Source organism: Accipiter gentilis, chromosome 29, assembly GCF_929443795.1.
Source record: "Accipiter gentilis chromosome 29, bAccGen1.1, whole genome shotgun sequence".
NCBI lineage: Eukaryota > Metazoa > Chordata > Aves > Accipitriformes > Accipitridae > Astur > Astur gentilis.
Genome location: NC_064908.1, coordinates 13,186,726 through 13,330,904, shown reverse-complemented (window position 1 = coordinate 13,330,904; position 144,179 = coordinate 13,186,726). Strand labels below are relative to the sequence as shown.

The 144,179-nt window shown below is 44.2% G+C and overlaps 1 protein-coding gene across 1 annotated transcript; it reads left to right on the top strand.

The window, feature by feature from the left end:
- Positions 1–46,648: 46,648 nt before the first annotated feature.
- BRINP1 (BMP/retinoic acid inducible neural specific 1) lies at positions 46,649–136,110 on the top strand. The gene is made up of 8 exons (XM_049832992.1): positions 46,649–47,077; positions 74,864–75,131; positions 107,113–107,303; positions 112,499–112,668; positions 113,975–114,080; positions 120,815–121,051; positions 127,060–127,282; positions 133,594–136,110. Exons 2-8 carry the CDS (start codon positions 74,914–74,916, stop codon positions 134,732–134,734), a joined length of 2,286 nt encoding a protein of 761 aa, XP_049688949.1. The 5' UTR covers positions 46,649–47,077; positions 74,864–74,913; the 3' UTR covers positions 134,735–136,110.
- Positions 136,111–144,179: the final 8,069 nt, after the last annotated feature.

The following is a 144,179-nucleotide window of genomic DNA, read 5'->3' as shown; positions in this document are numbered from 1 at the left end:
CCGCACCCCTGACACCTCTCTGCTTGCCACCGCTTTCTTGCTCCTTTGTGCCCAGGCTCCACGGAGCCTCCTCGGTCCCTTCCTCTGCCCGAGTCCCTTGCATCACCTTGAGGAGAAGGACTTTCACCCACTCCCTCCAGCCGCCTGGCTCCCTTCCACCGCCGTGTCCTCACGTCACAGCAGCATTGCGCGGGTACCGTCGCTGTCCCTTACATTTCCTCACAAATTGAATTCATCATGAACGTATGAATAAATCCCCAAGAGAATAAAAGTTCTCGGAGGTAATTGAATCACACAAGAGTGATGGGGCTTTCGTTTTCTTTTTTTTTTTCTTGACTCATTCCCAGCCGAGGTTCAATCAGCATTCATTACTCCCACCTCCCTCCATCTGAAACGGCGGAGGAACTGGGTGAAGGAGGACTCTTAGCTTTCTGATTAAATCTTCCAAACATGATGGCCTATCAAGCCTGGTAATTTGTGAGCCAGGAAACACGAGATTTTAATTCAACACATATAAAAAGGTGCAACCCATAGAACCAGCTGAGAAGAACAGAGAAACAGAATTGTCTGGAGAGTACGATGGTTTAAAATTTTCATTTGAAAGGACAGTTTGATTAAAAACTGTTTAAAAATATTTTCAAGCGTAGAGCCACTTAGAGTAGAAAAATGCTGAAACAATTAGCAATCAAAAGAAAATCTTTTGATTTGACATTTCTGCCCTCTTATTTGAATTTTCTTCTGTTTAAGGAAAATATTAGAAAAAAACCCTAAAATTGAATGGAAATAATAGCAATATTCCGCAAATATATGCCACTTGATTAAACATTTAGATTGCAGTGTTTTGACATTCTCAAAATTAAACATTCTGACATTATGAAGTGGAATTTTTCAATAAGCTTGTTTTGATCTTTCTAGATCAAAAATATCCCGGAATTCTCCATCAAAACGGTGTTTCAAGAATTCACTTCTCACGCTGATTTGCGGGAATGAGATTTCTGCTCTGTAAAGGCTTCAGCAGCCAGCGACGCGTGGCGGCTGTCAGCCCAGCAGTTAGTGATGGAGAGGCACATCTCACCTGACACTGTCCCCAGCGAAGGCTCTGATGTGGTGCCTCAGGATTACATGCAGAGGCACAGCCGAGTACATATGTTGAAGACTCACACATGCCTTTATGCCAATGAAACCTCGTCAACCCTCAGACATATACCACGAAGGCTCTGATGTCCTCAGCTGGGATCTAACCTGTGACCTTCAGCACTAAACCCGCAAGATTTTGTGCCTGAACTAAAGAAAATATTCTGCAGCTGCAAGAAAAATCCCAAACTCTGCAGTGCTTTTGCCCACTAGAGGGAAGTGCATTCCCACGCACTCTGGGTGAGCGTACAGCAGTGCACATGCGATGCTTTTGTACGCTCACTCCCCATGCCGGGACCGAGCTGGACCTAGCGGGAAGGCTGCTGGAGCATTCGGCTGCCCATTGCGATGCCTTTGCCAAAATGCCCATGGCAGCTGAAAGGGACAACGGGCATTACCCGAATGACCATATCCACACTCCCCATCCTTTGCTGTTTTTAGCGTGCTTGCACAGGCATGGTCCCCCTGTTGCCAGATGTCCCCTTAGTGGATAAAAATACAGTGGCAAAACTTGAGCTCTGCAGGGAAAGGATTGAGGTACACGCTCACTGGAAGAATATCTATAAAGTTGTGCTTGAATTAGTGGAGGAGCACTGAAGAGCTGGCCCTAAGCCATTTCTGTGCTGTCTGCACTTGGAAAACTGCTAAATGCACAGATGTAATCCATACAGATGGGTTTAAACATGAGCATCCAAGGCAATGCAGTAAAGTGCACGCAGTGACAGTATGTATATGTAAGCAATCAAACACAGGCTGTATGAAATTATGTATATGTGACCAAATACGTGCTGTGCAGTCTGACTGTTTGTTCAGCCAGCAAGGTTAACATATATTCTCCTGAGCAAGCTGGCTTTTAAGACAAAGCTCCTACATGTCAATGCAAATGTAAGAAAAGATAAATCTCCATGAACACAGAAGCAAGGTAAACGTGTTTGTGATATGCAGATTTAAGTCAGCTGCACAAACCTATGGATATAAGCTACCTAATTGCCTGTATAAAACTGGGAATACTGACATGTGAGTATGCCCAGAAACACGGGCAGCACTCCTCAGCCCTTTGTGAATGTACCGCTAGGGATGCACAGAAAGACCGTTGCATGCATGAGTGCACAACCTCCTTCTCCTTATACAAATATGCTCCAGGTGTGAACAACCCTTAGAAAAGGCTACAGGCAAACCCAGCCAAATGTACCTTTACAAATCCTAGGTAGTGACCTCAGGTCTGAAGGAGTAATGAGCAAAGCAGGAGAGAGAGAATACAGCTGGAGAGGAGATGATGAGAGGTCATGGTAAGGAAACCTTCAAGTGGTCTGAGAAACCGTGTCCCTCCCCTGGGATGCTAAACAGCAAGTCACGGCTGCCAGTGTGTGACTGTGTCTTTGGGTGGCTGTGGAGATGGGGGACACGGTGAAGTGTCCCCCTCACACCTTGAGAGGGGAAATCACTCTGTCCTTTCTCCCTTGCAGTCTCTGTCTCCCTGTGGCTCCATCTCCTGCAGAGGCCAGTAATGCTGATGCTGATATTGCACAGAGATTGAGTCCAGCAGTGTCAAGCATGAGGTAGAAAGCCTTGCTCCTCAGCTTTCAGATTAAAACACACTTTTGGACAAGAGTGGACATTATAATTAACCTGACGATTCCCTCCTCCCACGTGTTCAAACTTTTGTGAGCTTTAACACTTCAGGTATTTTTTTTGTCTGCTGTCTAAAGGGCTGTCTCCATTCCTGGGGAAAGCCCGTTGCTATTTTCACTCCTATTTTGGTATTTTGTTGCAAAAACTGATAAAACGTGTACCTTTTCCCTGGTTCACTCCAACAGCTCTCAAGAGCAAAGTCTTCAGCCAATTTAAATTTGTGATACCCTGTGGAAAGCAATAGAGATTTAATGGAGCTACTTCGTGTTAGAGCATCTGGCCCCAAATTCTCCAGGGAAGCAGAGTATCATGTACCAGATCAAAGGGCCACGTTGATGTGTGCTACAAACAGGGAATGGGGAAATTTGTTGAGATGGAAAATGGTTTTGCCACCTGCTTCCTCACCTTGAGCAGGACCTAAAACAAAGTCCCTGGCAGGGTTCCTAAATGGAGTTCTATTACAATAATTAACAGGAATATTATTACTACTAGTAGTAATTTTTGATTTACAGTTTCATGCTTGTTCCTAACTTCTTTCATTCTTTTGCCACTGAAAGAAAGAGGTGGCAGAATATTATGAGATGAGGCTGTCTGATGTCATGTTTTAAATATATTTTACAGCTAGAAATATGGAAAACCCATAAAGGAAGCCCATCTAGATATAGTGAAATTTCTGGGGTAATTTTTTCCTGATCTGGATACATTGGTGAAAATTCAGCTCAGATTTGGGGTGTTTCTCCAACAAGAACATCCTGAGGTTTGGTCTTATTTCTTGGCTCAGATATCAAGTTCTCTCCATCTGCTGTATCTTTAATGTAGGACCACTGCGAAACTTTAAAACTGGAAGATGTTGTTTATAATTATGTTAATCCCATGCAATAATAGCAATGTATTGGTTTTGTCTGGCAAGGTTTTGGTAGCGGGGGGGGGCTTACAGGGGTGGCTTCTGTAAGAAGCTGCTGGAAGCTTCCCCTGTGTTCGAGAGAGAGCGAGCCCATACTAGCCGGCTCTAAGACGGACCCGCCGCTGGCCAAGGCCGAGCCAATCAGTGATAGTGGTAACGCCTCTGTGATAACATTTTTAAGAAGGAAAAAAAAGTTGGGACGGGGAGAAACTGCCGCCGGAGTGAGGAGTGAGAACATGTAAGAGAAACAAGCCTGCGGACACCAAGGTCAGTGCAGAAGGAGGGGGAGGAGATGCTCCAGGCGCCGGAGCGAAGATTCCCCTGCAGCCCGTGGGGAAGACCCTGGTGAGGCAGGCTGTCCCCCTGCAGTCCAGGGAGGTCCACGGTGGAGCAGATCTCCACCTGTAGCCCATGGAGGACCCCACACCGGAGCAGGTGGGTTCCCGAAGGAGGCTGTGACCCCGTGGGAACCCCGCGCTGGAGCAGGCTCCTGGCAGGACCTGCGGATCTGTGGAGAGAGGAGCCCACGGAGCAGGCTTTCTGGCAGGACTTGTGACCCCGTGGGGGACCCGCGCTGGAGCAGTGTGCTCCTGAAGGACTGCACACCGTGGAATGGACCCATGCTGGAGCAGTTCGTGAAGAACTGCAGCCCGTGGGAATGGCCCACGTTGGAGGAGTTCGTGGAGGACTGTCTCCCGTGGGTGGGACCCCACGCTTGAGCGGGGGAAGAGTGTGATCAGCCCTCGTCCTGAGGAGGTGAAGCGGCAGAAAATAACGTGTGATGACCATAAACCCCATCCCTGTCCCCCTGTGCCGCTGGGGGGGCTTGGTGGTGAAATCCGGGAGGGTAGTTGTGCCCGGGAAGAAGGGAGGGGTGGTGGGAAGGTGTTCTGAGATTTCATTTTACTTCTCATTACCTTGCTCTGGTTGATTTGTAATAAATTGAGTTAATTTTGCAAACTGAGTCTGTTTTGCCCGTGACAGTAATAGTGAATGATCTCTCCTGTCCTTATCTCGACCCGCGAGCCTTTTGTTATATTTTCTCTCCCCTATCCAGCTGAGGATGGGGGAGTGATAGAACGGCTTTGGTGGGCACCTGGTGTTCAGCCAGGGTCAACCCATCACAAGCATGAAGCAGACACCATATGGGACATAAGTAGCAGTGCTGCTTTCTGGCCCTGAATTTTCCAAATCAGAAACAGGTACTAGTAGGCAACTGAGTGTTTTCTTCAGGTCCATGTTGAAAGACAGAAGAACAGTGTTCAACCCTACACACCAGCAACAAAACCTAGCCATGAGTTAAAAAGTCAAACTGACTTTTAAAAGATCAAAAGTAAGATCCAGACCTTATCCCAGATTATTTCAAAATGACTCACGGATACTGTGAGCAGTAGCTCTGGAGTTAAAGGGGTCACATCTTGATGACACCAAGTGTTCTGCCATTTTGTGATCCAAACACCCCGCTCAGCACCAGTCTTGACCACCTAAAACATGGCCTATCTCCTCCACCAAATCAGCAGAGCAGTTTATGATGGCCTTGGGGGAGATTTTAGTCTCATCAAGTGTCTTCTTCTCCCTTCTTTTTTTCCTGTTGTGGGAGCAGTTGCCAGGTCTCCACTTTCATTCTATAACTGGAACCCCTGAGAAGCAGCAGCCTGAAGAAGAGCCAGTTTATTTCATTTACTGATGCTGTAAACCCTGTCCAGCTGCTCTCCTTGTTCTCATGAGCACCGCAGCCAGGACTGCTGCTGTGTCCACTTTGCAGTGCCTCTGTCAGTGTGATAAGGCTGCAGCAGCACACAGAGCATCCGTCATCAAGGAGCAGTGTGTCAGGACAGATTCCTTGACACCGTACTTCGGAAAACAGGCTTCTGCAAAGAAATACGCGCATAGACATGCAACAGCGTGTGGGCGCATTTGCATGCATGCTAGTATATAAATGTACGTAGTCATCTGCCTGCACCTCAAAAGTCTACACATACATTCCAAGGATCTCTGTTGAAAGAAATGTATAAAGCTGCCCCATCCTCCCCATAGGACTGGAAAGGAATATTTTTGTTTTGGTCTGATAAGCTATGTATTAGAGACAACAGGACAAGTATAAGAAATGGCAGAGTTAACTCCTGTGCAGGTGTTTGGGGTTTGTGTGGCAGGATTTTGGCAGCAGAGGAGGGGCTGCAGGGCTGGCTCCTGTGAGAAGCTGCTAGAAGATTCTCTGACTCCAAGCTGGACCCACCTCTGGCCCAAGCAAAGCCCATCAGCGACGGTGGTAGCGCCTCTGGGATAATGTATTTAAGAAGGGGAACCTGCAGCGGGGGAGGAGAATAGAACGTGACAGAAACCGCTCTGCAGACAGCAAGGTCAATGAAGAAGGAGAGGGAAGAGGTGGAGGTGGAGGAGGTTGATGCCCCTGCAGCCCGTGGTGAGGCGGCAGGCTGTCGTCCCCCCCCAGCCCCCAGAGGGGAGCAGGGGAGCAAATGCCCACCTGAAGCCCGAGGAAAGAGGACCCCACGCCGGAGCAGAGGGATGCCCCCCAAGATGGCCAGGACTCCATGGGAAAGCCGGCGCTGGAGCAGGCTGTGACTGAAGGACTGCAGCCCGTGGGAAGGACCCACGCCAAAGAAGTTTGTGAGGAACTGCAGTCCGTGGAAAGGACTCAGCTGGAGCAGTCTGTGAAGGACAGTCTCCCGTGGGAGGGACCCCACGCTGGAGCAGGGGCCGAGTGCAGAGTCCTCCTCCTGCCGAGGGGGAAGGAGCGGCAGAGACAAGGGGTGAGGAACCGACCCCAGCCCCCGTCCCCTGTTCCCCTGCGCTGCTTGGGGGGAGGAGGGAGAGAAATTGGGAGTGAAGTTAAGCCAGGATGGAAGGAGGGGTGGGGGCAAGGTTTTTTAAGATTTGGGTTTACTTCCCATTATCCTTGGTTTTTATTTGATAGGTAGTAAATTAAATTGATTTTGGTTTTTCCCCAAGCTGAGTCTGTCTTTTGCCCATGACCATAAGTGGTAAGTGATCCCTCCATGTCCCTGTCTCGACCTGCAAGTGTTTCTTTATATTTTCTCCTCATCATCCCGCCAAGGCTGGGGCAGGGGGATGGGGATGAGTGAGTAAGTGGCTTCACGGTGCTTTGTTACCAGCTGGGCTTAAACCATAACAGCAGGGTTCACATGATGCCAGCTGAGGTTGTGGAAGAGCGTAAGATAATCCTTCCAAAAAGACAGAGCAAAAAGAGCCGCCTTTTTCATTAGCTTTTGGGGCAGATTTCCGAGTCTGCTGCTGCCAGCCAAAAGATTGATCCTGGTTAGCTTCCACCCAATGAAAAACTTGTCTTGTATCTGTGCTGTTACCAGGAACAAGATCAGTAAAAAATATTTTAGGATGTATTTTTTCTGATTTTAGTATCTGGGGTTTAATTCTTAACTGCTGTATGCTCCCAGTGTGACCCTGATCATGGTCAACTCACTTTTACGGGTAAAAGACATAATGCCTATAACAATTCACAAGAGTGCTTACAGAAATGCAAAACTTTGGGCCCATTTATTTCCTTGTTGTTCTAACTTGCATACATACTTTTGAAAACCCTGCTAACCATCCAACCATCTCTGAGTCTTCATCCATCTCCCTACTGTGCAAAATCAGTCTGAAAGGCAAACAATTGAGATATATTAGGTGACCAAAACGGGGAACAACTGAACTATTAATTAGACAGGTTTAGGCAAGTTATTTTGTGGGGAAGGGAAGAACTATCCTTCTTTTCATTTTGCTTTGAAAAAAATGGAATAACAGATTTTCCCTTCCAAATTTTCAGAATAGTTTGTCCATCTGGATGTTACCTTTGGATGCAGAGAAGGCATAATGCAGTTCAGGCTCAAGTACAATGTGATGTTTGCAAGCTGGGATCAAACTAGCACAAATGTTTTGGTCAGGTAAGGACTCAGCCTTTCCTGTGTGTGTACCTGAAGCTTTTTCAACCTGTCTAGCCCCTATTAATCTGCCAAAATGGATGGGCAATATCAGGAGAGCAGAGTTTCTGCCTGGTTTTTTTTGTCATTTTTCTCTTTGCTTATCCTTCAGAAAAACTGTCAGCATTAGCTTCCTTGTTGGTATTTCAGGACATCTGCATCTGATTCCAGGTGGAATCAGAATGATTGGAAAACATCGAAATGAAGAGTGAAATATTCCTTTAATGAAAAAGAAGACTCTTGGGTAGGAGTTGGAGGCGTCTTTTCTTTTTTTTTCATTAATCTGAACCAATATTCTTCAAGCCTTAGATCTCAACCAACATCTTTATCCTAACTAGGAAACATGTCCCAGTAGGTCTCCACTTTAGCAATGCTCCTTACCTAAAGTCTGTCTGAAGTGGGGGAAAAGTGACTGCATCTGTTTGGGTTTCTTTTTTCCCAGCCATTTTTGTTTTGTTCTCTTTGTTTACACAGGCTAATGATAAATTAATGGGATAAACCAAAGGCCTTGCTGGAACAGCTGTAAACTCAAAGCAGGAAGTCATTCAAAGCCTCTGAAACCTGGTTGTGTAATGCTGGAGGAGTTAATGATGAAGAACCGAATCCTCAGCTGGAGCAAATTAGCATAGTTTGCTTGAAATACATGAGTTTCACTGATTTACAGCAGTTCAGGATATGGCCTGAAGTGTCTCACTATTCTGCTTTGTTTGCATTTTAAAGTGTTCTCTGCTGGTTTCTTAATGGTTTTGTCTCCTATTGATGTATTCATGGGATGCCAGTAACTGAGCCTGTCTCCAGCAAGCGCAGATGGTAGAGCATGGAAAAGCACTAGCTCAGTTTCCTGGGAAATTCTTTTTCTAAGAATTTCGGAATAGCACTGAGGCTATTCCTATTCCTGCAAAGGTTTCTGTGGGCTGACAGCTGGTACTGCCGTAAGATCTAGTATCTGAGGTTCGTCTGTGCTCTTCTGAACATGAGGCAGTTTAATTTTGGAGTGGCTCAAAGATGGTCTTACATTATAGAGGATATTTAGATTATCTTTCTGACACTATCGAGAGCAAAGTGCTGGAAAAAATAGCCCAGGAAGATGGTGGGATCATGATGACTGGAGAGTTTGAAGGACAGACTGGAGAACACCCTTTAGGTACAGCACAATCAGGGTTGATCCTCCCTTGGACAAGTACAATTGACTCCAAATGCTGGTTGCGTTCCTCTGTAGTGTTACATTTTCTAATACTAAAATTAACCCAGCTTTAAATATTGCTAAATTTACCAAAAGGAAGACTGAATAAGAAATGAGTTACACATTTGCTCTTTGGAAGAGCCAGAGCTTTATCAGTCAGCCTAACCAAGAGATAGTCTTTCTTCTGCTGATCATATCACCCGATGATCCCAGCATCATCTGGATCTCCAGTCTGTGAGCAAAAAATTGTTAACAGTGGCAGAGAATATTTTCTTAACACTTATTATAAAGGGTTTTTAGTGGAGAACACATGAGCATTCAGCTCTGCTTTTGCCTGAAAATGAAAGACTTAAAAGTTGGAGGAAACAACCTTGTTGCAATTAAGCATAGGCAAAATTGCCCACAGTTATTTGCAGCTACTAAACTGGAGGCCACTCTCTGAAAGCCAGGCTATCAGACAGAGCAGCTACTTCCAATTATATCCTACTGGAGGGGACTCCAAAGCTGCCAAGACTCATGGAGGAAAGCCATTCAGAAAAATCGTGACAAACTTCTCATGGAAAAAAACCCAACCCTGCTTTATCGAAGTCTAAACATTTCTTGGAAATATGCCAAGTGCAAAAAATATCTCCATGAGGAAGATTTATGAGATCCAAAGAGAAATTTCAAAAAGCAGGAGAGAAAGAGAGACAAATAAACAAGCAAAAAAAACAAACCAAGTGACAGAGGCCAATTTTAAAAGCTGGTTGTTAGGGAATAGACCTGGGGTGTGGAGAACAAGGCTGAATCTCCAGACCCCAGAGAAGGAGCCTGAAGCTAGGAATCTCTCACCTGAAGTAGCTCTGGGCAATGCTGAAAGGTATCAGTTTTGCTCCAGATCGGAGCAAAAATGTAAATATGCTCTGTATTTCGTATTTCCTCTCCGGCCAGGAAAAAGGATCTGTCTGCTCTTACCACTTCTCATAACCTGTTTTCAACTTCAGCTAGGGCATCAGCTCGATCTCTGGTATCCATCGTGAGTAGCGTGCAACAGTCCAGTCTTCAGCGAGCTGAAAGGGATTAGTACAACCTCAGTCACCTCGCTTAACATGTGGATAACTAGAGGAACCCAAATGGCCTGTGCAGGGGAGGATGTGGGCCAAGTGCCTTGCTGAGGCCTTTGGGCTTTAAAAATCTGTGAAATCAGGAGAGTGACTAGTCAAGGTGTGGCACCTGGATGCAGAGAAGAAGGCATGCTCCAGTAGGAGAACTGGAGGAATTTTTCATTTTGATTTTTTTTTTTTTTTAGATGATAATTCATGGAGGGCAGGAAGACAAAATTTACAAGATTACATTGTCAGTGGAATTTGCTGTTTCTAAACTGATTTGGTTCAAAGAGAATTTTGATTTAGAAAATGGGATTTCTGCGTGGATATATTGTAAAAGGTGATAGCAAGGAGGGTAGGAAGCAAGAAGTCAACAGGGAAATAAAATAGAAGTCATTGCGACAGATTGCTTTGTACAACCTGTTCTGATTTTTTTCCCCAAATTATTGATTCACACTGCCCGTAACATTTAGATTTTCATCTGTTTGCTCCTTTTTGTGAGAGGGAAACTATGTTAGGCATCTCATAAATGCTTACACGGAGATGTTTCCCATCTGCTTGCAGATGCACCATGCCTGCTTTCTGCTAGGGGCCTGGCAGTTCTCAATGTTTAAATGAAACTGAACCCACTCCATTTGCTGGATGGGCAGAATCCAAGGAGCAAAAATGAACATTTCTCAGTGCGGGTGATTTTGTTAGAGTGCATTGAGCTCTGAAAATATTTCCAAACATCCGCTGCAGGTTGCTTTCTTAAGGAAGGACCCCTTCAATTAATACCAAGAATTAAGACATCCACAGCCATTCAAGATGCATACACTCATTTGTGTTTTGTGCATAAACAGAATTATTATTTCCATTTTCTTGGCCTCCTTCCAACTAATTCTCTTCCTTCACCATACAGCTTATGTATCTCTTTCTGATCACGCAGCACCATGGTACTTCGCCATACATTGTTCAGCGTGGGCTGCCTCCAGCCCAGGATGGTTTCACTTCAACAGTAGGTGGGAGGCACCACGTTTGCTGCTGCATTCACTCTGACACCGAGGTTTCGCTGGGCATTGTTCGTCACTGCTTTTGGCACACTTTGAAATACTCAGATGTGTAGGGCTCTGCTCTACCCTCTTCTCTATAGGCAACCCAGCCAAAATCCAGCAGTGCCATCCAAACACTCAAAACCGTCCCAGTTTTCTGCTTGCGTGAATCTCATCTGTCTCTCTCTTTTGATTTGCCTGCCTCTGAAAGGTTTGTGCATTTTGTAGACAGCATGGAGGCGGAGGGCGGGGGTGGCAGGGAAGATGAAGAACTCAGTGATATACTGAGCATATAGAACAGTGTATAATATACTGAGGGATGTAACAGCGAGAGAGCTAAGTGAATGCTACTGCCTTGTGATTTACTGCTTGCAAATGGCTTCTCTTCTTCTGAAATACTGTTAATTTAATAGACAAACATCCTAGGATAAAGGCTCGCCAGAGACACAACTGATGGGATAAACATCGAGAGATTAAAGACCTGTGGGCAAAGTGTATAATTCTGTTATTAAAATCCCAAAGTGCTCCCTTAAAATTAGACCCTAGCAAAGGAAGAGGAGTGGAAAACCTATGCTTAAAAGGGGGAGTTATTGTGTCGAGCACTTCAGAATCATTTGCTAAGCAAAGTTAAAAGGAATAATAGCGCTGAGCTGGGTCTTCCGCTTGTTTTCCTCCTGCTGTCCCTAACTATCAAAGTGGTATCAAAGAAAACTACTTATTAGCTATGTGTTGAGAACATTTTCCAAAGGCAGCCAGAAAGCCATCAGTGACAGCATTTCTGTGACCTCCTAATTGCATCCCACACAATGTGGCTGCTGTTAGGCCCAGAAGACAGACACATTTGCAAAGTGTGACCCATGTCATTATATCCCAGCTCACGCGTGAGCTGTGCCATGCCGAATGGTGCCTGTTAGGGTTTATTTTTGCAATATCTAGTGATTCCAGCCGAAATCAAGCTGTCAGTAGACTAACTGCTGCCCAGGCTCTGACAGACCTAAAAAGCACAGTCTCAACAGGGAGACTGCACGAAAGGAGTTATCGCCACCAAACTGGACAGCCAGAGGAAGCCGAGGCATAGGGATCTCAATCTTCTGGATAAACCCAATCTGAACAAACGTAGCCCTTGATTCTTTACACAGCATTGACCGGTTTTGCTGCAGATTCCTTAAACAATAGACCAAGGAGGATTGTTTTGGCTTTCTCGGTGTTGAACGCCCTCTCTGAATGTTGCCCATGCACCCAGAGCAGTGCTGGGTGAGCTTTTTCTGATGTGCAGGTCACAGAGTCAGTTAGGTTATTTTTCTTGGTCAAGAGAAGATCCTGATCTAAGACAGAGGAAATGCTGAAGTAATTGCAATGACACGTAGGAGGGATTTGAGGAAGACCACTGTAAAGCAGAAGAGGTCTGTACTCCCTTGCCAGCAGCTGCATCAGCTAGAAGGACACTGCTGCTGGTGGTTACCAAGAGACTAACAGCTTGGCGGTGGGATGTGAGCACTAGGTAGCCAAAGACAAAGGCAAGGAGGGCTACAGTACCTGGCTCTGCTTTCTGCCTGCATGCCAGATGTTCTGACTGCTTCTGTTAGATGAGCATTAGTGGTGATATCATGTGGGTATGGTGGGTAAATAATTGATGAAGACTTAGTTGCTCGTTGCTCTGGATAGTATAGTTGGGTACAGGAGAGCTTTTTTTGACAGGAGGTTTCTCTGGATATAGCTACTGATTAGCTGGTCCTTTCACTCTGAAGGAATTTTTAATGCTCTGGTAAAAACTTGGAATTTCTCTTTCAGTGCACATTCCAGTTTTTTTTTTCCCCTGAGGTATACTGAAAAATCAACATTTTTCCCATGACCTTTGATGGGATAATTCTGAAGAAAATAATTTTCTACAAATGTCCAACAGTTTCCCCCCCGGCAACATACACACTTTTTTTGTTGGTTTTTTTTTTGTTTGGTATTTTTTTGTATATGAGAAGGATAACATTAAGGGAAAGGACAGTTCTTTAAGATTGAAAAAATAAAAATATTCTGTTACCACAGACTAAACAGCTGCCTTCAATTGAAATTTTACTAAAATCAGTGTTTGTTCCTGTAGCACATTTTGATTTTGACAAATGGATGTTTTCCAGTCGGGGCCCATCAAGATGCCAGCTACTTCTATGATCAGAGGAAATGAAGCTTGTTTTCCAAGAATATGTATCCTGTGGTTGAATTCCTGGGTATGTAGTTAATGAGGAACTCCAACAGAACCAGCTTTTTTATGGAACTTGTGAGATCTTAACATTTTTGAGCCTGTTAATCTCTATATCACATTTGATTAAACCTGGTCAGTTAGTTCAAAAGTTATCAGATAGGACTGTGTAGTGGAGTAGGTAGATAAAGGTATTCTCATACATTTGCACATTCAAACACAGAGCATGATTTTGTTAGGAAATCAGGCCAGTAGTGCACTTTTTAAAGGTTAATTTTGGCTTTGCTTTGATTGAGGTATGTCATGTTTTCCAGCTGGACAGTAGAGGCACGAATGGTGTTTACACTATCTTTACACTATTTACAAATCTCCCTTACTCCCCAGATGCTTCCAGTGAACCCAGTGACACTCAGGAAATCAGTGCCACAGACCATCCCGTACCGTGGCTCTCTCCATGAATGGATCACTCCACTCCTTGTTTTATGCAAGGACGTTATACAAGGACACAACCGCAGCAGGACTCCCTCCAGACACATCTTTTGGAGCTGCATTAGGAGACAGTAGAAAAGAACCCCCAGATTAACAATTGTCAATGACAAATTACTCTGAAATCAACCGATCATGACAAAATGCACTTTACTACATATTAGTCACATATCACTGATAGCAATATTAGAGTCCATAAACATGCTTTTAATGATCAAATATTATTTAATATATGCTGAATCTCACAGTAAGTGGAAATTAAATGGACGATTTAGCGTATCATCTCTATGCATAGGCTCAGAAGCATTTCTCCAGCGGATAAACATTGACAGTAAAGCTGTTGTTCAACAGAATACTACAGCTGCCAGATGTTAAAGGTTTTGGCCTTTGAATGTGTTGTCCCAAAGAAAAAGGTTGACATTTTCTGTTACACTGGCACATATTCTGTAGTGAGAAAAAAGGAATTCCAATTCTATTCTGAAGGCAACAAGGGCTGGTGGGTAAAGGAGAGGACCTAAAAGATCCCTGTTTCCAGGCCTGTATTTGGCCAACTGAGGGGCATGTCCTGTTAATCTGCTCTTTTTTTCACCACCCTTGTCTTCTGTGTAACAGCTGAAGCACTTACATATCTGCATTAAATTATGCTAGCAGCTCAGTCAGGTACCAGCCCTGACATTGAGACCAAGTTGCAGCAAGGAGACGAACGATTTATTTAACTTTCCTTGGCATGACTCTGTCCATTAGTAGTCATATGCCCCCCCCCGCCCCCCCACCTCAGAAGAAAATGTTTCTTTGCATTTGCTGCTTCTAACTTGTATTAGTCCTGCAAAGCGACACAGCAGTGAAAAGTATTAAATTAATTTGGCATGCAAGACAGAGAGCACCTGTTAACTCTCTGGTACCATACCGCGTTTGCAGAGGTGGCTGTTAAGAAAACAAATTTCTTTTTTGATTTGTAGACTGAACAAATTTAAACTGGAGTCCTTGAACACAGTCACTGAACCTCATTGTGCTTTTTGTTTAAAGACCAAAAAAGGAGACACGCTTCTCAAGAAAATGTTTTAAATACAATGAATTCTCTGCAATTCTACAGTTCTTTCAAACTCCAGCATATTGCAAAAATACTATTAAATTCACATAGTGCCATGGTACGGTAGATTGAGGAACCAGGTCTTGGTATATCTGTTCACATTGAGGTAAATCAGGGGAAAAAAGTCTAGGTGGGGAGGGAAATGAAAAACAGTCCCAGACACCAGTGCCCCAGGAATGTCCTGAGACAGACTGTATTCACATCCAGATTCCTTCTTCTTGAGTGGTTTGGATGGACTTTTGCATTTAAAACTAACCCAAATTAAGGACCTTCAGCAGGTCTCCCATATTAATGGAAATTTCTGTCCCCAATACCTTCCTTTCCTATCTGTGCTGTGATCCCAATGTATTATCAAAGCTAGAGCATCCAGTGGGAAAAAATGCTGCAAAAGAATTCCTACAGACACAGTGAGCTAGGTATTCTCCTATGGGGAGAATATTTACAACCCCAAATCAAAATAACTGGCTTGCACCATAAAACTCCCCAACTCAAGCTTCACCTTCAACCCTGCAAATGCTAAAGGTGGCACATGATGCATTTCCCACTCTCCCACTTTCAGAAAATCCATTTAAAATTCTTTGAATAAATGTCCAAAGAGAGGGCACATGAGCAACGGTTAACTCCTTGTGCACTGTGATGGCACCTGTATCGGAAGACAGCCTTACCCCAGTTGTGATCATGAACACCTGATTATATCCTGATAACCTGCTCTGAAATAAACTCACAAGAGTCTTCCCACTGTTTGCTCAGACTCTTATACATAAATCCCCAGTTTATCCACAAAATCACAATGAGGAGCTGGGGAAAAAAAAATGGAATTTTTGTGCCTCCCATTTTAATATTTTAGTTTGTCCCTTTGCACAGACTTGCCTTCATGCACAGAAGCAATAAATCTGGCCTGTCACTTTTATGATTATTAGTGGTTAGGCCTGATGAATATTGATATGTGGCAAGCGCTCTTTCAACATTAAATACATTTGCCAATTTTCTTCCTCCAAACTCCACCCGTTAATGCTTCATCCAATATGAATCAATATTGGTTTAATAATTAACATGTTTAAACATTTTTTAATGTATATTTCATGATGAGAAGATCTATGTTTATTTTATGATGATAAAATATTTAGGGCCCAGGGAATTTTACTGTGCTGTCATCACAGCGTTAGTTGGGCCCTTTTCACTCTGCCTGAGGGGGCATCTCTCTGTCTCTTCTCGGCAAAGCCGAGGCTGAAAAGGTTTCAGCTACTTGTACAGAAGGTCTGTTTATGTAGATCTGAAGTTGTCTGAAATACGTGGCGGGGCTGGAAGGGAAGGAAGGACTGCCAGTGCGTTTGCTGCGGAGGGAGAGTGCCCACTGTCAGCAGCGCACGCTCAAAACAACAGCAATGGAGACGGATGGGGACCTGACCTGGAGAGACTTGTAACAGGTTCAGCTTCAAAAGCAATTCAGACTAGAAGTTCAGGCTCTTGGAAAACATGCACAAAAGTGAGCAAGGAAAGAGAGAGAGACAGAGACTAAAGCTGGCACTGGGAAGGCTTTAAAGAGCCCATGGTGCTTGCTGCATAAGTGGGGGCTTACTCTTCCTCTTGAAGCCAGCAGGCTTGACTTTCCACTGCTGTCTCTGTACTGGCAAAAGCAGGTGTTAAAACAAGTTTCCTGGAGTGGGAAGGTTTGGTGGGAGTGGAAAACCTCCCTACATAAGTGAAGGGGTTGTTCCTTAGAGCCTATGTAACATGCAGAGGGTCTTGACAGCCTGACAGGGAAGAAAAATACCTGTAGGGTGGAAAAGGCTTCAGAAACATGGAGTTGGTGCTCTGCTGCTTGGCCTTAGCGGTGTCTGGCTCCTCAGATCCTACAAGACCTCGCCACCGCATCACCTTGCAGAGGACAAATGCAAAAGAACAGACTGCAGATCCATGCAAATGGCATTCAGGTGATGCTTTGGCTTTGCACTGGCTCTTACACACGGGTGAATTCTGCTCTGGCTGCCCAGGGCCACCAGGGAACCAGGGATAATGAACAAACTGGCTCTGGATTCACTGAAATGCAGGTGAAGGTTTCCTGTGAGACTGATTAATGCGATAAAGATGATTATGTTTATTTCCATGTATTTGTTGAAAATCATTCAACTGGTCACAGTCCAGTGGCTCCTCATGTTCCACTTCTGGGCAGCAGAACAAATGCGTTGTAGTACAGCTGATCTGGTTCTAACCATGTACCAGCCCTGACAACAGCCCTCTCGTGGATGGGTTGGAGGAGTGCTGCAAGCTGTTTTCATCAGGGCTGCTAATTGCAGGAAAACACTTTTCTTGCAGGATTTGCTGTGGAACATGGTTATTCCAGAAATAGATTTAAAAAAAAAAAAAGAATATATCAAAGTCATGATGTTTCCTGAGAAGAGATTTCCTTGTCAAGGTGTGTTTGTTTGATAGCACATCCAGAAGGTAGAAATGTAATGTGGTTTCACACTTTGCATTTAGAACCCATGTAAAGTTCTAGCATTCACAAAAACCCAGAGTTTTACAGCTTAACTATGCATTTTGTGAAGCTATTAGATACTTCATGGAAGGAAAAAATCCATCAAGGGCATTAAACCCAAAGATAACACCTCTGACTCAGGCAGTCCCTGAGCTGCTGATCACTGGAGGCTGAGAAAGAGTAGGAGAAAAATACTGCCACTTACTTGCCCTGCTTATATACTCTTCCCTAGTGGCAATTTTTGGCCACTATTGAACATATGATACTGGGTTAGGTGGACTTTTGCTTTCATCTGACAAAGCTCTTCTTTTATTCTTATGGAATGAAATGTGAAACAGAGCTGGGAGAAGGTCAGTTAGGATGTTGCTTTCTAAAAATACCCTGTGTTTTGACTTGAGCTTAAAAAACTTTCTGAAAAATAGGGATGAGAAGGTGAATGCTTGCACATCCTGTTTGGCATCAGGGAACTTCCTTCAAGAACTGCACAAATAAATAAATAAATAAATAAATTTTTAAAAGCCAAACCCCCTCCCCCTGACAGGTTTCAAAGGTTTTATTTAACTTCATTGTGATTATTTTCCACAGCACTGGTTAGGAGTAGCAATTATATTAATCCTTCTCCTCCAGGTTGTTAATCCTAGTAAAGCAACCTGTTGCTTGGAAGATTGTATGTTGTTAAGGAGCTCCCTGAGAACATTTATTCATGCTTGGGGAGTGCATTCCTAATGCAAGCACTTTTCATTTAGGCTGAAATTCACCCCTAGGAAGGGGGGCTTTGCTGAAAGCCTAGGTATCACTTAATTCGTGCTTAAATCCTTCAAATCAGAGGGTAAAATGAAATCCAATGGAAAAAAATCTACTGATGTGGTTAGGAGACCTCGGTGCAGAAATCAGTGGGGCTTTGGGTGAGAAAAGGAAGATCGCTGAAATTAAAATAACTTCCTCAGAATCTGGTGGATCTGAGCCAGTGTGAGAGATGGGAGACAGAAGAAAGATGCTCACATAGTTATATGAGCTTGTATATTTATGCTCCAAACCTGAGTGCATAGAGTAAATCGGATAAGACAAGTAAATTGCACCCAACGAGCAGTGAAAGCAGGCAACAGCATTCATGCGGAATCTCAATTTACACCGCAGCTGGGGTCCGGAGGAGATTCACTAAGAAAGCAGGGGTCTGAATCGCAATCTGCTTTTTTTTCCCCTATTTTTTCTCCCAGTTGTTCAGCATAGTAGGTATGCTCCAATGAAACCGGCAATACAGCACTATGAAGCTGCAAACCAGTCATCCAGTGCCTGCAAAGAAGTGTCCCACATCTGAGGACACGTTCCACATACTGCTAATAGCCTAAGAAAGATTTACATGGGCACCGTGCTCTGACATGGATTGCTGTCATTTCCATGTTAATACGCTGCTGTTCACCAGCAGCAACCTTTGTCCTTGTAAAATGCTCCCATGGCTTTGTCACAGCAGAGTGGCTCAGGGGGCGAGCAGAGCAGACTTGCTGCCTAATGCTAATAGTGATATGTTCCCTGACTTTTTCCTTTAAACCTATTGGGGAAAAATTCTAAATTTTGTTGCTCTGAGCATGTTTAAAACTCTTTGTAACATGGCTGTATTCCAATCCCTTGCAGACCTTTCTGCTTCCCACGAGATGCATGCTCTGCTGCTCCTGGGGCACTGCTGCCCCACATGCCTTAGCCGAGGGATGCTGTGGGTATGGAGCCAGCAACAGGGATGCCCGTCTGCACACTAGGGCTGGGATTCATCTCTTCTTACTTTCAGCAGCTCCAGCACAACCGTCTTCAGCCAAGCTAGCTGTCTAGACTCCCTTATAGTTGGGAAAGAGAAACAAGCAATTCTACAGCACAATTCATCTGACTTGTTTTAGACGTCTGCCTTAGAAAGAGATAAATTGGGCCCTAGAAGTGACAGTTTCTCTGCCTTGATCGTAAAGGGAGGCTCGCCAACTTGCAGGGCTGCAGACCTGTAAGCTCCAGATATCTGTACACAGCCAGATAAATCCCAGAGTACATGCCTTGTACCAATGTAGCCCAGGGACCCTCCACTCTGGGGTGTCAAGCAACACCCATGGTTGTGCCTTCTCCTGAAACAAGATCTCCTCTGCCCTAAAAAGTGTGAGGTCCCAGCTCAGAGGCTCACAGTGCCTCATTTCTCTTGATCACGGTGGTTTGCTATGACAGATATTCTGACCTGTCCCTGTATAAATCTCTTCTGAAAAGCTGTCAGGCCATGTAAGAAAGAAAGATGGAGCTCCTTCTTGCAAAGTGCTGACAGGGTGCTGCCATGTACCAGCACAACAGGGCACTGTGCACGAGCCAGCCACTTCTCTTTCCCCACAAGAGTCTTGTCCCTTGTTCAGCTCCTCCTGTCCCCAGCTGAAGCATGAGAAGGATTTTTGGTTTGTTCTTTTTTTTTTTTTTTTTTAGTCCAGCAATAAAAAGCAATATTATTTTTGTTTTCTGACGGTCTTCTTATCATATTTAAATCGGTGTTGGATTCAATTCTGCTCTTGCCAGGTGTTTGTTTATTTTCTCATATCCCTAACTGCAAAGATATTGCTGTTCATAGATATACTTCCGGGGAGATTTTATTCAGTGGCAGCAGACGTCTTCCCCTGGAAAGTACTGATGCAGATACCAAGTGCCAACTGTCCTTGTGTGTTAGGAGGCATTTTAGCCAGTTCTCTACACCCTGCTCTTCATAAGTGTCTTCAGCAAGCTCCACTCCCAGTTTCTGCTCCAGCTCTTCCCAGCAGCCTCATCACCCACTGGTCCCAGCCTCTTCGACGCTGACCCAGCATTACGCACGCTTTAAGAGAGTTGTGTGATATCTGACAACATACTCCTAAAGAAAGAAGCAGGAGAAGCCCAAGAAGAGAGAAAATTATTTTCAAACCTTCATTGGTAGAGGTGCATTTTCTATGCACATCTCTGCACACACTTCTATGGTGCACAGATGTCACTGAGGGCACAAAGGCATAAGGGAAATGGTGAAATTGTTGAATCACGGTATTTGAATGCTGTTGACCTCAAGGTGCATGAGTCACCTTCCTCCTATGGGGACCTGTGTGCACTTTCTGAGAGGGCTGAAACATGTCTTTTCTTGCAGGTGCCTGTCTTCAAACTGGAGGAACTAGCCAGCATCAGGTATTTTGGTCATCAGTCGTACAGCTCAGCTCCCTACTGTTACCCATAGGCTATGTGTGGTAAGCAATGATGTACGTGCAATCAGAAACCTCCTCTATGCATGTGGGCATCTGTTTTTTGCTGCTTACATGCTCTCTGCAGGCACAATGGCTTCAAAAGCAAGCATGGTCTATGAATACCAGACACGTTCTGCTACACCTGCTGTATCAGCTGGACATTTCTATAGGAAATGTATATACAACAAACATACACACATAGCATGGAGACAAACAAGAATGGGGGGAGTCATTTATACTTACTAGCACACACCTCAACATACAAATGCAGTGAGACACACTACATGAGCAACCATATTATATTTATTTACTGGAAAGTAGTCCTGTAAAGATCTACAGTAATCGCACACATGCAATCTCTTCTCCATGTGCAGATGTGCATGCACAAACTCTTTCCCCTGGATTTTTGTGCTGTGCAGTCTTCAGGGGTGAATGTACCTGGTCTGCCTCCCAGATCTATCACATTCCAGGACTTTATCCAGACCCCTCCAATGAGGTTTCAAATGTTTCTGTGCATGTTTCAATCAGTTCAGGCATGTCAGACAAGTAAGTGCTGTGGAGGTACCTGCAAATTACACCATCTGGCTGCCTCAGTGAGCCAGACAACAGGCAGACTGCAGGGAAAAGGAGAATCCAGACGTTAAAGGAAGGAGGGGAACATAAAACTAACCATTTGCAGAGAAGGAACACTTAAAAATCACTCCAAATATTCTTGCAGCAAAGGTTTACCCATTTTATTTTATTAACCAAATCTGATAAGTATGAAAGAATTTTCTTTGGAGTGAACTCAGTTCACTGGAAGATCATTTCCAACTTAACCCTCGTGCTTTGAGTAATGCCAGGGAATGTCCTGTGCGGCAGAATCTGCAGACTCCCAGGTCTGGGCTTCTGGGTGTATGAAATGGTCCATAATGGGATGACAGTGGGTTCAGTACAACTGATATAAATTGATAACTCCATGGGTAGATGACAGATGACAGGGCCTTTTTCCCCCAGACTTGTTTAAAAGAGAATATAGGTAAATTTTCATGCATGAGTCTGCATGAAACAATATCATTTCCAGCTACAATATGGGCTGTTCAGGCTTTTTATCTTGTGTACAGCATTTCAAGTTCTCATTAAAAACAAAACCCCTCACACCACCTTTGCAAGGTGGCTTTAAATCGGAACTGGAGGATTATTACGGGGGGAAGTGGTATTTTTAGGGGAAATAAATTATTTTCAGACAAAGTAGACCTTTTCTTTCGCAAAGTTTAAAAGGAGTGGGAAAAAAAAGTTTTCTACTGGAAAAATAAAGAAAACCAGTTAGGCAGGCTCAGACTGGGTTCTCAGAGTGGGATGGATGGATAACCTTCTGACTGGGAGCAAGTCCTCAGAGGCAGGCTCACTTGTCCAGGCTGAGGGACAGGAACAGCCAGCAACACAAAAGCTTGTGTCACCATGATATTGACTGTACCTAATCTGGAGGTAAATCAAAGATGCTCATCTGTTGCAGCGTTGATCTGGCAATTTCCCTTAACAGAAAGCTCCTAGCGGGAAAAACAAGGAGGGGGAATAAAAGTGTTTATTTGTTGAAAGGGAAGCATGTTTTTGTTGACTCAACCTTCATTAAATGGCTCTCATTATTGCCGCAGTGTGAGCTGTTGGCACAAGCCTCTGCTCTGTCACTAAACCCTAATGCCATCTGGAAGAGAAGGGAAGCAGGACAGAAGAGGAGCCCGAGCATCCGTCCCTCTTCCCATACCCCATCCCCGAGCTTGTCCCAATCTGAAGGAGGGATGCTGTGCTGGGAGGTGCTGGGAGCCCCGTGGCTGAGCTATAAATCTCACTCAGTCAGAGAGGAAGATTTATACTCACAGCTTGGAAACAACGCCTGTAGCATACATACACACACACACTTACACACACACATTCCCGGCCGGCAAAAACCAGCAGCTTTGCCAGAACTGAGACTGAAGACAAGTTGCAGTCCCAGGAACAGCTAAATTGCTTTCATGACTTTCCAGCAGCATTTTGAAGACAAATTGGGGGCTTGTGTTTTAAATGTATCCCCAATTTGCATTTTGATTGGCTAACAGGCCATGCAAATTCCACTGTAAAGTACTGATCTGTCAAAGGCATCTGACAGTTTTCAACAATTGCTGAAATGGCTTTAAAACAGACCTGTGAGAGCTGGGGAGAGAAAAAAAATAATCAAAAAACCTCTGCCTGATGAGTGAGTTCTTTCATCTGCTAAAAGCTCTCCAAGCCCACAAGCCTGAGGCTGACTTTAAATAGAGTCAATGGAGAAATATCTTCTAGACAGGGGAATGATGAAGCCCTCCAATAGTCTCTCTCCCTTTCATTCGCTCTCTCTCTCTTACACATGTATTTACCTTTCCTCTCTTCCTTCGTCTAGAAAAAGTCCTACTCAGGCTGGTGCTGGGTACCCTCACTTCTCATGGAAGTCAGAGAGGTGTCTACCATTCAGCATCTCATGAGGCTGAACTTTAGGATGGTCCTGCAGCCACAGAGTCATGGGATCTTCTCCAGTTGTGAATGACGTGGAGGTTTTAAGGTAATTTTATCATGAGGTAAAGGGATTCTTCAGTTTACGGTATCTTTAAATGAATCACAAGGGATTTTGCCACTGAGTTGCCAGTCAGACACAACCTGTTTCTAGATTCAACCAAGACAAAAAATTTCCTAAGGACACGTCATAGGGAGGCATTAAACTGCCCTGAAATACCACTTGGCAGTGTGAGATGAAGCTAGTTGCATGCTCCCACAGCAGGCTGCCGCACAAGCACTTTATCCAGAGCAAAAGAGGCTTTGAGATGCAGTGGCAAAGGGCCCATAGGGACCTTTGCCAGTTTGTCACAACATTTTGGGGGAGATATAAGGCAACAGAAAGAGCCTAGATTTTCTAGGGTCATACAGCTGTTCTGGGTTATCTGTCTGCAAACATTTTCGGAAGTTTGAAAAATCTTCATATCCTGAAGCAAGTTGCAAAACTAAAATTTCAAGTCCTCTGCAAAGTCAAAATGAGTAAAATAAATATATAAAATTAATCTCTTTTGGTCAAGTGAAACTTTCCCTTTCAATAGGGTATAAACCTTTTTCTTTCATTTTGTCATGTATTGACAAAGCAAACAAAAAGCCCGTTCAATCCTGTAATTTGCTAAGCTACAAATCGAGAGACATTGCAAACTGTCATTTTCCACATCACACAGGAGATATCTTTTGGATGGTTTCCATTACCACCACCCCCTCCAAATTTTTTAGCAAAGAAGGTGTTAGAACTGTCCCTATCTCCATTTCAAAAAGTTTTCAAAGAATTTTCAGTTTGGGTTGAGAGACTCCTGAGACAGTCATATTAAATAGAACCTGAGAAGCATTTAGAAGAATGACGGCTACTGAAAACTGCAGTTTCAGGCTACCAAGACTCCAAACTGTTTCTGACTCCAAAGATTTAAAGATCTCACCCACTCCTTTTCTGTGTGAAAGAAGTCAGCTCATCTTTGGGTGCCTTTTTATGGATCAGCCTGCTGACCTCTGCAGAGCCCTTAGGCCATCTCCATGCACAGTGACATAATAATGATGGATAAGAATCATTTACCATTTGGGGGAGAGGCAGAGCAAAGACAATGTATCTCAGGCCTGCCCCAAACTGTGGAGCCCGGCTCTGCACCAACCTGTCCCCTTTCCCAGAGCAGCGTGCAACTTCTCAACCCGACAGCACATTCCTCTCCCTGCCCTACAGCTTAGCTCTAATACCCCAGCAGCTCGTATACTTTTGACCTTACAAGCATTGCACAATCTGCCTGAGACTGTTCCTCCTTCAGCTTCATCTCAGTGGTGCAGCATCAGCCTTAGGCAAACTGAGCTGTGAAGAAACAACTACTCCTTGAGGCTTCAAACCTTTTGAGAATACGCATGCAGAGTCTACCAGCTCCAACAGGCACTTTTACATACTTGCTCCACTTTTCTTGCTCTTCCTGGTTTCAGATGTGATGCATTCCTTCTGCATGGGTCCTAGCACACATCCTGCTGGATGCTGCTATGTGTCATAAGGTGATATATAAAATTATCATAACATGGTGGGATGAGGAAAGAAAGTTGGCACTGAACTAGTGTGGGCTGGTAGAGATCAGTGGTACCTTTGGATTAGCCACATTGAGAAAAAAAATAAGGTAATATGTTTAGGACATATTTGTGTGTGAATTACAAGGCTGTGAGGGCAACACATTGTTCGTAGCATGGTGTGATTCTCAAGTGCTTCACGACTTAGGACCTGTGTGGCCCATGGGGACGGTGAATGTTCCTTCCATGCTTGTTCCAGGTGAGATGATCCTACCAGGATAAGGAGACAACTGAGTCTGGTGTGGAGGTGCAGAGGAGGAAGAGCTGCAGTCAGGGAGCTCTATCCCAGAGCTAATATCCCTGAAGTGTCTGATTCTGACCCAGCTCTGCACAATGATGTATAGGTTTCCTAGCTTGCATTAGCAATGACTGATGAATCTCTGCACCACTTGTCTTTGCATGCTCTGGATGAGGCCTTAGCAAATTACCTCAATCATCTGCTTCTCCTACGCACAGCTCTGGACTCACTGCATCTTTCCAGTCACCTCTTCCCCTCTTCTGTTCAACATGCGGTCCCCAGTCTTAACTCACCGGCTCCTTCCTCTAGTATTCTCTCCCTATTTAACTCAAGCACATTAGTGACTTGGTCATCTATTTAGTCCTTAGGTAAGGTCATTGGAGTTGTATCCTTGAAAGAGGAAAGAGCATGCCAGGAATTTTTCTCACTACTTTCCCTCCTTTCCCAGGCCTTCCTCCAGGAGGATTTTCCTTTGGCCTTCGCTAATCAGATGATCCAGCTCGGTGAGTGGGGAGAGCTACCTCAGGACAAAGTTCAAGCCTTTTTCTTCTCAACAGGTCCTTTGTGACAGTTCCCATTCAGCCTTTAGCAGCAGGTATTTAGTTATTAGTTTCCCATCTCCGTCAGGTGGATGGTGCACAGGGGTGGCTGGTCTTGGGGCTCATAGAAGTTTCCCGCTTGGGAACAATTTTTTTTAAGGTGTTGCCCTTGGCACAAACTGGATATCTTGGTGGGTTAAACACAAAGTTGAGGAGGAGGTTGGAAGGAGAGGACAACGTGACTCCCATGTGCAACTTGGCGATTAGAACTAGATTGCTCTTTTCTTGTTCTTTCCCATTCTTCCCTCGTGCCTTGTAATGGTCATTGGTAGCAATTTGTGTCATGCCGTCCTGGGCTCTGAGATTCCGCAAATCCATTCATTACGGCCCCCAGGAACAAATCCCATCAAATCACCAGTTTATAAACTGCATTTCAGATATGTTACATGAGCACTGATTGCAAATCTGAAGACATTTCCATTTCGCCTGAGGCCAAGATTTTTAATTTAAAAAAAAAAAAAAAAAAAAATCCCGTCAGGGTCTCTGCAAAGGCTCTTTAGATATTCCAACCAGCACAGTTTATTTAAAAATTCAATAAGGCAATTTTCATGGCAGCAAGGAAAAAGAAGCAGTGCTGGTGTCTGCACACCCAGTAAGGAGGAAGAAGCAGCCAGGATCTCATCTCCCAGACCCACTCAGGCCAGACTATGCTGCTACCTCATTTTAGCTCCTAACAGCCTACAGTTCAAAACCTGAGGTACCCTTTCTGCTCAACAACTAAATTTTCTGTAACAGTGGAACAAGGATTAGGGAGTGGGGAGCAGAAATGGCTTTTTTAGAATAATCTGCTGCCCAGGAGTCACATTAGCTAACACAGAGCAAACATAAATGACCAAACCTATTTCTGGGCTTCACGAGGCTGGTGATAATAGTTAGAGGAAGAGAGTGGTTAGCCATAGACATAGCCAGGGAAAGTGGACAGAAGGTAAGTAGGATGCATATTAAAAGTGGTTATTCTCTGCTTTCTATGAACCATAAGGTGCTGCTTGGGAAGCAGAGACAAGACTGAATGAGACCAGAGGTGAAGAAACCCTGGCTGCTCTAGACCACGTAGCAAGGGTATTTTCTGCTACCTTATGGCCATTGCTATCTGTTCCTCAGCCAGGCACAGACAATAGCTAAGGCATCTCCTTGCCTTGCCATGGTATCAGGACACACCCAAGCCATGTTTGGAGGTTTGGGAAGTTCCTAGCCCATGGAGGAAAGAAGTAGACAGAAATTAGCGGTGCTTACAGAGAAGAGAACACAGAGACTGCTGTCACCTATCCCTCCCCTCAAGACCTCAGCCTGAATACCCACCCCAGCCGAGGAGCAGAGACACCTGTGTGATTTCCCCCATGATAAGTATTCAGGTCTTAGCCCACTGGCGGAGGAGCTGAAGGACTTTCTGAGCCTGCTGCTAACGAGATCATTAAGACAAACATAGCGATTACATGAACCTTTCCAGTCAGAAGGATGAGGTGGGGTTTTAATTAAGGTAATTATACTCAGCTGGAAAGGCTATTTGCAAAGTCATTTAAAGTCTCTAGGAGGGTGCTGTGCTGACAAGCTGGATTTGAAGATAGTAATACTGATAGAGTATGTGAAACCTACTGCCTGTGTGAACCACTGGACTCAAGCTACCAATATTGCTAGTGTCTTGCTTGAGAAACCTGATGCTCTGTAAGAGAGGTAGGCAATGCTTTGCCAATGGCAATGTCGAGGATGAGTTTGTGCTGAAGCATGTCTGTTATGGAGAGGACGTTGCTCTTAGCTCAGGGGAGTTTTCAGAGTGTCAGCACTTTTTGTCTCCAAAAGAGGACAAAGACTTAACTTCAGAAATGTTCCCAGGTCAGTAATCTGTGGGGAGTGGCCAGTATCTGTGGCGGGTAAGGTGGAATTTTGTGTTTGGTTTGGGTTTATTTTGTTGTTGTTTTTTTTTTCTTAAACTCTTTTAGTGTAGTGATCTACAATTTCTATATGAAAAGCCATTGCAACTTGAAATTGGGAACTTGGCACTTCGACAGTGTCACATTTCTAACAATTCAAAACTTTTATGAAATGTAGAAGATGGCTCAGAACTGACCCTGACCTGCAAGAAGCTGGGATTTTGACAAATCAATGCTTCCCTGTACAAGTCCCCATGGAAAATTTCTAATCAGTTCTGCTTGTGTCCACTTTACTCCCTTTTTCCACTGTTTCTGACTAAAAGTCATTTACAAACCTATCATCCCTCGTTAGAGACCTCTCTTCTTCCTTTCTAACAGCTTTGCTGAGGATTGGGGTCCACGGTAAGGACATATTATTGTTTCCTTATCCTCAGCAAGAAAGAGAGAGCAGATCAATGTGACTTACACTTCACCCTTTCCCATTCAGTGCTGCCTCTCATTTTGTTCTGCTTTTAATATCATCTTTATTGCAAGTCTGTTCTAATGCTGCCTGTTTATTTATGGCTATTACTGAGATGATGCTTTAATTGTCGGATCAGCGCCTCCAGTCCATCAGCAAAGGAGCAGGCAGCTCTTTATAAACATCATTTTTTATATAGCTATGCCACACGCACACACAACACACACACACAATTAGGAACAACAATGGTGTTATTCCCAATGAACCCTTGTGCAGTTCTCTGTAATTTTACCCTGTCTTGAAAAGGCTAGCCTTTGAGTCTGTTTACTGTTCTTTCTGCACTGAGCATTTTGCCTTGTAGATCTGGAAAAAGGAAATTTAATTAGAGCCGTATTCAGAATGGTTTTTATATATATTTTCTACCAATTAGCATTTCATTAAGGCAGTTAAATTGCATTTGCCGGAGACAGACACAACCCATTGCAGAGTATTATTTTAAGAACTCATTTCTTTTTTTTCATCTTGCAAGCTGAAAATGAAATCAGGTAGTGATTGATTAATTATTAATTCATTACTGGTGATTGGGTTGGCTTGGAGCTGGTCAGGAGTGTGAGAGAGAGGGGAAAGCACTAAGACACAATCTTGTTTTATTTCTTTGGACAACTTTGCAGGAGCTACCTGAGGTGGACAGACTCATTCTAAAGCCAAGCAGAGATGCTAGGCTGCCTTGGATGCCTGGCACTACCTGCTTCTGACTATTTCCTCACCCTGTTCTTCCTGCAGGATGGAGATAGTAGATAGGGAGTGGTAATATCTCATCAGTATCAGTTCTAAAATTTTTTGGGCAAGAACCATCCTACTCCTTGGTTAACCCCCTCTTCCTCATGAGTTAGCCAATCAGTGGGATGGATGATTGCTGCTCTTTCTGGAGGGCTGGTGAAACAGAACCCATGCCCACATGTGGCAAGCTCCTGGCTGGCACCAGCTGTCCAAGCTGCATCTCTGCTTTGCTCTAGAATAAGGTTAAGCTCTGCCTTCCCTTTCATTTCTGCTTGCTCTGAAGGCTCCTCTCTATCCCTCCCTCTGTTTGCAGTGTGGCTTTGTCTCTTTTCGTTGCTCTCAAGGTCACCATTGATCAGATTGTGAGTACTCTACAGCTGCAGCCTTGGATGGGCAGAAAGAGAAATTGATTGCAGTCAATTCAGCAGCAGATTGAACTGTATTGACTTGTCCCCTATTCATGCAGACGAGGAGCTTTGCTACCTTTTAATTACCACAGCTATCCCTTCTCAGCATCAATGGAATGGTTGGGTGTGTGCATGGGAGTGTGGGGGATCATATGGCCTTGAGGAAAGCCTTGGGGGGGGTGTAGGGATTATTATTTTTTTTCCTGACCAGTCAGGACCACTTCAGATAGGAGGATTGGTGCTGGTTGGCCAGTGAGGGAATCCCAGGGATAGGTGGTCTTTCCTCTGTTTACAGTGACTCTTTCTGGAGGAGTCTCTGTCACTGGAAGTGATTTGTTTTCCATAGTGGAAGCCAGGCATTTTCAAGAGAGTGGTACTCTGCTGACGAAATAGCAGCCACAGGTGATATAAGGGTGTTGCTTCTTTGAATTGGATGCACTGGGCAAGAAAAGCAGAGGTTCATCTGGCAGAAGTCACACTGTGAGAAACATTGCTCCTTCCCTCTCCCTGTCTTTGAGCACACAGAGAATGGGCATGCTGCTGCAAGCTTTCTTTAACAGCTGGATAAGCCAGTCTCTTGTTTAGCAAAGTCCTTTGGCCAAATCCTGAATTCTCTTGTTGAGGAGGAAAAGCTGGTTCTGTAGTCCTTGCTTACATTCAAGGATCAGGAGAGACTGGGAGGTGTTCAACTGACCGCTGTGGAAAACAAGATGTACATTGTTAATTTCCATGGAGCTGCTCAGGCTGCTTGCCCTGGGTTCTGCTTCTGGCTCTGTCTGTGGGCTTGCAGGCTTTGCCGGCACTAGCACAGTAATTCATGGCTATCATAGAAAGTGCAGTTGGCATTTCTGAAAGGTGCCGAACTGGCAGCTTTAGAAGACTGAAATCCTCTGTTCATCTACTGAATTGTTGCCAGTAGTACCAGCACTAGGAGTGAGAGAAGTGATTCCAGCAGGTCTGGTGAATAACAGCTTTTTTTTAGCAAATTGAAAAGTAAAAAACCAAACCAGAACAACAAAATGACTTCCATTTAGTGTCAGAGAAAGTATTGGATTTTGATTTTTTTATCATTAAAACTCTTCTGAGTAAGACAACAACATTAAAGGAAATTTCAAAAGAAAGTAATTTTCAAACTAGAGCTAAAATCAATATTTTAAAGACAACTGGGGAAAAAAGTTAGTTCTTTCCCCCCTCGCTTCCTTTTCTCCCTGTTCCCTCTTCCTACAAAGAGATCAGAAATTCTGTGCAGTGTTCTGATGTAACCAAATACACTGTTTTAGCCTCCTCACTGGCACTTATGTCCAACATACTTCTCCCATCTCCAGGACTACTTAAGCCTAGACCTGACACTTTTTGTAAGGATGCTAATCCTGGGCTGGGTTTGTGCGCTACACGTGCTGTCACTGGAAGCTGGGCTAACACAAACAATTCATTTTACATGAACTATTAAAACACTGTCCTCTGGTCACAAACACAGCACAGAGCTTCCCTTAAACCCCAGACTGATGACCTGTAGGACTCTTTCTAGACCTCTCCATATAACTTGGGATATTTTTCTTGACTGACTGCGTAGGCAATGGTGTAGGCACCCTGACTTAGTAGGCTCAGATGAAATAAGCAAAGGGGCTTCAACTTTTCCATTACCTGCCAAGGATAATAACCTTTTATTTTAATCTTGCAGCAGGCAAAGGTACTGAGATGAGATGTTCAGTATGTATATGCATGACTACAGTTTTAGCCCCTGCTTTCCAAAAGGTCTTTGTATTGAAGGAATCCCTTGTCTTGACAAAAATCACAAACCCTCTGGACAAAATAAAATGGGCTCAGCCCTGTTCTCCAACTTCTGTGTGGAGACATGGGGTTGTTATTGTTAGCAGACGAAGGATATCTATTTACTCTAGCAATCCAAATTGAAGGTTAATGCAGAGACCAGCTTTATAGTACACAGCCCTTCCTCCTGCCCTTGTAGAGAGACCCTTCCTCTCTTTGCAGCATCCCAAAGGGGAAAAGTGAATTCCAGCAGTTTACAACTCCCAGGGAGAGAATGTACTGTGATAATCTCACCCAGTTTCTAGCTGTTAAAATAAATTCTTCCCATGTTAGTAAGACTCCCCTGAGGCCTCAGGAGAACAGGTGCTCACTTGACCCAAGTGTCACCTGCACCTAATATATCACATCAGCCTCGGGGGGGAAAAAAATGCAGCCAAAGCTTCCCTCCCCACACCCACCCAGGGGAGGCCTGGCTCAGCACAACCACAGATGGAGATCTGCATGTGCACTAGGAACTGCACAGAACGCCCATCTTGAGAGAGAGAGACAGGATTTACTTATTGTGCCACATAGCCTGCCTGTCTATCGTCATGCCTCCAGTGATGGATGGTTCATCGGAAGGCTCGAAGGAGTCATGCAAGGCTCCTGTTTGTCCATTGCAATTTTTGAGGAGAGGCATGTATACCACATGTCCTTCTATCAGGTGGTGATCCACTGACTTTTTTTGTAGAAAGACTCTGGATTATTATGGCTTTATGTTGCATAAAGTACTGCTGGTCTTGGTCATGGAGATGAACAGTTGCTTCTGATTTTGGTGAATGAGCATTTTCTTGTGCAAATGTCTCAAAAGTGGAAGGAAGTAAAACAAAAATTTTCTTCAGGAAGTATGTTCTTTCCTGCTTTAGGAAGTTCCAGGTCATCTTGTAACAACAACTCTTCCTCTGTCCCCTCCTATAGCAACCTTGAGGTGGAAAGTGTCACTCGAAGTGGCTTGAATGAGGACACATCCAGAGAGAGACAACTCTGCTAGGGAAATCCAGGCCTATATGTGATTCCAGAGGGGGGTGTGGGAATATTATGATGAAAGCAATGGGGCATGTCCTCTGTACACATGGTCCTGGCTGCCCACCATTGGTTTCTGGAGGTGGGTTTAAAGAACAGTAAATCCTACTTCTTCTGAAAAAGTTGTTTGAGACAGAGAGGTGCTATAAAAAGTAGTTGGAGGAGATTGCCCTGATATTAATCAACAGAGGATGGTAAAAGAGAGAGAGAAGTCACTTTATCTGATAGTATCAAGACCCACATTACATCATTACAACAGTTACCCTAAAGCCACAGCAACCAGGTTATACAATGACAGGCTTAAAACATAGTTTACATTCTGATATTGTTCACTACAACCCAAACTCAAGGAGCACATATACTTAGGCTCTCATTTTTGTCCATATCTAGTTGTGTGTGCTAATTATTTAGTAGGTTATTAATTATTTTGCTAATTATTTGGACTCTGCACGTGACTGGTTGTTCCAAATGGTGTAAAACATGGGTTAATTTCACACTTCATGCTGTGTTTATGCCAAAGTCAAAAAGGCTTATATTTTATTTCATGATTAGAGAGCAATGCAGAGAGGCGATTGTGGAACAGTTGTTCAACACAAGGTTCCTGGGAACCTCAGCTGGAATTTCTAAGTAGCCAGCTCTCTTTGTGTTCACTTCCAGGCTATGAGAAGCTGAACAGTCATGTTTTGCTGAACGCAATGTTGCATGAAGACTTGCATAAACTTTCTATGAGCCTCTAGCTGGAAATGTTTGGGAGCCATCATCTGATATGGAAATAGGTTCAACAGGACCTTGTGTTTTAAGTGACCAATCGCTGCACAGTGATGATCAGCTTGCGAGCATTTCTGAGCATCTGTTAGAAGAGGAGTCTGGGTTGTGACACTAATGGCTTTGCACAGCAAAGATGCTTCAGGAAATTAAAATCTGTTCATGGAATACTCTGGCAGCAGCAAAAGAGTTTATATATGGCTTGTAAATTCTTCACCAAGCTCTAAGAGTAACAAACTGCTTGCAGAAAAAAAGATATTGGGCATGCACACATAGAAACATGAGTAAATAGGAATCACTGCCTTTATTTGGGGTGAAATGGTGAGCAAACGGAAGTAGATAAGAAATACACTGATGCTTTTGAAAGACTTCAGGTCAGTTTTTCTGAGTGGCTGTTAGTAATTTACTTCTGGGCCTCACTTCCCATGTCTTGGCTAATATTGGTACTCATTCAAGGATGGATGTAGGTCCAAGGGAATGGAATGGGAAAAGAGGAAGGAAAGTGAAATAGCCTTGTGTTTATGCCTTGTCATCACAGCGCACACCAAGGAACTGGAGAAGACAGCCAGTTCCAGAATATGGGTGGAAAAGGCACGGAGAAACTCTTTCCCATGATTCTCATTTCACTCCCATTACTAAGGCACAGGAAAATACAGTCCTCGGTTGTGGAGCTAAAAGTGTGTGTTGTCCCTTGTAGCAGACTTACAAACTTTTCCTGAGGGCCAGCTGTAGAGTAAAGCCTCCTCACTGCAGCTATCTAGGAGTCACTAGAGCCAGGCTGAGTATTGCTAGTATTTATTTCTCTGTCTGCTGTAACCAGTTAAACAAAAGCTTACTCAGTCCATAAAGAGCAATAGTCTGGGGAGTGTGGGAGGGAGAGGCATTGTGAAGAAGCATTTTATCTTTGACACACACTCCTGAACAGAGGATTGAAGGTCAATGCATACACATCATACTGGGCTGATTACAGTGTTGACAACCATCCACTTAGTTTTATGAAATTATCAATTGATCTCTGATTGCAGAATCTAATCAACGCTTAGAAAATACAAGTGGGTGGAAAAGCCAGTTGGACTGGATTGTTCTACATCTCCCTGTGTGGGAGGGGTCTTTCCAGGAACTGTGCAGCTTCCTGGGATAGGGGTTAATGCCACTTTCCCTTTTACAGCTTGGTGGGAGGACAACCTTTGCTATCAGATGCCTTGCTGCTTAGCTGACAGGACATCCTGTCCTTTTGTGGTGTTTTAATTCAAGGAGCACAAATTTGCTCACCCACTACTGAAATGACATAAATTGTGAACATATTAATGTTATGAAGATACTTGCTTGGATTTGGTTCTGGGTGAAAGGTTTGCATATCACAAAAGGAGTCTGGCAACATTTTAAAATAATTAAAGATCTCTGATTGTTGGCAATTCCATATCCCCAAGAAAGCAGTGCAAAATTTATCTCGTGACAGTAATTCTTAAAGGATCTTCAACAAAATTTACAGAAAAGGAAGCTACCACCTCTGAAACAAGACAACCCCTGGGAACACTCAGCAGTGTTTGCTGGAGCCTGAAAATGGAGTGAAAAAGGAGGATGGAATATCTGCAAGGGAAAATCTGAGAATTTGTAGTACTTACAAAATGATGAAAAGTGCAAGGCTTATCAAAAGGCATCCTGACAAAATATGGGGAAAAGGGACCTCATTAGTAATGTGTACTGATACCATTTTAACCAGGTTATTCTAAATCTCATAATATCAATTCCTTTCTGGAAGACCCGGATCCAGGTGTCATAAATTGGATCATTCATCTTTTAGCTACTTTAAGAATTAAGTTTTCAGTTTTCATAGCAGAAAAGTTAGAAAATATTTTTTTGTGACCATTCTGAAGGATCAGAAAATAGAAGTCAAACAAAATACCCTTTTCTGTTTAAGTTAGTTTTGTATTTTACAGAAAGTACCTTACACAGATTGTAGAGAAAGACGTAATTTTTTAAACGCTTGAACTTATCAGTATCAAGCAACATGCAATTGGTGTCAATGCTTGGATTTTCTCCTGGAGCTTTCCCTTCTGAAGGCTGAACAGACCTGTTCTATCTCCATTCTTTTTCTAGCAGAATATGGTATTTTCTAGATATCTACACTATTTTTTCTATACTATTGTCTAATCTAAGCACACAGCATTTCCCTTTCAACTCCTTTGCTCTGTCAGTGAAAGTGCAGTGGTCAGAGAAATTATGCAGAGTTGGGGTTCAGCATTAACCAACCATTAATTAAAAGAGTAATGGCAAAAATGTTACTTCTACACTTCCGTAGCTGCTTCTCAGAAGGCAGCAGAGAAATTGGAGAGGTTATCCCATGCCCTCTCCTGATGTCATTGAGGTGGCTCTAGGAAGCAAATGTATTTCCACTCTCCTTTTAAAATGCTTTACAGTTTAATAAAATGGAAAATCAAATTGCAAGAGAACGAAATGATTTTCATAAACATTGTTGTGGGCAAAGGGGTCCTTTGGATAATAGCACTTTTATCTCTGTTTTTGAATCTTCAGGCTGCCCTAAATGCATGTAATAACAGTAAGTCATTCACAACATGCACATTCTCACAGAATTACTGTATTAAACAACTGTGTTAAACTGGTGGGGAGTGAAGGTATATCTTTTTTTATTATGCCTCCAAACAGAACAGAAGCTGATTGGTAGAAGCTGGCCTTGCTGCCATGGGTAGATAAGATCTAAGCCTATGGAGGTCAGCTCGGACAGTCATCATTTACTACTCAAAGTGACTGTCCTGTGGTCACACAAAACTGCAGGTGGAGGGATGGAAATAAATGGTGTCATTTGGGAAGCCATAGTGGTGGAAGAGGCACTTTTTTTTTAATGGTAGAGATTTATTCTTATAGACTACACTTCAAACTGGGAGCCATGGGGATGAGGTTTCCCTCTCAATCAGAAATGTTAAAACTAATCTTCAGTCAACAGTCTCTGCACAACCTGTACTGTTACTAAGGTCAGGCTTTGGCTAAAAATGAAATGACTTTCTATCATCACAGCTGAGTTGCAGAACTGGAGAGAACTGAGTGAGCTGGTGATGATGGGGTGGGACTATTGTCCTCAGAGCCCCTTTCCTTGTCCTGTCTCAAGTTACTTCTGTAACACCTTGTCTGCAAGGGAAGGGACTATGGCTGTAGATATGGATGTGCTCCAGAAGAAAACATGGTCAATCCTCAATGCCAGCCCCTGCCTGGGATTTACAGAGAGGAGATGGACAGAAATCACGCTGCAGTCCCACTATCTGCATTGCCCTCTGTGCATCAAAGAGCACTGGGACTGTGATTCCCACCCCGCCCCTCATTATACCCACCTTTAATATCACTTGGTAGGAGAGAAGGTTGAGCACAGGGGATGGGAGGAATGAGAAACCCATAAGGCTGATCCACAATGTCCTTTCCTACAAACTTTGCTTTGAGGAGTACTGTGGTCAGTACGTGGGCAACAACCACAGGGGGATCATATGAGGACTAAGTAAGACCCAAGTCGGAGCTCCAGACCCTGACCTCCTGGACTCATCTGCACATCCCATAGTGGCAAGACCAAAAGTTTCTTTCTCTTCATTTTTTACTGTAAGTAAAATCCTGTGTCTGAAAAGTTTTTTTGAAACAAAAGCCTTTTCCCTGCAAGTTTGGTGTCAAAAGACTGACATTTTTGAATGAAAAACATTTCATTGGGGAATGTACATCCATCTCTATTCTGTAGATATTGGTTGGTTTGTGTGTTTGTAACAAGTGCTGAGAAGGAATATTTTGTCTCCTGTGAATATGGCCTGTTTGGGGATGCCATGTTTTTGATGGATTGCTCTCAGAGTCCTCTGTTATTAGAGATGTTTCCCCATTTGGGCTCCAAGGGGTGGAAAAGTTTATCTTTAATAGCAGGAAACAAATATATCATCATGTGGTGGAAATACTTTCCTCCATGTTGACAACTCTTTAGTAAAATTTTGGTGGAGAATAATTTTGAATTTTTCGTTTTCCCTTAAATTGTAAAACCTTTGCTAGGAGACCCTCAATAGAAACACTGGCAGAGCTGAGGTGGTGAAAATGGGAACAACTGGTTATTTCCAGGGCCTCTAGACTTCATTTCTATACAAAGCTATGTTAGTTAATTCTTCACTTATTTCTGATGATATGAAGTCATGAGTTGTGAAGCAGTATGGACTGAAAGCTTCCATTAGAGGGTTGATCTAGGGGTTAGGGAACAGGCTTGCTATTTTGGAAGCAATAGTTAAATTTGCTGTCTGGACACATCTTTTCTATGTTAGTTTACGGATACGTCCCTTCAGTCTGTCAGGTTCTCATCTATAAAAATGATAAGAATATTTCCACCTTATCCTGAATGTGTTAAGAAATAAATCTAGAAGATTGAGGCTTTCTGTCTCCCTGTGTGCACACAGGCATATACCTACACTCCCTTCTCCCCTTCTGCAGAGACCTTACTTCATTCTTACAGTAGATTCACAGCTTCGAAGAGGTGAAAGTGTTGGCTTGCCCCTGAACCTTCTTTTCTCTTTGCTGTGCAAAATAACATTCTAAAGATGACACAAAATTCTGCCACCAGACATCAATTTCGCAGTGTTCTCTGTAGCTGTGGCGCATCCTGGTTGAATGTGACTGAATAGTTCATCAAAAGAGGAGTTTGCCTGTCCCCTAAGATCCAAATCAAGTGGTACATAGTATGAAAATGTGGGTCAAAACCCATTAACCATATTCCCTATCTATAGTTATAATACATAAATAATGCTCAAATATTAAATTATGTATTACTAATAATTCCTATTATTTGAGTCTGAAGAACAGTAATATATTTTGGCCTAAACATAGGCACTTTTAAAATCTTCTTTTAGTCCATAACAAGCTGATGTTTCTTTCCGCATGGAGAACACAAAGCCTGAGATTATAGAAATGGGCTGAGAAAGCTAAAATCTATTCCAGTGATCCATGGGGCAATTCTGATTAATGCTCTGACAGCTCTTGCTTGAGTTTCCCTAGCTGCAGAAGTAATATAGAAATAGTATCTCGTTAGAGTGAAAGCTAAATTTATATTTGTTAAGTACGTTCAGAATCAAGCTGTTTGGAGCTATACAAAGCAGCTAAGTGTGCATCTATGCACATTCTGACATACACTATGCTTTCTCAGGAAAACAGGCTGTAATAGAATACTTTGCCCAGTCAGATGATTTGAATCTATCTCACCTTCAGCAGCAGGGTCAGAACAACCATATGTCCTAACACACTTCTCTTCTAAAAGTCTACGGCGCACCTTGCCCTAATACCCAAGGGAACCTCAGGGTGCTGTGGATATATAAGCAGGATCACACCATATTTGGGGTTACCTTGTATACAATTCTCCACCTACCATTTTGTTGGTGAGTGCACCAGTTGGGAGTTTTGTCTATGGGTCTGATTAGAAACCCACTTGAAATCAATAGGAGTCTTTCTTTTCAGCAAGCAGGATTTGAATGTGATAGTTTATAAGACTGCTTGGGCCTTGCCGGGATGAAAGGCACTGTACTGAAATGTAATACAAAAAAGTTCCCTCTTCCACACATACCTATTCACATGAATATAGGTACATCCACCTACTTCAGTACACTGAAATGAATATCCACTGTAAGAATAAAGCTTATCAAAGCCTAAACATAGTACAATCAGCCACAGTACAATCAGCCTTACTGAGCAGCAGCAAAAAAAAATAAACCCAACAGAGGAAGACAGAGACTCATTAAAAAGAGTTATAACAAATCAGTTATCAGACATTTAAAGAATAAACTTGTTAGAATAAACCTGTTAAATAAATCCTCAGCAAAGCTAATTAGGTCGGTGTTACACTGGCACAATGGCTCCCTTCTTCCATAGAAGACTTAATGGTAGCATAAGCCTGTTAAAGGAATACGCTAAGTGTACAATAAGCTAGCTATTTAAAGGATACCTTAGTCAGTTCATCCTCTAAATCTGACCTACCTACAAATTGTCACTGGTGAGAAATATGCCCTGGGTTCCAAATGCCTATTGAAAACCCAGGCCCATGTGCCTTCTCGTCTGTGAGAGAAACATCCATAGATGTGTCCCTTTTTCCAAACCAAGGGACTGGTGATGGCTGTGGAAGAACTACATGATTGAGGGCTTTTTGTTTTCCTTTCTGTGTTGTACTCAAGGTGCAGATTAACCAACTGAACCTATTCTCAGATCTTTAATGACAATATTGATCGACTATTGGTGAAGCATCAAGGAAAGAAAGAGAATAAAAATAATTACTTTGCCCCTATATAGTGGCTTTTGTCAGCACATGTGTAAGGATGGATGATTTGGAGATTAAAGACGTTTAGCTGAGGCTTGGAATATCTGGGTTTGTCCCAGTTCTGCCTCTGATTTTGTGTAAAACATACTCTTTCTACATCCCTCTCATAAACAACACGGTGAACAACAGGGTAACTACTGTTGCTTTTTGATTTCACCTCTTGTGATACTGAGGTCTGTGAGGAAAGCCTTATAACTTCCCTCAGGATGATCTACAATGCCAAATGCGGCTTTGGTAGAGTGTGTTAGCATTCCAATGATGGCTTAGTCTTGCTAGTGTGGGTAACTGCAGGCATGGAGATGTAGGTGCAAACCATGATGCTCTCAGCACTAACATTTCCCACAAATACATTAATATGTTGCTACCATCATGCCTTCATGCTGCTGTGTAGACAAAAAGCTGGGTAGGAAACTGCAGTTAGCTCGGTTCAGGCTTCTAGATGAAAGTTATACAAACAACAATAATCCAAATAAGACAAGAGTATTAGATCTGTGTATTATCACTTGTATTTCATAGATGGAAGCAGAGCAAAGTGATCCCCTTGAGATTATGTGGCCATCCAGCAGCAGAGCCAAAAATAGAACGCAGGTGTCTGAGCTGGTCCTGCACATTTTATGCAATAGATCACTCCCTCCAGAGGTGAACTGCATGATTTTCCTCAAGAAACATGGGAGGAGTTAAATGCTGACTGGCTTGGAGGGAAATGATCTAAAACTAGCAGGGAAAGAAATGTTTCTTTCTGGAGAAGGTGTCACAAGCAAAAGAAAATCATGAACACAGGAACTGAACACTACATAAAGAAACACTTGACAGCCACAGCCCTTTAAGTTGTCTTGAGTGTCTGTGTGCAAAATTCACTGCTGGCAACCAAAACACAGCATTGGCTCTAAAGACTGAACCTAGGGTATGAATCTACAGTAACAGCCCTGGGACATTGTGGATGGCAGTGCTCTAGGGGAGACATCTGGGCTGGTTCAGAGCTTCCATGGACAAATGGATACCAAGAGGCTAAAAGATAGGAAGGAAGAACCCACAGGATCCCCTAGACTTATTTTCTGCCTAATGTTCAAGCCACTCCTGAAGAAATGCAATGAATGAAATGTTTGGAATGGAAAGCTGGAACATGCTGGTACCAGAGCCTGTCTGAACAGCAGGAGGTGAAGAAGCATGTAGGCAAAGTTCATTGTTAGTAATAGTACCATTAGCAGGGAAAGGTAGCAGCTGAGTTCAGGACTGCTCAGGGAGAGGTGTGCATACACAAAGTAAGTAGCAGTCTTTGCTTTGGGAAGCATCCAAATAAAATAAACAAGATGGAGTTTTTATACACACTCTTTAACATGCTGCTTGGGAAACTGTGCATAAAAGCTATATCTAAACAGTTTGGCAGCTGTGTTTCACTCTGCACACTAAGATCTCGGTCCTAGACACCTGGATGGGGTACACTATACCTCACTCTTGGTTTACTTGACCGTGTTTCTGGAAACAGACTGCTGAATATTTTGATTTGATTTGTCCTTTCCTGCTCTGACCACTAACCAGAATAGTCTGAGATGCTGTGTTTATGCAGAGAGGTTTTGTAAAGCACTTAGGCATATGGCTTTCAACATAGTTCCTGAAAATTGATCACATCAACTTTTTCTTAACAAGATGAAAAGTCACTATTGTATGTGAGAAATAACACCGCTCAAGGCATGTGGTTACTGTATGGTAACAATAACCCCACTTCTCAGGGTGCCGGTATGCACCAGCTATCAACCTTGTGACTCACTGCACACCTGAGGCAAAGTGCAGTTATCTCAGAGTAGCAGCGTGCTCTAAAACATGTCATTCCTTAGTGATTCAAATTCAGATTTTCTCCCAAATAAATAATAAATGATACCCAGGGGGGGAGAAATAAAAATTACTTCTTACTCCTCTTCGTATATTCAGTACTTGCAAGGTATATTGGCTTGTCCAAAGATAGTAGTGATAGTCCATTCTGACCTAGACTACTGTTGATGAAAAAGTGCAATTTGGTTGCATGAATCTGTTGTAAGGTGCTGGTAATCCCTACCCTGGTAATTTGGATCCTCAGGCTCCAGAAAATGGAATTTACCCACTTTGTTGTGTGGCAGATAGCCAGGTAGCTTTGTCATTATTTATAATCCAGAGATAAAGAGACAGAGCCATCCCTTCCAGAAGCTGGAAAAAACCTGCCCATACAATTACGGTATATCAGCATCAATTTAACAGTCATGCAGTCAGACATGTATACATGTTATGACTTGATTTTATGCTGTGGGTAGTACCATTATTCTGTACTAACATCCGATCATACAACCTTAGCACAGCCATGCTAGATGTGCACTGGCTTCTCTTAGGTAAATGAGAAAAGATACACTGACCCTCTAACTCTCATTGACATGCTTCAGAATTAGCTTAGACTACAGATGACAGTGGCTTCCACCCCCTCCCTGTTAATCAAGCTAAGAGATCTCTTTCTCATGCCTGCTTCATAAACATGGGGAGATATCAGTGCCTCTTGCTTTGCCATCTACTTTGCAATTAACATTTTGGGGTCTCTGGGAGATATGAAACAGATGCAAGAACGTATATATGTTGGAGTGAGGAATAAGGAAAAAAAGTTCAACTGAACGTTCTAGTCCCTGCATTTGACTGCACGCGGGTTTCATCTACCAACATTTTTTTTTGAGTGGTCTGAAGTGCTGAGTGATTGCAGATAGAGGCAGAGAGAGGCTTGAAGCCTTCTGTGCAGTGTATGGCTCATGATGGGTTGGGAGTTACAAGTAGTTCCCTTTTGAAAGCCTTAGTCCAAGTTCAGAAAGAAACTAAGCTGCAGGTGATGAATACTGATGACTTGTACTTGGTACCAGACAATAGTAACAATAGTGAATATGAAAGACTGCTAATAAAGAGGATGGATTTATGACTAAGATGGGAAAATCAGCAGATACGGGTTCATTTGCTTGCTCTTCTGTGCACCTCAGCAAGCTCTAGAGGAAAGTATTCAACTCTTCTAGCTTCATCCCTCTAAAATTTAGGAATTCAGTCTAAGCTGCTGATTTGGTTCCCCTTAGTGTCAACACAGAGAGAGCTAATTTCAGAAGGAAATTAATCCCATGTCGAAGATAGTGTCTGAGATAACAGGAAGATTACACCTGTAGAGTCAAAAGTTACCCCTTTCTGTTAATCGGCGAGAATATTTAGACAAATACCTGAAGCCAAATGCCTGGCCCGTTCTAATTGCTCATGAATTCAATGGATCAAATCATTAATTTTGCATCAGTTAGCCTTGGCCAGGAACCTCCATATCAATGACAGTAGGAAACAATCAGTTCTTACTGTTCTTTCTGCCCACTACATTTTCCTAGAACTGACCTTACAGTGGTTGCTGTCTTATTTTAATCTTCAATGAGAGACAAACCGCTATTATTTCTTTTTCACAAGACATCTGCTTCCTACCAAAGACCAGTAGGAAAAAACAGTAAAAAGGCTAATCAGAAAGCTAGATCTCAGGAGATTGAAAATCTCATTCTGCAATCCCCAGAAGCTCACACTGCTCAGAACAAGTATCCTAAAAGGTGAGTGCCTAGGACAGCTGAAGTTTAATTTTGAAGCTGTGGCATGTCTTCCTTTGTTAGTTTGATGCTGGAAAGGGATTTATCTCAAAAGATAAATTTGGGAGCAGTGCAAGGATGGAGAAGCACCTACTTGGCAAGTTTAGTGACTTCAGAGTCTTTCAGGCTTCTAGAGCTGCACTGAGGATGATTCAGTTTAATGCAGAGGGACCAGCTATCAGAAACTCCTTTCAGAAAAAAGACCCATAATTCCCAACTGTTTCTTCCCACTCTGCTGGGACCTGCCAACATTTTTGCTTAGCTTGGCAGGGGGTTCCAGCCTTCTCCCCAACCCCTGCTCAAGCCTTGACTGTAAACCTTTAGTTCTGCATTGGGGATAGCGGAAACAGTCTCTGCTAGCTCCTTGCCTCTTAGCCCTGACCCTTAAGGCCACTCCCAGACTTCTTCCCACTGTCCCTCAAAACAGCTTGGTATTTGTCTGGTCACACAGCCCTTCATATCGCACATCCTGCTTTGTGAACAGTGAGACACCCACCCACGAGTTAAGGGATACCAACAGCAAATTAATATCGTTGGTGCTTAGGAGCTGGATATCTCTGCAACCAACACAAAGCACAGTCTAAATAAGATCACTACTTACTGTGATATTGTTTGCAGAGGAGAAAGAGGAAATACATTTCACAAGAGACTGGGAGAGCACCAGAATATCAATACAATGCTCACAAAGCAAGTTTAATCCATTTTTAGCCTGTAATAAACAATGAAGTCTGCAAAACCTTGACAAGAATACATTCTGCATCCTCAAGGAGGGCAGCACAACAGGATATGTGGAAAGAAGTTTGCCAGTAGCATGAGAAGAACTCAGAGTAGGGTCTGATTATCTTCACCAGCTCATGGGACTCTGAAGTGAGTTTTTGCTGTAGAATCACAAATAGAAATGAAGTATTCACTGTAGGCAGTTGGCACATACAGCTCCTTTTGCACTAGGTAATGGCGTTTTGTACTGGCCTGTCTGGGGTAGAGTTAATTTCCTTTATAGCAGCTCCTATGTTTCAGTGTTTTAGATTTGTGACCAAAACAGTGCTGTTAACACACTGATGTTTTAGCTATCTCTGAACAGTGTTTGCACAGCATGAGTGCATTCTCTGTTTCTCACCCTGCTCCCCCAATACATAGATTGGGGGGTGTGGAAGAGGTTGGAATGGGACACAACCAAGTGGATGACCTGACCTAACCAACGAGATATTCCATGCTATATAACATCATGCTCAGCATTAAAAAGGGAAAAGGGGGGATTTTAGTTAGGTAAGCTGTCTTTTGCCTGGGAACCAGCTGGCTATTGGTGTACCTGTGGGAGGTGGTGAGTGATTGCCTTTGCACCACTTGTTCTGTTTTGTCTCATCTTCTACTGCTCCTTCAGTTATTAACAATTTTTCTCTCAATCCCAAAGTTTTCTCATTTTGACTTGTCCTTTCCTCTTCCCCCATTCCACTGGAGTGAGGTGTGGAGGGGAGTGAGTGAGCAGCTGCGCAGCATTTAGTTGAATACTGTAGTTAACCCACACCCACAGCATACTTGGAGCACACAGGGGGAACCCATTAGCTCATTTCTGTGGCAGCTGTTACGTGAGCAACATGGACACTTCTCTCTGCTTTCTAGATCTCTCAGCTTCATGTGATGTCTTCCTAAACTACTAATAGATAGTTCAAATTAGTTTCCCCATCTTTGCCACCACCATAATTTTTTTGTTTTGCCTAGTGCTCGCAAATGGGAGACTCTCTTTTTACACCATGTGCGTTGTGAATTTCTGTTCTCCTTCATACCCTCCCTTGATTGACTAGTTTCTATTTTCTTCATGGGAAGAGTATTATAGTTTAAAAAAAATCTAAATAGTGCTTTTAAGACAACTGTTGGGGGGGGGGGGGGGGAGTGAGGATTGGACATGCTAAAATGGTTAACAGCTCAGAAAAAGTCCTTACTGGAAGATGCAATAGAAATTCTTGTTCAATGGAGCTTTGCTGATTTGGGGTGAAGATCCAGGCTTTGTTCATTGCAGAGAGAAGGTGCGTTGAAATATCCAAGACTAAAAAGAAGAGACCACTGAAAAAAGAAAACTACTGAAGTGAAATAATTTTGTTTTTAAAAATGGCATCCAGAAACCTTATCTTTGACACATAAGAACAGACACATAGCTAAATATGCTGTAACCTGCTTAGGTTTCCAAAGCAGCAAATTAAACCAGTGGACTATGCAGTGAGTGTCCATTCAGATGAGCAAAGCTCATTGAACATAACAATACTGTAAGAGAACATGTTGAATACTCAATGCACCAAATAATCCTCTTTTGATACAGAGACAGTAAAAGCTTTTGGGAAAGAGGCAGCCATAGTGTATATGTAAGGGGGGGGGGGGGGGGGAGGGAAGAGAAAACATTATGGGACAGGAAAATGATGAGCAAAACTATTCTCTTGGCTTTATGTTTTCTTCTTATTATATTTTTATGATATTGATAGCGATTCCTATTTCCAGGCAGGACACCAGTCCCAAGAGTTTGTTGACTCTGACTTTCTGGAGGAAGGTGTTACTTTGTAGAGAATATTTGAGTTGTTCTCTAGGTCAGTGAGACCTTTGGGTGCCTGAAGAGTATTGTCTCACCTGTTTTCTCTCACTCCCTCTTCAGAGGAATATGAAATATCAGGCTGGGTAGTGCCAGGTCCTGCTAGACCCAATCACACAATAGCCTTCCCAAGTGTAGTGGGGAAAGACACTCAGCATTTTTGCATTAGTTGCATTAGGTAAATCCCATGTGTCTATAGTTCTTGCTCATGTAGCCTTTGCTTTGATTTCAAACAACCTCATGTAAGACAGGATTCCCCTTCCATTTCCGGTAAATGTCAAGAGCACCAATGAAAGAACACACTAGTGATAACCCCAAACACCATTTATTTGTTTAAACAAGTGATTTTCACTTGTTTATATGTTCTGTGGAAGACCTGATCCCTCAATCTTCTCTGCCATGGTGTAAGCCATTCCTCTGTGGCCTTGTACCAGGGAAATCTGTGAGAACCATTTCAGCCTTTTATTTGAGCCAATGTGACAGAATCAGGGGTGGCTTACCAGGAAGTGTGCTTTGCAGCTGAACAGTCACTTGGAAAAAAGTAAAACTCAGGAGCTTTGGGTACACTGTAACTGAGATAAGCTAAGCTTCAGCCCTATCGGAACAGCCTGGAGTGTAACCAAACAGCTTCTAATTCTGCTTAGGAAAGATTTGCTGAAGATTTAGCTTAAGACAATGTTCTGTAGCCACAGGGGATGGGAGAGAGAAGGACACAGTGTCCTTGCAGGCCAGAGAAGGGGGATGGAAGGAGGGCGTCTCCCATTGCCCTCCTTGCCCCATACACCCTGCGTAAGGCAGCTGAATTTTTTTTCCCTTCTGTCAGCACAGCTAGCGACTGACTTGTCTGAGGGGTCCCCGGCCAGAAACCTCGCACAGCGGCAGGAATTGTTAAATGCTCTTCCTACGCTGCGTTGCCTTTGCTGAGCTGCTGAGATTTGCCTGGCTGGGGTCATGTCCTTGAGGCACCCCTACCTCCCTTCCCCATCCCAAACCATCCCCGAGCCCAGCGCTGGGACTTTCCCCCGCCCTGCCGGAGCAGCGCCGAGCCCCGGGCCCGCCGGGCCGCCGCTGTCCGCGGTGCTGAACGGCGCCCGCGCCGAGGGGCTGGGGAGGGGGGGAGGAAGAGACTCCTACCCCTCCCCAGTTCCCCAGGGGTGGGGGAAATCCCCCAGTGTGGAGTCAGGCTGGGGGACAGCCTGTCCAACATCCCCCCCCCTCCGCCATCAGCTCCCTGCTCGGCGGATCGAGCCCCGTGCTGCCTGGCACCGGTGAGGAGAAAATCGAACCGGGGCGGGGGGGGAAATATATATATATAAAAAATGGGTGGGGGCTGCTTGGAATCGCAATCAGTGCCGCTGCAGCCTCCTCCCCAAATCCGAGGGGCAGACAAGTTTCGATCTCCCCCGCAGCCCCGTCCAGCGGCCCTTCCCGGCCTCATCCTCCCTTCCCACGGCCCAGGCTCCGTCTGGCCGGAGCTTAAGTCCCTCCTTTTTGCCTTCTCCCCCCGCCCCTCCCCTTCCCTAATTATGTACAAAACACTTCTTAGAATAAAATGGCCAGGCTGGGGCTCCTCCCTGCTTTCCTCTTCCCCATTCATCCCCTCCAGACCGCTCCAAGCCCCTCCCCCGGTGGCAAGCCCAGCCTCTCGCTTCCCTCCTGGAGCCCTTTTCATTTTTATTTCTAACCCCCTCTCCATTCTCCCTGCTGCCTCTGCTCCTTCCCCCGATGGCTACGAACTGAGCAGCAGAAGAGAGGGGGGGGGGGGAGCACAGGAATAAGGGAAGGGGGAAAAAAAGCAAGAAAAAAGAAAAGGAAGAGGGGGGAAAAAAGGAATTTTTTTTTTTTTTTTTTTTTTTTTTTTGCCTCTGCCCTTAATGCCCGCGATCTGGATCAAGGAAGGGGATTTTCTGTCTGAGCATGAAAAGGACTGCTAGAGCCCCAGGATTTTCACGCCTGCATTATCAGCCCAGCACCCAGTATGCGAGCTGGACAGAGAAGCTCTCCCACAAGTTCCTACCGAGCCGAATAAAACCCACGGGCGACCACATCTCCTCCAGAGAGGGACATTAGCATCAGGTAAGGCGAGGGCTGCGCTGCGGCTGCAGCGATGTCCCTGCCCCGGCTGCGGGCGCCCACCGGGCTCCCCCCCGTCCTGCCTCGGCCGCGTTGTGTAACGCGCCCCCGGCACCTCTCGGCCCCCGGCCCCGCACACCTTCCCCTCGGCGTTGCACCCCCCGCCCTGGGCAGCACGGAGTTTTTTTTTTTTGGGGGGGGGGGGGGGGTTGGATGGCAGAAGTCCTGCAGCCCGGTTAGCGATTGTGTGTGTGCGTGTGCGTGGTGAGCGTGGGGCCGGGATTCGGCGGCACTGGGAAGACTGGGAGCACTGGTTCGTAGGGGGGCGAGACGCAGCCCCTGGAGGATGCCCGGTAATAGGGGTTCAGCCCCCCCGCCCTGACTCGGCTGGGCTGGCGGCGAAGCGGGGGTGGAGGTGTGGGGGGGAGGTAGCCAGGATCCATCTGTATTCCGGAGTATCGATACATCCCGGAGCGGGGGGGGGGGGGGGGGCCGTCCCCAAGGAGATGGTGTCATCTCCACTTAATCCGCTGCTCCGTTTTCGCAAGTGACAAATCCGCAAATCGCGGAGGAAAAGGAAAGTCTGTCGCCTTGAATCCCACACTGGGCTGGTTGCCTTTACTTCTGGTGGGGACTGGGAGACAGCGGCAGAGCCGGGGGAGGGCAGCGATGGCGGGGGGGAGGGGGGGGAGCTGCATCCACAGCGCAGGAGATTGGTTTTCCCCGGCTCAGCTCTCAGTGCTGCTTGCGAGGCTGGTTGTGGAGCATAACTTTGCCTTTTCCAGTCCGTGGGGAGTAGGGGGACAGAGGGCATCTCCACGCCATTACATCATCCCCGAGGTCCAGCACAGCCTGGGTGTAAAGACCCAGCAATGATCCGAAGAGAGGAGGGCTGGAGGTGTGAGCGTGTCTTTTGGCTTTGGAGAGTCCTTCCGTGCTTTTACTTGGGAGTGGGGAAAGGGAGGGGGTGCAGTCTCCTCTTCATGGAGAGAAACAAGCAGCAGATGAAATGCTGGAGGTCTTAATGTATTAATTTAGCCTTTTGATTGACATCTGCACTAGGTAGGACAGAAGGTCCCTTCACGCTTTACTCTGGCTGCTCATCTGGGTGCATAATAATAATTTGTTAATGGCAGTAAAGCTGCTTTCCCAAGAGTTGTAGAGAAGTATTTGGGGGATGGTGAGCAGAGGAGGTAATGAGTAAAGAGGAGATGAGGCTTTGGTGTAAGAAATATGAAAGGATTTTTTTTTTTTTTTTTTTTTAAATTTCTTATAAAGGAAAAAGATTGATCAGATCTGCTTGTGAGTGACAGACAGACAAACCCGGACTCTCTCCCTCCCACACACCACATAGACAAGCAGTCGTGGTCTCCCTCGCATGCATGTACACGCTAAGCACACAAAACACACGCTGTCGAACTCGCACAGTCCACCCCATGCTTAAACGCAGCATCTTGGGCTTGCTCTCCCATGGATGCAAGCACTCACTGATTCAAGCTATGCAGCCCCGCAGTTCCCCTGCACTCAGACACACAGGCTTGATCTACACATGAACACACACCGTAATGTGCAGAAATAACTGCATTGATATTCTTATTATGCGAATCAAACATTCAGACATTCACATGAGCGTACACATGCCATCTTCTTTGCAGGTCTCTCAGTAGGTGGTTTGTTCTTCCAGCATAGTCTTCTCCCTTGTAGTTAGTTCCAGGCATTGATTTGGGGTTTGTCTGACTCCAAAGCCCTCTGCGACTCAGCAGAAAAAGCCTGCTACATTTTCTGTATCTACCTTTGTTTTACTGCTCTTTGCATGTTCCCAGGACTCAGTAATGATTTCACTACTGGAAAGGTAGACAAGCAGCAGACAGGGGACCAGGCGAATGGCTGGGGGGAGCAGTGGCAATCCCATACCCATCATGCCCTCTCTGATCAAGAGCTGGAGTCTGTGAGTATGGGAAGTGCTCTGCTAGAGTTACGTTGCTTTTTTCCCTGTGTGAGTGTGTATGTGAGCAAAACCACAATTGCATTTACAGCTAAAACACATGCAGTGCAAGGCTCCACTTCAGTCTTACCTTGGTTCAGAGCAAAACCTTCCGATCCTTAGAGTACAAATACTCCCGTGCCTTTGCAAGCCCCTTTGATCAGAAATGGCATAGTATGCGCAGGGGAGATGATGTCACTGGTGTTAGATGTATTTAATCAACATCCTCCTCTGACCTTCCTCCCCTTCCCCTCTTTCTGTAGGGCCTAGTGAGGAGACTGTGCAACCCTCCAAGAGCAGGAATATAATGAGGCCGACTAAAGTCTGTGTTAAAACTTTGGAGAGGAGGAACGTATGGTGAATTGGCTTGCTATAGGTAAAAGGTGTCCCGCAAGACATGACGGAGAGGGCGTCTCTGTTCCCTCCTCACCTCCGCTGTTTACTACATTGGAAGTACGTGTAAGGCTGATGCTAAACACTACGTGGGAATGGGTCTGCCAGCAGACAATAATCATTGTTGTCTGTGTAACAGAAATAGTTCAAAGCCAAATCCTTCCGTCTTTGCTCAGGCAGAAGTCCCGCTGCCTGCTCCGAGCGCGTTGCTCAGGGAAGCGCTGCAGAAACTGACTCCAACCCTGAACCCGTGCAGCCGTACCCATTTCCCTGCCCACCTCCAGAAACGGATGATGGCTTTCTAGTGTTCAGCCGGGGCTCTCTGCCGACGCGGTATCTACAGCCGATGCAGAGACGTTGAGAAGGCAGGAAAAATAAATAAATTACCAAAAAAAAAAAAAAAAAAAATCGCTAAAGACCAGAAATGAGGGTGAAAAGCCCCCAGAGCACCCCGAGCCATGACATTCGAAAACCGGGGTGGATTCCCCCCCCCCGCGGGAAGGACACCCCCCCACCCCACGTCCTCCAGCGCCCCCCCCCCCCCCCCCCCCCCCCACTCCCCGCGCATCCCCGTGCCCCGCTGCGCCAGCGCGGAGCCCCTCCGCGGCGGCGGGGCGGACGGTGCCGCCGTGGCCCAGGAGGGGGCGCTGTGGCTCCACGCAGAGCCCGGGCGCGGAGGGAGGGGTGGGACCGCCCCCCCCCCCCCCCCGCCTGCCCCGGCTCCGCGGAGCGGGAGCCAAGCGCTAAGAATAATACGGGGGCGGGAGGGACACACGCACACTCGCGATAAATAACAACAGGGCCCTCTTCTCCGAGGAGCCCAGGTGCAGCTGAATGGCTTCGGGCCGGATCCTTGCCGGCCGCAAACCCCGCGGGTGCGTCCGGGAGTTCTGCTGAGGATCTGGCCCGATAGACGCAGGAATCTTTTACGCGGTGATGAAATGCAGCTACTTCTGGGACAGAGCCCAGCAGCTTTTCCGTGCCAGCAAATACTACAGGGGAAGTGAAAAATCACTTCATGCATTGAAAGTGCAGAGATGAACTTAGTGAGGCAGAATATAAATTACCCGGAGTTAGGTAGCTTGTGCCCTGTGGTTTGATTTACACCATCCCTCTTGCAAAAGTATCACGAGATTTTTTAACAACCGTAAGGACCTTGGCCCATTTCCTTCCAGGCCATGCAGAGCAGCTTCCCGGAAAGGGAGAATATCCATGCACGGAGAGATCTGGCTTCTAAATAGACCCATGGACCATGGTCTGACCCTGCCGTTCTTCCTCTTGCCTGGAAGATGGCTGCCACCCGGAGCAGGATGCTGAGTTACTGAATAGTGCTGAGCTGAGTCAGGGCAAAGCATCTCCTCCCAGCTACGTGCGGTACCCTGGAGTGTTCTCGGATGCCAGGGGAGGTTTTTCCCTGCTCGCTGTGCCTCTGCGCTGCCACGTCCAGCCGACCTGCTGGGACTGGAGCTCGGCTGGACAGGGCTGCAGCAGGCTTGCGGCTTGTAATTGGTGCGGAAAAGGGAAACATTACCAAGTAAAGAGGCCTGGGCAAGAAAACTGGATATATCTACTGGGTTCTTCTGTCTGGAGAGAGTCAAACCTGGGCAGAGCTGGACTAGAAAAATGAGGTGATGTTCACCAGGGTTTGAGAGTAGGCATAGGATAGCTGTTGATGACTTGATGGGCTAAGCTGTACTGTTTCAGGGAAGAAAAGGTGCTCGGACTAGTGGGAGGGAGGAACAGGAGAAAGAGCAGAAATCAGAGGAGCAGCTGGTTTAGACTAAGCTGAAGACGACTGAAGGACTCGGGGGTGCTGGATCAGGTTCTCAGTGAAGGTGGCATAAATTGGGCATAAACGTGTCATTTTGAAAAGGAGCTAAGAGTCGGGCCCAGGGTTCCATCTGTGCTTGAGTTGGGGAGTTTAGTACATGTCTAAACCTTTGCAGCCTCCAGCTCAGTGAGCTCTTTTCTTGCAGCCTTGAGGCAGGACCTGTAAGCAGCATCACAGGAGAGAAAGAAAGACGCTTATTTATTTTTGCTATTTGTTCTTCTGAAGTCATGTGCTCTACATCTATTTTATGGTTGCCTACAAGGTGCAGCTGACAGAGCTTAGCTATGCACAAAGCTGTTGCTGTGTCTGCTGACAGATCCGTTTGGAGCGCAGTGCTGGGTGAGAGTGGTACCCATGGTGGCACCAATGCCCCTGTGGCTCTGGTGACGGCATGTCTCTAGGTGTTGACACAGCGTTCCCCAATGCTTGAACTCTCATACACACCATTCCTTGCTCCTGTTTCAGAAAAACAACTAGTTGCACTGCAGATGGATCACCTCTTACACTGGCAATAGAAATAACAGTAAGTCAGAGAAGCAGCAACTGATTGGAGCAAATAATCTAAAACAGCTTCAAATGGTGGCCTCCAGAGGAGGACAGAGCGAATAGCTTTTGCCAGACACATACTGTTGTTGTTCACCGTTTATATTGGTGATAGAAATGCTGGGCAGAGATAGAAACTCGGGTGCCAGGAGCACCAGTATGGCTTTCAAGCCCTAGAACAAATTCTCTCTGTGTGTTAGCAGTGGGCACTGTTCGATGGAGTATTGCCATCACAGTGACATCTTTCCTCCCAGAGGTTCACAAATTACAACAAAGGCAGCTTTGGGCTGACACATATGAAGCAATGACACAAAAGCTTGCAAACCAAGCTATGAGAGGTTCTCACAAATAAGAGAAGCTCCAGAAAAAACAATTTTTGCCAGGGCTTTTTGCTGGAAATCAAAACAGAATATAGGAGCAGAGACAGGTCTCACATTCCCATCCATTCTCCCATACTGCCTGATTTCCAGCAGAGTAGCCCTGGTTCATGCAGTACCTTCTTACTTGGGACCTGTCTCATGGATATCCTGATAGAAAGTGCGCTCTTTCACCTGGTGCTTATAGAAGATAAAGCCTGGATCCTTACAACAGGTCTTCTTGTAGATTGGACTTTTATATCTATGCATATTACAGCTGAAATATGTTGTACAGCGAGTACCTGTGAAAAGCTTGGAACCACTTGCTGTAAATCATCACAGCCTGTCAAAGCCAGGGGAGTTAACTGGCTTCATGGTGAGTGAGGATCTCTTTCTTAGGGCTTGATTTAGAGCGTGATTTAGAACCTGGCCTGCGCTCTAGACTCTGCTGTGTCCATCATGATGTTGGATGCAGTTTTGGCCAGAAGTCCTGAGTCGGCACAACTGATCCCATTTAGCCATCTCTTTACCCTGCTGGAGCTGCGTATGAGGTTGTCAGGCACATTGCTAACATTGGAGACCTTTGTGGTAATTTATCCCTGCAGTTGTGGATGCTGAATTGCTAAGCAGGGTGGAAGACAGGGAGGGCGAGCCTTACAACCATTGCCTCCTGTGGGCAGTACGTTCTAGGTGTGGCTGCAGGACCAGAAGAATAAATAAAGAAGTTTATTCAATAGTTCAGAGCAATAGTTAGAAAATTACAAAGAAACTAAAGCTCACCAAGGAAGGATGGAAGAAAATGAACTGTGACCCTAGGGAGGAGGCTGACAATGCAGGGCAGGCAGGAGAACCAGGACGAGCAGGTGTGAATCTTTAGCTGGACTTCTGGGATCAGTGGAATAGACAGCAGCGAGGAAAGCTACGAGTGCCAAAGCAGCCTGGCTGCTTTCAGCATGTGACTGCACTTCAAGCAGGTACAGATGGTGAGCGGGTAAGTGAAGCCCTCAGACATATGCTGGGGTACATATGCGGCTATGGGTCCCTCCTGGCTCAGACCACCTCCTTGCCTAGAAGATGAGGATGCTAGAGTTATTTCAGACATTTCTTACACTGCTCTGTGCTGGGGGAGTTTTGCAGTCAAAAATCAAAGGTGTGTTTTGAGGGAGCAGGCAGAGCTTAGAGGTACGACGTGAAATTGAAAAATGCTTGAGAAATACTGAGAAAGTTGAAGGAAAGAATTAACAAAGAAAGCATAACGTTTGTGCTAAAATTGTGAACAGAGATAAAAAAGCAGCAATGAGGATACATGTAACGTAGCCTTAAGACCAGCAGCTATTTCTAGAATTGCTTATGTCATGTCGTCCAAATTCAGAGTTGCTTCTGCAAAACAACTCCAGGCTTCGCTGTTTTATGCCTGAGAATGCTGATAATGTGTTTATCTGCCATTTCCATGCTCCTATAAGAGAACTATAAAGTATTTGAAAATTATGGTGGGTTGCTGTACCATATTTTAGGCCAGGGAATAGATAAATCTAAACAGCCGGGGAAAAGCCACCAGTTAGGATTGCCCCAGAATATTTGTATGGTGCTGCCTTAAAGTAACCTAATAGCAGTAATTTGCGTTCTCGTAAATATTTTGATAAAATCCTTTTTGTGCATTTAGAGATACGTGTGTATCAATCCTCTTACTTGCTTCTTGGGGGAGAAGCGTTAACATTAAAAGACAGTGATCGGAACTGGATGTGTTACTCAGGTTATTTGCTAGTGACATGGAGGAAGGAGTGATATGTTTTGGCGATGGAGCTGGATCAGGCCTTGTTAAGACTGGGAAAAACTGAGAAGTGGTCGAACCAAAACAGTAGGACACTGAAGGGATCAGAAAGGCATGGATGAGTGCTGTCACTCCTGGGATAACCTTTCAGCTGTTTGGGGACATGCAAAGTCAGTAGTTGTCTCAGGACTGTCATGTGCAGTGTCAGAAGGAAGCCTAGCTCTTGTGGGTATGGCTGTTCCTTTATTGAGTCCTTTTATGCTTTTGGTTTTCATAATATTCTGCAGTAATGGAATTAGTTATGAGTTGTGTGCAAAAGCATTTTGTTTGGTATTTTTTTAGATCTGGTATCACATAATTTCCTTGGGTGTCTCCAACTTTCTGTGGGAAAGAGGAGTGAATAACCATTTCTCATTGTCCATCTCTTCCCTATTTGTGACTGGATAGACATCAAACCTCACCCCTCGTTTAAATGGCATGCAGGCCCCACTTCTGCAGGATATGTAACTGAGCGCTTAGACATTGCTCAAAGAATATCAAATATAGGCTTGCTTTCAAACATGTGCTCAAGTGTCACTGACCCAGTGCAACCATGACTGCAAAGGGCCTAATCCTGCAATCTGAATCACACAGACAAATTTTTAATTACAGTCCCATGGACATAATGAAACTGTTTCCAGGATCAAAGTCTAAGCAACAGCAAATCCATACACATGATGAGTGTAGAGTGAATCATGTTTATGATCTGCCGGAGTGCAGCCTCTTTGTTCCAAAATGCTGGTCAGGAAGGCAGAAGAAATATTCCCCGGGATATTATAAAGACTAACATATCATCAGAGGGAGAATCAATGGAGATTGATGGCAAATTAGATGGATACTTGAGACATTAAAAGGAAGGATGGAAAATAGAAGTGATATTATAATTGAACCATATTAATATATTTTAAATTGCTTTACAAATATTAACAAGTTAAATAAGGAAAGCCTGGAAAGAAGAGTTTATTTAGTCTGGGAAAGCTGGGAGTAAGAAGGGACATTTGGGTTCCAGTACAAAAGTATATGAAGGTTAGAATGAAAAGTGATCAGAAACATTTTAACGCTTTGATGATAAAAGAACAAGGGGACACATCAAAATTAAAGGGCACAACTTTTAAAGCAAATTAAAAGGAAATAGTCCTTTCTTCAGTGTATAGTGAAGCTACACAATTCCCTGCTGCAGGATGTCGTTGAGATGAAAGTCTGGATGGATTTGAAGTGTAAAAGGCTACATAACTTTGTAGCAATTAATAGCATTTGCAGCTCTGCAATCTAGGACAATGGTAATCAGATCTCATGTTTCAAAGCAAAAGCTGACCATCTTCTGGGGTCAGGAAGGACATTTTCTCACTGCATAGAAGGAATGTAATATGGCTGGCCAGGTAATATGACTGGATATGGTCGATCCTGCTAGAAGCTAAGTCAGCAAGAGATTAGCAAATTGCTTCTGTGGGTGCTGGATTAAGGTATTATAAAAAGGTTTTCATCAATGCCAGACAGAATATCAATCCAACAATCTCTTCTTCTGTGTCAACTCCCACAAAAGTAATTTCACTGATTACAGTAGATATTGAAGTAGGACAGAAAATGGGTGGTTATAAGCAGTGGCAATGACCCTGTGCTGCACGTTTCAGTTTCCTCTATCACCACCGTTATCTGCAGGACGGTGCCGAGCTCAGATGAGCCTGGAGTCTCCCAGTGCTGGGTATTGTACAGATGTAAGCTTCTTGCCCTCGAGGGTCTGCAGTCCAGACAGAGGGGGAGGAAAAGAAACAGGGAATGCTGTCACCTCAGCTCAGTACCAGAGGCAGTGCAGCACAAGGCTCAGGATCAATTCAAATCCTATTAGAGTCAGTGGAAGCATTTCAGTTTGCAGGAATAGGAGCTCTGGCTTGGCCTTGATGGATTTTGGAAGTAGTTGGTGGCAAGGTAATGGAACATTTTAGAAAACAGGACCTTAAATATTGCAGTGGGTTATGCTGAACACTTGGAAAATCGGCCTCCAAAGTGTTTGTAAAATATCACCTTAAAGAATTTGCCCAAGCTTATGCAGGAAGGCTGGGGCAGAGATAAATGCTCAGGTGCATTAAATCTAGAGATTTGACCAAACTAGCCTGGTAGGAGTGACAGAGTAGAGAGAGCTCAGTTAAGGAGCCCATTAGTGTCCCATCTCCTCTCCCCACATTTTCGCTCCAGGGCCACCTCCCCATGCACCAGAGGGTCCCAAGGTGCCTCCCCCAGACGGAGGTCCACCCTGTCTGCCATGTGCTGGGCACAGTCCTGCATCCTGCCTATGGTCTTCCACCATCGCTAGGGCTGTGTTGGTGGGAGGAAGGAACCTGCCTTTCTCCATACTCTTCCTCTCATATCAGCCAATTTTTTTCCTGTTGCTGAAGACAGGCGTTCAGGTGAAGAGAGAACAGGCTGTCGTGTACAGACAGGGGTGTTCAGCTTCGACAGGTGACACTTGCTGAGGGCCACTTGTCTGGTGGCCACAAGCATCTCTAGGTGAGCAGAGAGGAGACTACTCTTCACGGTCATCTGCACTGGGGCTGAGACAGGTAATAAAACTGGGTTTCCTTCTGAAAGGTGGGAAGGATGAAAAGCTGATGGCTGCGAGGAAAGCATATAGACTAAATGGAATGAAGGTCTTGGAGAGATGTGTAACTGGGTCTGGGAGGGAAGGGAGGGAGGGAGAGAGGGGAGAGCTGGCAGGGAGGAACACAAAGTTCACTAGCAAGGCAAGTGCGAATGCTGAGACAAATTACCACATCGGGAAGAATGATTCCTTTGCTTCCCGGATTGCAAACAAGAGAGAGATGTGACCGGCAGGTGCAAGTCTGCTGACGAGGTGTTGTGTAGGTGTGATGATTACTGTGCTTATAGGCTTGGCTGGACAGGGGAAGGATGGACAAGGGAGCTTTCATTCTGCAAAATGCATGAGAAAGATGCATGCAAAAAAAACAGCTGTGAGGTAGGATTGCAGTTTACCTGCATTATTGGAAGACTGATTTCTGATGAAAGGAGCAGAGAAGGGAGAGGAATAAAATTTTATAGATGGCAAGAATGGGGATCAGAGCTTTAAAATGGCAGTTGTGAGTTAGTATTCTTGAAGGATTGGTTCAAATGTGACTGCAGAGACCAGTGCTAGTTTCTGATTTCCAACCATCTGCATTTAAAAAAGAGAGAGAGAGAGACCAGCAGACTGGCCTCAGTGAAATTCTGCTGGATTTCCCCCGGGGAATCAGAATTGTCCCTGCATTTCAAGTGCCTGGAAGACTTAAAACACTGACAAGGCTGAAAGGTGAGGCGAGGGTTGAAAGGGAGAATGGCTGGCAGGAATAAGTAGATTGTAGACTAGGCTGGATAATTCAGGGATCTGTAATAAAACTGCATGGTGACGGATAGTGAATAAAAGACTATAGGTATATTATGGTTTACAGAGCACAGGACAGATGTGTCTCTAAGGAGACTGCGATAAGAAGTGGAAGGTAGCAGCGGACCGGGAGCAGTGGCTGTTTTGGAATGCAACAGCACTGTGTGAATAAAGCAGCACTGTAGCAAGATAGTTCAATCCCGATGCTGTCACCGACATGTTATATATGAACTTGGGCAGGTCACTTAGGCTGGTATCTTTCAGAAGAGCTTTTTAAATGCATGTGTTTCCATGCATAGGAGTGAATTTCTTACAGTCAGTGCTGCGGTTCTGAGCCTTCCACCTCACACAGTGGATGTGAGCCACCCAGGGAACTCGGCTCCAAGTTTAGCATGGGGAAAAAATCTGGATTTTTTTAAGAATTCAGCAACCTGTGTCCTCAGGAAATATAGCCCCCTAAAGACTGGTATTCAGCAGTGCTGAGTCTTTACATTTGCAGTGTTGGGCAAAGGCAGCACTGGATTGCATCCATCTCCCCTCCACCCCAGCAAAATGGCTCAATGTTTAGAAATCTGGCCTAAATTAATTTCTCTTCTTATTGCCTAAGACCGCTAATGAACTTGGCTTTTTACTGGAATATGTAAGGGAAGAAGATGCTAATTGTATCTTTTTCCCTCCCTTGCACAAATAGATGCAGCTTTTACTTACACAACACACACAATGAAGTGTGCAAGCGTACATGTGCACACACACACATATATGCATTGTGCTTTAAGAAGCCTGGATCAAGAATGCTGTTTCAGTGCAGCATATTAGTCTTTTTACCAACTTCAGCATTTGCAGTAAATAGCAATTAATGATAAAGCTGCTTACATTAAGAAGAAGAGCAAAAGAGGCTGATAAGTCCTTCCTACCAGTGGATTCTCCTGCAGTGCTTCTCATTACTTTGTTTGTTTTCAATTTTGAGGACAGAAATTTTGTCCGTGGCATTTTTTTTTTTTTCTCACTGCTGCTTCTCCAAGGGAGCTTTTCCATAGAGCCTTGAGACCAGTGAAGTACAGTCCCCAAGCCCTTCGTGTCTCAAATAACAGAGATGCTCCTTTGATGCTGGGGGCATGACCCTCCCTCAAGTGCCATAATAGAGGTGGGCAGAAGGGCTGGGGACAAATACACACTCTGCTGCCCTTGCACAGCATTACTGATTGTCTGAAGACCTCCATAAATAAGATTTGGAGCTGAGGAAAAGGATATCAACAGCAGAGCTGAAATACGCTCTGGATTTTATTTTTATGTGTAATTTTAAAATTCCAGGGTCTTGAAAAGATATGAGGGCTCATTTCCAGCTCAATAATGCAGTATTTTTGTAGTAAGATGCTCAGGATGCATTTTCCATGCCCCATGAGCATGTGCAGAGTGTTTGAGCGTGCAGTGTCTTCTGAGACAGTGCTGAAAGACCATGGAAGATGCCAATAAGCCATTGGAGGGTTTGTGCTTGATCATATTGCCCACAACTGATGTTAATAAAGCGAAATATACCCAGAATCGGGTTTCTTCTTACTGGAAGCTTGTTTCCTCCTGAAGAAACCCCTAAAGCAAAGTAATACAAATGCAAAGTCTATAGCTAAGAAACGCAGGAGCCAAGTTCTTTGGCACTGTAGAAACACCCAGAGATGTCTAGATACCTAACTCCTATATACATGCCTAGTTTTCTTTAAATCCACCGGACGCAGGAAGCTAAGCAGGTGATGCTTCCCTAAATACCTCTGGGACTGAGATTGCTAGTGGGTGGCTGTGAGCAGGGTCCTATGCTTGAGAGACCAGACACAGAAATGGATGCCAGACGATGCCCGAGGAGCAGGATCCCCGGTACATGCTGTTCCCATCCCTGCGTGTCTGTGCCTCATTCAGAGAGCACTTCAGTGGTTTGAATCAGAGATGGCTGATTGCAGGGAGCTATGCTTTTTTTGGCTTAATGTCAGATGCACTTGGACATCGCACGTTCCAATTTTCTGTAGGGACCTCATGCCTGTTTGGTTACATGTTAGAGACAGTGGTGTTTAAAAAAAAAAGAAAGCCAAGAGAAGCAAAAAGAAACAATTCAGAGAAATAGAGGGTAAAAAGGGATGGTGTGACTGTCTTAAAATAAAACAGCAGTACATGGCAATTTCTAATGGAAAAAGTAAATCCAGTCTCTTGTTACTTCCTGGGAACTGTTCTCTCAGTTTTGATACAAGGATTTCCACATTTATTTTTCTGTAAATCTAATTATTTCATTTTAAGTTCTCTGTTGAATGCAGGTTTAGACTAGAAGAGAGCAAAGGAATATGAAAGTTATCAGCTTAAGAAACTCACAGAAACTCAGCCTTGCTGAGATCCCTCATGTTGTTATGAAGATCTGACAGACAGTTATTGTAATTCCTAGTAGGGATAAGTGAATAATGATTCCCCCCCCCCCCGGTTTTTTTTTGTGTCAGTGTGCTTCTGAAACAAAAAAGGAAGGGAAAAAATTAATTTTAGCAATTCATACATAATTGGGGTGGGGGGAAGAATGAAAAGACTTTTATTATATGTGGGACTAAAAGGAAAGGAGAATAGAAAATCACTTCAAAACTTTAAATTTTGCAGAAATGCATAGCTTTTTTCACAACTGTATTGTTTTACTTTTGGTTTGCATTTTTTTTTACTTCCTTCTAGATCCACTTTGTAAACATTTCAGAATGAAGCGTGTAAATTAAGAAATAATGCCGTCATCTACTTTGATTCTTTTTAATTTTTCCCATCCCATTTTTTGACAGTAACTATCTAATAGATTCAACCTGAATTAACAAACATTGTCAGTCAATCCCCAAGCACTTTTTTGTGCCTAATTTTAGTATGCGTTAAAAATAATGTCTCGCATCTTTAGTGCTTATGATTGCAGTTTCCTTTATGCTACACACAGTTAAAAACAATTCATACCTCAAATAACATATACTCAAAGGGTACACAGCAGTGGCCGATAAAAGGATAAAATAAAAAGATTTGTCTGAAGTCACAGAGTAAATCAGTAGCAGAAGCATATAGGGAAACCTGCAGTCTTGACTTCCATTTCCCTGCTCTCTCGCTAGAAGGCAGATTAATTACAAATCTCTTTCTCACCCATTAGATTTTTCTCATACTTCTTCTACTCCTGCACTTTCTCATTCACACCTTCAATTCTTTGTTACTCTTCCTTTAATTCGACTTTCCTTACTCTCCATTTTTGCACACTTTCCTCTTTTCTCCTTCTCTGCTCCTCCTGTAGAAGATTACTAATGAAGTGGCAAGTGTTAATAATGTGTCTTGGCTGTGCCTGCTGCGATGGATAAAGAAGGACCAAGGTGGGTGAAGGAGAAGAGTAGCAAAGGGGGAAGGAAAGGGGTGATCTGAATTGATTTCAGACTCTGGGTGAAGGTGTGCAGGAAGGCAGAAAAAACCAACTGCATGCTCGGAAACCCTCACTGCAATGGGAGCACAGAGTCCAAACTGAATGTCTAAGAAGGAAAGCATAAGAGTATTGAAAGGTGGGACTTGTATCCTCAGGGATACAGAGGCCAAAAGGAGAGCAAAGACTTACAGGACCGCGACATATGTGGGCAAAGGGGAACCAGCAGATTCCTCCTCTTTGCTGTGACAGGTCCTCAAATGTGGATGTCTCGCACTTGATTTATCTGGATGAGTTTGTGCACAGGGACGTCTAGTGCTCGAGTAAAATCAGATGTGAATATGCATATTCAATCAGACAGGGGTTACGGGTCCTGTCTGCGCGCGGGGCATTGCATGCTGGCAGGGATTAGATGGCCATCTGCTTGGTACAATGCACATCACCGGGTCGGTACCTGAGTCCAGGATGTTGCTGGAACTCCTGCCGACTTCCTCAAGTCCTGCAGAATAACATTTTTGTCACTGGAGCCTCTGTTGTGTGGTTAATGGACAAATCTGGACAGAGACCCAGAAAATCCTATGGATTTAGGGAGGAGAGGCATTTAAGGGGCAGATAGGAGGAGAAACTGAAGAATCTGTACTTTGGGCTGATATAGCTATAGCTCCCTGAGGAACACAGGCCAAGCACACAACATCTGGTGGGGGGAAAACATGTTGATGCCGTGGGAACAAAGATGTTGTCTAGTCTGCAATCCAGGCAGGAGGAGGGAGAAAACAGAGATGTAAATTAGGAGGAAGCTTCCCTGAGCTGCCTTGGTCCAAGAGTATTATACCAAGAATAAAATGTCCAAGAATAGCTGTCTGTCATTGTAAACAGTCACATTAGACATGATAGATAACTTCAGGCTATGTCTTCATGAGCACAGTAGACTCTAAATACCCTTCTTTCTTTGGAAACTCCTTCCAAACACCTTTGATTTCACAGGGATAAGCCAGCTAGCTGTATTCCTGTTCTGCATTTGATTTACCACTCACAGAAAATTATTTATCTATCTAGCCATTTATTATCTAATTCCATGGCTGCAGTTGAGGAAAGACAGTTTATTCCTTTTCCACAGCAGTGTCTCTTTCTCCAGCAGCTCTGACTAGCTGCTAGGTGCCCTGGGGAATGTGGAAGCAGAATTAATTAATCATGACCAGTGGATGAAGGTGTTTTTCAGATTTGGATTTGGCCAGCTGATTGCACAGGATCTTTCTGGGAGTCAGGCTGCTGAAGAAACAAATGTGACGCCTGCTCTGGATTGCTTTCTGACAGAGCCACTTTGTGAAGCTGCAGAGGCATGTAGGATCTATCAAGCAGTGGGAAAACCTAGCAGAAGTCCGTAGTGTGCATTCTGGTGGAAGGGACTGCTCACTCCCTTTGGCAGTTTCATCTGCCAATGAAACAGTAAAATGCAGTTTAGCATGTTCTGTCCTGTTCCCAGCCTGCAAAGGTGTGAATCTTTCAGCATCCACAAGAAAGTCTTCTGGGCATTCATTCTGAATGTCGCCTTTGGAGCGGGAGGAGTTGTGATGGCACCTGGCACATGCCATACTGGAAGTCACCCCTTCAGCATGCCCACGAGTGACGGCAATGCTGGCCAACTGCACAGGTTGTGCTGAAACAGCAGTGTTTGTTTTACAAATAGCTCTGAATTCTTCCAGACCCTCTTCCTTCCCTTTGTAGACCCTAGCAGAGCATGTGCGATTCTTCCTGGCCAGTGATTTCCTCCTGGCAACAGAGAAAGGTCAAGTGTCCACGCCAATTCTTTTTGATATGTCAGCAGCCTTCAAATCCTCTGGCAATGAAGGGCTAATGATTTGCAATGTCTGGCATGGATGGGCAATCTCTCCCTGCAGGAGCATTCCTCCTTTCCAGAGAGACTCCACAGTGTGGCTTGGAGTAATGAAGCATTTCCCTCAAGGACTCTTCTAGTGCTCAGTTGTACTGTTGCTGTCAGAGGGATGGAGCTACAATACTACCAATGTGCTGATGACAAGGGATAGGATCAACTTTCAAGTAAATAATCCGAGTTTTCAAGATTTATCATCCTCAAACATCTTTTTCTGACTTCAGCTTGTTCCATTGTTGCCTAACACAGAAACAAATTGAGCCACTTTGCTCCTTTCCCACCCCAGAGATGAGGCCATGCGTACAGAAATGTGGGCTGGGATGGAGCCATTTGTAGGGCGGGGAGGTGGAAACATCAGCTTTTAATGGAAGTCTCAGACTACAGCGGTGCTCACTGTTAGGAAAAAGCTGTAATCTATAGTGACAGGCCAGCTGGAGCAACAGTAGATAACCAGGCGAATCTGCATGCAGAGGTGCACTTTGAGCAGCTGCGTGGGGGAATTCAGATTTCGAACCGCACCGCCTGGCAGTAGAGGCATGTCCCTTTAAGAGGAAAAGCAGACAGAAAAGCCCCCCGCTACTTTAGATAAACCTCCAAAGTTTGGGGATGCTTCTCCTTTTTATTCCCGTTGCACGAAACACCGAGCTCAGCCCTGCGAACCCCACGTGGCGGTCGGGACTAACCCCTCTCTGCGAGGGGAGCTGGCAGCCTCGCAATGGGAAGGAGCAGCCCTCACCACCTATTTGAACTTTCTTTAAGACCGATGGCAGGGAGGAGAAGGGAAGCGAGGGTGGCCGCGCGTAGCCACGCTCTGCCTCTTGCTCCATCCACCATTACGCGCAGCCTCGTGTTAGGGCCCTGCCTTTGTAGATATTGTTCTCCGTGCGTACATTTAAAATGGACTCTCTGTCCTCTCGCCATTCAGCCCCGCAAACCGGCGCTGGCAGCGCGACAGCGCGCAGAGCTCGGTACCGAGACCCGCTGCCCTCAATCTCTTATCGAACTGCAGTGAATGCACAGGAGCCGTTGGGGACATTTTCATCCATGAAATGAAGAATCAATAGAGTTGCCTCATTACAGGCCCTGCTCCGTGCTGCCGTTCTCTCCTTCCCTTTTGCTACTTGCCTTGCCCTTTTTTTCAACCCACTTTTACCACCACCTACACAGACTTGATGGCGCAAATTCACGGGTAGCAATTCCCCTCTGTTACGCACGGAGGAGCAAAAATATGGTTTAAAAGAAGAAGAAGAAGAAAAAAAAATCAGGTAGATTTCCAAGAAGGAGGTGGAATATATCTTTCAAAAGTACATAAGTGGCTTGGAAGCCAAAGGCCCCAGGAGGTCAATGGTATTCAGACTTTTAAATCCCTGATGCTCATGAAAACATTACACGTAAATTCCACCTTGGGAAAATCTGCATTTTCTTTTTTTTTTTTTTTTTAACAAGCAGAGAAGTTGGTTTTCTGATGTGCAGAGGGGAATGGAGCTGTGCTGTGCAGTCATTGAGCTGACATAGCTGCTTGGAAAACGGACGTGCGATTTCCTTGGGAAATTCTCACTTTTTGATTTATGGTTGTTTTTTTTAAGCTCCAGTTTGAATGAGAACCATGCTCCCACAAAGCTCTTACAGCCTAAAAATTCAAAAGCAATAATAATTTGAGACCATCAATATCTTCTGTTACTGTGGGGCTGAAGCACTAAAATGCTATGGGTAACATTTAGCATTGTATAATGATAACACATTTAATAAATAAAACAACATCAAATATTTTATGCAATACATAGTATATTTTAAACATATATCAATACAATACAGAATATGTAAAAATGTCAAAACAAACTAATTGAAACAACATAAAAATAATGTGTTTATCTCCTCAAAATGAAACATTTCCGTATAACTGAAATGAAGAGAGAAAATCAAAATGATTTGTTTTGACACTTTAGACATAAAAAAGTTTGTCAAAATTGACATGTTCCCATGCAACGTTTCGATTTCAAGAGAACTGTGGTTTCCTGCGAAAAACTGTTCTGTCAAAATTTTTTGACCAGCTCTACTTACAGTCTATCTAAACAGACAAGCATCACCGCCAAGACTCTCAAACGCTCCAGGTGGTCAGAAGATAGATTTAGCACAGAGCAGAACAGTCTCAAAGAAGGAAATAAATAAAACTCACAGCTAGAGGTGGCCTTAAACTTGGGTACCAAACTGCTTTAATGTTTGAGATGCTCAGATCTGAGTGGGTTTGGACTTTAATCCTAGCAAGGACTGAATTCCCTCAGTTTTTAGCAAATCTGTATTGCAGGATTGGTGCGCTGATGGATGAGGCTATTTGTGATGGTGAGATGCCAGTGCAGATTCTCAATATCCTCTGGGATTTTTCAGTTCTTGGCATTGGTTGGGGTCTAGCTAGTAACAGCCCTCTGTGTTTGACATATTAATACTGGTAAGTATGAGATGGCTTTATTTTCCACATACCCTTCTGTCTCAGTGGAAATCCCAGGTTTAGGGCTTAGGGATAGGCTGAAAGGCAATGCTGCAGGTAGATTGGCTCTGGGATTCAAGGCTGGTGAGAACGGCTTTAGCTAGGAGATCTCCCACCTTCATGATGCACAGATTTAAAATCTTCTCATTATATAAATGCAGTTTCAGGTTAATTTGAGCTTCTAATTTAATATGCTGTTCCAAATTAAGAGTTAATATGATATTTGATTATCTTTTTGCAATGAGATCCAACCCAAGGCTCATTGACTTCAATAGACCTTCCAGCAGAACGTGCGACTGCAGAGCCTGCGTAGATGCATGCTTAGAGCAGGAGACCTACACTCAAGATTTCTGGCTTCTGTTTCAGAAGCTGCTGATAAAATGGTGTTATTTGGGGCTATTACACATCCTAGCTCACATTTCTAGCCTGAATTTAAGCACCTGTGCATTAAAGTGCATATAACTTCCCCTATACAGGGAGGCAGGGCAGTAGAAGGAGCTGAACTTGGGTGTTTTCAGCCTCAGACCAGTGCCCTATGCACTAAAGGAATCCATCCTAAATACTTCGATCAGTGATCTGTGTAACACACCTCTAAGTCGCTGGGCAGCATCCATCGGGTAGCTGCAGGGGTATCAAGCCCATGTCAGTGACCAGTTACCCTCACCCTGGTTCTACTTGCAGCTCTGTTCCTCTGCAGAAGTCTGAGCCCTGCTGTCCTTGTGAGGTCCTACCTTGTCTCGCAGGTGTCCTGCCAGGGCTGTGGCACGAGGGTCTAAGGCAGTGGCTGGAGGAGCTGCTGTGGCTAAATGCACAGGGAGATTTTTTTGGCCACAGCAAATTCTTCATCCGCTCAGTGTGATAAGAGAGGCAGATCTGCCCGGGGCCAGAATTTGCAGTTGCCAACAACTCAGGGTCCTTTTTCCCTCCCCTCTTCAGCTGCCCCTGGTTCCCTTGGCTTCATCCAGCGTGAATCGTGGCAGAACCTGGTGCCCATAGGAAGTGCTGAGTCAAATCATGCTTTTCATCCTGGCAGGGAGGGCTGTCATTATCCAGGCAGCAGGAGCTGTACCAGGAGAAGCAATGGCCTGTGGATTTTAACTCCTTCTGCTCCTCCAGTAAGAGCTGAGGAACACAAAAGACCCAGGTCAAGAGCGAAGCTCCTTTCTGAGGGACAAGAAAAACACGAGGATAAATCATTTGCAATGATCATTAGGTAACCTCAGCTTCCTAGCATACCAAAATAAGCAGAGTTAGCTTGTATTTCCCAAACCTTATGGAGCGGGATCACTCCATGTGGCTGTGGTGGTAAAGTCCCTGCCCAGGAATGAACTTCAGAACAACTCAAATATTGCAAAGAATGTCAGGTGTGGGATAACAGTTGACCTTTTGGATTGAATGTTACCTTATTTCTCTTCAGGACAGTTCTGGCATCGATTCTTTTTCCTTCAAGCTCTCTGCTTACAAGGTCCAAATTGTTGCAATGGAATATATTGCTAAGGCAAGTCTGGCACAGAGAATGGAACAGGCATGAAAGCAAAAACCAGGGTTTCTGGACTTTGACACAGGCCTCTGAACTTAGTTTTCAGATTACTTTCTTTTTCAAATTTCCAGTAAAAATTGTGGGGAATAGTATGATTTTTATTCAGTTTATTGGGTATGGTTTGCAGGTGTTTCTTGTTCCAAAATGCAAGAAAAGTATTAAATGAATTTGGACATTTCCTTTTATGCATAAATTACAAAATCTATTTTGGCTCAGTCAAAACATACTGTTTAAGAAAACACTTCATTTTGATTTTTAATGTATATTACTCAACATGTAATGAAAAACAAAACACAATCTTGAACCAATCCTTTCCAAACAGAACACTCGACACATTCTGTTCCAAAGAAAAGCTGACTTTATCAAAATGCTTTTTTTTCCCTTAAATCAACAAATTTCTACAAAGCGTTTTGCCTCTGATGAATTGGCATTTTTCTGACATAAAATGAGCAATCCAAAAAAATTCTAAGCAGCTCTGTGGCAAGTCTTAGCTAATTCTGGAATAGTAGCATGAAGGTGCGTAGGAAGGGTACTGCAAGGAGATGTAGCACTGAGCGGAGACTTAAGAGATTTGGGTTGAATTCCTGAAGCAGTTATAAAATGATCTGGGACAAGCCATTAATCTACCCCGTGTCTCAATTCCCATTCTGCAGAATGGGAAAACCAGCATTTCCTGATCTCCTAAAGCTACTGCGAGGATAAAAACCTATTAACACTTATGAGATTTCTGGACTTTGATATGAGGTGTATAAATACTGGGGAAGACAGAAGACAGAGCTGCATTTTTGTGTAACTTAGAATGAAATTATGGGGAAGTGGACTAGCTTGGACAATAATTTAATAATAGTAGGAATAATTTCAAGTTCAGGGCAGTGTTTAATAGAAATCACTGCTCACCACCCACCATATTTTTTTTTAATAAGCAGCTCAGAAAAGTGCAATTTATCATTATTATTATCATCTATATTCATTCTATCTCTGCCACTTCACAAATGAGAGGAGTTCCTCACAAACATCTACAAAGCTAGCTCATTATCCAGCCTCCCTATTTATAACTCTCATTTATGACAATAGCTATCAAAATCTTGCCAACAGTAGGGCTGCTGGTGTGCTGACACCACTGCTCTACAGCCCGCTGAGCGGTATTATCTCACTGTTCCCTTGCGTTCCCCCATCTGTCCCTGGCCATCTGGTGTCCTTGGTCTTCTAATTAGATTGTAAGCTTTTTGGGGCATGGACTGCCTTTCTGGTTTCTGTCTGTACAGCACCTAGCACGATACCATTCCAGTCTCAGCTTCAGCAGGACTGTCTTCAAAATGTGATACTTCACCACGCATCTGTGTGCACATGCAGAAGTTCCTTTTAATCCAGTTCCCAATCTACTGAGCACTGTTAGATCAATCCGCTTTCTAAGTAGAGTCTGGAACCAAGAGTCTGTGGATCCTGGATTTAAGAGCGGTGGCTTTGGCACATCGGTTAGTAGATTTATGACGAGGACTAAAGGAGTTTAATTCCCTCTGTCCAACACCACCTGATGTTGTGACTTGATGGGCGTTGCACGCCTGCCACAGCCTTTCTGTTTCAAGCCGCCTCTCATCCTCGTCATAATAACACCAGAAGTTTATAATTAGCTGAAGTGTGGGGAAAAACAAGCTGAAAACAGGTACCTAGTTGTTACCAGTATGATTCTCGCCTTACTATAGGCAAGGAGTAATTAGAGTTTCTGCACAAAACCTGCTCCCTTTAGGCTGTTGGTTGAACTGCACTAATAACGAAGGACTTGTAGGGTGGTTTTGGTTCACTGAATATTCGGACGAGTTGTAAGCAAAGTGTTGACAAACAGTAAAGAAAAAAACCTTTTCTCCTCTAAGTCATTTGGGGTCAAAAGAAATATTTTTATCAATGTTCTCTCTTAAGAGGCTGGAAAGACAAATCAAAAGGAGAAAAAGTAAAGCTCTAGTAGTTTCAAATGGAGATTTGGAAATATTTCCCCTTGGTGCTCTCACAGCCAAAACACTGACATCTCCCAATCATTATTTTTTTCAGCATGAACAATTTTCAAAAGTGAAGTGAATTAGTGGACTGCATTGGTATTTTTGCAGAGATATTTCTCAGCCTCTCTCCTTGCCTTTCGTCACCCAAAAATGTTTCAGCTGATGAATATCCCTCAGGTCTAACCACTCATGCATATTTTAAACTGAAATAGTTAAAGAATAAGTGCAAATTTAGATACTGATCAGTGCAGAATTACCAAGGTTTGCGGAGGGATTCACCCATCACTGTCTGAAATGGAGAAATCCCACTTCTGTAAAGAAATAGCTTTACAATTTTGGGGATTTTACAATGATGCATGCCACAGTCATCCAGAAAGTCAGAGCCACTGCTGAATTGCAGCTCCATCTCTGACTCCAATCAGATATCAGCATCTGTAGTTTGAGCTATAAAGACATTTAGGTCAGAAGTGGCCAAATTCTGTTTTCCCAAAGCTCAGGTTTATCCACAGAAGTTCTTATGACTTAACAAACCCTGACAGATTGGCTTCCCCATCCCTTTCTATCCATGTTCCCTGTTTTCCCCTGGCCCTGACACAGAAAAGATGTCCTCAGCTTGGTTGGATTGCTGGCCAGCATTTCCAAAGGACAACTGAAGCTGCTTCATGGGCAGTAACTGCCTTCCAGCACTTTCATAGGCCATCTCTGAATTAGGTGTAGGACATAAATGTTATTGCTCCAGTTGCACCCAGTGACCTAACAGGAGTTAAATCCTAAAGGTGTAGTTACCTGTCTAGCAGGAATGTGAGTGTACAGTTAATTTAAAGCAGGTTTAGTTGAAGAAAATCTAAAAGAGCATCTCCCATACTTAAAATTGAGGATACACTTAAGCTGTTTGCTGAAATGAGGTCACACGTTCGTCAGTTTACAGGGTCGAGCTCTAAACTAACATAAGCTGTTTCATCTCTCCCTTGACACTTCAGTCTTTTACTAATTTATCAGCATCCTAAAGCAGTGTGCGAAGTTGCTGCAGAACAGAAGTGTTTCAGATACAAATAGCAATTGTTAGCCTCTTCCCTCTGCTAAATGGCAGCAGGCAGAAACCTCTCTCAACCTGCCAAGAACCAAATGTGGGACACAAGAAAGAATTATTGGTGCATGAAGCTTAAAGAGATAGGGGACTTATTTCTTTACTGCAAATAATGTATTCAGTAATTTCTTTTTCCTGAGTCTGCATTTCTGATGGAAACAGTTTACAAAACAAGCATGAGAAAACTGAAGGGATGTGTGCAAGATCAATTTGAATCTAATAGAAGGGATAAATGAAAGGTACAGAGGTTAAAAGAAAGGTAGAAAATCCCAGGAGGCAGAGGAGTAGTGGAGTGTTCACAGCAAGCGCTGGAGAGTCAGAGCTCCTGCATTCTGCCTTCCCGTTCATAGCAGTGATCTGGGGCTACACAGTCTCCCTCATATGAAACAGACCTTGCAATATCATTCTGTGCAAAATCTATCATTCTGAGCTATTCCACTGTATAAAAATTACCTTTTAAGTGGCTAAGTAGACACCCAGCTTTATTCCTTTCTTCTTATTTCAGGAAACAATGGGAGTAACAGCACTTGCCTACCTTACTAGAGTGCTGAGAGCTTTAATTAATGTCTCTAATTCAATTTGAACTCCTTGGATAAAAGGCGCTGCCTTGTGACAGCAAAGGTATTGCCTAAAATAGAATATAATTAACACACAGATATCAATCACGATGAAATTAAGTGTACATTCAAATACAACTTGCACTTTACAGAAAGTACTTGCCTATTTTTCCTCCAAGAATCCTGAAGACTCATAAGACAAGGAACATTTAATGTTCCAGGCTGAATTCAGATTAGAGTAAGGCCATCTTAAAACACCTAACAAACTAAAAAGGGGTTGTAACAGAAATCTCCATTTGCGCTGATGGATGTGCCTTCATGATGGACGATGCTGGAAACTGACTGTAACGTGACTCAGAATCTAATATTTTCTTCTCCCAGTACTTATTTACAGTGAACTCTAGCCTATGCTCTAGCTCACCCACCAATCATGTTTATTAACAGATGTGACAATCACACGATCATGTTTGTTGACGTGAACCAGAAGGACTCAGATCACTGCATTGCTCTGTAGTGCTCCTGTGTGGAAATGGGCTTTGTAGCTTGGATTTTTTTTAACTGCTGCATTACAAAGCTTGATGACACCTTGATGGTGATGGTTGCCATTCATTGCTCATAGGACAGGAAGACCTACTGAGCCATGCGGGCAGCAAGACTGCGTTCTGCTAGGTGCTATACCCAGATGATGGCCTCCCCAAAAAGTTCACAGTCCAAGCAGTCAAACAAGTACAATTGTGTCTCCATGCTGATAATTGGAAAGTGAGGCAAAAAAAGCATGTAAGGGCACTGCCCAAGATCATAGCAGGTGTCTGGAGCAGAATCAAGCAGAATGCTGGATTCCTAGATCAAAACCCAGTGTCTGACTCCCCCAAGCCTCCCTTTTAGTGCAGAGATTGCTTCTGTGCCAGATATAGCTTTTAGTTAGTCTTGGGTCTCCTACACAAGGGCTATATACTTGGAGACACCACCTCCCTGCCCCTTCTTCCCCCATCCCTTTTGCAAAATCCCCAGAACATATCTTACATCTGTGGAGCCCCATAAAGACACCTAACAAATTAATTTCAGATTCAAACTTGTTAGCAGTTAGATTGAATGCACCTCACTATATTGCCTTAGACACAAAATAATCCCACTTTAGTAAGCTTTATAGCTTCCATGGGGACCAGCCCCGTGGTGTGTATTAATCTTTAATGCAAAACAACATCTCTACAGCAGCTACAGGGGGGAAAAAGATACTACTAAAAAATTAAAGTTGATGGTGTGATAGTTGTCTAGACCCAATTGCGCTCTACCATCCTCCATTGCCTCAGGCACCATTCCTTGCTCTCCACACTGATACAGCCTCCAGCTTCCAGACTGGAGATGTGTCCATTTCTTCTAGTGATCTCAAGGCATAGTCTCCCCATGTCTTAACACTTGGTTAAGAGCCATCACGACTCTAACCTTGACCTAAAAAGAAAGGAAGGCAGGATGAAGAGGTGCGTAAGGGGGATTAGTGAATATCTCCTCTCTTTTACAAACTGGTAATTTCCCCAGTGGATTTTGCTCGCATGTGGGAGGACACACTGGGATTTCTCTGAAACCCATTTCATTTGGCTCTTATATTTCCGTTCACACTTGCACTGCGCCGGGAACTGGAGGTGAGCTGTCACTCCACCTTGGTATGTAAAAGCTCCGTTCCTCTCTTTGCAATGGAAAGTCAATAGAAAGTGAAATGTTTAAAGGAAAACTGATCCAGGCTGGCTGGTGAAGGAAGTGGTTATGGCTGAGTTTAATGAACAGGCAACCAAGTGACTTTGGACAATGTGTACAGAACAACTGATTGTTATCAGCAGCAAATCTGCATACCTGTCTAATGGCAAATATGCTGAGTTTGCAGCTGCTTACTGTGATGGGACAGCACTGTAGATCTGCAAAGAGCAGCAAGGCAGAGATGGAGAAGCAGGAGAAATGAACTCCTGAACTGGAATTTGGAAATGCTGAGGGTGGCATGTAGCTGGGACCATTTCCCAGTAATCACCTCGAGTTCGTGACCGCTGTGAGTGGAAACACAGATGTACTGTAGCCCACTTGGAATATGTCTGTTTCCCTCAATGTGGGGCTAGAAACTCCCCAAACCCCAGTTTTGTAAGGTAGAGCAGAACCAGTCCTTTCTGAGACGCAAGGGACTAAAGCACCAAGAACTGCCACATTTATGGGTGAAGCAGGTGTCAGTGGTGAAGGCTAATATTAAATACATGCCTCCAGAACAGGAACAGCCTCCTCAGTCAGGAGCTACAGGTACCATTAGGTTTAATAACAGTAATATTCTATCTGCAATTGGAAAGAAGTTTATACGTGCCCAACAGAAAAAGTGAACATTCGTTGACTTTCCCATACTTAATTTTTTTTTCATTTCTTCATGTAATGCAACAGCTGACTGTCATTTTTAACCAGACTTACACAACTCCGTTTTGTCAAGTGCTGCTGAGCTCACTGCAGCTCCACAAACACATGCTGTGCACACGTGCAGACTCCCACACGCTCCGGCGTGCGCGCACACTCGGCACTTGTGCTCCCCGTCGCACTCCCGGGTTCAATCCACCCGCGCAGTAGACATGCATGCTCGCTGCCGTGGCTGCAGCTTTGTCATGCTCCCGGTGAAAGCTCCTGGAACGGAGGGGACAGCCACGCTGACCACAAATGCTGATGCCCTCTGGTCTATACTACGCTGCTCACACCAGCCAAGGTCTCACGTTCACACGCAGTGCTGCAAACATGCATGGCACCTCTAGCACACCTCGGTTTGGCCTCTCCTACACTCTTAGCAGAACCTTTTCTCTCTTGGAATTACAAACTTTTAGAGTGCTTATGGTAGGCTCGGACTCAAACCCAGAAGGGTTTCTGGAGGTGTACAAATAAGCCTGACACTAAATCTCACTGTAGCAGAGCTCTGCATAGCCTTATTTCTCCTGCTTTAAAGAGTAGCTAGTTTCTCTGCACTATATTCCGCAGAAATAGGTGGGTATCACCTGTCCTGAGGACAACTTTTGGCCAGGTTTGTGCTCCCAGAGTGGGGGATGCAGCGTCAAGATCGCTCTGCCTGCCCGGACATGCCCACCGTGTTGGCACATCCTCCACAAAACTCAGCAAGGCAGCCAGATGGACAGGAGGTGGGCAGGAGAAGTACACATCCTGCATACGGAGAGGACTTTTTCAGAGCAGCGTCAGCAAATCCCGGTGATGAGGAGCACAACCCAACACGCTGGGCTGCTGTTGCAGCCGCGTTGTGGTTAGGAAGCAGAAGGGGAGGGCGTCCACGCCAGGCGCAGGGTGCCAGCTAAGCAAGCCGCTCACCTTCCACCAACGGAGCACACGGCTTCGTTCGGAGAGGGGCATCGCGCCAACAGCATGACTGCGGAGGCGGATGATCTAATGGCTGAAGCGCTGGAAATGGGAGTCAGGAGACGAGGGCTCTCTTCCAGCTGTATCTGTGGCTTGCTGCGTAACCTTTGGCAAGGCATTTCACCCCTCTGTTTCTCTTCCCACTCATCATATGTCTTGTCTGTTTAGCCATTAAACACATCGGGGAGAGGAGCTGGCTCGGAGCAGGGCTGTCTGCAGCCATGATTTGGTGGGGGGGGTGCAGCAGGCCAGCTGCTCTCCCATCCTGTGAGCAACAGTGTGCCCTGCACCAGGTAGTGTGAAGCATCCCCTAAAGCTCCCTAGTAAATCTCCTACACTGAATATGCATGTTCAGTATGTCGCCCTGCAGAGCCTTGATCTTGGGAAGAGCCTTGATCTTGGGAAGAGCCTTGCGGTCCAACCGTAATCGAAATAGCAACAGACCCTGTCCCCCTCCACCAGACACACACCTCCCAAACACCCAGGCAGGAAAGCAGGCTGAGGTGATTTTTATCCTTCAAAGTTTGGCAGGATTTCAGAGTCGTGTGTGCGTCTGTGTATGTGTGTGTCTGTGTGTCCGCATGTGCTCGTCACTGAAGCCTGGGTAATTATTTTGTTTTATTTCATTTTTGGCAACACTTTAAAGTAAGAGCTGGGTCTTTATAGATTGCTCAGGTTGCACAGAGTATGGATTACAGATCATCAAAGAGACATGAAAGCAGAAGACACGTTTCTCTGGCACAGCATTAAAGGGACAATAAAGGCGTAATTGTAGCCTAGGGTGTGGCCACCTTCTGCGCCCAGCCTTCACTCGTCTTTGCGGCACTGCGGAGAACTTCACGAGGGCAATGATGGAAAAGCTGGGGTGAGGATGTCTCAGGTCAGGACCTGGTTATTTCAAAGGTGATATATGCTCAGGAGGTTAAAGGCACCACTTAGGTACATGAATAAAACACTGCCAAATACTCTAAGCTGTAACACAGGCAGACTGAAGTCTTTTAAAACTTGATTTTTTCATGTCTATTTTCACCCTGAGAGACAGTTGTCAAAGGATCAAAGCAATTCCCATTTTAAAACTATCTCTCTCTCCCTCTTCCCTCTCCTCCCCTCCATTTCTCTCTCTCTTTCCTTCCTCCTCTTCCCTCTCTTTTTCAACAGGACTCCACAGAATGGAGCAAGAATGAGAGGAAAAAGGCAGACAGAAAAGCATGAACTGGAGGCTTGTTGAGTTCCTCTACCTCCTGTTTATATGGGACCATATACTAGTACAGCCCTCCCACCAGGACCCAGCTGCTACCAACCAACATGTCTCCAAGGAATTTGATTGGCTTATTTCAGACAGGGGGCCTTTCCACCACTCACGGAGCTACTTATCCTTTGTGGAAAGACATCGTCAAGGATTTACAACCAGATATAAAATATACAGGTACGTTGGTTTCCTGCAGCACCTGTAGCTTGGATAAGTTGTTAGGTGGTGGGAACTCAGCCAGTTCCCGTGGGCTCAAGGCTCATAGTCAATGGGGGATGCATCGTTGTCCCCGTTCCACCTGGAAACACTTCTTTGGATCTCCACGGTCCTCAGCTGGCAATGCAAAATGCTTCAAAGACTCAGATGTAATGCTCTGATAGTGAGATGAAGGCACTGCAGTACCATGGCAATGCACACAACATAGATCGAGGTAAAAAGGGACTGAGGGTCTGGGTGAGCTTCATTTGTGGGGACCGATGAATTCATAGGCAGGTTCACAGGCATGTCTATCAATTCAATGTATCTATGGGCAGACCAAGCCTCTGTACCATACATGTGAACTGCCAATAGCTTAAGGTTCACATGGGCGAGAACAGGCATAAGGTTGTCAAGATACACATCAGTACAGCAGTTCTCACACTGCTGTGCACGAGCTTTAGCTGTGTACTGCCTGCCACAGACCTTTGCAGATTATCTCCACGTATGAGCCGGACTTGCCCCCAGAGCTGTGATCTTGGTTTAAAAGTCTTTCAATTAAAAAGCTACAGAGAATAGGCAGAATTTGGATTTTCCTTTGCCTTCTAGGTTTTGAAGCCTTTGTTGTTGCCTGTTTCAAGCTCTTCTTGCCAGCTGTGATATCCAGAAACACACTTTTTCATTTTAATATGAAAAGCTGGGGTGCTCATATGAGCCTCCTATTAAAGCAGCAAGCACTTTGGAGTGAAGGGGAATAAGCCAGCAAGTGTCATGAGATTTGCGCTAAAACCCAAAGAGACTGCAAAACTCTCATAGATATGTGCACATTTACATAATTATCTAGTCCTGTTGTGCTTCAGAAAGACGCTTGCAAGCACAACTATGCAAACTAGTAGGAAGGAAAGAAAGTACCAGTGAATAGCCTACTGGCAACATGCACAGAGGCACACATCACGACGACTGGGGGATGGGGGGAGCAGAGAGACCACGTGCGTGCAGGCAGTGTTCTCCCATGGGCAGAAAGCCAAAAGCATTTGCAGAGTAATAGTGACGTGCGAGACATCATCTATGTGTGGGGAAGAAAAATGAGTTGTGCCTGTCCCATGGCCTCCAGGGAGTGCAGCATCCCCTCCCCTTGCACCAGCCCGCAGAGCAAGGGCAGGTTAGCATGGGTTGAAGATGTTGTCCTGGCTTGTCTTCTTCATTCAAAACAGCTCAGGGGGAAGACAGCCCCAAAACCTAGAAATTATGCTGCCACACTTCCACTAAGGGTGTCTCACTGTCTTTGCTTGCACAGAGGAGCAGAGAAAACATGCCTTTTTCAAAAAGATTTTCTTCCTGGTTGTGGATATCCCCAGCTCTCCTCCTGCCCTGCCTGACAACACACACTTTGATTGAGACTGCAGATCTCTGCCCCACACCATGCCCCTAGCAGTGGCTCTGCCCTTTGCTAAAGAGCTATTCAGCCCCGATGGCCCCTGCAGAGTCTACAGGGGCTGTAGTGAGAGAGAAATGCATGCAATGTATATGTTCAGACATGTCTAAGAACTGTCAGTGCAGGTCAGGCCAGAGATCCATCAAGCCTGGGATGCTGTCTCTGAGAATCATGGAGAAACAGGTCTGGAAGGACCTTGAGAGGTCATTTAATCCATGCCTCTTCCCCAAGGCAGACTCAGCCATACCTGTGTCACATCTGACAGGGGTTTGTGGGCAACCTCTCCTGAAAGGTGACAGAGAATTCACACCCAGAGCAGGCAGCCTACACTGTGGCTTTTCTTTCCCCACCTTTATAAAGGAGCTAAAATTGTGCTTCTATGTGAAGCCTGCAATTTCTAGTTTTATCTGCTATGGGGTGAGAAACAAATTCCCCTTTGGTTGTAGGAGACTGATAAGAATTCGAAGGCTTAGCTCAGTTCAGGATCAACTTTATACATGGGATGTGGAAAGGGCTCTGTTTTTCTCCATTTCTGCTGGATATTGCCAAAGCACTTAGGAAAGACACTTCTGGCATGGGGAGGACACAATGTCCCCCTTCTTCCAACACGGGAGAAAATGGGCAGCGGCATTCTGCATGCATGGGAGGCTCATGGGTGTGGGGAGGTGTCTGAGGAGGGTCTTGCAGCTGGTCACAATGCTGGAGAAGTCATTATTCACAAAAGAAACTGGAGGTGAGACAGACTCCAATGGAAGTAGTTAGGTGGAGAGTTCAGGGAGATGTGGGAAGACTGTAAGGGCACCTAGGGCTGCATCTCCTGGCCAAATACCATGCACTAAGCTGGAGGAGGGAGCTGAGGGCTTGGGGAAATCCAGCCATGTGTGTCACGGTTTGAGCTGCTTGGAGTTAAGTGCTTTGGGAACACGCTTTTTGGGACTAGCTTTTGCTCCAACTGTGGTCAGCTGAGGAGGAGAGGAAAACCTCACGTGCTTCAGCAGAGCAGATGGAGCCATTAGGTAGAAGGCTGGCTAGATGTTGGAGGGTTGGTTGTTTTTAATATCTGGCCCTGTTGGCAGAACTGGTCACTTAAAAATTGGGCCCATGCATTTTTTAAGGAGTATCAAAAACAGTCTAGCTATGGTGAATTAGTGGAGCCACAGACAACTTTAGCAGTTAAGAGCTGGACTCTGAGCACACACACGCTCCAGAACACATCATTTTACTGAAACCCACAGGGGTAAAAATCTCATTTTGTGGGCTCCTTAAATTGACTTCAAGAATCTGTAAAGCTGCTGGGATTTTGTCAACTGTTTAATTCCAAATAGAAGCCTCTTTCCTCCCAAATGGTGTCTCTCAATCGCTCTTTGCACTAGACTAGCCCAAGGGAGGCACATATTCTACATTAAGGATATCACTCCTTTCCTTAGAAAAAGCAGCTGATTTGGAGCATGGGAATTTTCTGTGTAGTCCTCTTTCAACGTTACTTTTCTCCATACTTATTTTGGATGGCTGGTTTATTCTTTGTCCCTCAGTCAGACAGTTCCTTTGGGCAATTGTGATTTTGTTGAATGAGGTTTGACCTGACCACTGCTCTTCTCCTAAGGCCAATAGCAGCAGACCTCAAACCAGCCACAGAGACCAAGGATTTGGAGTGGATGTGAAATCAGGCGAGGGGACCTCACCCGTCCCTAATTGAAACACTGTCGCCTGTTTAGTGATGATTTCCCCAGTGTCTTGCTGTGCGGGAGCATGGACACAGCGCATTAGGACCGTGTCATTTACATTGAAAACCCACAGAGATAAAGGCACTGTCGATGCTACACAGCAGCATAAGGCAAAATGCAGCATTTTCTCATTTTTTTGCAGGTGATGTTAAAAAGGAAGCAACACCAAACCAAAACATGCAACACTCCTCCTTCTCTCACAGCTGAGGTCCAGAAGTCTCTCAGCAGCAAGCAAAGAGCCTGTTTTAGTTAGCAAGGCTATTTTATATGCTGCATAAGCAGAACTGCTGTAGAACAGCGTAGCTGCCCATCTTTTCATAGGATGCCTGGATCCAGATCTACCATCCTAGCATGGAAAGGCAGTTTGCTGTTACAGTCTCCACAGGCTCATTCCCTCCTTCTGTGTATTGCATTTTAGCAGATTTTAGGTCTCTTTCCCACAAAACTTGGACCACTGATTTTCCTGACCCTCAGTCAAGGTTTGCATCTTGCATGTGATATTAGGAAGAAGGCAAGCAAAGGGGTAGATGCTTTATATTAAATCATGGACATGTAGGGGTAGATACAATTGCATTAAGGAAGCACATTAATCAGCATCGATTCATACTAATAAGGCTGGTTTAGGGGGGCCTCTGGCAGGAAAATGCTGCTTTGATCATTATCTGTGCACTCTGATGCTAATGCAGATAGGATGGCAGATGCTGAGAGTGGTTTGTGGGATGTCTGAATATTCATTATCACTATCCTTGTTGTTCCTAGTCATGAGAGCTTTGGGTACTAGGTACTGCATGAAGGCTGGAAAACAGATGAAGCTCAGCTTGGCTTTGGGACTAGGGCACTGCTCAGACCAGAAAACATTCCTATTACTGAAACACAGTAGTTAACAGCTTCAGTCCACTTCTTTGAAGTAAGTTGTTGTGTTGTCCTTTTTTCTTCTCTCAGAAACTGATTATTTAGCTATAAGGCAAAGCAAAAGAGACAGTAGACTGAGCACATGAATACACTATGCAAATAGCCAGGCAGAAGCACTGACACAGAGATATTAGCTAATGATGCTGCTCAGTTTCAGGAAGTTCTAGAAAAACAAATCTTCTCTAGAAAGAATGAGGCTTTGTTGTTCAATGTCAGAGGTGAGACATGGGAGGCAAAGAGGGAAGCGGCGAGCTGATCTCGTCCAGCTGGGTGGGCAGGCTGCCACCGCCAGTTTTCCTGCAGCAAGGCAGGGATAGGACACACCACCTTGGAAAGAGGAACTCACAGTTAGACTGGCAGAGAGGTAATACAGGCAGTATCCATATTTTTGCCCCAGGCTCATGGTGTGGCTGTGGGTAAGCTCACTTCTCTGTGCCTCAGTTCCCTCCCCACCCCCCGAGAATGGGAGATGACAGCATTTGTCTGCTCTGCGTTGCTGGGCAGACTTAATTAAATGCTGCAAGACGTTTGGACGTAAGGGACGACAGCAATATAAAGTGGATGATCACATGGGGCTGGAAGGGGAATGTGCATGTGCAAGAAGAAATGTGGATTTTCCATGTGTGGGAGTTTAATTCCAATTTCTGAAATGACAGTGGGGACAGGAAAATCTGGCTCTCTGTGTAAGAGAGCAGGGAAACCCTGGGGTATAAAAAGGAGATCTGCTCGCCTTGCAACTTCTCCTACAGCAGGACCAGTTAGAGGCTACCTAATTTCATGAAACCTGCAAATACAGAATACTTCTGAGACCTCTGCCAAGTCTGGTTAAAATGCACCAACAGATTCAAAACTTAGTGGGGGACATGACAACAAACCAGCCAGTCCTGCCCCATCCCTCTGCCTGCAGAATGACAGGACAAAACCGATTGCTTATGTATACTCATTACAGTAAAGTCCCTGGATATATAAAAAGGAAATACAGCTCCTGAGACAGGAAAGGTTGTGAGTAACTGGCTGCACAAGCTAGCTATAAATTGGTTGGGATGGTGCCTGGGGAAAAAAAGCTGGGTTGGGTTTTTTTTCCTCAAAAAAATTGTTTCATCAGGAGTGTGGTGCAGGTCTGGGACAGGTCAATGGAGAGGGGAGGGGTAGCTCCATCCTTGGTGGTTTTCAAGGCTTGGCTGGACAAAGCCACAGCTGATGTGCTCAAGAGCTGGTGATAGTCCTGCTTCAAGTGGGAGGTTGGATTAGAGACCCCCAGGGTCCCATCTAACCAACATTTCTGTGATTTCCCTGTTTCTCCAATTCAGAGTGGACACTAAACTGGGTGGTCATAAAGGGATTTGCATTGCTGAATCCATTCAGCCACACTAGAGATTTTTATTTAGTCCTAGAAAACCCACAAATCTGAGTGGCTACGTGCTCTCTAAATGTGTCATTCCCTTGGTGAAGAGGAAGAGAATTATCATGAAGCAAGGATCTTTGCTGTGCAAGTAGCACAGGCTACAATTGACTTAGAAATGCATATGCTGTTCCGCTGTTTAAATTTTCCCTTAGAGGAAAAAAAAAAATAAAAAAAGAGAAAAAAAAATTTGGTCTCACAAAACTGTCTCACAAAACTTTCAAACTTTTATGGCACCACAAATTAAAAACAATAAGCCAGATTCTCTGTGACATAAATATGTGAAGCTGTTGACTTCAAGGAAAATTCACCAATTTATTGGCTGGAGAATCTGTTCTAGCATATCCAGCATTGCCCACTGCCCCAGGACCTGCATACACAGCACCAGGGTTCATAAGGCTGCTTGCACTGGCTGTCTGGCAGGGAGCATTATGAGCTTTTATTATTTCTAAGCAAAAGCAGAATGCAACTCCTACATTCAGGCACTGGACTTGGACAATTTAGCTAGTGAATGTGAGGTTTCTATGACTGGTTTTAGCAGCTTCTATTACAGAAGTTTTGCCTTCCCTGACCAGGCTTTCCAGGCAGGCTTCATGCAAACCTGTGATTTCCACAAGTGAGAAACTGATCCAGCAGAAAACTAATCTGGCAAGAAATAAAGAAAAAGAAAAAAGAAAAAAAATGTTATTTTCAACTAGATCACATTTCTGGTCTCATTCATTGTGTGGTGAGGTGATTGTGAAGAGGCAGGACTGTGTGGATGGAGCCTGGAGGGGGTTAAGGGGACTGGTGAGACTGCTGTTTTCAGCAGCGATGTGGACTAAAGTTGTATTACAGTGGTTGTGAAAATGCATGCTAAGTTTTGGCAAAGACAAGACCTATTAGAGCTGCTTCCACCATTTTTTCCACCGTTATTCTTCTCCCATCCCTCCACTCCTCATTGACTCTTTTTGCTGTCTCTCTATTGCATTGAATTTAATCTACTGGTCACTAGAGCTGTACAAATAATTGATTTTGTGCTTCACTGGTTGTATGGAACAAAAATAACATTAAAAATGAGTTGATATGAAATGGATGTTTGTTCAACTTTTCGGTAAAATGAAAAAATCAAAACATTTCATTTTAGGCTCAGTGAAAGGTTTAAGCTTTGCTGTTTGTTTTCATTTTATTAATCCAGTGAAAAACTTCTTCTTTTTTGCAATTTTTAAGGTGTAAAACTTAATCTCAAAACACAAAGTCAACCAATGCCACTTAAAAAATGTCAAAAGGGAAACATTTTGATTTTGAGTGTATTTTGTTTACCTGTTTGCTCTTCAACTTGCTCATTCAATTTATGTTGAATTTGCAAATAGTTTTTATGTCCTCAAAATAGGGAAGGAGGGAAAAAAAAAAAGACTGGCTGTCCTTATTGTTCACTCTGCGACTTTGAAATCTTAAAATTCCCCAGGATTCAGCTTTGACTTCCCTTGGGTTTAGCTTTCAGCATCTAGGGATAAAGAAAAAAAATAATTTCCCCAGCACTGCTGGGCAAGGGAGGCACAGCCAAGATGAGCAGTAGGATTGCAGCTTTGCTGTGGGGAGGCTCATGCTTGTTCAAAATGAAGCTGGATGCTGAGACCTGGGTGCTACTGACTGAGACAAACTGTACAACACGGGTGCAGCCGTAGTTCGTCTCTCCCACACATATCCTGGCAAGTTTTCAGTCCTGTTCCAGTTGTTTGAATGCCTGAAGCATCCAAAAAAGCACCGTGAAGGTTCTTCTCAAACAGCATTAAGGTGATGCTTTGCACTGGTACAAATTGATAGGCACTGTTAGGCTTTTTAATCTTTGCTTTGGCTTTTTTAGTCATGCTGAAGTTCTGCTGACTAGGTTTTCTTATTAGGTTTTCATGCTATCTGTTTAAAGGGGACATCAACTTTTATGTTCTCCAGTCAGAGGCAAGGCTTTTTTAGCAGAGGCAACGCAGCAGTTGAAGGACAGAGGGAGCTGAGATGAAAGGAGGCTCTTGCCTCTGTGTGGAATGAGCAACGGAAATCTGTACAGCGTTGCATGGCAAAAAATATGAAATCTCCATAGTTTACATTATGCATGTAAACGAGTGATGTACATTGGTTTGTAATCAGTAAATGCCTTGTAAATAAATGTGTGTAAACCAAAAATTTAAATCTATTTCCATAGTGCATGTAAACAATGAAGCCTTCTAGTGTTCTCTTCTATGTAAATGTTAATCTAAAAATGACATTACTACAAGTTTATGCAACTTTACAAGAGAGCCACAATTTACATTCCTGTCTCAGCAGCTCTAACACAGCAGCTTGGCAAACACGAGCCATTCAGTGATGGGCGTAAACCAGCCAATTCCATCCCATAGCCTCTCCTTTAGCCACAACCTTCATTCTTCATGCAGTTCAGGGACCAGTGTTGTTACATTCCCTGCATAATGCGTCTCCCTGCCTATGGGAAGCTTCTAATATATTTGCATAAGCAGAATAAAGGCAGGAGTGGGGGATGGCAGGGAATGGCTCGGGCTGAGCCGTACAGCGCTTAGTCCTGGGGGTCTTGGGCTGAGCAGACAAGGAACTTGGCCCTCGTTGGGGCTGGAGGAGCAGCTGCTCTGGCTGCGTTTGGATTCAGATGGCAAGGGCTTGTGAACATCCCTGGCAGCTGCAGGACTTGACAGAAGGACACACCTCTCCTTCTCTTTGATATTCTTGAGAACAGAGGGCAAATGGAAGGATAAATGGCACCAGCCTTTGATATGCTCAGAGCTGCTAAGATATGGGAACAGAACATCTGGCCAAGCTTTGGGGAAGGGCAGACCCTCACCTCAACGTGGCAGCGCACGCCCACGCCATAGGGAATGCCGCAGAAGCAGCGCAGTTGATAAGTTCGTATGCTGATAGGGCTCTTGTGGTTAGGGCACGCCAGTTCCCCTGGAGAAAAGCACGCACGTGAGCTGTGTGCCTAGAAAGGCATATCACTATCTGGTTGCCCTGCCTGCTGACCCGGGTAAGCTCTTAGCTGGATTGGCTGAGTGTTAGCACAGTTCTGCAGAGTTGCATGCTCGAGCACAAAAATTCCCTTTCTGACTCCAGAATAAAATATTTTAACTGTGCTCCCAACGAATCCCAGAAGCAGCACAGGCAAATATTTTTAGTCACTGAACCTTTCGAAAGAGATCTGCATCGTGCTGGGTTAGGAGGGAGCTGTCTACACAGTCCCCTCTGAGACCTTGCTTGGTGGGAGCATCTTTCCCCCCCTCTGCATGAAAAGTGGAGAGTTTTGCTGAGCAGGCCTCCCAAGGCTGCTCCCTAGCATGCTGCGACAGCAATGACTCTGCATGTTCATCTCAGGTTTCTTCAGACCAGCAGACTATTGTCCAGTGGCTTGGGAGCATATTTTAAAGGCTAACAAGCCAAGGAGAAGCCTTTACCTTTTTTTTTTTTTTGTGAGCAGATTATTAATTCTGCTTTTAAATCAGGCAGATGCTTATTTCAGCAGAGAAGCTGTTACATTAAAAAAAAAAAAAAGTCATCCTGTTAGATGCATGGAATAATTTTGTTCTGGCACCAGTAGCACTGGGAGATGGCATGACTGTACTTATTATAGGGGTTTTTCTATTTCTGGATCCCTCTAATGTTTCCCTTGGGTTCCAGAAAGTTTTTTTTTTTTCCTTTCTTTTTTGCTGATTGCCACCCACCAGCCTCTGTAAATGGAACAAGATGTGTCCCACCGGGGCAGTCGGAGCCATCCAGGCTGGTTTCTCGTGTTAAACTACTAAGCGCAGGTACAGAACCCAAGGACACATCTAAAAAGAAACCTAGGAAACAGCTTTGCCTGCAGCAGGGAGGGAGAAGGGTTTGGGTCAGCCCTTTGTGCCAGGATGTCCTCTCCAGGCAGTCTGAAATCAAATATGCCTGTGCGGAGCCAGCGGTTCCTCGGGGTGCCGCAGCACACATGCGCCCGGTGAAGGAGCTGACACAGCACGCAGAGAGCCCTGGGCAGGGGGTACCTGGTTTGCTCCTGGAGAACAGGGTGGAGACAGTATTTAGGCTGCCAGGTCTGTGCGCTAGGGATGCTGTTTGCTAGTGACTAAGCCTGGAAGCTCTGTGTCTTGGGTGATCAGACCCCAATTTCCCATCCACAGCACTTTGCAGCCTTCCCCCACTGACACAGTGACCACGGAGGATTAACGGGAAGCTGCAATGAGGTTCCCTTCAGCAAGGAGTCATTTTTGCTGGTTAAATACATCCCGTCAGGTGAGAAATACCAAGAGGGAGGGGAGGAGAGGGGTAGAGACAGGAGCTGCGGGTCACGGTGGTATTCGCGTCCATGGAGCTGGCTGGGCTGGAGGCACTCTGCAGTGCAGGCTGCAGGCAGGTGCTGCCTCCTCCTCCTCCTCCTCCTCCTCCTCCTCCTCCCTGCCAGACTCCCCGCAGCTGCCTAGCTCTCCAACCACTCTGTTTCAACAGGACAGAGAGCCTCCCCATCCCTGTACTCTGCGGCGTGGGAAAGCCTCTGACTTACTCCAGCGCCTGCCCCGAAAGGCAAGCCTTGAGGTCTGACACCCGCAGCTGCGAGCAGGGCCAGGCTGGGGCGTAGCGGAGGGATGGGATTCTCTAAAGTATCTGCTATGCTTCTAAATCAAAGTCCCGCTGACAACACAGAGCACTAAATGCCTGCCTGGGGCTCTGCTCCTACAGTCATGTGACGACATCAGAATTTAAGCTTTAATTAAGAAACGAGTGCGGGGAGGGAGCGAAGAGTCTCTAGCCCTTATGACTGCAAAAGAAAGCTTGGAAACATGACCCGAGTGCAACCAACATCTGCTTTAATGTGCAGACGGCTCCCAGCAGAGGGGTAAGCAGCCGGGAGAGGAAGCCATTACATCAAATTCCCAATCAGGTCAGGCCTGCTTGTGCTTCTGCTTGCAATGAAAGCTTACTTGGGGAAAGGAGAGTTTCCATAAAAGCTGTGCCAGGGCAGAATTACACCGACGTGCCCCCTTGTGCTGTACATGGCTCTCACGCAGCCTTGCAGGGCCAAATTTTACACTAACACAGCCTCTGCTTGTGGACAGCCCTCGTCTAGAGGTGGCAAGAGCCAGCTGACTGCCCCGCGTTCCTGGAGGCTGAATCGCACCGATGGTGCGCAGCACTTCTTGAGCAGCAACACGGAAATTCTGTGCGCTGGGGTTATGGCAGGAGGTGTTTTTCCTCCTGGAGTTCCTCGGTCCAAATTGAAGGGACTCCTTTGTTATGCCCTTACAGCATGCTACCCTACAACACTTGCTGGCCCAAAACCCCATGCTCTGCTTTCTCCTGCCATCAGTTTCAGCAAGGGCAGGGAACAACTAGACATTTTAGAGACCAGTTCAGGAGAAGCTTCTGGATGCTCTCCACCTCCCAGGGATACACCTTTGGCGAGGTTCATTGAAGAAGAGCCCCACTTGATGGCTATGCTCTCAGCTAGCACACCAGGGTCTGGAGGCTCAAATATGCCTGATACTGCAACATCCTCTCGTTCCCATGAGTATTATGAAAAGACAGTGAAAGAGCTGTATGTATAGGTCTGTATAGAGCTGTACACTTTATAGGTCCCAGCCTATAATTTATAGCTGGGACCTGTCACTGGACTCTGACTGACTTAGTGATAGCTCTTGCAAGCATCCCGAGAGTGACCCTCCCCTGCTGATGTGGCTAGAGATCTCATCGTTTCTGCACTAAAAGTGCCCCCTTGCAAGCTGCAAACAAAGGTTTCATGACTGGTAGTGACTGGCAGGTCTGCTGGGGCACCAACTGGGTTTAAGCACTGATTTCAGTAGCTGACCCTCACAGTGCACTCAGGGGATTGAGCTTGGATGAAAATGCAAACACTGACCAGTGAGGGACACTGCCTCCCCACAGCTACCTGGAGGTGGAAGAAGCAGTGTTATGTCAGGAGGGCAAAAGTGTTCTTGTTGTCTCTGTGTCCCTGCCCAACCTCATTTTGCTTTTCTTCCCCTTTCTTTCATACTGGTTCTTTCCCTCTCAGCAAAGGAAAACCTGCCTATTGAGTATTCAGCATTAAATATTTCAGTGTTAGCTTCTAGCTCTTGAGCAAAAACTCAGAAAGAACATTACTTTTTACTCCCCCCCAAATGTCTGGGGCTCTCCCTGGGGAGTACAGGCACACAGCCTGGGTAAGGCTAGTAAGAGAGCTTGGTACACAGGAAGAACTGTGTGTGGCATGGTTAAGAGCAATCAGGAGAGACAGGAATAAGAAAAAAATGTTGTTAGCTTCATCTCTGGTTAAAGTTAAAGCTAAATGAATAGTCCCCACCAGACTAATATGTTCTCCTTGCATTTTGTCTTCCTTCCCCGTTTTCCTCCCCATACCCCCCATTCATGCACAGACTGTGAAAGTCTCAGATTCCCCCCCTCCCACCCGTAAAAGACTCCCGACTGTTTCTTGGGAGTATTTGATATCTGAAATCTGTGCCGTACCAATTCAGCAGGCGAGTGTTGCCAAGTCACATGATGAACTGTATCTCAAGACTATTTAGTGTCTCTTCAAAGCCCACACTTTTAGAGTCCTGTGATTATGTAAGAGTCTCAACTCAATTTTTAAAGTAAGTTTATGGCCCTCATAATTGCAGAGGAAAACTTGATAATACGACTCCTACATACTCAGAAAGCAGAAGGCAAAAAAGAAAAAAAAAAAAACCCTGAAGTTTATCAGATTTTAAAAGTCTTATGAATTTTAAAACCAATCTCTTAATTCTTTTTTGGAGCCTGACTCATGATTTTCAAACAGTTAGCAATATGGCTGTAGGGATTGTAAGGCTGGTTTGTTATCTTATTAGATAACTTACATAAAATATCCAAACCCGTGGAGACTCAGAGATTGAGCATTGCTCTTCAGTACACAGCTGGAGAGAACAGTGCCTTTTCTTCTGTATAGATGCTGAGAATCACCTCTTAATCCAGGTCTCTAGTCACTACTGCAGCATAAATATTTCCCAAAATTATATTAGTGTTAATCATATGAATGAGAATAGCCATAATATTGATCTTCATAATACTTAGGTTATTAAATTTGAGTTTGAAGGTAGTTTTGTGGGGCAATTCATAACAGTAAATCTCGTCAGCATGCATAAGCAGGGAAAGCAAGCCACAGAGCAATAGCATTGCAAACCCAGAGAGAAATATATTCTAGAGTCTTCCATCCTACCACAAGATTGCACACCAAACAGACAACATGTGAATAAGTCAGCAATGCCAGAACTGAAGTTCTGCTAATCATTTGATAATCTCAGATTAACTTAATTGATCTGAAAGGGGACAAAAGCCTTTGGATGTTGAAAAAACTTCTTCCAATGTTTCTATGAGGTATATGTACCATGCAGGGGCACTTTATTCCTGGAATGTTGACTCACATACAAAGACAGGGATGCTGGTGTGATAAGATGAAGGAGGATTGCCACCATTACTGTTAAGAGGTGAGCTTGCCTTCGACATACATGTTTACTCAGGCTGTCCACGTTCAGTTTGAGTCATGCATACAGAAGAGGGAGGGAGGTAGCAGAGCTTGCCATGCTTGTAGCTGTTCACAGAGCCTCATACATGCCTCTGTGCAGACAAGAGCATTCATGTTTGAGGTGCACGCAGATTTTGGGGTGGCTGAAGCATCTTGCATGGCCTATGGTGAATTAAAGGAATTCTGAGAAAGGAAATCTGAGCATACTTTCCTGTGAAATGGCTCTATAATAGGGTCCAGAAAAAGTCTTACCAGGTCTTCTAGCATATAACAAAGGAGTAAACAAGTGGAAGAGGCTGAATGCTACTATATAACAAGCTTACAGGATAATTACCAACTGTATTTGGACTTAATTTTCTTCTGCAGAAGGGTCATAAAAATAAGTTTATTGTTTTCACTCCTGGGGGCTGAGATATTTGCATTATGTCTTTTAAAAATGACAGTGCTTTATCTCCCCACTTGAACACATCAGCTCCATTGGTGACTGTCTACTGTATGATTGTGGGTGAGCATCCAAAGGTAAAGACTTTATATGCACAGCTGCTGTCTGCTAGCTGCAGCTGTCTCAGCTGTCCACCAGAGTCTTTCAAGTGTTTGTAACACTGGAGTGGGATATTCACTCACAGTGGTGGGGATTGTGACCAAAACGGGAGCAGATCTGGTGAAGTTCTACAATGATGGAGGAAGGCAAGTGACAGGATGGCCGTGTCTTTGCATTTTAGGTGTAATAAAATCATCTCAGTGAGGTAGAAAAATATAATCTCCAAAGTAAGGTTTTGTCAAAATGCGTTATTTTGTTGAATTGGATTCAAGATATTTTTGAAGTCCTGTCCTCCCTGGTCACTAGTGACTATGGCAAAAGAGAGCGATGTGAGAAATGAGCTATTTTGACAAAATTTTGTCTAGTGAAAACATTACAAGCTGTTCCAGATTCTTCCCCATGGAACAAAGCCAGATTCTGCAGCTCTGAAAGTGGCTACAAAAAGGAGTAATCTCCTGGACAGCTCCAGCCACAACTGAAGTTAGAGCTCTCCCAAATGTGAGCGATTTAAGCTTTGTCTGGAGACACAAAACTGAGGCCCTTACCAATTACAGATGAGTTATCATCAGGTGCCACAGGGACAGTGCAAAGGGACTGAGTAGTAAAGGATTAGTCAGTGCACACAGAAATATTGAGCAACTCACTACTACCTCCTATTGTGCTCATGCCAGTGGAAATCCTTCTTAGAACGGCGTATTTTATTCAATTTTTAAGAGCTCTCAATTTTTCATTTAGGAAAGGAAGTTGGAGCAGTGTCCAATCTGTAATCAATCAGTCCGCCTTTGCAGAAAAGCTCTGAGGAAGCGCTCTTGCTCTTTGGTCCTTTATCTTCTCTGTGAACTCACAGAAATTATATTTCTGAATGGGATTAAGAGTGAGGGAGAGGGAGAACTACAGCCAGGGCAATCCTCAGCTAAATCTTATAGACCGCCATCCTGTAGTAAGTAGCCCTACCGAAACTATCCCCAACCACAACACTTCGGTCTCCAGTCAGAAGCAGCAGATGTTTCAGATAAGCTTGGCCCCAACTTAAAAAAGGTATTTAAGCACTTTGCGTGGGCACTTAACTGTCTAAGTGCCAAATTCCTGTAGATTTTAGTGGGCATTACAAAATCAGGAGCTTTGGAACAGGATCTGTCACAATCTTAAATGAGGCCATCCATAACATAAGCCATGAATTTATTATCCCTGGTAATAAATCACTAGAAATACACAATGATAAAAGGAGGAATAATAGACACAGCTCATTCAGGGATCTCAAAGCTCTTTGCAGCCATTACTTAGAGTTCCTTACGATAGCTGAGGAAAAGGCTGGGTTTTATTTGTTTGTTTTGAATGAATAAATTAATCATTAGTAAAATATTATGCAGTTCATCAAATATATTATTCACTAGCTATTTGTCAAAATAACAGCTCAGTCATATATTATCAGAACTAAACATTTATAATGTGTGTATATCTAGTCATCAGATGATTTATTCAGGCTTTTGTGGAATGAGTTAGTTATTGACCAGTTTAAATCGCCAGTCCCTTGGGAGGCAGAGACGTATTAGGTTGTAAGCTCTTGGTGAACTCAGACCACCTTTTTTGCTGCTTGGCTGTTCAGCACCTGACACCACAAGCCGAGTCCTGTGTCTGGGTTTCCTTTTGGCACTATCTTAGTAAAAATAGTTATAATTCTGTTTATCTATAGTCAATGCCAGGTCTATCTCGGGTAGGAAAATTCAACTACTTATTCAAGATCAAACTATGATCTGAGTTCTCCGCGTTCTTGTAGGACCAGTGCCTGAACCCAACACCAAGGTCCTCATCCCTTCTTAGATATCTCAACTGTTTAGTGTCTCTCCACCTCCCAGCTGCAGGAAAAGAGGCTTTAGGAATCCCAGTTCCCTGCTCCGTGTGATAGATCACACAATTTCGTTAATGCTGGGAAAGAACAGAGGAGCCCTTTACCAGGTCCCTCCCAGCTCCTTCTCCCGCGCCAGCAAGCTGGCCTCCTTCCAAAAGTGCCTCAGCAGATCGAAGCTACGTGACTGACACTCACTGACTCCCCTTGTCATTTGCGACCAGCATCCCAGAAGGCTGCAGCTTCTTCCATGCCTTTATTGGTGTCAAACATCACAGCCTCTCCTCTGGGTTTTATTAGGGAAGCTGATGCCAAATCACCCAGCTTCCTCCTACTCGATAAAAAATGTTTATAACCCAGTAAATTCTAACATATCAGCAGCTTGTTATGGAGGGAAAAGGTCACTGGGAGAGAAAGAAAAAAAAAAGAAAAAGGGTGCCCTTCCATCGGAAATTCTGGCTGGGTATATACGAAGGAGTTAGTGCCAGGAAAATATCTTTTGATATGATAAAGTCTCATAATAGAAAATGTTGCTGCAATACAGGCCTCGTTTCTTCAGATAAATATTTAATATAGATCACTAAAGATTAATCGAGTACAGAAAAGAGTCTCTCCTATGGTTGGTGTAAAGAAAACATCTTCTTGTTAATTTATTATGGAGCCTGAAATGAGAAAAATCCTATAGAGAGAAATGCAGGGTACGGTTTCCATAGAGAAGCAGCGCACCGCACCAGAATTTATTTAGTGTGTGGGCAGGGGCCTTCCCAGAACCAGCTGCAGCGTGGCATTCGCGTGATAAAAAATCCCAATGTAGGAAGAAGCCTCACAGGCTCATCGTGTTTTGCTGATCTGACTCCTGCAGATCCCAGGGTTTCCAGAAATGGTGAGACCATAGGACCTATGGGCTCTCAGGAGTATGGTCCACCCTGGATGAAGACTATACAATGGCATGTATAACATCCCAAGCTGCTCCTCCAGGAAAGGGCAGCCAGTCCTTTTGGAGTAAGGTGATGCCCCAAGCTCACTGCGAGCAGAGGAGCCCACAGTATGATCCTGAAGGCTGCTTGCTTTAGCCAGAAGTCTCCGTAAGCATCTCCCTGACAGCTTCTCCAAGGCTTTGTGGCCATTTCACACTATGCTCCTGACTCTCATTACGCAGCAAAGAATCCAGGGTGCTGGTGTAAGATTTCCATCTCCCACGATGCTGGGATGTATTTAGTCAGCTCCATTGTGATGAGTAAATGACAGGATCCTTTTGCTTTCTACGACATCGTCCACAGAAACCATCTCCCCAACCATTTTGCAGGCTTAAATAGGACAGTTACAGAGAATAAGTCATAAATAGCAGCAGAGACTGTGTGAGGGAGAAAATAAGAGAGTCACAGGCAATGGGGGAGAGAAAAAAGATACAATTTCAGCTGAGACTGAAATGGAACAAAGAGTCGATGAGATGGAGAGATACATGAAGGTTGTTCCAGATGGCCAGCCCTACTGATGTGAAGCCTTTTGCACCACCAGCCTCTGCCACACGTGAATGACCGCTTGCTTTTAGATGAGCAGTGGAAGTGGGCAGGAGAATCCAGTGGATCTGTCTGTGCTCAGGGATGGGGAAAAGAGAGGAGCCCCCTCCTGAACTGCATGTTTTAGAGACCAAAAACAACTCTGGAGAGAAGGAGGCCGTAACATTTTTCCGCCTCTCCGACAAACCATTCCTAGTTGTTTCTCCAGAGGTGATACTTTCTCTGTTTTCCTACTTGACTTTTTCCTGTGGACACCTTTTCTGTTTTGGGAATGTTTGTGTCAAGCGGTTGACCAAATGCTAGTCCACATGTTTAGCTCTCCCCAGGAGAGAGGCTAAGGGAAGGGAGGTTGAATGCCACCAGTCAGATCCTGGTCATACTGCTCTGTGCATTGCTGGGAGCCATTCAGGAAACGTAGCTAGGAGGAAAACAGGAAAAACAGAGTTAGAAAAGAGTTGCCTTTAGTTTTGTGGCATACGCAATGCAAAGTGTCTCTTCTGCTGCTGCCAGGCCTAGCTGATCTCTCAGGACACTGTTTTTTGGCTCACATGGAAGACGGTGGGAGGACAGAGAGGCTTTAGCATCTGGTATCACAACCCGAGGAACGTGGGACTAAAAGGACCCTCCAGGGTCACAGCTTCCCATCTCCCACTCTGCCAGGCACCACATTTTGCCATTTGAAGAATTACAGTCCTATACCTCTCGGACAGTACAGGTCGTCTCTTCGCAGACTGCATCTCCCAGATCTTGGCTGCTCCCGGGAACCAAGTAACAACTGAAAACCTACATAATAATTCTCTCTGGTTCTACCACAGGCTATTGGACTTGATACAGGTGCGACTGGATGGCAGGCTCTAGCCTGGGGCTATCCTGGGGAAAGACTAACAGATTTTTAATAGCAGCAGGGACCGTTGCAGTCATCTAATATAAAACTAATCTACGTTTAGAACATTTATTTGTGGCATGTGGCACAGATCTGGTCAGGAGAATTGCAACAGCTAAACCACCCCCAGGATAACCCGGGGCTGATCAAGGGGCTCTTATTTTCATCTCCACAATCACTGCGACTGCACTGCAGTTTGGCCCCTGTCACCTTGGCAGGGGCTTTCATCAGCCGTGCCCCTCCGACTCTGTCTGTCATGCTTCGTACTCCCGCCGCAGTGAGCCACAGATATAATCTATGGAACACAAACATGATTTTATAATAAGTTTTCTATGCAGCCAGGATAAAATGCCAAACAGAATCAGAAAACAATCAGTCAGTGAAACTCGGCACTGCTGATGAGTGCGCTGTTTGTAACGGTTCAGCGCCCAGGAAGATTGAGGCTTTAAATACAGCCACCACCTGCCCTTCCAAACATGAGGATAAGTGGGGCACAGAGAGACGGGCAGGCAGGGGGACGAGGCTCAGGGAAGTGGGAACACCCGGTACATCTCCTGTTGGGAATAAGTTAAAACAGGAACAATCTCAGAGCTGCAAAAAGACACCGTAGTATGGACTTGCTGCTTCTTATAGCTGGAGATCAGCAAATTCGCCAGCAGTTGGGCTTTGTAAGTAAGAGGACGAGGGGCAGGGACAAGCAGGTCTGCTGCAGAGACAATATTTGAGCGAGAAAAACATGCACTTATTGTGGAAGCCTCTGGGTGATGCTCTTGCACAGGGCCGTGTCATTGATTCCTCCCACGGCAGGCAGTTTTAGGACGCCTCTCTCCCCTGCATCAGGCTTGCAACAGCCCCTGCCCCGAACAAGTTAAAGTTTACACCAGGTTCTATGTCCTGCCACAAAAATACGGTCTGCGGGGCCCTAAATCTGTACTGCTCAGCCCAAGGCAACAGCTGGGGTAGAGAAAAAAACGAAAGGAGGGCTGGGAAGCATGAAGAGGGGAAGCAACTCCACCAAAGAGCTGGAGAAAGGAGAAAACGGCGCGCCTTCGCATGGAGGGCAGTGCTCCAAAGCATCCTGCTGGCCTGAGCAGCAGCTCAGCTGAGCTCAGCTCAGCTGGCAGTTTACCCTAGTTCAGGAGAGGGTAGGGCTGTGCCCCAGGGGATAACTACCTAACCCATGGCAAGGAGGCAGACTTCAACCTGTCCCCCTTCTTCCTGACACTTGCCTGGGCACTGGGAATTCTGAGGTTTCTAGTCAGTAGCAGCAAACATTGGGACCAGCTCTCTACCAGACTGCACAGATTTTTGGGGTGTCTTTTTTCCCTCCAGTATTTGTAAGAGTTCAGGGATTCATACTAGCTTTTTTCCTGTCTTCTTTAAGTACTCCAGGCTTGAGTCATATAATTGTATAACTCACAACTTCCATTTAAAAAATAAGAATAGGCTGTCTTTTAGGATTGCAAAGAAAAGCCAGAAAATACGAGTCTTTAAATCTCAAAACCCAGAAGGCAAATAAAAAGCATTGCAGATATTGTTGTTTTGTTCGGTAGATAAATATATACATATGCATGTGCTTCAAAATTCTGGGGTCCAGTTCATTATTTCTGAGCAGAGGCTCAGATGTACAATAGCACATAATCCCTTTTATTGAGCCATATGATGGCCGTAGCTAGCAGAGGAGCTGGTGCTTTTGCTTTGCACAGTCTTCACCCTCCTGAAATAACCACGAGGGGAGGTCTTCTCCTTAGCTTTTCTGAAGCATCTGATGCCCCCAGACTAAGTTCGCTTTACCTTACCTCAGTGAGATCCCTGACTTTAACTTAACACAAACAAAAAAGCCTACCATGAAAGAAAGAAGCACAGGCAAGAGGGGAAGAACTAACCCCATAGAAGCTCCCACCCAAACTCAGCAAAGGAGTCCCAAGCCACAATAAAAGCACAAGTACTTGCCAAGTCAAAATGAAAATCTGAGACATAAGAGCCCTTACTAAAGAATAACCCCCTTCACCCTCTATTTCACTCCCTACTAAACTTAAAAAACCGCAACCCTTCCTACACAACTGACCTCTCTTTCCCCCTAAATAGACTTTGAATGGTGAGGTTATAAATCTTTGCAGCTGGCCTTATCCTGTCCTACAGGAAAGAGCCCTGTACTCATGGAAGGAGATTGTGCCCTTTGCTCAGCAGCAGGGCTCAGCTTCAGTCCTCTGTCCCTAACCCTAAATTTTGATGCAGAAGAGTAGCTCTGCTTGCAGTTACAGACCTGCTGGGCTTCGAGACAGCCTTTGCATGTGGGGCTTGACACTGCTTGCACTGAAGTTGAGGAGGTTTTGCTCTTAGCTTTTCCAAGACCTGAATTTCACATCTGGACTTTAGCATGTGAGTGGATTTTGCTTTGTAGCGGAATTAAGTGATTTGTGCAGACAGGTGCTTATGTGGCTCTGTGTGTGTTATGGGGCAGTTTGCAGTTTGTGTGTACTGCCCTTTCACTCAACTCTCTCCACCGTGCTGCAGATTTTATGCCCACAGCATGGGTGTAACAATCCCTCTCAGCTATTTTAGGTGTGTTTGAGGCTCAGTCAGCTAAGGAAGCACTCTGGTGGTCCTTTTTACACTAGAACAGTCTCCTGGCTATGGTATATTCATAAAATTGCAGGAATTCAGACAGGCACAACCTGAAGTGGTACAGACTAGCATTGCTGGAGGCCTTAGAGATCTTCAACCTTCTCTCCCAGACCATTGGGCATGTTCTTCTCTGCTGATTTGAACACAACAGAGTCGGCAATCAACACAACCCTCCCAAAGGAAGTGGTTTGCATTTCATTAGATTAATTTCACAGCCTTTGGGGTCCTATTATCTTGTAGAAGATAAATGCCAGGGGCGTGCATTTGATCGCTCTCACTTTTTCTATAGATCAGGTCCAATACCCTCCCTGTGGCAGGACTCCAGCTCACTCCACTTCATGTTTTCCCCCTGCTTGCACGTGGCCCTTGTAAGGCCTTCCCAAAGGGCTGGGACGTGGGAATCTAATGATTTTTAATAGGCATGTACTTCTGCCCCTGGTTCTGTTCTCTGTGACTATTGTGGGGTTGTGTTTGCCCATTGCCACTGCCACCCTTAGCCTTACTGAGTGTGATGTGGGAAGCGGGGCACCCTGCCGAACTGAGCCCTGAGCAGGCAGAGTGTTTCTTGGCCCTGGAAAAATGGGCAGCTGCCTGGGGCAGCAGGTTTGGCCATGACCCCACCACCCACTTCAGTCCTTGCTGGTGAAGTACTTTGGTCTGTCTCTAGATCTGGGTTAATTTTGTTCATGGCTGTGCTGCATGCTAGATCTCTTCCTTGAAAAAGTTGTTCATCTCCTCCTGCCTTAGCTTCTCTGTCTGCTGCCTTAGCTTCTCTGTCGACAGTGACACATTTGTTTAAAAGTGCTTTGAGATCCATGTATCAAAGTCACAAATAACAGCTAAAGGAAACATGACTCATGATTGGGAAATTGCTAAGCATGTGCCTGAATAACCAAGTCCTTCAAAGCTTCACAAACAGATTCCAGAAAACACAAGCATTTGCATTCACTAGTCCCAGTTCTCTGGATAGGACAGGACAAAAATAAAGCTTTTTCTTTTATGAAGTGTTGCACAAAAAGCATGGTTGTCTTTTTATTGCAGGCCACTTTGTGGCATGCAAAAAAGATTGCCTTTCTTCAAGAGTTTGTGAATTTTTATTTTATTGTAGTCTTTTTATTTCCTCCATCAAAACATGTCTGAGTTTGAAATGGCATGACTAGGAATGAAAATTAAATACATCAAAACTGATTTTTGTTGAAATGAGATTTTGGAGCAACCAGGGAATGTTCAAGGCTTTCTCACAGCTTGTGTTCAGTTTTTTTGCTAAAGAGGGATGTAGTCTGAGGAAATGGGTCACCTTTTTCCTAGAGAAAATTTCTTCAATTTTACTGTAATTCTGAAATGTCACAGGCTTTTTGGGACAGGTGTGTTTTTTTTTTTTTTTTTAATCTTGATCAAAGAACAAATGTCTCTGATTATGGATGGCTTGAATTTTGCTGCAGCTATACTCTGCAGCTTAATTTTTTTAGCCCTTCACCTCTTACCTTATGCCCTTTGCCAGTAATTTCAGGCCTGGTTACCATCCGAATCCTATACTGAGAGGGGACAGCCTTTGCCTATAGCCACTGCTTAGTGGATGTCACTTAAAATAGCAACCCTTGGCGGGTAGCCTGAACGTAAAAGCACAGCTTGGAAACTAAAGAGATGTTGAGCCACAGATCTTGGGGTGAAGGCACAGAAATCGATGTCCTGATGAACTGTGAGGAGAACCACTGTTTTCTCCTAAACCAACTTGGAGAAAATAATGTCACAGCACTATAGGAATAAAGTAGCAAGGATCAGTTTGGGAGGGGAACATGGTTTTATTTTACGATGTCAAAACAGTTTCTGTTCACTGGGACTCTCATACCTCCACCATGTACTCACAAATGCTTTCTGCAAGATTCCTTGCAATGGCATGGGTGATGAAGGATGTTAGTCCTCATCACATCTGGGTTATTCTGAGGCTGGTGACCATGTGTTGGATCTAGGTATGCCTTTAAGAGCAGGCAGTGCTTGGTCCATCGGTCCTGTTGCATCTCTGCAAGTCATGATTTCCCTGCATATTCTCTAAATGCAGCCTGGAGCATGCTCTTCCACCTGAAGGGATGGGTATGGACCCCCTTCACCCAACCTGGACAAAAGCCCCTCAGCTAGCCTGCAGCAAAAGATCCCTGCTGTAAACAGGTGGCTTTGTCAACTGGCTGTCTTTAGGCATCCCAGCTGCCCACCAGCACCTGCCTTACATGATGGCTAGTGTCTTAGTGCCTCCATCAGCTGAGAATGACTCAGGGGCGAGGGGGTGGACTAGAGGGGGCAGCTTTCCCATCACTGCCTGCTCTTGCCAAGCCTGCAAGTGTGGTAGCTGTGCCCAGGTGGCTTTGCCAGGACTGCCCTGAGGGCACAGCTGGGTGTAGGAGGCAGGAGGGGCTTTGTATTTAAACATCACTCTCTTCCCTGCCCCCCTTGATATAGTGAATTTGAGCCTTTGCCAAGTGAGTAGCACAAGTGACCAGAGGGGGGTGATGGCTCCATTTTCTAACAACAGTTCAAGTTTTGAAACATGGTTGCATGCTGCTTTGGAGAAAATTTTGTGCTTTTTGAGAAGAAGGGCAATCAAGGCTAAATTTCCGATACTTACTTTCCTAGTATTGACAAATGCTGTGTTTAAATTGCCAGTAGTGCAGTAGCCAGGTACCCTAGCCTGTAATGTGAGAAATTAAGGTTCAAGTCCACATTTCTCACAGTTTTTTCATCTGAGTTAACTGTGAATCATGATAAGTAAAGAGCAAAGCTTGGGGCTGTGGTGTCACAGGCTGAGGTTATCAGCTTGCTACAGCTAAAATAAGGAAAAAAAGCCTGTAGTCCACACACCTATATCTTCAGGAAATGAAGCAAGTGCAGTTTAATGAAATGACTTGTTCCAAGCTATGTTCTTGTTACAGCCTTTGATTCATGCTGTTGTGCTCATATGAACAGTGGTAGGCAGTGAATCTAGGGGGTGAATTATGGGGCAGGGCAGGCCTAGCTTGCTGAGGGGCTCCATGGGGTAAAGAGTGCTCACCATGACTTAGCATGGGCCAGTTCTCCCCTGGGTGATTTGTTATCTGCTCTATAAATTAAAATGTGTCTGCCTGTCTTCTATTTCAAACTTGCTTTCGAAAGTAACAGATTTAAATGCTTTCATGTAATACTTAGCCATAGGAGGAGGGACTTCATCAAGAGTTCAATCCTTTAACCTACTAGAGTCCAAACAAACACTTCAATGTGAAGAGGTCTTTTCTGTTGTTGTTGTTGTTTGGTTGGTTTTTTTCTTTTTTTTTCTTTTCCCCATATCTGTTGCTACAGCACAAGACTGAACACTTTGGTGCCTTTTCCTGTCTATGCCCCGTGCTCCTATACAGCCTTAGTTAATTGTCTCACTATCCTGTGTCTCAGCTTCCCTTCCAACCTGTTGTTGACTAAGTCTAATGGGCTGATGTGTGCCATCAGCACTCTGGACAAGAATCGAGTGTACAGGAAGGGAATTAGAAGAAGTGAGGAGAAGAGAACCTAAAGTCATACCAATTATCCCAAGTTTCCTCAATAATATCTAAAATTCCTTCAATGACTCAGATGTTTCCATCTGTTGCTTCAAAAGTGTTGTTCTCTGAAAGCATCTTCTTGGCAGCTGCTTGACTTCCCAGGATCTGCTTGATCCTGAATTCTGGGTCAAACTCATAGAAACATAAATCCAGGAGACCATGCTATAAAAATTATCAGTGTCATTGTAATCATAACTGTAGAACTCAAAATGCCTGATTCATAGTTTCTCTAGGCTACCTCAGATATTTTAGTGGAGAATTGTTCTGGCTGCATCTCTAGTGATTTTTATCATAATTCACAGTGAAGGAATGGGTGTCTCTTTATTGTCCATTCCAGTGCTTGGAGCACAGGGCCCTGCAGCCTGTTAGAATAGTTTCCTCAGTAGCTTAATAAACCATGTCTAGTTTAGGTAAGCTTTTAGGAAGAAAACAGCAACAGAACAGAACATTTCCTATTGTTGATAATGTTCGTTAAGCTGCAGCGGTGCTAACAATGCTGGGAGCTCTTGTAGAGATGTCACTCTAGCTTCTAGCAGCAAGTATCAACCACTATGTAAATTGTAGTGGCTTAGAAGAAGTGCCATCAGCCCAATGCTGAAAACAGCTGAAATGGTGTTAACAGTAATGGGAACTACTTACAAGCAAGTCTTCAGGGTGGACAAGGCTTAAGTAGGCTGGTGTTGGAAAGGGTATCTCTAGTGCCCGAGGTGTGTGCTTTTTGCAATGAAATCTGCACAAAGAACATTAATGGGGAAAGCTGAGTGGAATAAATGTCCCACAAGCAGTTTGCACTGTAACTTGATGGGGGTGATGAAAGGGGATTGTAGCAGCTGACTCACGTGAAATACCAGAACAGATCAATAGATGACAGATGAAGGTAGCTGGTGAGTTTAGTCTTTGTTGAAGAAGTTTAGAAATCACTATGTGTTATCTGAGGATGCATAAACATGTAACTTGGAGGCGACCCCATTCAGTTGAAGGGGTAGTAACCTACTCGGCCATGTTTGCTTGTGATTGTCTGATTGCAATGGTAGCTATGTCTAGATTTGCAGTCACAGCTAGGAATCATAGCCACGTCCTGGCTGTGATGAAATTTAATAATAAGCAAACTTAGTAATCATCAAATTTAATGACCTATCTTTTAACTTGTACTTACCTATGCTGAATCACTCGGCTTTGACTCTAGTAATAAATTTCTTCCAGCTTCATCTTTTTTTAAACAGATCAATCTTTTCAGCACCCAGCAATTACATGTTGCCTCCTAAGAGACCCAAGTGTAGTCCCATGCTAAGAAAGAACACAAGACTCAGTCATGTCTGTCTGATTGGTTTTTAATTCAGTGCTGGAACAATCTGTTTACCAAAGCGCTTTCAAGGTCGCATGAAATCCACCTAACTTTGAAGTAATTTTCTTTCTTTTTGTTTTTTGCAAACTTCATGTCATTCTGGACCTATTATTTACCTCCCTCTCCTTCTACAAAAAAACCTTCCAAGTTTTCAATCCTGGAACTATTTCATATTTTTAAGAAAAATATCAGAGAGGTGAAAACAAAACTCTGTTTGTAACAGAAAAATCCAACAGGCTGAAATGATTGCCCAGAAAAGGGGAAGTAGTTGATGTTTCAGACACGTCAGTCAACACCAAGCACATGGCCAAAGTATAGACCAAGAAAAAAAGCATCAGAAGATTTTTCCATTGTCCTGTGGAGACAGATGAAGGAGTAAGTCCAACAGCATAGTTTTATTTCTGCCATATGATTCTGTTGAATGATCCAAACACTGATGGTCTTCTCCTTGGGTTCAGTCCTATCCAGGTAAATGCCCTTATAGGAATAAAACTACTGCAGACAGCACAACATTTATCAATAGATCAATAGTCAATTTATTTATCTTATTCACGTGCCAGCTGTCATATGTGAGCCTGTCTGCTTGCCTGGTTGTTATGCAAAATGCTGTCAGACTTTCAGCTTAAGTGATTTCTTTTTCATACTTCTCTGGAATTAGATTTTTGTATTTTTTTTTCTCTCTCTCATGGCAGAGCTTCATCCTCTGTCTAATTTGGAACTAGTTTGAATCTATGGACTGGAGTTTTCTTAAATAGATTAGGGGGGATGAGTGCCAAATGCTCACAGGAAACTAATTCTTGTAGGTCCTTTGAAAAGCTCAGCTTTGAAGACTGACTTCTTCATGCTGGCCTAGATAGAGAAGAGGCCAAACTGCAGAGGAAACTGCTAAAGGAATATTGCACTGCTCAGCCTGGGGCTGTCTGGTATTTTGAGGGCACAGACTAGAAATAAAACATCACTGACCCCACCATAATCACAGATGCTCCATACAGACTCATATTAAGCCAGATCTGGCAGTAAAAGATAAGCATTATAGTGCTGTTGTCATGCTCGTATCCTGCCCCCGTGGCATTGTTTACAGAGTCAAGGGCTCACAGTAACCTGGAAGAGCTATCACCCTGAGGACTGAAGATAACTATTATTTTGTGCAGCCCATGACTGGGACAATTAGGTTGAGAAAAGAAAAGACGAAACAAAAACATCAAACCAACAGCTCTGTTGTAGTAGCATCTGGGAGGATTCTGGAGGACTTTGGGCTAAGTGTCTAATGCTAACACAAAACTTGTGTTTTACCTGGGCAAGGCCTAAAATCTGTCTGGTTTGGTTCACACTCATTTTAACAGCTAATAACACTTGCCTGCAACATACATAGGGGTGTCAAAAAATGTCTGTGTTAATGATTGTGAGGTGCTTGGCTGAAAACAAGGGGCAAAGACATGTCTAGGCAGACGCCATTGTATATACACCAAAATCCAAGAGAGCAAGAAGGCTCTAGGAGTTCTCTGTCTCTGACTGGGGATCCTACTGACATCAGAGAGTCAATAATGTGTGCAGTATGCCAGGTGGAGGACATTAAGCAATGTTTGTATCTTGCTGTTACTGAAAAGCCGTGTTGCCTTTGGAAAGGCTCTGTCTGCTCATCACTTATGGAAGCAGTTGACGGGTTTTGAGCCATGCTCTATAAAAAAGATAAAGAACCACTGAACAGAAAGGAGCTGGTGCCTTCTCCTTGCCAAGTTCCCAGGGAGCGGTGGGGCTGGTCCTGTTTGCTGAGTGTGCACTGTGAGTGGGATGCACTAACTGCCCTGCAGGCCCTGAAGGAAATATATTCAGCAGCAGGAGGTGTTGGGGTGTTCCAGTTAGCATGACAGTTATAGGCTTTGTTCAGTGTCTTCCTGCTCTGCTTTTTTTCCCTCTTTTTCAAACAGTCTCTGTCTCGATCATTGTTTAATGCATTTAATTTCTTTTTTGTTTCAAGCGCCAGCCCCCGAGGTCTGTACTGAACTTGTTTCTTCACTTACATCCTTTGGTTGTGTTGGCCATTTGAAAATGGGGAAATTAATTTGCTCTGACGGCCTCTCTCTTTCAGATTTCTCACCCTGGGTAGAGATGCACACGCCCTTGGATTCTCCTAGCCTCTCTGCTGGTGCAGTGGAGGGTCTGGGTGATGTACCCGTTCCAGGCTTTTGACTTTTCCTCCCTCTTCAATATTTTTTCCCCCTTTTTCTGTTTCCCTTGAGGGGTCATAGTGCTAATGAGCACTGAGACATCCCTAGTGGCTCCCTTTGTCTCTGACATGCGTGGCCTTGATGGCGAGCTCATTAACGCAAACTCTGAAGGGGCAAGTCTTTTCTCAGATATAGCCGTATACAAATGAAATGTATCCCCTTACTGTGACAAGGAGAAAGGCCTGAAATATGCATATCTGCCTCCTTAAGGCAGTAGTTCATCCCTCTATTTCCTCTCACCTCCCTTCCCCCTTTAGCATTAGCACTTCCTACCCCTTCCAGCCATTAAAAGAGTAGGCTCTTTGGTGCTTTCACCAGACATTAGAGAGCAGAGTCCCCTCTGCTGACCTGGCAGGCATTTTCCTGGGTATGCTCCACATTAGCATGGGCTGTCTACGCCGGCGAGACATTAGAGCATAAACAAGTGCCTCTCCCCCCACTACTCAGACGTTAGGTCATAGTTTCTCCTTATTCTGCTTCTGCATCAGGGATACAGACTCTTCCTCCTCCTTGCTAAGAAGTTTATGATCTTTACGAAGCCCTTAAAAGCTTCCCCACTGGCAGAAGTTCAGGTACTTGCTAGGGATTTCCCCTGAGGGTCAGAAGACTCTGTACTAATCCTAACTGTATCGTGGGGTGCCATCATAATCCTGGTCAAGTCTTTGCAACTTGTCCACCTGGAAAATGAGCAAGCAACAGTGCAATATTTCTCTTTTATAAAGTGCCTTGAGACCCGTAGAGGCCTAACCTGTGCTTTCCAGGCAGTGGCACTGAGGCTGAGGTGTCACTGATGGTTCTGAGAAGCAATGAAATGGCATCCAAGAATGATTTCTGGGAGGAAAGATTTCAGTGCCCTTTTGCACACATCATCCATGAATCCAAGGCCTTGGTAGATCCTCCAAAGATTCACAGATTCAAGCATTCAGTGATGACAAACAGATGAGAGCGTGCTTACCTAGCCCAGTGCCATGGATTCAGTTTTGTCCAATAGCAGCTGCTTCTGCAGAAAATGCAATTAAGTCTAGCACTGAAAGTTAATAGAAAACCTGTTCTTGGAGGTGTTTCTTCAAAGAATTCAGGAGTTACAGGTTGGATCATTCCCTAAGGCCAGAGCTATACTGTTCCCTGGAAGTCTCTCTTTTTTTTTTATCACCTCAATAATTCTAAGTGATTTCTCTAGCCGTATCTATTAATGTTAAGTCCATTTTCCAAAATTGTACTATTATCTTGGCCTCGGGTGCATCTTACAGCACAGAATTCTATAGGTGACATGGAAGATTGCTAGTATTTAGTGGGTTGCTTTCAATGTAAAATATTCTGGAACTGGAGAAGCCAATACATATTTGTGGTCATTAATCAGGAAGCTTAACAATACCATATCATTTGCTTGACCAATCCCAACCAATCAACAGCACAGAAAGAGAGAAAACAGCGAAATACTATGCAAAACCTTAAAAAAAAAAAAAAAAAAAGAGCTTGAAAAATGTCACTAAGTAAATTCAAATAATGCATAAATTAGAGGGAATTGCAACTGGCTCATGGATATTCTATGAGCAGAAGATAAACATCTAAGTTAGTTGCATAAATTATTCATCATAACGTATTTGCTCAGCTTTTCTCATCAGCTATGAAAGCCACACATCCAAGCATTTGGAGAGTATAATAGAACTGGGCTTTCACCTCAATGATATGCCCTAGGAGTAGGAAGTCCTGGGGAGGGATGGCATGCATAAGAACTGAGTGGAAAAAGTCTCCTTCACTATGATGTTTTAGATGTGGATGTTGCTAAGGGCTTGCATGAATGGGGACTAGAATTGTCTCTTGGCAGCAGGCTAGGCTGAAGATACGGCAATGATTTCTTTTAACCTCCTTCTTTTGCCTCCTGCCAGTGGTATCACGAGATGATCTTGGACCTGATGTAAAAAATGAACCCGCTTTCCCAACACACTGTTTACCAAATTTTCATTCTCTGTTCCTACCTTCTCCCATCTTTGTTGTCCACTGCTTTCCAGTGCATGGTCCAAATTGTAACTGTTTGCCCTGTCCACCTCCATGCGCTGAACTGAGACACTCCTAGGGTTTGGGTGTTGATATATCAGTACTTGATCGGTTGCATGTTTCAACTCTATGGTCTTCACTTTGGAATAGATAACTTGGCAGTATCAGCAGCAAATTCTCTGTACTTTGTCAGGGAACATAAAGCATTCCCCCAGCCCTTTCTGAAAGCATGCTGGCTCTGGAGGGCTCTAGTCCCTCCTGACTTCATTGATAATGCTTGCAGGAAGCAGTAATCTGAAAGCAAAAGTGTGCTTGCATTTTACAATAAGTAATAACTGTCTCTTTGGAGAGGAAGCACAGATAGCATTTTTCCTATGCTTGCTAGTTATGATCTTTATGATAGGAACATGGGAATCTCTATTTATTCTAAAACCTTGCTTGTCTTTTAGCATCCAGATCTGCATGTTCCCATGCAGTGTAACTGCTGAAGGGACCATTCCTTCTTCATGCAAAGGGGATTTCCTTGTAATAGCAAGACTTGGCATTGCCACTCTAGTCAGGAATGATTAGAACAACCTCTTTGTAGTGTCAGAGAGAAGCTATCTGTCTACTTTTAAGGTTTTATCGATCATTAAAATCAACTGTGGGGCCCCTGAACATACCTATTGCACAGATACTAAGTACTGGACTTTTACACTATTCTGGGACAGCAGAGAAAAAAACCCCTATATTCTACTCCATACAGTGAATGCATGGACATTGATAATGTACTCATTATCTGCAGACAGCTTTGAAGCCAATAGTCTATGTTTTCTCCAATCCTGGTATTAAGATCCTGGTGTATGGGGGTTGTTTTTGTTGGGTTTGGGTGTTTTTTGGCCTTTTGACAGAGGTTTTTCTAGAAAAGACCAGTGTTTCTGCAGATTTCAAGGTTTGACACTAATGACTCTTAGGATGTGGTAAGAGGGGTGTTTTGTTTTGGCATTTTTACTTGGCTTGTGAAAGCCTAGGAGCTGCAGAGAGGGCATTAGCTCAGGTGTAAGGAGATGTTTTGAAGCAAAAAGCTGGCACTTTGCTATTTTAATGAATGCAACTGCTGTTAGGCAGCCTGGGGTGCAATCAAAATAAATACATGCATAATTGCATTAAGTAAAATAACCTAACACACATAAAGTGGACTGGGTATAGAATCAACCTGGAGAAAAAAAGATCTGGTTTGTGATCATTGCTTTGCAACTGACTGACAGCACTTCCTAAATCTGCCTGCATGTCAGGTTCTCTACCAGCAAAGTGGGATTACCAGCACTGGTTGACACACAGTGATAGAAAGTGCCGCGTCAGTGCCAGGTATTGTCATGCCTATTATTTAAATAAAATTTTTGTCTTAAATCTGAGTTACAGGAATAAGGGAATGAAAAGTGTCAGAGAAGCTTGTGACTTGATTATCTGGGAGATAGCTTAAGAGAGTGGAGGTGCATTGTAGGAGAGTAGCTATAAATGATATCCTTTCCTTTTAAGAAGGCCTTTCTCAATATTTTTCAAAGGACATTAATAGGTTTCTCACCTTTTAGGTGCTCAGCTGGTGATGTATTTCAGAGGCCTGATTTTTAGATCCAGGTGTGCAAGGTTTTCTCTAGTCATTTCCCTCTGTGTTGTTTCAAAATGGATACCTGCAATAGAGCTGCTTTTGCAAACATTATTTTTTTCCCAGTTGTTATCAGTTTAAAAGAAGGGATTTGAAAATCACTTTATAGGGGTTTTTTTTAAAGAAAAAAAAAAAAGAAAGAAAAACAAACAAACACTCCATTTTCATCCTGGCCTCTGTTTATATCTGAATCGATCCTTTTAGATGGTTTATCAAGCGTATTGTTTTTCAAAATGATCTTTTGCTGTACTCTTGGTGCTGAAAGATTAAGATGTTTGGAGAAAGTGTGTTTCCTTCTGCCTTGCTTTCCAAAAGCATGCCAGGAAGGCTTGTGGACATGGGAATATAGCAATGATCAGACTGGTCTAGATCTACAGTCTATCTGACCAGCTCTTTTGCTGACAGAAACCAGAATTTGCTGCTTTATGGAGAAGTGTAAGAGCCCAAAGTGTGTGAAGGCGAAAGGACCAGCCTGCTTTCTTTGTAGAGAAATGCAGCCTTCTGCCAGACATCTCTGGAGACTCTGAGGCTACCTCCTCATCAGCCCAGATGTGTGATCCTCAAAGTGTGTTGTTATTGTGCAGTAATGTCTCGCTTTTCCTCTTCTCCTCCCCCTCCCCCTCTGTCTAGCCTTGTGGCCTCACGTGTGTATCCATGTGGGGGTATCCAACAGGATCGTCCCCTTCATCATCCTCCTTCCCTGCCCTCAGTGGCTCTCCCTGCCCCTCTGGACTCAAAGCCTCACCCCTGTTGTGTTCCTGTGTTGTCGCATAGGGAGTTTGCCCGTTGGAAGGTGAGGAACACAGCCATCGAGCGGAGGGACCTGCTCCACAACCCACTGCCCCTGATGCCTGAGTTTCAGAGGAGCATCCGCCTCCTGGGCAGGAGACCCACCACGCAGCAGTTCATTGATACCATCATCAAAAAGTACGGCACCCACATCCTCATCTCTGCCACCCTGGGAGGTAGGTGGCAACCTGGGCTGCTTTCTTACACGGGTGGTGTCAGCGGGATGGCGAAGGCGCTGGACGGCACCTGCAAACCACGGCCGTGCTGCGTGGACCCCGGCTGGCAGCACAAAACCAGGCTGCATCTCCCCCCCACCACAGCCTGTCACATCGTCAGACGGTGTGAAAACCCCCAGGGTACAAATAGCCTTTGCAAATGAATTCACGGCACGATGCGGGTGAGTTTGGCATCTGTGGTACGTGTGCACCTGTGCTCCTCTGACAACAGCATGTGTGTGCTGGTGTGCATCAAGATAAACATGCTTCATTTAGCTGGGAAGCCTGTCTGTCATTCCTGCACCTCTGTCCTTAATTTGACAACAGAATGTGTTGATACCTCTTTTTTTTTTTTTTCAGAATGAAACTAAATGCAGGGGGAAAGGCATTCTTTCTTGCTGGAAGTGGAGGAATTTTAAAGAGCTCCAGGAAAAGGGAGTTCAAGGAGTTGGGTGTGGAGCATGTGCAGCAGGGGAAGAGACGGCCAGATAGGCCTGTGCAGAATTCATAAGTGAAAGTAGTAACATGGGGTAGACTTCTCAAAAGAAACAGTAGTTAGGTAAAATTCAAAATGTATGTGCAAGGACTGCAGAGAGGTTTGTGTGTGCAAGCAGAATACATCGGTGATGACATAAGACAGAGTACTGTAGGGCCATTAACCCATGACCATGCACTGCTATTGGTCCTGCATAAACGTTTCAAATACTGACTATTGAAAACAGGAGGGGTGAAAATCAGCAGCTCCTCTTGATATTTGCTGCTGATTTTTTTCTCTTGTATTATTTTTATCATTCTTTAGCCCATTGGGGTGTGCATTTAAATATCTGTCTTTTGAGAACTGCTATTTGTAAGAGGAATTCTGCAGTGGTAAAAGGTCTTGACTTTAGTACAGAGTTTGTTGCTGTTGCTTCTTCTAATGTACCTGACCTCCAGCCTTGCCACATTGCTAAGTCTGTAGTGAACTTTGAGGAATTTCTGGCCATCTGTCTGTTCCCAAAGCATTCTGCAGGCTCTAGGATGAGATGTAGAAGAGATTAGATGTGTGCATATGATTCATGCACAATGAGGTGGTAGGTAAATTGGCGCAGTTCCATTGAAGTCAAATGACCTCTCATGTGGCAAATGTCCTTCAAAGATCCTCAGGATGCTCTTCCAGTCCAGGCACTCAAACTGTTCACTCCATCAGCAAGAAATTTGAGAGAAAGCAGGTTTCCATGCATTGAAGAGTACAACTGACTGACTGCATCAGGCCCTAATGAATTCTGCATAAAGATAAACTCCTTTTTATTGAGGCCATCGTTTTTCAGGATCATATTTTACAGAGCCCAAGCCAGCCAAGTAAGAATCCAGTAAAGTGTTGAGAGGGGTTTCTGTGGGTTTACTTTTCTTTCCATTGACATGCCTTTTTCTTCTTGCCACTCATATCTGTGGAATTGCAAAATAAGACCTTTGATGGTAAAATATATTTTTAATTTTGCCTGGGTGAGGTTGTGAATTATTCACAGGGGCTTGTTTCTTCTCCTGATTTTACAACACAACAGTTTTAAATATGCAGAGGCTTGTAACAAGAACTGTTGTTGGAAAGGAGTGCTAAATGCTCTATCAGCCCAGAGCATGGTGAGCAATGGTAGGGGAGAAAAGAAGGATTTATCTTGGCAGTGGCAGTCCCAGAGAAAATGTAGATGAAGCTGGGCATGCATTATGCAAGGAGGACACACTCTAATCTAGTCTGTGGGCTAAACAAGACCACTGAGATATAAAACCAGCCATGTCCTGGCACCCTTGCTCTCCCAAGACCTCATGTCTCCTCAGAAAATTTACAAGAATTCTGCTTTGGATTACAGTTGTTTGTAACTTAGCCTGATGTCTTACTAGGTTGCAAATGAGTGACAAACACACAGGAAATTGTTTTGTTTTTAAATGCCAGCAGTTGCATGGACCCCAGGAGGATGGGTGATGGATCAGGCCAGCCCACCTGAATACAGCAGCTATTTTCACACCTGGCCGCTTGAGGAACAGCTCTGATGCCTTTCAACCTACAGAGCAGCCGGGTCTCCCTGGAGCCTAATATAAAACTAGCTCTGCTCCAGTTTAGTTCTGACAAAGGGATTGGTGAAGGGTCACTTTGAGGGCATCTGTGCTCCGGGATGGAGCACACAGAGCTGAGAGCCAATTTGCAGGGAAAGCCCTGAAGGAAAGACAACTTTGAACATAGCATCTGCTTAATAAACGAGAAATTAAGACTTAATAATGCAGCAAAAGTCTATTAACCTCTCTTGATCTAAGGGTTGCTTTCTCATGCGCACTCTCCATGGGGATGCTGTGCTTTTCCAGGTCTGCACACATGTACACAGAATAGGTTTCCAGCATTATTTCTGCTCTGCACCCTTCACTCCTAGGGACAGTATTTGTCCCTCAGGAGAAGCATCAAATATCTTGAGCTTTACTTTCCTGGTTTTTTCACTCTTCCTTCCATTGGAGGAGTCCAAACACCTCAGGGAAGAAAAATGACAGCTTTTGTGGGGAAATCACTGATCTCTGCCCTGGAGCACAGGTTTCTCCTGTCTGACATCTAGGAGCTGTCTCAGCTGCTCAGTGCCTGCTCCTGGAGACTGCAAGCTAATGATGGATCTCCTGGTGATCTGAAAGCAGTGTCATTGCCTGATGCAATTCAACCCACAGTTCCTGGTTGCTCTCCGTCCAAGGGATCTCCAATATCAACATTCCTCTACTAAAATGAACTGGTCTGGACTGAAAAGGTCCTGATTTTTGTGCCTTGGCTATTAAAAGAAGGCATGATATTTTTCCAGAAAAAGCTGTTTTTTCTAGTTACTGGTGGAATTGAAGAAGAGTTGATACCTGGATCCCACAGGTTCCTCTGAGAATCGCAGCTAAGAGGAGAATTATCCCAGGTCTTCCCTCTCCTTTCACAGCCTCGTGAAATGGAGGCAAAGCATCATTTACATCTGCTGCATCTCCATGCAGATAAATACTTCCATTACATGAGAGATACAAAACTTTTGGCTCAAAATACAACAATTTCACAGTGATCTGGCCTATCTTCCCCTAAGCCTCTTTGCCAACTCCCATGCAGGCATCCTTTCGGTGACAAACAAGTTGCCTCATGAAAAGTCACAAAGTCTGACCTTCCTTCAAATCCCTCTGTAAAATTCACCTCAAAGATGAAATGTGAAAATGCCTCGACAGCAGCCAGGCATCTGGTGTGCAGTGACTACTGTTTCTCACGCTAATCACAGTCATCTTATTACTTTGTGCTTTGCTGGCTGTTTGTTGTATACACCTGTGGTGTCTCATTAGATCCATGGGTTTTAAATCCTCTGGGACAGGAACCACCTTTCTGCTGTTTGTGTGGATAGAGCCTGATGTGACAGAGTCTTGATCCCTGCCAAGGGCTCCTCGCACAGCTCAACGCATAATAATGTTAACGGTGATCAAGGAAATCAAAGCTGGTCATTTTCCAGGGAAAGTGTTTTTGTGAGAAGTAACAATGATGATACTGTTACTACTACAACTTTGATTGTAGTCAAAAGATAGTATGTTATTTTTAACAAAATATTAAAGGGATAAAGTTTTACATGCCAAATTTCTTCACTTAGCTCCTGTGAAGCCAATTAAAAGATTTCAACTGATCAAGTCTTTGATGAAAAGTATCTCCTTTCCACCAAAAATTTCCATTTTTCATCTCAAAGCCAAAGGCTCAATCCTCAACCTTCAATATATCAATCGCTTGAAAAACTGAAATCCAATAAAAATATTTTGATTTTCAGCCAGAATATTTTTGGTTTGTTTTCAGGCATTTGGCTTCCAGATAAAAGCTGGAAGATTTCCAGGGAAAGCAAGAGGGAGGGCTTACTGTTTGGGGGTTTTTTTTGCATGTATGCAATTAAAGACATTATTTGGACAAATCAAATTATTTCAGCTAATACAAATTTTTAAGAAAAGTAAGTGCTTGTTCTTTTAAAAAAAGAAGAAAAAAATCCGCAAAAATGCTGAAAAGCAAAATATTTCTTGGCCTAAAAAGTGGTGGTGCATTTTTTTGACCATGCTATCATTGCCAGAGGCAACGTAGTCATCAGTGATTCATCTATCAAATCAGAACAAGTACCATTCTTCTCACTGAGAGCTATGTAGAAATGGCACATTCCTACACTAGGTATCTATTCTCTTCATTTATTAAAATCAGAACTTCTGATGTTAAGAATGCAGGATCGTATTCTACCTTTTTACTCCTTCTATAATGCCAGCCTTATGTTAAGGATGAACTGGATTTTGAAGTGGTTTATACCACACAAATTGAACATTTAGGTAAATAATACTTCTCAGCTTCATGTCCTTTTCATGTATCTTTTGTTAGATTCAGGTTTCTGCTAATATTTAGGATGTTTGGTGCTATCAGGTCTTAACTGCTTCACTCCCACATTCTCTGTATTACTGGCTCAAAATCACTTGTTGTCCCTTATCTTGCACAATATTTTTTAAATTCACTGAATTAGACTTTAGGAGAGGAAAAAAAAGCAGAAAGCGTGGTTGGTTTAACTTAACTTTCTCATTTGCTCTTTCCTCTGATTGCTCTCCTTCACTCACTCCCTGCCATTACCCTTTTGCATGGTCAGCGGAAGCTAAAGAGGTACAACTAGCATTTGTTTGTCCTCTGTACCCACCTATGTACCTATGTCCTGTTTGCAACCTAAATCATCATTTGTTCCTTCTAGAAATCAGGTCAGGGAGAATTACATCAAAGTGGCATCTTCTCTGGTCAGCTGTGCATCGTTCCAGAGGCACTGCCCACAGAGAAAAGCGTTCCTCAAGTGGGACAAATGGTCTGAATCCTTTCCAACAGTTGTGATAAAGCTGTGCTGGCTGATAAATATCCAAAATGTTATCTACTTAATTCAGTGGAGCTGATCTACAAGTGTGGTGGACCTGGCCTTTCTGGATGAAGAGAGAAGGAGGCTCATAAATACTACACTGAGATTCTGGTACTGGTGAGGAAGGGTGGGCTCATTTAAGAGTGCTTTAGGTGTCAGACTTTTCTTTCTTTAGGTGCAACATGTGACATCATGTGTTCCTGTTAAGACGACCCTACATGGCAACCTCCTGGGCCTTACTGAAATCTCCTTTTCTTTCTGGTGCAGGAGAGGAGGCCTTGACCATGTACATGGACAAAAGCCGCCTCGACAGAAAGTCAGGAAACGCTACCCAGAGCGTTGAAGCATTGCACCAGCTTGCTTCCTCCTACTTTGTAGACCGTGATGGCACCATGAGGAGACTCCATGAGATCCAGATCTCTACCGGAGCAATCAAGGTACTGTATGTTGCTTTCGGAAGAGAAAGAAGATTGTGTGTCCGTCAATACTGTCAATACTGTAGGGATTTCGGGCAGGACTTTGAGAGTCCAGTGTGATGCCTTTTTTGATCACAAGTTGTTTTGTTCCCGTGCTCATTTCCCAGGGTAAGTTGTTCTCTTATGGACCTCAGTAAAGAATTGATTTCTTGAGGGCCAGTAATATCTGGAAAGAGGTGGGCATTCAGTGTGATGGTTATGTAGGATAGGAGACTTCCATTATATGTGGCAGAGACCTCTGGAAGGGAGAGAGGGAACAGATAATCTAGATCAGCGATGGAGGTGGGAAGGGAAAGACAGGTCTGTGAAATGGGCAACCCCGTGCAACCCAGAAGTATTTTCCTTTTGTGGGTGTATGACTGCTAAACATCTCTTAGATGAATTTACTACAAGAAAAGGTGAAAAACTCCGTGTGGCATTACTGAGGCATCTGGAACGAAACGGACAGAGAGACAGCTTGGGGGTTGCAGCTGGAAGGAACGGGAGCTGCTCAGAGCATACAAAATAGGGAAAATGGCTCTGCAAACAAAGGCTGCCTTCTCTGAAAGCAATCATCCTATACTGGGGAGGGATTTTGTTGTTGCAGAGCTCACTCCAGGGAAGGCGATGTGGATGGAGTTGTCATTGTTAGCCATTTCTGAAAGGTTTCAGCACTTGTTATTGTTCTGTGGTGTCTCATGGTTGAGTCTGTTCCCTTCTGGATGGGAAATTGAATTAAGATATTGAAACAGTGACAGCAGATAATCACACTTTGTGAATTCAGGAAGGGCAGCTCTCCTCCATGGCTCGAAACCAACAGCAACAACTGCAGCAACAGCACTGCAGGTCATCTGCGCTTCCATCTATCCTCAGCACAGGGATGGTGTGCACGTATGTTGTGGGAGCACTAGGCACCATTGTGGGCTGGCAATCCGTCTCTGTATCTTGCTTTCCAATAAGAGAAGCCAGGGAATAATTCCTCTACTGGCTTCTGATGTTCTCCAGTGGACATCCTCTGAGAAACATCAATCTGGAGGACCTCATTGCCAAGCTCAGAATAATGTGCAGCACCATAAAGAAAGCAGATACAATTCACTCTATTTTTTCAGCCTGTGAGCGTGCCAAACATCAGCCATGTCTGTCCAGTGTGGGGCATTTTTTCCCAATTAGGGAAGATGCATTTTGGATTGCGTCAGCTGGTGACAAGGGGTTACGAGGTGTGAACCTGCCTGGGGAAGATGTGATGCTGCAATCAAAGGGAAAACTCTCTTTTCTACATCCTCCATAGGTAACAGAAACTCGGACTGGCCCCCTGGGCTGTAACAGCTACGACAATCTGGACTCTGTGAGTTCTGTCCTTCTGCAAAGCACTGAGAGCAAACTCCACCTGCAAGGTAGGGCACAGGAATGAGGGAGATGGTAATAAAGGGCACGGAGTGGGAGGATGAAATGAGAGAGGGCTGGCCTTTCTTCTAACCTTTTCCCCTCCTCTGTTTGCTGTGATCACCTTCTTTACTGTAAGTTCCCTGAAGCAGGACCGGTGGCTTCTGGTGGCTTCATATGATGCTCAGCACAGCAGACCCAGGGCTTGACAGGGACTGAGCTAAAGGCTCAAGGAACTGCAGACTGGACCCCAGCGAAGTGTCTGGGTGCACCCTGCCATTGAATTTTGATGGTCTTCTGTGTATTGTACATACACCAATGTAAATAAATGTAACCTTTTCCATTAATATTGAAGGGCCATTCTGTTCACGTCTCTCTGTCCCTCACAAATTGCTGATTTGCGTAAGAGGTTTGCAGATCAGCTTTTGGGGCTCTCTAATGACCGTAATCTTTGGGAAAAGTCAGAGGTTTTATTTGGATGCTAGAAGCCATGGCTTCAGTCCCAGTTGGGGAGCTAGACCAGAAGTCAACAGATAGAGGTCATGACTGAATTAATAAATAAATACATGCTGGTTAGCAAGAAGTCAGCTTCAGTAGAAGGAGGAAATTCACTGGGCGTGTAATTTACTAAGGTTATTCCCAAGTTTTTGACAAAATAAGGAAATGTGGGATTTAATTGCTCATTTGCCCAGATGGTTTTATTTCTGGAATCCTTGTACTTGCACAAATTTTAATTTTTCAGATGAATGGGCTACATTACATCTTCCGCTTTGAGTATAATTTGGCAAGTGCTGTTTTAATCTTGGTTTCACAGAAACTGGGTTTCATTTACAGAGTCATGTTGTGGATATATTATTATTGTTGTTATTATTTGCCTTTAAAAATAATAGACAGGTTGTTTTCACTATTCCGGTGATTATCTAAATCACTGAGTTCTGGTTCTTACCTAATTAACAATAAACAATTTGAGGCTTTTTATGTACTGTGATAATGGCTGCTGGTAATGAAGACCCAAGGATGACACATCAGATAACTAGATAAACAGCTAAATAAGCAGACAGCTTGCTTTATAGGCAGACAAACTGGTAAGTAGGTAAATCAATACATCTCTATTGGCTATCTGATCCTACAAGAGAAGAGAAAAACCAAGATGCCTGGGAGGGGGAAGGAGGTAGAGAAAGAGGGAAAAATTGAGAGAGAGGGGATGTAAGGTAGATGAGGCTGTGATTTCTGATGGGAGCAGACAGGACCTCAGGGGTCAACCACATGTGGGTTTCCTGGAGCTTTATGGCATAACCCAGCACAGAGGGAGGCCAGACCCAAGCCAAGGGAGACAGTGAGGGAAGGGAGGAAGGTAAGAGCTCTTCCTAATAGAACAAAGTGACCTTTAAAGCAACACCTGAGTGTTTTCTGCCTAATCTGGAGTGCGGTTCTTGGGATAATTACCCAGGATCCTTCCTTTGCTCTGAGAGGCCTCATTAGGAATTAGTCACAGGGCTGCAGGTAATGGATCGTGACCCAGTCTCCTCTGATCTGATTAGCAGCCGAGCATGAGCTGCTGACAGAAATCCATGTTACTACCTTCGTGTCACTCTGGCTCTGAGGCCAGCTCAATAAAAGAGCAGCATCTTCGTGACAGGGGGAATTTCTGTTTCTGAACTTGCTTGCTGCCACCCAGCCCTGAGCATCGGGGTTTCAAAGACATGCCCTTTAGGAGATGCAATGGCCAGACCCAGAGCTAAGCTACCTTCATGCCTGCATGTAGGCTTGGGGAAGGTCAGCCAGCCTGGAGATTTAGGGGAGGACCTGGCTGCAGGCACAGTCCAGGGTGTCTGGTTCTGCACCTGTGCTTACATGGACAGAAAAGCATCACTAAGTTATAAACTAGTATCAACGTGGACCCAGCATGCATGTACATCTATGTCAGATGCCTGCACTGGGGCATATATACAGGTACTCTTATCACAGTAGCTCAGAAGGTTTCCCTTTTTCCTAGCAGTGCCTGGGGGCAGGTTCCCTGTCCTGTGCGTGGGGAGGGCTGTGTGGTGATGCAGCCTCCCCACACAGGACTGGGGGGGGAGGAGGGGGGCTGTTGTGGGCCAGGATTTCACAGGTGACTGCACTTATTTGCACTTCGTATACTCTTGTCCCTGCCACCGGCATGAAACCGTCCCTTCAGCTGCCTCCACCTCCAGTGTGGCTGATGCATAAGCTGCCTGTGCTGCCCGGAAAAGGAGTAAACCAGAGCATGGGAGAAGAAGATGCTAACAGCTCTACAGCAGTCTGGTGGGGAACAGGAATTTGTGTTCCCTGGAAAAGTGTCCTAGGCTGAAATTTGAAAAGTTGAGTGGAAAAAAAAAAGGAACATTTTGAAATGTTTGGGGAAATTAAAATTCCAGAGACGTATCCTGTTGCACAGTGCAACAGTATATGTCAGTATTGCAACATGGCGCTATTTCAATAAGGTGAAATCCTTCTGTGCTATTCCAAACATTGTGACATTAAACAGAAAACATTGTATATTCGGTAGTTTGTTACGTCAAATATGGTAATAGACTATTAAAATTTACATTACAATTAATATTAAAGTCTTTGCCAAGGTGGGCAGAGCAGTAATGACAACACAAAACACTTCAGCTTTTCAGTGAAACAAAATGAGGAAGTATGAAAAATACATTTAGACCTTTCCCTGTCAAAAGTGCTTTTGGAGTCAACATGCTCTCTCAAATTGCTTCAATGAAACTGCATTTTCAACAGAGAACTCTTCTGTGGAAAATGTTTCAAATAGCTCTAATTTAGGGTTGGGGAAATTTACCTCTTTTAATGCAGGAAGCCTTTTATATACAGTCCAAAGCCAAACATCTCTCTCTAATAGTTTTTCTAGGTGAATTAAGGACATGTTCCCTTGTCAGACACTTCATATTCTGCCTGTAGTTATCTAAGAAAAATGTATACCAAATCTGTGCTGTTCTTAATTTTTAAAGAGGATCTTTATGCTTTACAGAGTGGCAGAATTCCTCCTTGTGATCAATAAGTTACCTTCAAAACTAAGATATTCTCCCTAACACTCATCGCCAGCAAACTTACCTTCTGCATCTATTATCAGCTACTGAGGCTGCTGTGGAGGATGAGCCCACTCTGTGCATCCTGGCTTGGATTGAGGTGTTCATCCTATGAAAACGGTCTAGTGTCTCAGTCTTTAAGACTAGGTTGCCCCCTTGCTTGGCTGCTGACATGAGGTTGCTTTTATCAGTAGGCAACACAAAGATTAAAAATTATTCTTTTTTTAACGTTTGCAACATTCGAAGAAATTTCTTAGAGAACAAAACAGCATTTGGGGATGTTTTTTTAAGGTTGTGGCTGGCAGCGGGGCTTTCCCAGGTAGCATGGCCGGCTGCAAGCTGCTTTGTGGGACTGGTGTGCTATACAGTCCTTGGGACTGGAGCTTTCCTGCTTTAAAAGTGGCAGCTGAAACACCCAGAGCAGTGGTCTCAACCAGTATGGCCGCCTTACAATCTCATGTTTGTAAAGATTACCTTAACAACGATTAATCACACCTGTGCTTTACTGACAGCTGTAATCAATTCAGTTTCAGCCATATTTAGGCACTGGGCATGGTATGGAACTATATATGAATGAGGAGGGTACCAGGACTGAGTGAGATGCTACTGGCCCAGTACTTGTAAAAATACCTTTCTAGGATCTGGTCACAAGGATGCTCAATACAAAATCAAAAATATTTATATGAATCTGCCCTTGTCTGGGTATGATGTTAAATGTGTGGGTATTTATATATATCTATGTCAAAGTACAAATGTGAAAGCAGGCATGGTTCTATTTCACTAACCCTAACACTGATTTTTTCACAAGGAAATTCCTGGCTGGAAGATCTGAGTCACATGTAATCCCTACAGCATGTTTGCAGTTTTAAAGTTACAGCTTTGCATTTGGTGTATGCACACTTGTGTTTCAAGGAATAGCTGGATTTGTGTGTCACTTGTGCTCCTGGTCTAAGCACATATTTGAATATGTGCTGCTTGTTAAATGCTACAATTAACTGCATGGATTCCATCAGAACTGCTTACCTGATTAAAGTTAAGTTAGTATAAGTGTTTTGTTGAATTATTGCTAAGCGTATAGGGAGTCTAATTACCTTTTAAATGTGAGATTATTTCTTAGCAAAGTTGTCCTGGAAATATTTTTTTAGAAACCATGAGTTTTATGGGGAAAAAAGCAAGCATCCACATGAGGTACTCTGCAGTGTCAGATGGGACCCTGTTATGTTTTGGAGATTACAGAGTATTCATGTTTCTGCATGTGCTGAGGTACACAATGGATGTCTCTTGCAATTGGGAGTGCTTTCCCTGAAACTTTAGTTGCTTTTTTACCCCCATTCTCTCCAGGAAAAAAAAAATAATCTCCAAAGCCAGTAGTATTTGTAGCTGGAACCAGACAGCTTGTTGGTGCTGTTAGACGAGTTAAAATTCAAACAGAAAATATGGTCAGCTGAAGACCCTGTGGTCATTTGGGCCTCTTATTCAAAGGCTGAGGCTAGGGCAGGTTGCTTCTCCATGAAGCAGAGAGTGGAAATATTTATTCATGGGACTTGGACCATGAATAAACAGGGTCAATGCACATCAAGAAGTCTAGCCCCCCCTCCTGTGAGCTTGCAAGGTCAGTGAATACAGCAGCCTTCAGGCTCTTCAACCCCCTTTTATAGATCCCAGTTCTCCGCTAGCACTGCACTTTCTTTCCATCCTGAAGGAATGTCTTGGAGCCTGGCAGGTGGGACCACCCCTAATATCAATGTTTGAAGGGACCATCCCTCTGTGGTGGTTGCTTTAGATAAATCCCTAAAAGAGTCTGAACTTCAGTACCGCCTGAAGACAACAGGAAGAAAGCTGAGCTTCTTGTTGAGAAACATTTCAGGGAAGATGAAAGGGGCCTCAAAATGCTGATCGTCCTTACACTAGTTTTGAGGTGTTCACAGGGATGCTGTAGACTGTGGTCAGCCCCTTGCACGTTCCCTCCATTCCCCGCAACAACACCCCAGAAAAGGCAGCAGGAGCTACGCAGACACGGTGCCTCCAAATGCCAGGCTTGAAATCCTTCCTTGTGCAAGTGTCACAAATGTCTTCTCCAGCTGAAGGCTGCTCTGTGTTCATCCTGCTTGGTGGCTGCCACTGCGAATTAGGTCACATAACGGGGCAGCTCGCTGCCACCGGGCATGGTGCTCACAAAGACCGTGCCCTGGCAATAGCAGGAGGGGAAAGGAAACAGAGGTCCCTGTGCTTCCAACAACCTCCTGATACCCCAAACTTGGTCTTCCAGGGGGACCTTGTCAAGGCTGAGGTGTCTCTGTGGAACAAAAAGCAAAAGGGTAATGGGGGTCCCGGGGGCACCTCCTGCCACTTTTCCCTTGCCTGAGGTGAACACGACCCATCACAGAGATGGGCCTGAACTCCTGAAAGGAGTCACAGCCCTTCCTGCCCTTCCTGCACACTCTCATCCTCTGAATTATTGTCTTATTTTCATTCCACTCCAATGAGCTGTCAGCCACAGATACAGTAATTCAGCGCAATAGAAACACAAACAGATGGGTAATTGACCCGCGTGCCTTCATTACACTGGAGTTCAGCACTGCTGTTCAAGCCATAAACTCCTTTATCTGCCACTCTGAAATCCCTGGGCCTTTTACAAGGAAGGCAAAGCGGGCCAGGATTCCTGTGAAAGGCTTGCTCAGAGTTATTGTCATCTCTGCCTTGCGCGCTGCAGATGATGACCGAGTCTGACAAGCAGGACTCGCCAGGTAGAAGGAAACAGCTGTGAATCCTCAGGGACAGCTGTAGGGAGCCTGCAGATGGGGGCTGGAGAAGGACAGGGTGGAAAAACACGTACGCTGTACACAGGGCAAACACTTAAACTGTTATTGTGTCCTCTGGTACCCGAGCAAGCGTACACCTACACTAATGCCTGCGCAGATGGATGGATACACAAACACTTGCTATGGAGAAAGAGACATGGGGATAGATCTCTGGGCTAATGTAAATCCTCAGAGCACCACCGAAATCATTGGCACTAAATCCATTTGCACTTTTATAGGACTTGGCAAGTAGCCTTCCTAGCAGGGAGTGAGCTGAAAAGACTCAGGTACCCAGCTTCTGTATTTATACTGTGGAGCTGGACACTTAACTCTGCAAGGGTCTTTTATAAATCCCTCCTTGAATTATTTTCCTTTCTTCTGTTTTCCTTTCTTCCTTCTTTCCTCTTTCAGTGTGTAGTTTCCTTGTTTCTGTGATACCAAACCTATTTAGTCTCTCTCAAACCAGGTCAGAACAGCATAATGCTCATCACTTCTGAACTAGCACTCAGTTGCAAAGTATAAAACCCCCACACCTGGGAGTAAGGAAGGCTTTGCATTCAGATGCTTTGAGCTGTACTGGGATCCAGGAGTGGGATGAAGGGGGTACAGAGGGCATTTGGGAAGGGGAAGTTACTTGTCACCCTTCTCTCACAGTGCAGATGGGCTCTGTTTTCAGCTAACTCCCTACTTGCACTGGAGGCATGCAATTTGTACCCCACCTTCCTTACTCATGACAGCTCCAAGAGAAATATCCCAGCAGCTTTTAATTCCTCAGCATCACTTTCCCAAGCTGTTAATGAAACAGGTTTTGAAAAGAAGAACAGATACCTGAGATTGCTTTTTTTTTTTTCTTCACATCCCCACATCTTGTTTCTATGCCAGGTCTCCAGATCATCTTCCCTCAGTATTTACAAGAGAAGTTTGTCCAATCTGCCTTGAGTTACATCATGTGCAATGGCGAGGGGGAGTACATCTGCCGGAACAGCCAGTGCGGCTGCCAGTGTGCGGAGGAGTTCCCGCAGTGCAACTGCCCCATCACTGACATCCAGATCATGGAGTACACACTAGCAAATATGGCCAAGACCTGGACAGAAGCCTATAAAGATCTGGAGAATTCAGGTAACCAAGCGAAACATGTTTTTCGATTGATTTATTTCAGACAAAACGTGTCAGATTATACCAGCTAAGAATCTTTTCTTCCCTCAATATAATGCTCCAGTTTGGATAAAAACTAGAGGATATTGAACCCCAAACCATGATCTTAGTCTTGAGGGAGTGCCATTTTTCCTCTATTACACGTACAGACAAAAACACACACCACACGTAAGTATATCTGTAAGGGGACATTTTCCATAGAAGAATTTGTTTGATTAAAAATCTGATTTTTCATACCAAACCAGTTCAGAATCTCTCTTTAATGGTTCTAAAGAGAAACTTCCACAATATGAATGATGCAGAAATTGCTTTTCAGATTTGCATGAATGATTTATTGTGCTTTGGTGAAAGGCAATTCACAGAGAGAGAGCACAGGCCAGATGACACCTCATTTGAGATAGGAGAAGGGAAAATGACTTCTCTCTCCTACAGTGACAATGTCTGCTGGTGTGAACATTTCTCTTTGCCCTTCACTTTGTCTCAGTGTGATGCTGGGGTTGTCAGTGGAGTTTGTTCCATGTTGATGCTGGTAACACCCATAGTAGGTGTGTTGTAATACTTACATGATACACACTCTCAAAGGCTTGAGATAGAAAAGAGAGCAATAGCATCAATGCAATTACATCCTTTTCCTTTAGCAAATGGTCTGCCTACCCTGAAGCTACATGGGCAGTAAGCAGAACTTAACTGAGAACTTATCCCCATGCTGACTCTCATTTCTTAGTGTTAGACAGTTACTTTTCAGCACATTTTCTTTAATGATTATTGTCATAACTGTCCAGGTCTCCATGTTCAGAAAGAAAACTATAAGGAAGGGACCATCTAGCTCCATTCAAGGCACTGAAGAATTCTTCTTCAGAAGTCTTCCCAGCAGCAATTTCTTTCTTCATGTTGAAGGTCACCTTAATCCCTTTAATGGTTGAAATGAAGCGGCCTATGATGTTTCCTCAATGGGCTGTTGAGGACTGCTTCATACTTCAATATGTGGACCCTGCTGCCGTGTCTGCTGTTGCACAGATTCTTATGTCCAACTCACGCTGTCAACTTGGTGCTCAGCTGAGCAAAGTCAGAGTAGTAGTTAATGGACCGGCTGATGACTGTCTTGACATGACCCCCCCAATATGCTATTGGGAGCTACAAGGTTGGGGCAGTTCCAGAAGTAGGTAACTAGCTGAAGAGGTCAGTGGTTTTCTGGGAGTTTCTATAGGTTTGTCATGGTTTAACCCCAGCCAACAACTAAGCACCACACAGCCGCTCACTCACTCCCCCCCATCCAGTGGGATGTGGGAGAAAATCGGGAAAAAAAGAAGTGAAACTCCTGGGTTGAGATAAGAACAGTTTAATAGAACAGAAAAGAAGAAACTATTAATGATAATGATAACACTAATAAAATGACAACAGTAGTAATAAAAGGATTGGAATGTACAAATGATGCACAGGGCAATAGCTCACCACCCGCCGACCGACACCCAGCCAGTCCCCGAGCGGTGATTCCCTGCCCCCCCCCACTTCCCAGTTCCTAAACTAGATGGGACGTCACATGGTATGGAATACACCGTTGGCCAGTTTGGGTCAGGTGCCTTGGTTGTGTCCTGTGCCAACTTCTTGTGCCCTGGCTGGCCATGAGAAGCTGACAAATCCTTGACTATAGTCTAAACACTACTGAGCAACAACTGCAAACATCAGTGTTATCAACATTCTTCGCATACTGAACTCAAAACATAGCACTGTACCAGCTACTAGGAAGACAGTTAACTCGATCCCAGCTGAAACCAGGACAAGGTTCATGGATGGGGTGGGTACACCAGGGCTAATCAGAAATATGTATTTCAGAAGCTTCTGCTAGCTCAATATTACACAAATTAGGATTACTGGCTATGCCTGCCAGCACAGCTCTGCCACTAGATACGTATTGCTAGTTGCTAGTTCTGGCACAGGATCTTCACACAAGATGCTCAAGAGCCACATGTTGGCCACCACTCATCAAATCCCTTTACATCCCCAGGGGATCTAACCCAGACACTTAGAAGGTGAGAGCCCTATGGAGAGAGAATAATTACAGTCCCACAGTGATTGTTTTACTGTTACATTCTGTACTTGTTGCAATCGATCTAAGCAAAGACTGTAGTAGATAATGATATTCAGTCTCCATCCCCTTGAGATTTCAACAGAGGAAGGTGTTTTTCATTTGCCATGTTAAAGTGACACATTGCAGTACAGTTCTCTGCTGGGCTGTAGCCATATTCCACCCAGGGCTGGATTTTTTTCAGGGCTAGATGGAATGATTATCTTTATGTTTAAAGCTGCTGCATCTCATTCATCACTTTGTTGCATCATGCATGAACTTATCCTTTGAGATGAAAGTTGCTATCACAAAAGACTATAGTATTAGTATTTTGCTTCATTTCAATAAATATTCCCGATAACTAGAGGATTTTCTTCATTATGAACAGCAGAAAAGAAATCTCTAATGACATCTGAAGGCTTTTCCAATATGTGGGCTGAAAGGCACATGAGTGCTCTGAAAGCAAATACCATTTGCACGGGAAGCTGCTGATAGCCTAAAAGATCTATATTCTATTTCTGATCTGTGTTGGATTCCTACGTCAACTGGAAAAAAATCGTGCGGGGCAAATCAAGAGTTGGTATGATTTGGGATAGCATCTTCAAAGTCAAGGAGGCTGCAGTGAACTGATGCTGCTTTAAATCAGCCCAGGAGCTCTCTTAGACCTGTGCTTCATTGCTCATGCGTAAATTGAGAAAAATAACACTGCCGCCTTCTTGGCATTTTAGTATGGCTAGCCAAAAAATTCTGCATCAGAACTGTGATTCTGGATTTTAAAGCAGCCTTTTGATTAAAAGTCATAGGGTTGTTATTTTTTTCAGTACTATTGCTTTCTGATGAAAATGTGATATTTTTTTTTTTTTTAACTGAAAAGACAAGCACTGGAAAAATGAAACTTTCATCTTGGAAAGAGATGTTTGACTTGGCCATTTCACTGTGATGCCACCATTCTTCTCCAGAGGCTGGACCCTCTGCCTCGTACCACCTGCGATGATAAGTCCTTGCCATGGGACTGCCTACAGGGACTGGGTGACTCGGCAAAAAGAGAGGCCACGTTGCATTATGGGAGATGTAGTCCTAGCCACCGTCAACATTATCTATGCAGATAAATTAAAAAAAAAAACAAATGCAGACAGATTTATTTGTTAATTGGACATTCTCAGGTTTAAAAATTAAGTATACCCAGACAGTTACAAGGCTTAGAACAATGCAGCCATAGTCTTGGTTGGGGCCTCCAGGGATAGTTATAAATAAATATAAATAAATAATGAAGAAACTATTATTTTTTGAAAGTATTTTCTTTTTTCACCCAGCCACCCCCCCTTTTTAAAAACAACCACATCCAGCTTTTGTTTTGTCAGATTTCTTTTCTCATTTGTTTTTCCCCCAACGTTGCACTGCAGTATCAAAATGTGCACACTGCACTGAAATTTCTCCCTTACCCGTCTCTATGAAAAATGTAGCACATTCATCATCAGAGGGAAAAGAGCTTGGTCTTTTGCACAAACAGGCTTTTGAGGAAATTGATTTATAAGGGGCGGGAAGCAAATGCAAGGCTTTTACTGCTGAAAGGTACCAGGAGTAATCAGCATGGTCAACAGAAGCAATTATACATGATGATAGTTTCAGAAGACCACTGAACAGGAGAGAATCATTTTTGGGGAGGAGAAGGGCACTGAAAGCAGCATTACAAATAGAGTGAAAACCTGAGAGATGATTACAAAAAAAGTATCTCAGTTATCTTTGGGGAAGAAAAGAGATAAGCAGATGTCCTGTGGATCTTGATAGTGCAATGATGATAATTATTTTTATTAGGTGCTCAGTTTCACCATGTGACAAGTAGGACATGAACATTCATTTACTATCTATGTAATGATGGTACTGACTAATGCCTTGATATTCTTTGTTAGGCAGTTAAGCATGAACTACAAGTTGCTGAATAATAGGAAAACTGTTAGGCAAATATATACAAACTTTGTGCGATAGGTTGTAAATTATCTGGTCTGATTTTCTCCAATAATTCTATGGATTATTTCTTTATTTAAAAAGAGACCAGCTTTTACAAGCTTTCATTTTTTTGCCTTTTTTTGGCGATTCTCCTCTTTTCCTTCTGAAAATGGGATGAAGGAATTTAAAGGAAAGGAAGAAAAATAATGTAAAGAACTTACAGGAAAAGATGGCTGCATTTCTTCTTGGATACTTTGTGGGGTTTATGGGAGGGAAGCAGGACTATCACCAGCACTAGATCAGGTCAGACACAGTTTTGTCTAGCAGAGTCTAAAATGAGAGATTCTTCTACATCTCTGGGCAGCATGTTCCAGTGCTGCATTACCTCCAAGTGAAGAAGTTTTTTAATAAATCACTTGAACTTCTTAAGCTGCAAACTGTCTATTACTCCTTGTTATATCATCTGTCTCTAATAAGAAGCGTTTATCTCCTTCGTATTTGTAAGTACCTCTTAAACAGTTGTAGGCTGTAATTAAATTGCCCCTTGGCCTCTTCTTCACCAGATTAAAGAAGTGCAGCTCCCTCCACCTGACCTTGTAGGACTTGTGCTCCAGCCCTTGACCATCTCAGTAGCCCCCAGCTGTGCCCTCTCCAGTTTCTCAACACCCATCTTTAATTGGGTGTCCCTAAAGCTGGCAGAGAAATGCAGATGCAACTTCAGTGATGCCAAGAAGAGGGAATCTTAACTTCCCCAACCTACTGGATTTAGCCCAGTACGCAGTTCGTGTTATTTCCAGTGAGAACATAGTGTTGACCCACCTTCAGCATGGTGCCCACCACAACCCCCAGGACCTTTCTAGCAGCTGTTATTCAACCACTTGTTTCCGAGCCTGTACTGATGCATGGTGTTGTTCTCTCCTGGTGCAGAACTTTGTTCTTTATTGTACTTTCTAGGGTTTTTTTTGCTGGCCAACTCCTCATGTTTCTCAAGGTCTTAGTGTGTCAAACAGTTTTCTGGTATCAAAAACTGGGTTATTTTCTACTGAGAAAGTTGGAACCATCTGTCTTTTCCATATGAGGATATCCCAGTCCGGTAATCGGAGTCTAAGCAAACTATACTTCTCAGTTAGGAAGAAAGGGGTGGTCATGAACAGAAACAGTATCAGATTTTCTGTTTTGTGATGAAAAAAACTCAAACAAACCCTATATAATGTTTTTTTCATTATCAAACAAAATCAAACAGAAATAAAGTCATCACAAAACAACATTTAACAACATATTTTTGGATCAATTAGATTTTTTCCTTTGGCTAAAATCGACACATTTTGTTCTGACCTTAGCCCTGCAAACTATTTTATTTTATTTTCATTGTTACGTAAAGCAACTCATTTAACTTCAAATGAAGTTAAATGAGAAAAAAGAATCAGAATGCTCTTTTTAAAAAATGAGAAAGAAGGACATTTTAACACAATCGAAACCCTTCCTCTGGGGATTTTTTAAAGCTTTTTTTTTTCTCTTTTTTTTTTTTAACACCACAAAGTGATTTGACTGGAACAGCAAATGGCATTTTAGGAGCAGCTGAAAAACAATTTAAATGAGAACTCCTTAACTGACAATGATTACAACTCCCCGCTTTTTGTTCATAGCCCCTAGACTATAATCCCATGCTCCAGGGAATTTGGTCTCTTTTTTTTCTTCACCCTGTACACATTAACTGTATTGTTTCACCCTAATACTCTCTGAGTTTCATTTCCCATATGGGAGCGGCAACAGTCATGGAATTAGTGGGCTTCCTGGGGCAGAAAGACAGACCAGTGAGTTAATGGACATCACCTTCCTTTAGCAGAGCACTGATGGCCTCATATATCATTCCCGTTTTTCCATCCTGCTAATGAAAAGCTTTGTAGCTTTGTTGTAGTTCAGAAACCTCCGTATTTCTCCACGTTTTTATGTGTTCCAGATGAGTTTAAATCCTTCATGAAAAGGCTACCTAGCAACCACTTCCTGACCATTGGGAGCATCCACCAGCACTGGGGGAATGACTGGGATCTGCAGAACCGCTACAAGCTGCTGCAGAGCTCCCTGGAAGCCCAGCGCCAGAAGATCCAGCGCACTGCCCGCAAACTCTTTGGCCTCAGTGTCCGGTGTCGGCACAATCCTAACCACCAGCTGCCTAGAGAAAGGTACCTTCATCCTTCATTGAGGATGGGTGTGATGTGATGGGTGACTGATGGAGCTGAGCCTGGGCTTGGACCTAAACCCCACAGCCAAAGTGTTTGGATATAGGGTGTGCTAACATGGAGATATGGGGGGGATAATGGTAAAGTCTGGGAGTGGGCTAAAATTTCTGGAGGTGTAAGTAACCTTTTGTCACATATCTGAACATATTCACATCCCTCCTGTGTGGTCTTACCTACCCAGGTGAAGGGCACCCACTTATTCTGTAGTGTTCCGCAAGAATATTACAGGGCTGACATCAGACAGCCAAGCAGACTAAGCTGCTTTTTAAGCAGTTTTCCCTCATGTACCACAGCCAAGCTTTAAGCCTCCATTTGCTGTTAAAGTGGACATATGGAGCACAAAATGCTTCAGCCCATTTTTGAGTTGTGCTCCTCAATGAGTAAAGGGAGAGTGAAAGGGAAGCTTTACTTTCACTTGGAATAGATCACATCTCTTCTACAAAATGCAGAGTGAACGTGCAAACCTGCACTGACCAGAAGCCTAGCAATGTTATTACAGATGGAGTAGATTTTCCATTACAGCTACAGCAACTATTGATATCCAATAGTCACCTCCTGCTGGCTCCTTTCAGCCCTGACCTATGGCTGAGTTTAAGATTGCCTCCAATAATTTTTGGAGACTTGCATCCATGGATTTTTATAAATATCTCTTGCTGCTTCTTTCTACATTGCCCGAAGTGAAGTTAATACTGAAAATCTTGGAAGAAATTAGTCTAAGTGCCTTTTCTTCCGTGCTTCTCTTGGAAGGGTCAAGCCAAGTTAACATTTGTAGAGGAACTGTTTTTTTGCCTCCTTTACCTAAATATTCAGTCTCAAGAGAAAATTAACTGATTGACTGCTGTGTCCTGTTATTACCCAGCCCTCTGGCTGCTAAACAGACTGAGTTTTCATTTCATCACTGTGCAGCTCAGGAAACTCTTCCAGGGCTTAACATCTCTTTAATTACCAAGAAATCTCATGTTCCTGGACAAAGACTTGATGGACTTACTAGGGATGAGGAGAAACATTTATTAAGTTTAAGAGATTATGAAAAAAAAGTCTTTGGAGAACTTCCTAAAATTGGCCCATTCCTGCCAATTGGCTGAGCTGCTATAAATAAACCAACTGGTGGAGGAGTCACAAGCATGTCCAGGCATTATTTCCAGTTGTACCACAACACCACAAAGTGAAGCAGCAGCGAGCAAATATCCAGCCAACCATGTTGCTGCATTCAGATAAATATGTCTTTAATATTTCTATTTTAAAAAGTCAGCCACGCAGAAAGGGAGCCTCCAACTAATACTATAAAATCTGAGGGAAGGAGGACGAAATGGATGATGACAGCTGGATTTTTAAGTGACTGATGTGCTTGATTTGTTTAAGTCAACACCACAAAGCATATTATCATTCCTTTTCTTATTTGTCATTCTGCATTTGTAGCTAGGCTGGGGAGGGGCTCCGTAGACAGATGGGTAGTGGAAGAGGTATGCATTTCATCGTTCTTTTCACAGGGCTTGGAAATACTCTAATTTTCTAATTGCTACTGTACAGAACGACAGACACTTATCAAGCATACCAGTGGCTTTGAAAGGATGGAAAGGTTCTATTAAGAGCAAGCCTCTCTCTCTCTTTAATACAGATAATAGTGAGCCTACTTTATATATTCAAAAGCAACGTAAAAAAGAAATAGGATTGCAGTTGATTGTCCTCAGGGAAAGGAAGACATGGCGTTCCCAAAAGAAAGAAAGAGTAGAGATTTTGGCAATTAGGCTGATTCTCCATGACCTTTTGCAATAGCTAAGAAGGAAATACATATATATATATATATATATATTTGCTCTGCACCGCTTTTGCTTAAAAAACACCTCTTTGCAGGCAAGTTTGTTGGTTTAAAAAAGAAACCACTCCTCAGTCGTTAAAGCTTCAATGTTGAATGAGTACCTATAGTTGCATTTTTAAAATCTGGATGTAAAATATAAATAACATCCAAAGGATGGGGGGTGGTTGATATATGTTCTGGGCTCCAGCCAAATTGTCATTAGTTAAGAATACATCTCACAGCTGCTGAGAATAAAAATAGCATTTTTTACTTCACTGTTCCATACAGAAAGCTCCAAAGTACCTCCACAGTAGCTAGTGCTGGTTGGAAAGTGAAAAGTGAATATTCAATCGAAAACTTGTTAATTCCCAACCTTTTTTCTTGCAATTAAAAAATAAAAATCTGTCCTGCTGGATCAGGTGGTTGGTTTTTTTTTTGGGGGGGGGGGGTGCATTTTTTGTTTGTTTGTTTATTTTTTGTTTTGGTATGGTTTGGTTTTCTAATCAGCTTAGACACCATCTACAATAAAGCTGCATCTTTGTCTCAAGGGACACCCATCAGCTTCTTCCCCCCCCAGGCCTGATTAATCCTGAAGGATGACGAATCAGGAGGAGAGAAAATTATTCATCACCTTTCTGTATAACCTGACGTCTGCTTCTGATCTGAAAGCCCAACACTGTCCTGCAAAACATTTTTTTTGTCACAACAGATAGGTTTTAAATGGTGAAACAGCTCTGCATGATTACCTGGCTCCCAGTTCCCAGCACTGCCAGGGGACTTGCATGTCTCTTGTGAGCAACAGCAAGAAAACACTGCAAAATAACTCTCACTCATAGCTCTGCTTGGATGTATTTTTTTTTTTATTTTAGTTTTGGAGTGTAAGATATTAAAGTTGAATGTAAAATTGCTTGACAGTGACCTTTGAAGACATAGTTTTCCTTTTTTTAATTTCACATGCTCTAGTACTTTATACTTTGAACTGGCAGAGGTAGCAAACATTAGGCAAGATAACTTTTGCTATAATACTAAGAGGAAGAAAGATTAGCTGATGACTCCTTAATAAAGATAAAATAATTAAAATGAAAACCAATGGCTACTCTGCTACTGGCTTTCAGCTCTTAAACAGTGGCTCTTTTCAGCTTCCTTCTGCCCTGTCATCTCTTGGTCATATTCACATGAGTCTGAGCCATCATAGGTGTGTGTTTTAATAAGTTACCTCCTGTCAGCTGAAGGGCTGTGACTGGTCCTGCATAAATTCTTATCCTGTCCCAGTTGCAGGACAAAATGGGGTAATTTATACCACTTTTCCTCTCTCACACTCTATCAGACTTCCCATTGTCATGTTTGTAGCCGATGCCCAGCTCTGCCCTCGGTTCTGCATTTTCATTTAATTATGTCCTTTATTGCTGCCATCAGCAGATGGTGGGTAGCCGCCACCTTTTTTTTTTTTTTTTTTTGTCCTACTTGTGTCTTTGCTGAATGCTAAGACATATACACCCCCCCCCCCCAAAAAACCCTCTCTCTCCCATTCTCCTCCAATCCTTCCTCCACAAAGTTGATCAGGAATGGAAGGATAGCTTCCCCCCGCCCCAAGACAGAACACACCTAACACAGACAGGGTATGGTCATCTTACTCTAATTGTTATCGTGTCCCTTGCTGTATAGCCTGACAGTCCTTGTCCCGTGAACTCAATGCCATTATCAACATGTAAAACCTGTGTAAAGCATCAAGCCAGCACTGCAGAAATAGTCACAGTCACTCGCACAGAGCTGGAATTGAGATCTATGCACAAGAGTTGTTCAGCGTGTGTTTGGCTGTTGTTTGCATACGCAGCTGTACGAGGCTATTGGCAGCTGTACGAAAGTGGCAGCAGTATGCGCACAGAGGCACACCTCCGACAGTGCCGAATACCTCCTCAAACCCACCTCAGAAACTACCTTTAGTCCTACGAGCAACCATTACTACCTCACCTAGAAGTCCAGTCCCACAAAAAGCAACAAATGTGACCGTGGAGAGAGCTGTGGAAATCAGGGAAATACTGTCCTCACCTCACGGACAGGGGCAGGGATGCTGAGAGGGTACATGATGGAGCTGGACATTTACCATCTGTCTGCCACCAGCCTGCTGCCACCGCTTTTCATTTTCTTTGTGGTGCTGGGCTTCTCCTTGTCTTGGTAGAAGTTACAGTGGGAGCGGGAGCTAGGGATGAAGCTTGGGGCTGCAGGAGATTTCCCTTCAAAGCAACCTCTGATTTTCATAGTTGTCATCAAGCCCAATCATGGGAAGAGGCAGCATGCAGGAACCTTGTGCTTCCCCCAACCCAGGGAACCCAGGTAGGCAGTGTGCGTCTGTTGGAGGGTTGCTTTGGTTTTAGTTCATCATCTACTTACTCGGTATTCCTCAGCTTCATGCTTAGATTAGTGGTTAGAAGCAAAGAAAGAAGCTTTTGAGGAGGTGCACAGAAGAATCAAGGTGGGATCACAGTGCCTTAGGAAGATTAAAACTTGGAATCTGGGTGCCTTGCTAAATTCAAGTGCATTCAGCTGGCTTTCCAAATAGGAACTGCAAGGCTTCAGGTGGGGTAAAAAAATATTTGTATTGCTGAAATTGAGCAAAAATTCACCTATGAGCAGAAGGCAGTCTCAGCCCCCAGGGGATGGTTTTGAGAGTGCTTGTTGCTGTCAGCAACGTGTTTTGCAGTCACGCTGTGCTGAGCTGTCCCCTCCCCTCCAAAGCAGAGCTGTCCTAGAAACCAGGAGGAGCCCTTTGCACCTTCTAGGCACCAGGGCTGTCACCATCTCCCTCTATGGCAGATATTTACAGAGGTCACTGCCTTGCTCCCCAGCCAACCTTGTCTTTTCCAATAGCAGGAGAGCTCCTGTTAGCTGTGAATAGGGGAAAGAGGCCCTGGCAGCCCTGTACCACAGGAGGAATGTGAAAATTCTCTTCCCACATCCAAGGCTTCAGAATTTTCCTGCTAATGCACTTCCTTTTTTCTCACTCTGTCTCATTTTTTTTCCTTTCACTCAGTTTCTTCCTGCTTCTTTTCATTCCTGCCTGTCCTCTGTCTTTCGGTTGTTGCTGTTGTTTCAGTTTTCCCTTTCCTCCATTCCTATTTCTCCTGCCCACTGCATTTCTTTCTTATTTTTCCTTTTACCTGTGTATTTTCCCCCCTCTTTCTTCCCCTACCCTTTCTGCTTCTGCTCCTCGATTATTTCTTTCCTTCCAGTGCTTTCCTCTGTTTTATACTCTCATCCCTCCACTTGCTCCCTCCCCCTAATCATCTTGCTGTTCTTTGCTGCTGTATCATTTAATGCCTTCTTTGATACAGCCTACAGCTTAATGATTATTCGGAGGTCAGGCGATGCAGGTGCCATGAATTTCACTAATCCAGCTCTGAGAGCCTCTGTCCATAATCACTCCTCCCGTTCTACAGGGACTGAATCCTAATTTGTCATTAGCCAGTCCTCTCACTGCAGCGCTACCAAGAACTTTTTGCCCAGAGGAGACAATGAAGTATTCATTAGCTGGGGGGGAAGGCAGAGGGGAGGGAGAAGGCGGCTGAACAAGGCATTCTGCTGAAGGCTGCTGAGAAAGGAGTCGCTGTGCTGAGATTTCCCGGGGTGGTGGGGAGGGGGGAGAGGGGGGGCAGCAAGGCAACATCGCAAGTGGGTTATACAAAAAGCAAGCGTGAGTTACAGTTTCATTCATTAGGAGTCGTTCCAGGGCTGCAGGATGTGGAGGTGAGGGTGCTGATATAGCAATTATGGGAGTGGTGGGCCCTGAGAATGGGCGAGTGTGGCTGCTTGTTAAGGGAAGAGGCAATAAGATGAGGTTAATTAGCAGCAGATTTTTTTTAAAGGAGAAGCTGTTCTAGCAGCTTTGTCTCTATGCACCCTGACTTCCACCCTCTTTTCTGCTGTTACTGAGCTCTGCACTGTAAGCAGAGGTTACTACTGGCTTTGCCTCATCCCATTACTGGTCTGTTTTTGGAGTGGGGAGAATTGCCAATGACATGGAGAGGAGTTTTCTCCTGCTAGCCTAGGAGTTAAGCTGAGCTACAATGTCTGATAGCACCTCAGCCTCTGGCATGGCTTTATCAGCTCCGTTCCCATGGTTGAACGTTGTCACTGTGGCACTGATGGGATCCTTGGCAGGAGACTGTGTCAGTCTCAGCTCCTAGAGCAGTGTGAAGAGAGAGACTTCAGATGATCAATTCTAACTTCTAGCTATTTCTTACAGGGCTTTTGCTCTCCACCAAAGGAGTACACAGCAGATGAAAGATCCAGTCTAGAAATAGACTGGAATAGCTCCCAGGTGCCACGGCAGGGCATCAATGTTCTGAGAGCTCTGCCTCAGATACATGCCTGAAAACACTGTGGCTCTAGTAAGATGCTAACAACAAAGACTCTATGAGGCTCTACAGTGCTAATGCTTTCTTCTTCCTACCTGCAGGACAATACAGGAATGGCTTACCCGGGTCCAGTCCCTGCTCTACTGCAACGAGAATGGGTTCTGGGGGACCTTTCTGGAAAGCCAACGGAGCTGCGTTTGCCATGGTGGCACCAGCCTGTGCCAGCGCCCCATCCCCTGCATCATTGGGGGCAACAACAGCTGTGCCATGTGCAGCCTTGCCAACATCTCTCTCTGCGGCTCATGCAACAAGGGCTATAAGCTTTACCGGGGTCGCTGCGAGCCTCAGAACGTAGACTCGGAGCGGAGTGAGCAGTTCATCAGCTTTGAGACAGACTTGGACTTCCAAGACCTAGAGCTGAAGTACCTGCTGCAGAAAATGGACTCTCGCCTGTACGTGCACACCACTTTCATCAGCAATGAGATCCGCCTGGACACCTTCTTCGACCCCAGGTGGCGCAAACGCATGTCCCTGACCTTGAAGAGCAACAAGAACCGGATGGACTTCATCCACATGGTGATCGGGATCTCCATGCGAATCTGCCAGATGCGCAACAGCAGCCTGGACCCCATGTTCTTTGTCTATGTCAACCCGTTCAGCGGGAGTCACTCTGAGGGCTGGAACATGCCCTTTGGGGAGTACGGCTACCCACGCTGGGAGAAAATCCGCCTCCAAAACAGCCAGTGCTACAACTGGACCCTGCTACTGGGCAACCGGTGGAAAACCTTTTTTGAGACTGTCCACATCTACCTACGCAGCCGGACTCGGCTGCCCTCCCTACTGCGTAACGAGACTGGCCAAGGGCCTGTGGACCTTTCTGACCCCACCAAGCGTCAGTTCTACATCAAGATCTCGGATGTGCAGGTGTATGGCTACAGCCTGCGTTTTAATGCTGACCTACTGCGCAGTGCTGTGCAGCAGGTCAACCAGTCGTACACGCAAGGTGGGCAGTTCTATTCTTCCTCCTCTGTCATGCTCTTGCTGCTGGATATTCGGGACCGAATCAATAGACTGGCGCCTCCCGTGGCCCCAGGGAAGCCCCAGCTGGATCTGTTCTCTTGTATGCTCAAGCACCGCCTGAAACTCACCAACAGCGAGATTATCCGTGTGAACCATGCTCTAGACCTGTACAACACCGAGATCCTCAAACAGTCGGACCAGATGACAGCCAAACTCTGCTAACCCGGACTTTTCAGTGGACATGTTGGTGATTGATCCTTTTGCTGTAAAAAAATAAAAGAGAAAAAAAAATAGAAAAAAGTAAAAAGAAAGAAAGAAAAGTGGGGGGGGAGTAAAGAAAGGGGGGAAAAAACAAGATTTGTAAAATGTAATTAATATACAAAAGAGAACAAAAAGAGGAAATTCTTCATTTGTTGAAAACTAAACCCGTTCTAGCAGCTGTATAAAACTGTCAGGCATGTTTGTTATTTCTATAATCCGTCATAAAAGGGTAACACCTTACTCTCTCTTGACCTTGAGGGTGTTGCTTGCTAGTCCTCAGGGGCAGCAGAGTAAATAAAGGGAGGAGCAGAGAGCGGGGCAAACTTCTGTAATGAACTGTAAAGTTTTCTGCTATGCAGGTGCCAAGACAAAGAGACAAAAAAAAATCAAAGCAAACAAACAAGAGTTATATGTAAATGTAAAAGAACTGCCATTATTCCTATAGTGGGAGTAAATGGTTAAACATAAAAGATATTTCTTCTGTTGAGATTTATGCCAGCTTTATGTTGAGTTATTCACACAGCCTATGCTGAGCTTTGCTGGAGGACAGAAGGTGATGGCAGTCCTTTGAGAGTAAAACTAATGCCTCCTTGGTGAGAAGGCACCTAAGAGGTAGAGGGTGGGTGTAGTTCTCAGGTGTCTTCACTTTGGGAATTCCATCTTGGAAGAGTTTTCACCAGAGGTAGAGTCTCAGCACTTGCTGAAGAATGGGATGTGTCAGCTCCCTTTGGCTGTTTTGTTGAACTGGAGTTTGTGCCCTGCATCATACTGCTGTTGCCTTCAGTGATGTCAGAGCTTAACCCCTTGAGGATCAGCACTTGTAAATCTTCAGAGTCACTCATCTTTAAGGTACTTCAATAGAGTCCCTATAACAGAGAAAACCAAAATCATATGCCACTTTGATAAACCTAGACTTAAAGGCAAACCCGAGTTTGGCTTTTTGCCTCGGGCTCTGGGTTTTCCAATGACAGTGGGAAACTCTCATCACAACAAAAACCAAAGCACAATGCAAGAAAACACATTACCAAGGAAACCTGGAGACACTGAAGGGTACACATGTAATTTTAGTTCTTTGGGGAAGCAAAAATCCCTTTTACGTTCTTATGTTTCCATGGCTATGAAAAACATCCTGGTTTCACTTACATTTTCTTTGTCCACAAAAAAAATTTCACAGAAAACAGATGAGAAAATGTTATTAAAATATCTGCAAAAAGTAGTGAAAGGGAGGGGTGGGAGGGAAGAGAACAATAACCAAATCTACCCTGAATTTGCAAGGATAAAGCCAAATTAAAAGGGGTTGAGTTGTCAAAAAATAACTAAAAGGTGGGTAAAATTTTGTGGAGTGTGTGTTCATGTGTGTTTGGATTTAAAAAAGAAAATAATGAATGGAGCGTATGAATGTAGATTTCAACTGAGCTGAGTGATGAAGCCTCAACATGGTGGGAGGTGAGTAGTGGGGTGTTTCTCTTAATCTCACTGGATTTTAGTTACAGTTGATTGTGAGAAGGTCTAGTGAGAGACTAGAATTTCAGCCCTCCTAGAAGGGAGAAATGAATCTTTGATCCTGTTGGCACCTAGAGCTGGAGGAGTATCCTGGCAAAACCCAGGTCTGAGCAGGAGGGACAGTCCTGATCCAAAGTCTAAGATTCAGATCTGGCTTGAGATTTAATGTATTGATTCAATTGAGTTCAAAATAGTCTTGTAGAAATTTTTACCTTCTTATGCGGAGACTTTGGCTCAGATTCTGAGAATAACATCAATTCTTCTGGACAGAGCTAAATGCATTGTGGTGTTACTCATGTGACACCAGGGACTTAGACAATTAAGTTTGGCTTCAGGTTTAGTTTAATTTGTGTGGGTTTGGTTGATACTCATCCAAACTGAGAAGGAATTAGATACCTTAAGGTAAATATACATTCACTGCACTCTCCTGCTGAACTAGCAATTGAGGGCATAAGAGAAACTATCTGGGTAGTTAGTAAGAAAACAAAAAGGAGTCCAAGTCACAAAAGCACACATTGGTCCCTGTCTGTCTACCAAAAGGTGGGGAAGTGCATGCATCTGAAGAATAGCTGGATGAATTAAACAACAAAGATGCTTCTAGGGACATCCATCGATTTTTGTCGGTAGCAACTTCATTTTTCCCGTAACTCGTATTGAGATCTCTTTCTATCTCTACTGGTCAGTCCGTGCAAGAGGTTACAAGGTTGCCTACTTTTCCCAGTTTGTTCATTTGTTAGTTTTTCTATTGATTGGTCTTTGCTTTGTGTAGTAGAGGTTCATGCTTATAGATCCCACCATTCAAAGAGGCTTCTTTGTAGTTGTGACATGTCTGCATCAGCTTTCTGATAAGAGAAAATTCACCAGAAATAGTATGCATGGAAGTTAGTTTTAAGCAAATAGTAGAGAGTATTCATGGGAAATGAATGTCAAATTTGTAATTATGAGTGGAAATAATGTTCCTGACAGTTACATCCATCCAAGCAGGGAATAGAAATGTACTGTTTAATTTACATGTATGACCCAAAGAGCTGACATTGAAGAGAACTATAGTTATTGCTCTGAAAATACTGACTACTGCTTATGAGCAACCTATAGCCTGAGATGCAGTCTGCGTTCAGTGATGGGATTTGTTCATGGCTGGGAATAGTGAATGTGCTAACACAAAGTGATATTAATTTGTTAAATTGCTTTCCTATGAGATAAGTATCCAGCTCTAGTGACTAGAAGCCAGAGAAGTTGCAATTAAGTCTCAGATCTCGTGGGTAACTAGCAACACATTAGCTAAATCTTGCCCCTATTTGTGGGACTGTTAGGGGTCAAATCAATTGCTTTTATGTATCTTTAATGATACCTTGGGTTGATCAACCCCCAGTTATACTGAGCTTCAGCAAGGGGAGCAACACTGCAAACCTTAAGCAAGACATTGGGTGCCAACAGAACATTAAATCACTGCTGTCCAGTTCAGACCCAAGCAATGGTAGACAGTCATGGAGTTAGAGACGCAATGTCTAACATGAGCTAGCATTTCCACCATGGCTGGGAGCAGTGAAACTGGAGTATAGAAAACCAGGGTAGGGAGATGGAAGGAAGTTTGGCATAGATATGCTGTCGGCATATGGAACTTACCTTGGGACTACCTGATGGTGCAACATGACACCAAGGTATGATGGCACATCAACACAACAATCTGGAGCTATGTTGCAACATGGCTAGATAAAATTTTGGGATGGAATGAAGCCAAAATGTCAAGAATAAATTCTGTTGTCCTTCAGGGTAGGGAAAAATGGAGCTATCTGGCAGCTCAGCCACCATTCTGGGCTCAAAATTTATAACAGAGACAAAAAGGAAAAAAAAAAAAACCTAAACCCCAATCAGATGTGGCCTGGACCATGCTACACTCTGCTTTTGATGCTAGAAGAGAAATGTCTGCCACAAACAGGGCACAAGCTCTACTTCCACTGCTCAGTCCCATAAACACTTTCCCAGGTAGGAGGACAGCCTGTGACAGCCAGATCCAGAACCAGAACCAGGGTATTTGTTCTGCAGGCAATAGAAGATGTGGAGGCATCTGGCATACTTCTGTCTCGATAAGAAAAAGTAGTTCAGATTCCCCTTAGTGAGGCCACACCAGTGCTACAGTGGTATTAATGGGCTTCTGAGGAAATTATATCCAAGTCCTCCACTTGGTCAGAAAACAAAGTTTTACAAGACAATGACTGGAATGGAGGGTAATTAAGAGAGGAGAATTAGATGGATCCCAGAGAATTCTTTCACCCATAAAACTAGATTCACTAAACTGCATGATCAGTAGATATTGTTATAGAGTTTAATGATAAAAGGGACCTTCATACTTTGAAATATGAGTAACCATCCTCTGACTGTATGAGGATGAAACTCAGCTTCCCTCCCCTGTACAAGAAGGAGTTAGGGAGCAATCCATAAGATTGTCCAGCTCAGCTAATGCAGAGATGGTCCTACCAAATCATGGCAGATACTTGTCCCTTGTTGCAATTAAATTAGGGACTACATGAAATCTGGAGCTTCCAAAAAAAAAAAAACCACAACCCAGAAAAAAAGAGAAAAGCCAGATGCCAGCTGTCCCAAAGGCAAAGCATGGCAAAAAGCAGCAGGTAGAGCAGAATTTACCTGCTGCTTCCCTTCAAATGCAGAAGGCTTCTGGGATCAGTTGCTTCAAGTCACATGAGGGAATGCACTGGGAGCTTAGTAAGAAATATGCTTTTTTTAAGTTATTCTAATTTAGACTTAACCAGCCGATGTGGCAGAAAGCAAAGGACGTCAGCAAGTCTTATTAATATGCTGATGCTATGGCTTCAGAAGTGTACAGAATGCCCATTTGGATCAGGGCTAAGAGCATAGCATGGAGTTGCCATGGAAACGTGGGGAGGCCATTAATTAGATATCACATGAAATCATCAGGAAGAATCTGGACCTCAGCAGCTTTGCCTTCCTCAGAGGCAAAGGGCACAGCCCCAGTGACCCCGCAGTCAGACCCAGTGACCCCTCCACAGCTCCAAAAACAACCACCATCCTGGAGCAGAAATGCCTTCTTGGAGGCATGAGAAGGGGGTAGACAAGTAAAGGGGAGGGGGCAACAAGAACAGAAGGCAGGGAAGTAAATAAAGGATTGAGATGATTTCCCTACGTACTTATTTCCCTCTTCGCAGGAAGCCTGTTTGCTGCTGCATAAAAGAGCATAAGAGATCTGTTGGGTTTTGAGCTGGTGGGACTTCTGCCAGTGACCTCAAAGAAATCAAGACTGGCCACAAGGCCCTGGCAGACTCAGTTAAAGGATTTAGCATCTTTCTGGGTGAGCTGCACCTGGGATGAGTGAATGCCAGTGCTCCCTGGTACCATCCTGCTCCCCAGAGCCATCTCTGGCCATGCTAAGCCAGGAATCCCTTTCCCCAAAGGGAAACATGGGCAAGTAAGGGAGGCTTGTTGGCCACTTGCCCAGCCTCCCTCCGGAGCCAGGATCCACCTCCAGCCCAGGCTATGTGCGTATGTTCTTGTGACAGCTGTGATGGACTTCAGCTGCCATGTACAGGATGTTCTTTTTAGCCCACTTGCTAAAACACCACTCAGGAGGACATTTGGCAGATGGCATCTCCTGCACCAGGGTGTAGCAAGATCCCCAGCCTGGCTGCTCAGTTCCCAGTGCTGGAGGAGAAATGCGGAGTGGCAATCCAAACTGCGTGCTCCTGTCTCCACCTACAGTGCTTTCCTTGATGAATCTACCCTGGTGCTTGTTGAAAGGAAAAAATGGCACAGGGATTAGGCGCTGCAGTTTCTCATCTGAAAGCAGAGACAGAGGAGGGTGGGCAGTGGTGTGTGCTAGGGGAGAGGCAGAAAGGAGACAGATGAGACAAGGCATAAGAAGGTAATGAGAGAGAGACATTTCCATGTTCTTCCTACCCTGAAAAGCTTGAAATGGTACATTAGACCTGCTGGACCCAGTCAGATTATAGACTTTCTTGTCCAAGATACTTTTTCTAATCCACGTATCAATTAACACCCCCTTACATTTTCTTTGCAACTTCTTTCAGTAATCTTTTTTTGTGTAATCTAAAAATGCCTTCTCTTAATGTCATCAGGATTATTGTTCTTCTGTAAATTAAATGAATATGGAAAACAGTGAGGACTAAAAGCTATATAAAAACCTTGCTGGAAATTTCAGTCCTTCCTCCTGAATTTTCAACTGACAAAAGATGGCTGCTTTGTACAAATACACTGTTCAACCAAAAATTACTTTCCTTTTGTGTAACGAGAAAAAAAAAAAAAAAAAATTATATGAGTCTATGCCCCTTGGATATGCAATATGAAACTTCTCACATAGAAGGTTGTCCATACGAATCCTGACCACAAGAAAGAGCGAGCAGTGATACTCCCCAGCCTACCAACTCCGCGGCTTCACAGATAAATACCAACAAAGATACCACCAGACACTGTGGTGAGAGTGGATCTCACAACAGGAGTATTTTTCCGGTCTGAGCTGGATTAAGTTTAGCAGGCTGCATGAGGTGCGATGTAGCTAGCTAAACATCTTAATAGAGTTTAGTGCTACTAAAGACATCTACAGGATCAGCCCCAGGTACACCATTTTGTGTCCCCATCTTTAGTGTATATCTGTACAGCAGTGCAATCACTGGGTGGTTCCTGTTGGCCTCCAGTACTTACTTTTCAGACAAGAAGGAAATTTGACCTTGTGTAGAGACCTAGAAAAAACAGGTCATGGGTCCCTCCCCAGGAGAACTACAAAATGTATTGATAGAAAAAATAATCATGGCAATAGAACCTGTGGAAGAGTGAGATCTGGTTAGGTGACCCTGAGCAGATATAGGCAGGCACAAAAGAAATTGGATTACTGATCTCACCTCTCAGGGAGAACTCCTTTCACTCCCCAAACCCATCCCATCTCTCACCATCTCCTCTTTTCAGTTTTGGCTTAGTAATGAACGAAACAAGCCCATTAGATATTATATATAACACGCATCATGTAAGTGCAGCTTAAAATAATGTTTTAATGCCACTGAAAAAAGTCAACCAAATTGAACTGAATAAAGAAGCAAAATGAAATGAGAAAAGCACACAGACTCATCCTGTTTATTAGGGACGCTTTTGCCAGTGATAAATTGCTGTGAGATGCCTTAGTTTTTAACAACACAACAGCTTCCAGTAGGAAATGTCCAACAGAATTATTTTGACTAAAATTTTAAAGGAGGTCTAAAAAAGAGAAATTTAAAGTCAATGTTTTCTGATTGAAACATGTGGGATAGATGCTACTTTTTGAGTATCTGAGCTACTCTTGATTTTTAATACTGTCAGTCATGTCTAGAATGTAGATTTGTCTAAACAGGAAAAAGAAGGTCAACTGGGATGATTTTCCAAGGTACTCACAGATCTCCTTGAACAGGGTGTGCCACGGGGAGCTGAAGGTCAAAAGTTCTTAAAGATGATGCCAGGAACAGAGGAAAGAGCATCTGGTTTATGGTGCTGCTATAATTCAAGTGAGAAAGCCAAGAGGCTTAGTGTGACATCACGAAGACAGAAACCCAACTTATACCTTTTGTATTTCTATATACAGTTATATATTTAGTTAAATTTTGATATATTTATATTAGATATCTTTTAACTTATTAATAGATATCTATTAGTTTACCTATTAATGTATATTTTGAGGTCTTGATTACAACCCAAGTCTCATTGTGTTTGGTCCTGGGCATACACAGAATTAATACAAGCTTGTCACTTAAATAGACATGATCAGTTTAGGGCTGGCCTGATTTTTATAGGTGGGAAAGGGGAGCCCAGGACAGACAGAGACTGGCTTGCTATAGCAAAACCTACACAGAACTGGGACCAGAGTCTGTCCTGAGTCTCAGTCTTAAGACTGACCATTGTATCAAGAGGAGGAGAGACGACAGGGCAGGAATGGTTATTACAGGTATGCTTTTATTGCCACTGACAGTTCCTGGTGTCTGAGTGTCCCACTCTCAGATGCATTGACAGTGACCTTGAGAAAGACATATAATGATGTGCTACCATGATATGGATTTTGTTTCAGACTTGTGACATCCCAAGTGCTTAGGTGAAGCCTGAAAGAGCTGCCTTTGCCTGATTTTGGTGCAAAGAGAAGGCCGTAATAGAAATTTTCTAGAGAGAAACAATCCATATTTCAGTCTGTTTTCTGGGGCAAGCTTCTTGACAGCGTGCAGCATCTCCCTCTGAGTTGGGCTGTAGTGTAATTTAGGACTGAATCTTGTTCTGCAATGTGATGACAGGTTCATATTATACAAATGTCATGCATCTAAATACTGAGATCTGTTTTTCAAACTTCCCTAAGACATTTAGACTCAGGGTTCTGTTAAGATTCATTTCAGGATGAGAAAGCAAAACCTGGATAATGGCTGGGTTGGATTTAGGCATTAGTTCTGATCTTCTTGTGTTTTTTACAAGCTACTCAATGAAGGGAGTTCACCCCTGACTTACTCCAGGATACTTGGGAACTATCTCCATACTTTCAGTCTCTCTTGATATGAAAATCTAATCATGTTCATTGCTCAAAATCAACTCTGGTTGAAGACTAATGCAAAAAGGCTCAGCCTAAGCAAACAGCTTGTTCAGGAAACGTAGATAAGAAACCCCCGCGGGTTGCTTTGAAAGTCAATAGACTTGGGTTTAGAAGGATTAGTGAAGGGCTCAGTCCTGCAAGGTGCTGAGCATGATGGATTGCAATACTGAGTGTCTGCATGTATGCAGGCAGATGCATGGAAGTCAAAGGGACTGTTCAAAACCATATGAGTTAAGATCATGCCCATGTATTTTTCTGGCTCAAATTCAGAGTTCTCAATAACTGGTAATGTGTGATGAGCTCTGAGGGAATCCCAAAACTCAGGGCTGTAAAGGCCCAGGAGTCCCAAGATCAAAAAGCAACTTGCTAGCCTGAATTACTTTTTTAATCTCAGTGGCTGGGTTGGGTTCGGTAAGTCTAGGCAGCTGTGATGGAGCATACACAGAGCCTTTTAGACTGAGATGAACACTTACGTTACACCCTGGAGCAGCCAGTGAAGAGAACAACATGTACAAATGAACACCAATTGCATCACTTCTTAATGAGAATTAATATCTGTGGTGTAGCACTGGGGGACCTCAGTCGTGCACCAAGACCCCAGAGGAGCTGGCATTTTACTGAGAAATAAGAAAAAGGAGATCTGGTTTCAAGAAGCTTCTCAGAAGAACACTAATTAAGAGAAAGATGCATGTGGCACCAGCTGAAGTTCCCAGTGGGTTTTCAAGGGTCAGTCCCATAAAGGTGGACCAGTCCTTCATCTGTTTTTTAGGGTGTTTTTTTGCTGCCCTCTCTTCCCAGGAAATGTTGAACAGGAGACATCGCTTTTGCCACTCTGCATATATTCCCATTCTCAAAGCATTTTTTTACCTCTCTGAGCTTCTTTATGGGGTGAACAGCATTTCTTTCAGGTCAGCATTACTTGTGCATTTATTATAGGATCCAGTTAATGAAAATACAGACCAACAAATGTAGAGCAAGAAACAGAATAAAAGCCAACTAGATGACATGGACATAAGAAACTCATGTTCCAAAAAATATTTGTTTAAAACAAGAAAGAGGGCAAAAGTAGATGTTGAAAGAGTTGCCCATGGTCACATAGTTAATCAGTTGCAGAAGCAAAGGAAGAAAAAAAAAAAAAAGGGGGTGTCTTGCAGCACTGCTCTAGTCATACCCAGCCCATATCAGTGGTCTTCAAAGTCTGTACCTACAGAAACAAGAGTCAACTGTGAAATTTAGGGTTTATTGCCAGGGTGAAGGGAGTTAAGGAGCTAAAAACATGTCTACCATGTGGTCACTTTATTCACCAGTTCTAGA

Coding starts and splice junctions, on each gene's coding strand:
- BRINP1 (XM_049832992.1), top strand. CDS start 74,914: ATGAACTGGAGGCTTGTTGAGTTCCTCTACCTCCTGTTTATATGGGAC. Junction 107,304..112,498: donor CATCTCTGCCACCCTGGGAG/GTAGGTGGCAAC, acceptor TTTCTGGTGCAG/GAGAGGAGGCCTTGACCATG. Junction 114,081..120,814: donor GAGCAAACTCCACCTGCAAG/GTAGGGCACAGG, acceptor TTTCTATGCCAG/GTCTCCAGATCATCTTCCCT.